Here is a 130,379-nt window from a genome sequence, read left to right on the forward strand (position 1 = left end):
TCACCCCAGCCCAGAAGTGAGCCTTGCCAGACACACCTGGGTCCCAGCCAGAGGCTTACCTGTATCTCAGCAACATGACGTGGTAGCCTGTGTGCAGGACGAGGAAGACGTGACTGAGCACAGGCCAGTGTGGGCGGGGCGGAGACGTCCCACCAGAGGCAAGACGCTGGTCCATCCCTTGCAGGGCCCTGCTCAGATACCAGAGCCTGCCATCCCGTCCCAGAGCCTGTCCCCTCGAAAGGCTTCTCCATTCCCTCTTGCCTATGGGGTTTCAATCCTTCTCAACTCCTCCCTGCCCTCTCCTGCTCTCCCTCTCCGCTCTCTAGGCATTGATCCCTCAGCCCTGCTCCTTGAAGCACTCCAGCCAGTTCCTGAACCAAAGCAGGCAGTGGCCAGATCTTGAATCACTCTGGAGGACTCCAGTGGAGCTTAAATATCCTTGATACAGCTCGGAGTTGGAGATCAAAGTCAGCCATTCCGAGTAAATCTGCCATAGCTCCTGGATCCATCTATTTCTTCAAGCATTTGTTATAATTATTATCATCAGCTTCATCATTATCAAGCCATCAGGGTTTTCTCTGGGGCTTCGTGACTGCAAGGCTCCACTATTCCCATGATCTTTTTTGTTTGCAGAGGATGACAGAGAAGATGAGAGAGAAGGAAAGAAAGGAGAGAGACTCCGCCGCTCTGGATGTCTTCCTCTGAGCGGTGTTCTTTTGTGGTGGTTAGGGGCTGAAACTCTGATTACACTGCAGCTGGTTCCCCCCTCAGCATTGAAGAGAGAGAGAGAGAGTCTCAGGTCCTTAATCCCAAGAATGCTCTGGAACCAGGAGATGTTTACAAGAACCAGTACCCAGCTAGGAGAGATAGGCAGGCTGGCAACAGAAAATGAGGCTTCAACATGACGATGTTATTCTAGAAAACCTTCCCTGTGTGATCCAGGAGGTAGTGCAGTGGATAAAGCACTGGACTCTCAAGAATGAGGTCCCAAGATCAGTCCCCAGCATACATGTACCAGAGTGATGTCCGGTTCTTTCTTTCTCTCCTCCTTTCTCATTAATAAATAAATAAAATCTTTAAGAAAGAAAGAGAAAAATCTTCCTTGGTGAAACATGGGGGTGTGTGGCCAGTGGAGAGCCCAAGCAGGTGTCTTGGAAGGTCTGAGTAGTAGTCTGTACAACTGTTTTGAAGAGAAAAAAGACCACAAAAGCCACACGACCATGTTTGCTATTGGTGTGTCTAATAGGAAAGGCCTAAAGATTAAGTGAGTAATGACAATGACGTGTGAAAATCTGAGAGGAGGAGGGGCTTTGCCGACCTATGCAAATGAGGTAGATTTACACACTTGCTCCCTCTACAGAACTTTCCGTTCCCCCCATTGCTGTGCTAATCATCTCTTCCAAGGTGCTGTTGGAGATCATCCTTGTGCCTGGTAGAGTGAAGAAAGCCTATTTCCCAGGCCTCCCTGCGCAGCCCTGTCAATTAGTCTAGATCCATGCGGACCCCAAAACCCTTCTTTCTGTTGACAATAAAATCAGTAGCTGCTGCACACACGAGGCTCGAGTCCTGGGTCCTGGGAGTGAGAACGATTTTAAATTTTATGTTAGTTACGGGAGTTTATTGAAATACAGCTACATGAGAAGAAGCGGGTGGCAGCACACATAGCAGAACACACGTTACTGTGCACAAGAACTTGGGTTAACGTCTCCAGGCCAGCAGTGACTGTGATGCACTTGGGACGCAGTATAACTAACTGGGCGGCGAGGGCTCAGGATGGTCAGATGGCTGCTTCAGAGCACTGCTGAAAGACAGAACGAGCGAGAAGAGGAAGAGTGGTGGCAGGAAAACTGCATAATGTTGATTGAATGTCATGCCCCAATGTCCCAGGTTCTGTTCCCTGCATCATCATAAACCAGAGCTGAGCAGTACTCTGGTGAAAAAAGAAAACAAACAAACAAACAAAAACACCCGTATTTATGATTGCGATGATTTTCTATTTCCTCTCGGAGTTGCTAATTCTACATATGGAGGGAAAGGGGAGAGACCACAAGAGACACTGGCAGCAAAAAGACCCAGCATGGGCAAGGGGCAGAAGAAGCCTGTGAACCCACAGCCAACACTGCAGTCAGATAAGAGCAGTGCCTCTCAGGCCCACGCTGCTAGGCAGACCACTGCAGACAGTGCAGCTACAAACATAGGTGTGTGAATCTCCACTCGAATCTGCTTCCATGTCCTTTGAGTATGTGCCTGGGAGTAGTATTGCCAGGTCACAGGGCATGTCCTGTGGCTTGTTCCAAACTGTCCTATAGAGAGGTTGCACAAAGCAAACTGGTTTCCATAGGAGCTGTACTGGTTTGTAGTCCCACCAACAGTACAACCAAGTTCTTTTCTCTCCACATCCTCACCAATAGTAGCGGAATTATGAAAACAGCGTAAGTGCCCCCCAACAACCAATGACTTGATAGATAAATTGTGGGGTGTCTATACAATGGAACGCCATGTCACAATAAAAAAGGATGGGATTGTCCCACCTGGGGAGTTTCCCTAGCTATGAAGCACAACTGCCGGTGCCTTTCTCTCTCTCTCTCTTTACTTCTCCCCCTCTCAATTTCTTTCTACCTTATCAAATAAAATAGAAGGAAAAGAAGGATAAATGGTCCCCCGGAGCAGTGGATTTATAGAGTCACCACCAGGCCCCTGTGACAACCCTGATGGCAATTCAAAAGAAAAACAAAGAACAACAAACAAAAAAGGATGAAATTCTATCATTTAGGTCAAAATGGGTGGGATTGGAAGTTATCTTGCTTAGCGAGATGAGAAAAGAGGTGACTTAACAGCCAGAGAGTAAAAGCAGCCTAGAGGCCCATCAGCATCTGCCTGGCCAAAGAAGTTGTGGGATGGGTGGGTACTCCATGGAGCACTGAGATCAAAAAAGATGAAATCGTGTCCTTGGGAACAAGAGGATGGAACTGGAGATGATTACTCTTAGAGAAATAAGGAAAGACAGCTACCTGATGGCTTCATTCATGTCTGGAATCTAGAGATCTGATTTATATGAACTTGCCAACAAAAAAAAAAATGCAAACAAAACAGAAGCAAGTAAACTATAAGATTTGTGAGAAGTCTGGTGGTGATCTTTGGGAGGTGTGTGTGTGTGGGGGGGGTGGAGACAGAACTGGTTGTGGGTGTGGTGTGGAGCCATACATTGTAATCTTATAAACTTGTAGCAAACTATTAATAACAAATAAAAGGCTGGCAAAGGGGTCAAGGGCAATGATCAGGTGGATTTGCTCATATATGGAATATAGATGATTAAAGCTAATAAGCTTTCGAATCACAGTGACGACAACAGCAAGATAAAAGGATAACCAAACTGTCTTTGTACAATCTCAGAACTCAGATATGATGGGCAGGGGGGAGGTACAGCTTGGGGGGTGACACAGAACTTTGGGGACGTGGTGGCTTACACACACAAAATGTGGGTATGAAAAATACACTTCTTCCTGCTTTATCTGTTTACCGCCTTTTAGCCACCAAGTTACAGAAGCTCCCATGACACCGTCCTGACTTCTCTGGGCAGACGACCTCACTAATGTGTCCTGGAGCCCCACCTCCCCAGAGCCCTGCCCCACTAGGGAAAGAGAGAGACAGGCTGGGGGTGTGGATCGACCTGAAAACGTCCATGTCCAGAGGAAAAGCAATTACAGAAGCCAGACCTTCCACCTTCTGCACCCCATAAAGAATTTTTGTCCATATTCCCAGAGAGATATAGAATAGAGGAACTTTAAGTGGAGAAGATGGGACATGGAACTCTGCTGGTGGGAATTGTATGGAACTATACTCCTCTTATCCTATAATCTTATTATTAAGTCACTAATTATATATATATATATATATATGGAGAGAGAGAAAATGCTGAAATCTGATAATTTTGAAAAACAATGTTAAATCACTAATACAAACATTTTTTTTAAAGGTGGTACGACTTTCTCTGTCAACCTTCATGACTTAGATGCTATCATGCTCCCTTGGGGGACAGGAAAAATGAAGGCCCAAGAGATTAGATCAAGTTCTGGGATTTGCACCCAGATCTCATGGACCAGAAGCTGGAAGAGCCTGCCTGTGAAGAAGGGACTTCAATGAGGAGTAAACATCTGCGTGAGGAACGGATTTACCTTGGAGATGGAGTGGTACATGGAAGACTCAAGAGGGAAGGCCTAAAGCCTGAATCATCCAGGTGACTTCAGAATCCAGACCTGACCAGTCTGGGCACACCCTGCCCCACCCCCTAGCCCCCAACCCACAGCCCATGGCCTGCCTCTGTGCTCACACTTTCGCAGCTCCTATTAATATGCAGTCACCGGAGGCCTCCCACAGTGACTCACTTAATGATTAAACTATCTCACCCCTCTGGAAAGATCTCAGACCCACTGCCCAAGGGGAGGGGACGGCAGTGAAGAGGTGACATCACTGGCAACTCCCCTTTTTCCCTTTGTGAAGAGGAGTATTGGATTGTGACAAAACAAGGGATTCAGAGTCATAAGACCTGGAACTTTGAGCCAGAGAATCAGCTCCCAGCTTGTCAGGTGTTTCCAGTTACAGAGGAAAGCTGAAGCCAACATCCCACTCACAGGGCACCAAAGTATGCTTACAAATTGCCTCACCTGGAGAAAGAGCTTGGTGGTGTTTTTTTTTTCCTTTTATTTCAATTCTTATTAGTGCTTTAATAATGACTAGCAAGATAGTAAGATAACAAGGATAAAATTCCATACAGTTCCCACCACCAGAGTTCTGTGTCCCATTCCCTCCATTGTAAGCTTCCCTATTCTTTATCCATCTGGGAGTATGGAATAAAATTCCTTATGAAGTGCAGAAAGTAGAAGGTCTGGCTTCTGGACATGGGTGTTGGCAGTTGAATCCACACCCCAGCCTGTTTCTAGCTTTCCCTAGTGGGGCAGGCTCTGGGGAGATGAGGTTCCAGGGCACATTGGTGAGGTTATTATCTTTCCCCGGGGAAAGTCAAGATGGCGTCATAGTAGCATCTGCAAGTAGAGCTTGGTGGTTTATGTTGCATTCCTTCCTGGGTACATCTCTTTAATTGCTTTAGATTAAAAGCTCTAGAACTAGGAAGTAATCTCATGTCTTCCACCTGTGTAGCGGCCCTTGTTCTTCCAGATTTTCCAGTGGCACACGTCTCTGGGTTCACCTTCTCTAGGATGTCTTCTGGAAGGCTTAGTGGTGTAGCCTCTTCTTATTGGAGCAGTGGAGTTGGTATAGCACATGCTTGCTCTGGTGGTACTTGAAAATCTAGCTTTCCTAGAGTGAAGAAGATCTTTGCATGTAATTTGGTTAGCAAAGTTTGCCGAATAAAAATATTGGTTATTGAGAGAGAAGGAAAAGGAGAGGGACATATGGAGGTAGTTATGATGTCATGAGTCATTTAGAGGGGAAGAGAGGATTGAATCAGAAAAAGAAGGGGTAGTTATTTATAAATATGGACAGAAAGTTGTAGAGTAGATGGTTGGCCCATGTCTACAACTTTAGGGAAACTGTGGTGGGTTGCAGTGGGGAGACTGAAGATTCAGAACTCTGGTGGTGGGGATGGTGTGGATTCAAACCCCTGTCGACATATAATTCTGTAATATAAAAATACAAATAAAATAAAGTAAAAATTCAAAAATAAATATTGGTTATTCAGGGACATATAAAAAGCTATGTCAGGGTGCCCGGTGGTGGTGCACCTGGTTAAGCACACAGGTTACCTCATGCAAAGACTCAGGCTTCAATCCCTGCTTCCTACCTATGGGGGAGAGGGGAGGGGTGTCACTTCACAAGCAGTGAAGCAGGTCTGCAGGTGTCTCTCTTTCTCTCTCCCTCTCCATCTCCCCATCCTCTCTCAATTTCTCTATGTCCTATTCAGTAAAACAAAAATAGAAAGACAAAAGAAAAAGGAAAGGAAAGGAAAGGAAAGGAAAGGAAAGGAAAGGAAAGGAAAGGAAAGGAAAGGAAAGGAAAGGAAAGGAAGCAGTGCATTGGAAGTGCTGGCACTAAGTTCCAATGATAATGCTGGTGGCTAAACAAAATAAAACAAGAACACTAACTTTGTCAAAGGTGAGTTTCTACCATGAGGCAGTCTAGTGTCTAGTCTCTAGTGGCTAAAGGAACAGCCAGATGGAAGTAATCTCTGATATTCCAATAACAGTTATAGTCCTTGGGAGCAGAGGCTTGCTGTGTCGTACTGAATAACCAGCTTCCATGACTGTTAAGTCTTTTGCCCACTGTTAGGACCACCCAGGGCTCCTGGTGGGGAATATATTAACAGCCTGTTTTAATGACACAGGAAACCATTGGTCTAGTCATTCCTGGTCACTGTCCACCAGCTATGGCATCAAACGGGCCACGTATCCAGAATTTTCTTTTAGTGGACACTTCCTTTTCCAGTGTTCTTGTTCCTCACAGCATGCAAACTGTTAGGGTCTCAGACAATAGGAACATTGCACTGTGAGGGAAGAGGTCTCACCTTTAGGGGCATGCACCTCCTTTTCAGAGAGTGAATGTCCTTGGATGGTTGCCAGGAAGGAGGCCAATTGCTTCTTCTCCTTGATTAATTTCCATCATAGAATCCACTCCTTGAGAAGTGGGCCATTTGAGATGTCCTTCTCTCAACCGGCATTTCTTTTGAAAGTCTCAGGAACTCTAAGAAATGAAACTTAGATTTAACATTTTTTGAATAGACAGAGTCCTCTAGTTCTATGTCAGTAGATTTTCAACATACCTGCCACAGTCCTCTCAAAGAATTCAGCTGGGTTTCCTTACTTCCTGAGCCTTATCAAAACTTTGCATCTTGGTGCTCCCTTATGAAATCCCACAAGGGAACACTCACTATAATGCTCATGATTGACTTCACAGTTTTCCCCCTTATTTCACCACTCCTGTCACCAAGGTTCTGTTTCCCCATGCCCACCCCCATAGATTACCACTCTAGTTCTCCCACAGTCTTGAAAATTGGTTGACATTTTTTTTCTACATTTGTATGCTCAATTGTTTATGTTCCCCAGATGAGTGAGTCCATTCTGTAGTTATCCTTTACCTCCTTACTTGTTTCACCAAGTATAATGTTCTCCAGTCCCATCCACTTCATCCCAAAGAACACAAAACCATCCCTTTTTATTGCTGTGTAATGTTCTGTTGAGTATATGCTCCATAAATTTTTTGCCCAGTCATCTGTCCGAGGGCATTTTGGTTGTTTCCAAGTTTTTTTTTGCTATTCTGAATAAAGCTCCTATAAATATTAGGGTGCATATAGTCCTTCAAATCCATGCAATTTTTCTTTTGAGAATATGCCTAGCAGCAGAATTACTGGGTTCTATCGCATTTCCATTTGTATTTCTTTAAGGATTCTCCACACTGTTCTCCAGAGTGTCTGCATCAGTTAGCATTCCCACCAGCAGTGTGGTAGAGTTCCTCTCTTTCCACATCCTCTCCAACACTGATCTCTGGTTTTATTGATGGAACCCATTCTCACAGGTGAGAGGTAGGATCTCAGTGTGATTTTAGTCTGCATTTCTCTGATAATAAATGAGTTAGAACATTTCCGCATGTTTGTGGGCCATGTGTATCTCTTCTTTAGAGAACCCTCTATTCATACCTTCTGTACCACTTTTTATTTGCGTTATTATTTTTCTTTTTCTTGAGCTGCATTAGTTCTTTATAAATATTTGATATTAAATACTTGTCCAAAGTGTTGTATGCAAATATGTTTTTCACACTTGGCCCTATGTTCAGGAATTTCAGGATCCCACTTTGGATCAGTCAGTGGCATTGCCTCTGTTGCAGAAACTCTGGGGAGAGCTTTTTCTAGCATTAACCTTCTTTCTTCTGATGTAAGGAAGGGGTTGTACATCCCCTCCACCTAGATGGGGCCATGGGTGCTGAACACTAGAGAAAATAACTTCTCTTCTCTCTAAAGCATCCTAGTAGAAAGGCATATTGGTTTTCCAAATGTATAAGTCGGAAGTAGAGAGTTGGGCATGTGCATTCACTGGTCTGCCTTGTCCATCTACCCTGCAGGTACATGTCTGAGAAGAAAATGCCCTGCCTGTGTTTGACTTGTTTTACTTGTTTCTTTTCTAGGCTGGATACAAGAAGTAGCCTCTTTGGTCATCTTGTATTGAGGAGAAGGAGGAGGAGGACCCAGAGCCATAAGAGAAAGTCATGCCCCTTGCATGAGAGTTGATGACATAACAGAAACACTGGAGGCTTTTGGTGGCATGTCAGCCACAGGAGAAAAAGGAGTGCACAGCAGACTGACTAGGAACCACAGTACTGGATCAGGTTTCAGGATGTATGGGAGCTAGGGGCTGAGCATACAGAAGAGGAGTCGAAGCTTAGGGCATCTCAGTCATAGAGAATATACACTGATCTGTAGAAATGACCATTCTTCATTGTTAACTCCAACCTTTCATATCCTTAAGACAAGATATGAATAAAAAGAAAGGAAACAAAGTTACTATCCAAACCTATGTCTCCAGAAGATAATATAACCACAGTGCACTAGAGAAAGAGTCCATCTGAATCATAGCCCCCTAGGAACATACCTCAAACAGACCTCCTCACTTCTTTCCATCCTAAGGTTCCTATTCTCATCTGCTCTATCCCAACTTTTTGGTTCCTGTTCATTATCATTATATTCTACTTTACATCTTACTGACTTTCAGCCACCAAGCTGCAGATTCCATCCTGACTTTCCTGGGCAGTCGACCCACCAATCTGTCCTGGAACTTCACCTCTCCAGATCCCTACCCCACTAGGGAAAGACAGAAACAGGCTGGGGGTATGGATCCACTTGCCAACATCCATATCCAGCATAGAAGCAATTATAGAAGCCAGAAATTCCACCTTCTGCACACCAAAAATTATTTAAATCCATACTCCCAGTAGAGGAGAAATGATAGGGGGGAGATGACGAGAACTCCAACTCCATCAGGACTCAGAGAGAAAAGGAAAAAGGGAGGGACGTTTGGATTTAGTAATAGGTGTAGTCGGGTGAGTGGGCTGTGGGGTGGGTGCCAGGTTAAGCGCACGTAGTACGAAGTGCAAGCGCTCACACAAGAATCCCAGTTTGGGTTCCCAGCTCCCCACCTGCAGGCTGGAGGGTCACTTCATAAGCAGTGAAGCAGGTCTGCAGGTATCTCTCTGTCTCTCCCCCTCTCTGTATCCCCCTCCTCTCCCAATTTCTATCTGTACTATCCAATTAAAAAAAAGTGCTGTGGTCCAGGAGGTGGCACAGTGGTTAAGGAACTAGACTCTCAAGCATGAGGGTCTGAGTTCAATCCCTGGCAGCACATGTACCAGAGTGATGTCTGGCCCTTTCTCTCTCTCCTCCTATCTTTCTCATTAATAAAATAAATAAAATCTTTAAAAAAAAAAAGTGCTGAGTGTAGGTGTCACTTAAAAAAGGAAGAGAAGGTGGGACCCTAAAAGTGTCAAATATATACAGATAAAGACAAATAGGTGTAGAAATAATAGTCAACCCATACCTGCAACCTTGGAAGAACGACTATAGCTTACAATGGAAGGAATGGGGATACGGAACTCTGGTAGCAGGGGTGGTACAGAATTATACTTGCTATCTTCTAATTTTGGACTAAGATAGTTGCCTGCCCACCCCCACCCCCTATGCAGGTAAAGAGCCATAAGCTCAAACCCAGATCTTTGCATGAGCCCTTGTGCTTCTGAGTGTACCTTGTAGTTGTATAAATATTTATAAAGAGGGAGTCGGGCTGTAGCGCAGCGGGTTAAGCGTAGGTGGCGCAAAGCACAAGGACCGGCATAAGGATCCCGGTTCGAACCCCGGCTCCCCACCTGCAGGGGAGTCGCTTCACAGGCGGTGAAGCAGGTCTGCAGGTGTCTGTCTTTCTCTCCTCCTCTCTGTCTTCCCCTCCTCTCTCCATTTCTCTCTGTCCTATCCAACAACGACAACAACAATAATAACTACAACAATAAAACAACAAGGGCAACAAAAGGGAATAAATATAAAAAAATAATAAAAGAGGTTTAAAAATATATATATATTTATAAAGATTATATCACTAATAGACTTTAAAAATATTTATTTATTCATTTTCCCTTTGTGTTGCCCTTGTTGTTTTATTGTTGAGTATACTCATTGTTGTTGTTGCCATTGATGTTGTTGTTGTTTTATTGTTGAGTGTACTCATTGTTGTTGTTGTTGCCATTGATGTTGTTGTTGTTTTATTGTTGAGTGTACTCGTTGTTGTTGTTGTTGCCATTGATGTTGTTGTTGTTTTATTGTTGAGTGTACTCGTTGTTGTTGTTGCCATTGATGTTGTTGTTGTTTTATTGTTGAGTGTACTCGTTGTTGTTGTTGCCATTGATGTTGTTGTTGTTTCATTGTTGAGTGTACTCGTTGTTGTTGTTGTTGCCATTGATGTTGTTGTTGTTTTATTGTTGAGTGTACTCGTTGTTGTTGTTGCCATTGATGTTGTTGTTGTTTTATTGTTGAGTGTACTCGTTGTTGTTGTTGCCATTGATGTTGTTGTTGTTTTATTGTTGAGTGTACTCATTGTTGTTGTTGCCATTGATGTTGTTGTTGCCATTCATGTCGTCCTTGTTGGACAGGACAGAGAGAAATGGAGAGAGGAAGGGAAGACAGACGGGTGAGAAAGACAGACACCTGCAGACCTGCTTCACCGCCTGTGAAGCAACTCCCCTGCATGTGGGGAGCCGGGAGCTTGAACTGGGATCCTTATGCCGGTCCTTGCACTTTGTGCCACCTGCGCTTAACCCGCTGCGCTACCACCGGACTCCCGCTAATAGACTTTTTAAAAAGAGTCTATCTGTTCACGCCTTATAGATGACTAGCACTATCTTTCTTACTTAAAAGGAAGCCGAATAGAGAACCAATCAAAAATAACCACCTTCCAGGGCCAGGTGGTGGTGCACCTGGTTAAGTGCATTTATTACACTGCTTAAGGGCCCGGGTTCGAGCCCCTAGTCCCCACCTGCAGGGGGAAAGCTTTATGAGTTGTGAAGCAGGGCTGCAGGTGTCTCTCTGTATCTCTCCCTTTCTATCATCCCTTCCCTCTTGATTTCTGGCTGTCTCTATCCAATAAATAAAGATAATAATAATTTAAAAATGGCCACCTTCTTTAAAAGAACTCCTTCCTGTATCTTGACCAAGGTTAGGTGAAAACTGACTCCAATCACCAACAACAGAATTCTCTCCCCTTCATAACCTCTAGTCCTTTTAGAATCAAACAACCTCAGTACCCAAGAGAAGGGATTCTGTAAGGGAATTCATCTTCAGTGGCCACGGAATCTCAAACACCTGCTTCATAAGTGGTGAAGCAAGTCTGCATGCATCTTGCTTCCTCTCTGTTCTCCTCCTTTCCTCTCAGTTTCTGTCTCTATCCAATAAATGACTTTTTTTAAAAAATGAACAAAAAAAACACACTTATTTTTCCCTTATCATGCAAAGTAACTAAAAGACAGCTCTCAAATCAAGTTCCCAGACTAATCCAGTGAGTTGCTGGACTTTGTTGGGTATGTTGCCCAACCACAATGAAGGGCTCTTCAGGAACAGGAAGGTTTAAATTTGAATATCCTTACTTGGCTTGCTGAAGGAAAGAGCCCAAAAATCATATACTCTTTTATTTTTGTTTATTTATTTATTTTTGTTTTAAAACTTCATTTATAAGTAGAGACAGCCAGAAATGGAGAGTGAAGTGGGTGATGGGGGGGTAGAGAGAGAGAGAGGAGACATGCAGCCCTGCTTCACCACTCGTGAAGCTTTCCCCCTGCAGGTGGGGGCCAGGGGCTCGAACCTCAACCAGGTGCACCACCACCCTGCCCCAATCATATATTCTTTTAAAAAATAAATAATAACACAGAATGGAAGGGAAAGAAGATATACTAATTTTTAAAATAAGTCTTTTGAAATTTTATTATCGTTTTTCTGTTTATTATTTTTTTTTCTTTCCTCCCTCCAGGGTTATTGCTTACACTATTTAAACACACACACACAACAGAGAAACAGAGAAAATTGCTTAGATGGACAAGCACCAAAATATTAATAGTGATTTCAGAGTGGTTGCTGACTTTCTTTCTTTTTTTTTAAATATTTATTTTATTTATTTATTCCCTTTTGTTGTCCTTGTTGTTTTATTGCCTGCACCATGAATCCACCGCTCCTGGAGGCCATTTTTTCCCCCTTTTGTTGCCCTTGTTGTTGTAGCCTCGCTGTGGCTATCATTATTGCCATTGTTGATGTTGTTTGTTATTGGATAGGACAGAGAGAAATGGAGAGAGGAGGGGAAGACAGAGAGGGGGAGAGAAAGACAGACACCTGCAGACCTGCTTCACCGCCTGGGAAGCGATCCCCCTGCAGGTGGGGAGCTGGGGGAAATTTTATTATCTTTATTGGATAGTGGCAGCCAGAGATCAGGAAAGAAGGAGAGAGAGAGAGAGATTCAGAGTCCTGAAGACCTGCAGACCTGCTTCACTACCTGTGAAGTTTTCCTCCTGCAGGTGAGGACTGAGGGCTTGAACCCAGGTCCTTGTTCATTATAACATGTGCACTCAACCAGGTGCGCCACCACCCGGCTCAAGAAGATATAGCTCTTAAATATTCCACCTTCACCTACTTTCCTTGTCTTTCTCAATTATATAGTTTTTCTCCTCTTGTATGCATATATGACTTCATGTTGTCACATGTAAAAAAAAATAAAAGTAAATTCATGTGTTTCTTTTCCAGTAGATATTCAAACTCCGGTGCACACCAATAAATATTAGACTAGAATTCCTTTTCCACCACTAATCGACATCAATAACAACAACATCAATAATGAGATCAATAACAACAACAATAAGAAACAAGGGCAACAAAAGGGAATAAATAAATATTAATTTAAAAAAATGCTTACACTATTTAAACACACACACACACCAGAGAAACAGAGAAAATTGCTTAGATGGACAAGCACCAAAATATTAATAGTGATTTCAGAGTGGTTGCTGACTTTCTTTCTTTTTTTTTAATATTTATTTTATTTATTTATTCCCTTTTGTTGCCCTTGTTGTTTTATTGTTGTAGATATTATTGTTGTCATAGTTGTTGGATAGGACAGAGAGAAATGGAGAGAGGTGGAGAAGACAGAGAGGGGGAGAGAAAGACAGACACCTGCAGACCTGCTTCACCGCCTGTGAAGCGACTCCCCTCCAAATGGGGAGTCAGGGCTCGAACCGGGATCCTCATGCTGGTCCTGCTGACTTTCAATCTTTGTGATTCATATTTTCATATCCATATCTATATATTTAGTGCTTATATAAATGTTTGCTTTTATGAGTGATTTAATAATAATTAACAAGATTGTAAGATAACTATTCCATACAGTTCCCACCACCAGAGTTCCATGTCCCGTCCCCTCCATTGGAAGTTTCCCTATTCTTTCTCCCTCACTGGGAGTGTAGACCATAATTCCTTAGGGGGTGCAGAAGGTGGGAGGTCTGGCTTCTGTAATTGCTTCTCTGCTCAGCATGGGTGTTGGCAGGTGGATCCATGCCCCAACCCTGTTTCTGTCTTTCTCTAGTGAGGTGGAGCTCTAGAGAGATAAGGTTCTGAGACACATTGGTGAGATCAATCTGAATGTTTTGATAGTTCTACATGAGACATTTCTTCCTGAATCAATATGTATGGAGTAGGATGGCTTTGTGACATTGATCAAGTCTCCATGTCAGCTTGCTCATCTGTGAAATGTGGCTAAAAAAAACCCTTCCTGTTCACAAACAGGTGAGACTTTTCAAAAGCTCTGTGTTCTCCTCGTGTAAGGTGAAAAACTGGGTGCAAACCTTTCTGCCTATGTCAGATGACTGGATAAAGAAGTTAAAAGATACATCTTTTAACAAAAATATGAGACAGCATCATTGGGAAACAAAAAATGGATGGAAGTGGAGGTGATTGTGCCAAGTGAGATCAAAGCGGAAGGGCAACTGTGAGACAGTTCTGTTCCTGTGTAGCACGTGGACGGCTAAAGCAAATGAACTTGAACAGCCAAGCTGCCTCGCCTCCTGGACTGTGAGAGAACGCTGGTGTGTGTGGGAGGAGGACAGTGAGGGTGTGGTGGCTTACACTGACCTGCCAGCGTGTGAAATTATACCCCTGAAATCTTACAGTTTCCCAAAGCACTATTACATCACCAATAAAAGGAAGAAACATAAAGATCTCTGTGCCTACTCAGGTGAACTCTGTGAAGCTGGTGCAGTTTGAAGTCAGGGCTTTCTGGTTTGCCCTTTGCAGCTGTCTGTCTCCTCTTAGGCAGCTCTGCCTCAGTTTCCCTTTTAATCCCCTCCACCCACTTTACTGGGGTGTTGAAGGTTTATAGTACGGCTGTTGATGCATAGCATAGGCACAACTTCTCATCTCGCCATGACAGGAGTCTGCAAGACATCTTCTTTCCCAGCCTAAGTCCTTCTCCGCATGGTGCACAAGACCCCAGCTCCCCCCCACCCCCCTCCATCCATTTCTCTCCTTCCCATGCAGTCCTTGACTTTCGTGCAATATACCGTGCTCAATCAAAGTTTTATCTTATGTTTTCTTTACTTATTCTTTTCTTTTTTATTGTTGTTGTCATTTTCTTTACTTATTCTTTTTTATTGTTGTTGTTGTCGTTATTGGATAGGACAGAGAGAAATGGAGAGAGGAGGGGAAGACATAGAGGGGGAGAGAAAGACAGACACCTGCAGATCTGTTTCACCGCCTGTGAAGCGACTCCCCTGCAGGTGGGGAGCTGGGGGCAAGAACTGGGATCCTTACTCTGACCCTTTTGCGCTTAACCCACTGCTCTACAGCCCAACTCCCTGTTTGCTTTTTGTTTGTTTGTTTATTGATGTCGTAGTTGTTGGATAGGATGGAGAGAGGAGGGGAAGACAGAGAGGGGGAGAGAAAGACAAACACCTGCAAACCTGCTTCACTGCTTATGAAGCGACCCTCCCCGCCCCTTGCAGTTGGGGAGCCCGGGGCTGGAACCGGGATCCTTCCGCCTGTCCTTGCAGTCCTTGCGCTTTGTGCCACGTGCACTCATCCCACTGCACTACCGCCCAACTCCCTCATTTTATGTTTTCTTTTACTGTCCCTGCTTTTTGAAATACTCTTTTTTAAAAAATCTTTATTGGTGATTTAACAATGATTAACAAGATTGTAAGATCGACCAAAATTCTTTTTTCTTTTCCTTTCTTCTTCTTTCTCTTTCTTTCTTAACTGGACCACTGCTCAATTCTGGCTAGTGGTGGTGTGGGAGATTGAACCTGGGACACTAAAGCCTCCGTCATGAGAGTCTCTTTGCTTCACCATTGCATTATCTACCCTTGCCCTAGTCCAAAATTCTTTGTGGGGAGCAGAAGGTGGAAGGTCTGGCTTCTGTAATTGCTTCTCCACTGAGCATTGACATTAGCAGGGGAATCTATATCCCCAGCCTGTTTCTATCTTTCCCTAGTGAGGCAGGGCTCTGGGGAGGTGAGGTTACAGGACACATTGGGTGAGATGGTTTGCCCAAGGAGGTCAGGATGGCGTCATGGTAGCATCTGCAACGTGGTGACTGAAAGGTGGTAAGATAGAAAGCAGGACATTCTCCAAATGAGAATCTCTTGGTCACCTTGTACCTTGGCAACCACACTTCTCCTCTCCGTTCCCCAGCCTGCCCCTCCCCTATGCACAATCCTGCTTGTTCATGGTCTGGGCTCCTGTGGCTTCAGGGCTTGGTTCACCAGCCTAGGGAGACCAATTGCACAGCCTCTCTTGGTCCTGTGTGCTGGTCAGATGTCAGATGTCCTTGGCTGGAATGCCAGAGTGCAGGGAGTGGGGGTGGGCATCCAATCTCTGTTTAGAAAGCAGGGGGGTCGGGCGGTGGCGCAGTGGGTTAAGCGCACATGGCGCAAAGCGCAGGGACCGGCGTAAGGATCCCGGTTCGAGCCCCCGGCTCCCCACCTGCAGGGGAGTCGCTTCACGGGCGGTGAAGCAGGTCTGCAGGTGTCTATCTTTCTCTCCCTCTCTCTGTCTTCCCCTCCTCTCTCCATTTCTCTCTGTCCTATCCAACAGCAAAGCAGCGTCAACAATGGCAATAATAATAACCACAACGAGGCTGCAACAACAAGGGCAACAAAAAGGGGGAAAAATGGCCTCCAGGAGCGGTGGATTCATGGTGCAGGCACCGAGCCCAGCAATAACCCTGGAGAGAAAAAAAAAAGAAAGAAAGAAAGCAGAAGCAGCAGATGCCTGCAGAGACTGGACTGTGGTTCAGGGGAGCCTCCCAGCTAGCTATGTTCCCCTGAGAATCATTTCGGTTTAGCTTCTGCAAACCTCACCAGGCACGATAAAAGGCATCAGACTTGCCTTCCTAATTGCAGTAACACTGGGCAGGGTAATTCGTTGATCTAGTGGGAATTTACTAGAAGGGCCCCCAATGGAGGGGTATGATGAGATTCAATTTAGCTAGAGGAATTCAAGGACTTGTGAGGTTTTGCCTGCCTTGTGGTTGGGGGATACCTTTCCTGGTTGCTACAAAAACCAAACCCTTTGCCTTCTGTGAGTCACATGCCCAGTGAACGTGGGCTGAGCACTGCCAGTCTGTGAGGAGTCAGGGGAGAGAACTCAGATTCAGGTAGGACTTCTGACTCCTGAACCAGCAAAAGCAATTTCCTCACAGTGAGAAAAGCCTCTTGGGTAAGCTTGATGCAGACTTGGAAACAAAAGAAAGGGATGAAACCTTAGGAGGTACTGAAGAACTAGTCTGTCTCCTAAAGCTGGCTAGAATGATGGCAGTTTCAAAAGGATTTAGGGGGTTTCGGCCCTTCCTTCCTTCCTTCCTTCCTTCCTTCCTTCCTTCCTTCCTTCCTTCCTTCCTTCTTTCTTTCCTTCTTACTTTCTGTTAAGAGACAAAGAAGGGACACCGGGTGGTGGAGCAGCAGGTTAAGCACACATGGCGCCAAGTGCAAAGACTGGCATAAGGATCCCAGTTTGAGCCCCTGGCTCCCCACCTGCAGGGGGGTTATTTCACAGGTGGTGAGGCAGGTCTGTAGGTGTCTATCTTTCTCTCTCCCTCTCTGTCTTCTGCTCCTCTCTTGATTTCTTTCTGTCCAATCAAAGAACAGTGATGGCAATAACAATAACAATGAAAAAAATGGCCTCCAGGAGCAGTGGGTTCATAGTGCAGGCACTGAGCCCTAGCAATAACCCCAGAGATGAGAGACAGAGAGACAGAGAGAGAGAGAGAAGGAGGCAGAGACAGAAGGGGGCGGGCAGGCAGTGACTCACCCAGTTAAGTAAGTGCACATAGTACGAAGCACAAGGTCCTGAGCAAGGATCTGGGTTTAAGCCCCTGACTTGCCACCTGCAAGGGGGGATGCTTCACAAGCAGTGATGCAGATCTGCAAGTGTCTCTCTTTCTCTCTTCCTATCTCCCCTCTTCTCTCAATCTTTCTCTGTCCTATCCAATAAAGTGGAAAATATGGCCTTCAGGAGCAGTGGATTCATAGTCACTCCAAGCCCGAGTGACAGCCCTGGCGGGGAGGGCAGGGGGAGGCAGAGAGAGAGAGAGATGGACGACACACATAATCCAATTAAACTATTTCGCCTGTCCTGGACTTCAAATTTCCCCTCCTGACCGAAACCCTCCACTCATCCAATCAGTTAGTAGATGTAACTCTTGCCTGCCCTGTGCAAGGTGGTTTATTTCCAAAGAAGAGAGTCTGCTGTCAGTTCACAGATCTCTCTGGTTGCAGAGTGCAGGCAAAGGCAGAAAGAAATGCAGGGAGGGACCCAGCATGGCTGGATGGGGCGAGCAGAAAGGTTGGCCAGAAAATGCAGCTGGTGGTGGTGGAGAAAAATGGTCAGGCCAGGAAGGTGGGCAGAGTGTGAAGGACCATTAATTCTGGTATAGGATGTGACTGTCGAGCACACGCTCAGCCTCCTCAAATCTCCTATGGCCCTTCAGGAAAAATGAGAGATTTTCTCCAGGGCCCCGGCCTTCTCAGAGATGAGTGGATCACTAAGTAATGGATTAAAACTCATCTGACACTCGTATGAATTCATAAAAAAAAAAAAAAATCTGCCTGAGGACAAAGCAAACATGGAGGAACACTGGCCTGGGAGGAACTGAGTGCTCTAGTGGCAGAGCTGGTGACAGAGGGCCCTCGTCACAGTCCTGCCTGAAGCTGGTCCTCACAGCACCTCACCGTTGAGTGAGTGTCTACCTGCAGCTTGTCTTACTGCTCCCGTCACTGGAGCGATGCCATGCCGGTCACACGGAAGAGTTCTGCCCAGGGATCAGGAGCTGAAGTCATGTTTGCCATGGCTAATCCAGCAGCTTTCTGTTTCAAGTTCCCTTTCCTTGGGAGAGCTTTTGCCCATTCTCCAGAGTCAGTTAAGTTCTTGGATCATCAAGGGTTGTCGGGGGCGGTGGGGTCAGCTCACTGTACACTCTTCAGAGCGCACAGACCAGCACAGGTGAGAAATGGCTTCAGGTTCCTGGTCCACTGCTTTGGGCGAGGTTTCACTAGTGACGGAGCAGTGATAAGGGATCTCTCTCCTGCTCTCTCCTCCTCCTCCTCCTCCTCCTCCTCCTCCTCCTCCTCCTTCTACTTCTACTTCTCCTCCTCTTCCTTCTTCAACTTCTCCTCCTTCCTCTCTTCCTCCTTCTTCTCCTCCTTTTCCTCCTCCTCTTCCTCCTTCTCCTCCTCCTACTTCTTCTTCTCCTCCTCTTCTTTTTCCTCCTCCTTCTGCCTCTCCTCCTCCTCCTTCAACTTCTCCCTCTTCCTCTCCTCCTTCTCCTCCTCCTTACACCTCTCCCTCTCTCCTCAAAAGGGAAAAAATGGCCACCGGAACCAATAGAGCTATGTATTGATAACTCTGGTAGCAAAAAAATAATGCTTTAGAAAACTCTGCATTCTTTTTTAAAGGATTTATTTCTTTGATTTTAAAAAATAATGATTCCTTTATTGATTTAAGAGAGAGAGGCAGACCAGAGCACTATTAGTCATATTCAGTGATAGGGATGGAACTTAAGGCTCATACAAGCAAGTCCTGCACTCTACCAGATGAGTCATCTCCCCAGCCACTCAGACCCTGTATTCTTACTCAGCAAGAACTGGAGCACTCCTTACAGTAGAGTGGCACTGGTTTTGTTCATTCTGTTAGTGATAGTGCTCATAATACCAGATTAAATCATAGACAAATATATGCTCAATTGAAAGGAGAGCTAGCACTTCCGGAGGTGTGGCTCTGGAGTAAAAAAAAAAAAAAAAAAGGCCCAAAACCAGAGAAAAGGAAATAATATTGCAGACTGCTAGGGAAAGGAAGAAAGTCACATACAGAGGCAGAACCAACAGGCTTTCATCAGATTTCATCACAAAGCCTAAGAGGGGAAGAGGGAGTGGAATGTCATATTCAAAGTACTGAAGTCAGAGGCCAGGCAGTGGCAGACCCAGTAAAGTGCACATAGTATAAACTGCAAGGACCCACACAAGGATCTGGGTGTGAGCCCCTGGCTCCCCACTTGCAGGGTTCGGGGGGAAGGGAGCTTCACAAGTGGTGAAGTAGGCCTGTCTGCAGGTGTCTATCTTTCTGTCTTCTCTATCTACCCCCCCCCCAATTTCTTTCCATCTTAGCCAACAAAATGAAAAAAACAACAACAAAAAACAGCTGCAAGGAGCAGTGATACCAAGCTCCAGCCACAACCCTGGAGGCAATACATATATATAATTAAAGATAATTTCCAGCTTCAAATTCTGTATCCTGCTGACTTACCCTTCAAACAGAAGAAATGAAGATCTTTCCAAGCATTCAGTAAATGAAGGGACCTGCCACTACCAAACCTACCTTGCAAGCATTACTGAGAGGTGTCCCACATGAAGGAAGCAAAGGAATCCCACTTTCACAAAGATGACCAGTATTAGAGTAGAACCAGGAACACAGCCACCCAGGGAAAAGCAGACACACAGGAAAGGGGAGAGCAAACTGGACAGAGCAAGCGACACTGTCCAATATTGCTGTACCAAGGCCAACGTGAAAGCAGAGCTCCTTGCAAAAGAACAAGAGAGGTTTGCGAGAGCATCTGTCCTTCGACATGGCCTTGGAGAAGCACGGTGTAGACAGGGCCAAGTGTATGGAGTTGCTGTGGTAAAATGCGAGGTCCTGGGGGCCACGCAGCATCTGTGCTTCTCTCTTCCCTGTGTTTCCTGTCCACTCTGAGTCAGCTGGAGACTGTTCTGTTTTCTCCCTCTAGAACCCAGGAGATGAAGCCCCCACCATCTGGACTGTTGTTAGTAGCAGCGACAGGCACACGGAGCCTGTCAGGTGAGTGAGTGAGTCACAAGTGGGTTGTCTGAGTTCCCATCTGGAAGTGACGCAGCTCACTTCCACTCCGCACCCACTGGCACTGCAAGTCAAACCCGTATGCTCAGCGCCAGGGAGGGTAGCTCAAGAGAGGAGAGCTGAAATGGGCAGTGTAAGCTCTAGTCTCCTCAGACGAAGTGGGTTCCCCTTAGGTGTGGGAGGCATTGGGGGACCGGGGCTCTGTGGAAGGGGAAGGCAACCTGGTAAGAGATTCAGATTCAGAGGGAAACAGGCCAGGTGGTGGTGCACCTGGTTAAGCGCACACATTACAGTACAGGACCTGTGTTCAAGCCCTTGGTGTCCACCTGCAGGGGAGGACTTCACAAGTGGTCAAGTGGGGCTGTGGGTGTCTCTCTATCTCTTTCTCTCTCGATCTCTCCCTCCTCTCTCAGTTTCTCTCTGTCTCTATACAGTAATAATGCTTGGAGGAGGGAGAGAAATACTTTTCCTCATTTCACTGGGGAAGCTTCACTAATGATGGAACAGTCTTGTATCTCTCTCTTCCTTTCTCCCTCTTCCCTCTCCATTTCTCTCTGCCTTTTAGAGAGAGGGCGTGTTCATTGCCTCATGGGGAGGGGGTAGTTAACTTGGCAAATAAGTGGGGTGTAATTGGGATGTAAATCAAAGGTGTAATTGGGCAGGAGCTGTGAGTTTGGTCGCTCAACATTACAGCCAATGAAGAGATGAGGAGACTTAGAGAGGACAGACGGATGTAAGGAGGCTGCTGGAAGCTCGCCAAAAGCCACCTTTTGATCAACTGCAGATCATCTGACAGGAGCTTCATCAAAGCTGTCCTGAGCAAACTAATAAGGAGCTTTCTCCACAGATGTGTCACAAATGGCTTAGCTAGCAGAACACAGGACTCACACGCCTGTGGCCCCAGATTTGGTCCCCAGGGCTAAGTACTCTGGAGTGGTGCTATGGCCCCTTTCCCTTTCTCTCTCTCCCATGTTCCCCCAGCCCTCTCTCTCACTCTCTCATGAAATTTTCTGTATCTCACGTAAAATAAATTTATCTCCACCAGGGCTATCGCTGGGGCTCAATGCATACACAATGAGTCCACCATACCTGGTGGCTATATTGCTTTCTTTTCCCACCCCCTCCAATATTTCTTTCTTTCTTTCTTTTAAAAGGCAGAGAGAATTGGAGAGGGAAGAGGGAGAGAGGAAGAGAGAGATACAACATTGTTCCATCATTAGTGAAGCTTCCCCAGTGAAATGAGAACTGAGGGCTTGAGCCTGAGTCCGTAGGTATTTAGCAATGTGTGTGTTTACTGGAAGCACCACCACTGAACCCTAAAATGCATCTTTAAGAAATATATTGACCAGGGCCGGGTGATGGTGCACCTCGTTGAGCACACATTATAATGTGTAAGGACCCAGGTTCAAGTCCTCAGTCCCCACCTGCAGGGAAAAAGCTTCACGAGTGGTAAAGCAGTGCTGCACGTGTCTCTCTGACTCTCTCCTGCTATATCTCCCCCTTTCCTCTCAATTTCTGGGTGTCCCCATCCAGTAAAATAAAGAGAAGAAAAAGAAATATATTGGGAGTTGGGCGGTAGTGCCGCAGGTTAAGCGCAGGTGGCTCAAGGTGCAAGGACCCGTGTAAGGACCCTGGTTCAAGACCGTGGCTTCCCACCTGCAGGGGAGTCGCTTCACAGAAGGTGAAGCAGGTCTGCAGGTGTCTGTCTTTCTCTCCCCCTCTCTGTCTTCCCCTCCTCTCTCCATTTCTCTCTGTCCTATCCAACAACAATGGCATCAGTAACAACAACAGTAATAACTACAACAATAAAACAAGGGCAACAAAATGGAATGAATAAATAAAATAAATATTTTTAAAAATTTAAAAAAAGAAAAAGAAATCTATTTGCCACATAGTGGGGTGAATTGTGTCTAATCACAGTAGTCATTCCCTCTCCCCCAAACCTCAGAGTGTGATCTTATTTTGAATCTGGATCTATATTCATGTAGGCTGGAATTTCAGTTAGCAAGAGGTCAGAGTAGGGTAGGAGGGAGTCATAATCCACCAAGAATGGTGTCATTACAAGAGATGAGTTATAGAGACAGAGACAGAGAGGCCATGTGGTGACAGGGCAGAGGTTTGAGCAAGGCAGCTGCAGCTCGAGGAGCATCAAGGGTTGCCATCAACCACCAGAGGCCAGGGAGGGGCAAGGAAGACAGAGCACAGCCTTGCCCACACCTTGATTTTGGACTTCTGACCTCCAGAACTGTGAAGCAATACACACCTGGCCTTTCCAGTGACCTACCTTGTGGTGACTGGCCATCACGGTACTGACACAGTATTACAGACCAGAGAAGAAGTGGGTTTTCCATGGACCAAAAGTTGCACATGGCCTCATTCGTATTTAAAATGTCAAAGTTAGATTCATGGCTAACCTCCTGGGACTGTTTTCCTGCTGTGTTTTTTCTTCCCAGCCCTCACAAGTCAAGTATCAAGGGATCAGGTGTTCTCACAGAAGATGGCAGCTTACACACATCCACAGAGTAAAGTCCTTCAAGTAGATTTGCTAAAATGCAGAGATCTCTTCGTCTCCCAGAAAAAGTACAAAGAAGCCCAGATAAAGTAGGAGAGTTCAGAGAGAACGATTTTCATTCATTCATTCCTTCATTCCTTCATTCATTCTTCACTCATTGCATTCATTCCTTCCTTCCTTCATTCTTCACTCATTCTCGTATGTATGCAATGCCAGTATATATCAGATACTATGTGGAATGCTAGACTAGGTGGGATAAGGTGACAGGGATGACAGCAGTGCTGGTAGTAGTGGTGTTATCAAGAGCTTTCTGTGTATCAAGCCCCGTCCTGGGCCTTTTACATGCATTAACTCAAACATTTCTTACAATGACGCTCTAGACATCAACTCTGCTATTATGTGTGCGACGCAGATGAGTCTGCTGACTGAGGAAGTCGGTGAGTTTACCCAGGAATACAGAGCTGCTGAATGGCAGAGATGAAAATAAAGAAAAAAATCTCTCTGTGAATTGATGTAAAGGGAGTTTCTGGAAAGAATATTGTGGGAAAGGTATGGGGAAGAGTGTACATTTTGGTTTTCCTAAGAAACTTTGTAGACTTCTTAGACTAGGTTCATAAGACATTTGAGAGATTAGACAAGAAAAAAAAAGGCGGAGGAGGAGGAAGAGGGGGAGGGGGAGAAGGAGGAGGAGAAGGAGGAGGAGGAGGAAGAGTAGGAGGAGGGGGAGTAAGAGGAATAGGAGGAGGAGAAGGAGAAGGAGGAAGAGGAAGAGAAGAAGGAGGAATAAGAGGAATAGGAGGAGGAGGAGGAGAAGGAGAAGGAGGAAGAGGAAGAGAAGGAGGGGGAGGAAGAGGAACAGGAGGAGGAAGAGGAGGAGAAGGAGAATAGCAGAAGTGGAGACATGTTTAGAAAGTGCATAGACATCTTCAGAGAGGTCTGGGGAAGATGGGTGAATGAACTTGGGCTCAGTCACTTGAGTGGTCTTAGGATACTATAGGATGGCAGAGGGCATGCACTCGTTAATTAGGATGATCCAGAAGAAAGAGTGGTGGACGCTTAGAGTTTAAAGGTGGAAACAGCAAGGACATTCAACATAAGAGCTTGGAGCTGCAGGGACATCTGGAAAGTTCTGGATAAAACGTTATCTCGTATCAGCCCCTTCACCATCCCCCTGCCATCACCTTATGTGTTACCTGCTACCTCCAGAAGCGGGGTTGGGGGTTGGGCTATGAAGTGTAGAGAGCTGACAGCTCTGAGGTCATGCCGTTGAATAAATATTTCTCAGCCTCTTGTGTATCCACAGGACATCAAGACCAGTGTTTCCTACAATGTGGCCAAGAACATCGCTTCACCTGGTGGGGGAAAACAAATCATTAAGACACTGGAGGGGGAGCCTGGCCTGTTGGTGCTGTGAGAAAGGTATTTGGGTCCCGTGGCACCTTCCACAGAACTTTTCCAAACCAACTGGGATTCACCTTTCACTCTTTTTTTCCAAATATTTATTTATTTATTTATTCATTCCCTTTTGTTGCCCTTGTTGTTTTATTATTGTAGTTATTATTGTTGTCGGCATTGTTGAATAGGACAGATAAATGGAGAGAGATGGGGAAGACAGAGAGGGGGAGAGAAAGACAGACACCTGCAGACCTGCTTCACCCCCTGTGAAGCGACTCCCCAGCAGGTGGGGAGCCGGGGCTCAAACTGGGATCCTTACTCCAGCCCTTGCGCTTTGTGCCACCTGCACTTAACTCGCTGTGCTACAGCCCGACTCCCTCACTCTGGTTTTTACCATGCCAGAAAATTCTGCTCCAAGGCTCGTCTTTATTTGTATTTTATTATCTTTATTTATTTATTGAATAGAAGCAGCCAGAAATCAAGAGGGAAGGGGTGACAGAGGAAGAGAGAGAGACACCTACAGCACTGCTTCACCATTTACAAATTTACTTTCCCCCTGCAGGTGGGGACCAGGGGCTTGAACCCAGGTCCTTGTGTATTGTAACATGTGTGCTCAACCAGGTGTGCCACCGCCTGGCTTCTCAAGTTTTTTTTCTTTTTTCTTCTCTGTGCGTCTCCTAACTTCCCTAACACCCCCTAACTTATTCTCCACACATTGTCTTCTGAAAGATCGAGACCCCCTAAGCATAATAAACACAGGGAAACTTTGGAGAATTCTGGCTCCAGCTCTGCGTGTTTTCATCCTAGACAAACTCCACAGTAAAAGAAATGGCCTCCATTGCTGGGATGTTTTTCACCAGCCCTTAAGGTAGGGTTCCTGTGTGCTAGGGAAGCATAGGGAATGCCCTCTCCCCCATATTTTAGAGCATTGACGGTCATTGTAGGTAGGAAGCCACAGGTGCCTTGTCAAAAGCCACAAGTAGGGGGATAAGGGGAAATGGACTGGATGCATATGAGGGGAGCAAAGAAGACAGGTGTCTAGATTTGGTCTCAGAGGGTCTTCAGATAATAGACCGACTCCACAGAAGCCAACTTCTGTTTATTACCATTTCCCCAGGGCCTAGCCCTCAATGCAGTTATGGAACATTGTAGCTCAGTTTAGCCTTCTAGCTGTGTGGATGGGGAAGTGGAGATTTTCTGGTTATGCCCTAAGGGAGAGGGCTTTACCTGTTCAGATCAGGTTCATAGCAAGTGTTCTCTTTGTGGAATGACAGAATAAGCATAAGTTGTAGTCTAAGGAGGCAGATAGGATGGACTGAGAAGTCAGGTTCCTGGCCTTGAGGAAAACAAAAGCTGGTGGGTCTGTGTGTGGAAGGCGCAGGGGGGGGTGGGGGTGGGGGTGGGGGGGGATCACAATCAGTAGGCAGGGGGGATACCATACTAGGCCTACGAAAAACCTAAGGCTAGAGGAGGGGTCTGGGGACAGCAGGCAGACCTTTATTTACTCTTAAGATAATGGGCCCCTAGTGTAGGGTTATCATCCGGGCTGGGCTACATGTTAGAAACAGCTCAGAGGGGGAGTCGGGCGGTGGCACAGTGGGTTAAGCGCACATGTCGCAAAGCGCAGGGACCGGCGTAAGGATCCCGGTTCGAGCCCCCGGCTCCCCACCTGCAGGGGAGTCGCTTCACGGGCGGTGAAGCAGGTCTGCAGGTGTCTATCTTTCTCTCCCCTCTCTCTCTGTCTTCCCCTCCTCTCTCCATTTCTCTCTGTCCTATCCAACAACAAAGCAACGTCAACCATGGCAATAATAACCGCAACGAGGCTGCAACAACTAGGGCAACAAAAAGGAGGAAAAATGGCCTCCAGGAGCGGTGGATTCATGGTGCAGGCACCGAGCCCAGCAATAACCCTGGAGGAAAAAAAAAAAAAAAAAAAAAAAGAAAAAAGAAACAGCTCAGAGGGTAGTCAGTTCAGTAGCAGTGAGTTAAGCGCATGTGGCGCAAAGCGCAAGGACCAGCAGAAGGATCTGGGTTCGAGCCCCCGGCTCCCCGCCTGTAGGGGAGTCGCTATACAAGCGGTGAAGCAGGTCTGCAGGTGTCTGTCTTTCTCTCTCCCTCTCAGTCTTCCCCTCCTCTCTCCATTTCTCTCTGTCCTATCCGACAACGATGACATCAATAACTACAATAAAAACATAAAATAAAGAGAAATAGCTCAGAGAGGGACAAAGAAATAACTTAACTGGCTTGTGTACTGCTTTGCCTTGCAAATGACCCAGGTTCAAGCCTGGCCCTCACCTCATTAAAGGAAACCTGGGAGCCCTGCTCTCTTTCTCTCTGTGTGTCTGTCTCCGTCTAAAGAAAAGGGAAGAAAGGAAAAGAAACGTGCGGGGGTGGGCGGGCGGCGAGCAGGGACGCTGGAAGCACTTCACATGTACTCTCTGGGTTTTGATTAAAATGACTTGGGTGGGGTCCTGGCAAGCACCTTTGAAAATAAAAAGTTCTACTGGGGATTCTGAAAGGCAGTCAGGGTTGAGAACATTCTGCAGCCCTTAAACAAAAACAAGACAGCAGAGAAGGGCAGCTCAAGTTTGAAAGGGTGCTGGGTACAATTTCTGGGAACAGGGAGGGGGAAGAAGGGGCGGGCGGTAAACCACCCTTCCTGCTGGGGCCGCGGGGTGGGGAGGAAAGATGCCAGGGCAGCAAAGGGTTTTAAAACTCGGGGCGACGGAGGGGAAGGGGAGCCACCCAGCTGGGGTACGCAGAAAAGACACGATTAAATGGGAGCCGCGACTTCAGCGGAGAGCTGCTGGAGCAGGGAGGGAGGCGGCCGGGAAGCAGGATCTCAGGGAGCCCCGCCGGCCGCAGGGGCCGCAGAGGGCGGGGGCGAGCTCCGGGGACATGGGGACCTCGGGGCGTGGCGCATCGGGGCTCCCGGGTGGAGGGGGCCCAGCTGGGACGCACGTGAGAGCGCACACGCACATAGGCGTCCCCCTCCCCTCTGGCACCCGGCCTGGCAGCGCGGAAGGGGGCGGTCGGGGCTGGGGTGGGGTGGGGTGGGGTGGGGTGGGGGGACCGCGGCCGGGTCCGAAGGCCCCTCCCCGCCGCGCCCAGCAGAGGCTTGCGCAACAGGCTGGGCCCCGAGCCCGCGAGCGGGAGGGGCGCAGGGGGCGGGGCGGGGGGGCAGGGGTGTGTCCCGCCGCGCTGGGCCGCCGGGGGCCGGAGAGGGGCGGGCGGGGCGGGGCGGGGCCGGGGCGCCCATAAAGCCGGCCTCCGCCCCGCCTGCTCCAAACCTCCGGGCCTCGCTGCTCCTGTGCGCCTCGCCGGCTACGCAGCTTCCCCTGGCACCGCCAGCCCAGCCCGATCCTCTCGCCTCTGCCCCGGTAGCGCAGGTAAGCTTTGGTCCTCCTCTCCGGGGGCGAGACTGAGAGCGCCCATGGGGGCCGGTTGTCCTTTGTGGGTGCCGAGCCGCAAGCGTGAGGAGGGGGCTGTGGGGGCGCCGACCCCGCTGGAGTAGGCGATTTCCATTAGGGGCAAAAAGACAGAATGGGGGGAGGTGGCGGCGGGTGGCGCCACTGACTGGGCGCACAGGTTACAGTGCTCAAGGATCCGAGTTGGAACCCCCCGTCCTGTCCTCACTTGCAGGGGAAAGCTTTCTGCGCGTGGTGAAGCAGGGCTGCAGCAGGTGTGTGTGTGTGTCTCTCTCCCTGTCTATCTCCCCCTTCCCTCTCGATTTCTGTCTCTATTTAATAAATAGATAAAGACGACTGTTTTTTTTTAAATAATAATAATAAAGACAGATCCCCGTACATCTAAATTCTGGGGTTAGGGAAGCGGACGAAGAGCCAGTGGGACACCGAGATCGTCGGAGTCACCGCGGACAGGGAGCTCTCCAGGAGTGGGCACAGGAGAAGAGGTTGCGGGGTGTGTGTGTGTGTGTGTGTGTGTGTGTGCATGTGTGTGAGTGTGCGTGTGAGTGTGCATGTGAGTGTGCATGTGTGTGAGTGTGCGTGTGTGTGCATGTGTGTGAGTGTGCATGTGTGTGTGCATGTGTGTGAGTGTGCGTGTGTGTGAGTGTGCATGTGTGTGAGTGTGCGTGTGTGTGCATGTGTGTGAGTGTGCATGTGAGTGTGCATGTGTGTGAGTGTGCGTGTGTGTGCATGTGTGTGAGTGTGCATGTGAGCGTGCATGTGTGTGAGTGTGCGTGTGAATGTGCATGTGTGTGAGCGTGCATGTGTGTGTGTGTGTGTGTGAGTGTGCGTGTGAATGTGCATGTGTGTGAGCGTGCATGTGTGTGTGTGTGAGTGTGCATGTGTGTGTGCGCGCGGCCTGTGTGTGTCTGGAGTGTCTGGGGAAGGAGGGATTGCGCGAGCGCGCTGCGCCTGAGATGAGACTGAAGAAGGAAGGGAACGTGGGTGTGTCCGGTTCCCAAATGAAGCCTGGACTGGTCTGCAAGGAGTGTCCGGAGCCCACTAGCCCTGCAACCAGCTAGGGTGGGGTGGGGTGTGTGAGCGTGCTGGGGGAGGGTCCGAAGTGTGTCATAGAGCCAGGAGGCTGGCGCTGGGCAGGGGGCGCCCCCTGAGGTACCCTGGGTCTGCGCGGTAGTAACTGGCTGAAAGGTCCCGCACCCCTGCGATCTGGGGGTGGGCTGGGCTGAGGGGGTTCATGGGGGTGGTGCTGCTGGCATCCTGGGGCCAGCTGGGGTCGGATTGGTGTCATTTTAGCCTCCGCCCTTCTCCCAAGTTTTTCTTCCCAGCTCTGCTGCTGTTTAACCTCTCCTGCCCTGCAGTGGGATAGCAGCTGGAATAGCTCTCAGGAGACCCGCCTAGGTCATCGGATTCAGTCTGGGGCAGAGTGTGTGGAACGCGGAGAACTCGGGAAAGCTTGCGGTTACCACCTCTGTCCAAATGGGGGGCGGGGGGGGGCGGCAAAGGTGAAATTTCCTGGATCCAGTCTTTCCCCTTAGGCATTCTTCGCCCCTGCTATTGGAGGCCCCTATGGGTTACAAGTAGCTGCATGCAAGCCATCAATGGCTGGCTGAAGCCATCCCAGACAAACTCTTCTTCACAGATATCTTGGGCACTTCTGTTTGTTTCATTTCTTATAAATTATTGGAAAAGCTTAAAGATTCAAAGGCTTCAACCAGTGGCCATGGCATGGGAGGGTTTAGGCCTCTTTACAAAATATATCAGACCACAGTTTAAACCTTCTTAGAGTAGGCCCTCAAATAAACACAGCATCTAAACACAAGCTTATTCTTGCTATGTTGCAAGTGCCGTTTTCAAGCTGGGCGGTGACACATCTGGTAGAATACACACGTTTCCACTCCGTGGACCCAGGTTCAAGCCCCTAGTCTGCTGTAGGGGAGGAAGTTTCATGTGTGGGGCAGCAGTGCTGCCAATCTCTCTCTTTTCTCTGTCTCTCCCTCCCATCTCATTTTCTTTCTATCCAGATGAATAAGTAAATAAATAAATAGTTTTACTTAAAAAAAATAGGGGGTCAAGCAGTGGTGTGCCCAGTAAGCATGCATAGTACTAAATGCAAAGGCCACTCAGGGATTGGGTTCGAGCCCCTGGGTTCAAGCCCCTGCTCCCCACCTGCAGGGGGTGGGGTGCTTCACAAGTGGTGTCTCTCTCCCTCTTTATCTCCCCACCTCTCTCAATCTCTTTCTGTCTTATCTAGTTAAATGGAAAAAAAAAATAACCACCAGGTGCAGTGGATTCATAGTAGTGCCTCCACTGAGCCCCAGTGATAACCCTGGAGGCAAAAAAAAAAAAAAAAAAAAAAAAGTAAAGAAAAAGAGAAATACTATCTTGAGGCATACTTTCCAGCACAGTCACCTCTGGTATAGAAATCTTGGATCCTTCCCAAAGAGTTGCACAAATCAGAGTTGAAATCAGCAAAGCACAGAAAGCCCAAAACCAGCAGTTTGACTTCAGGAAGGAGCCAGCTCAGGGATGACACGCAGGGGACCGCTGAGGCCACTAGCCGCAGCTCTGTGTGGTGCATGCTGGGTGGCACATGGTGCAGTTTGGGGTGGCACAGGTAGAGGTTGTCAGTGAAATGGTCGGAACACTCTAAAGTAACAGTACCCTGGTATAAGGAACAACTACCAGGGAGTCCTCTAACTGGTGACCATTTAGCTTTGTGGAGCACTGTGCCCAACCAGAGGCTGAACTGCAAGGTATTGAGGAAGAAGCTTCACCTGCCTTGCTTGCCCTGTGACATGATGCTTGACCCCAATACACATCCAGAGACACACATGAACTAAACGATTGGCTTCTTCCCATTCTGATCGACCCCACCCCCGCAGAAGTTCCCAGTCACAAGAACACCCATAATCATTTGCTTTGACAACTAGGAATGGAATTGCAAACTCACACAAGTCCTTCATCCAACTTCTGATTTTACAGGTGAAAACTGGTGTCAACACACAGGGAGACGTCTGCCAGGGCTGAGCTGGCACTGGAACTCAGCTTGCCAGGCCCTTCTGGGTAGGGGAAGGCTGTCTTCTGATTGGGATTAGAGATGGTGAAGGTTGCGCTCCAATCCTGATTTTACTTGTCCGCTGACAGAGGGGCCAAAGTTAACTGGATCTTCACTGAGTTTTTCATGAGAAATCAGTCTAGGCAGAATGTGGATGGGATGATTTCTCTCCTTTTTCTTTGTGTACGTGTGTGTGTGTGTGTGTGTGTGGGGCGGGTATCAAGTATTCTTGAGAGATTTAGGAAAAGGTCTGAGAAAAGACTGCAACTTCTCTAAATGTTGGTTGACTGGATTTAACTTGATTCCAGCTGCCTCCCCCCCATATCTAAGTAGAGCTGACCCCCCCATCCCCACCCCCATGTATTGGAACCTTTGGCCAGAGATGACCTGAGTGTGTGGCAGGAAGAAAGATGTCATTGTGTTTTTCTGATGGTCTGAAGCTGCAGTTCTTCCTTGGGACCCAACTCCAGGGTATCTCATCCAAAGGCATGACTCAAAGGCCCTGGGCCTGAGAGGAAACCATGCTGATGACTCAGCATGCAGGATTCTAGCAGGGGAAGGGCCTGCACTCAGGCTCAGAGGGACCGAAGGACAAATAAGACATCTCTCTCTTCAGACCCAGATGCCATGTCCCCTCATGCCTTTTCAGCCTTGCATGAGCTCTGCCTGAACTGCACTGGCTCCATGAAACAGAAGGGGACAGAGAGAGGAGAGAAGACCAGGAGAGTTTAAAACACATTCCTGTCCTCACACAGCTGAAAGCCAGAGACAAAGGCTTTGCATCCTGACAGTTGAACTTCAAAGCCCTTTTGTTCTCCACCTCCACCCCCAGCCTGTTGGGTTGACTGGTCAAAAACTAGAATGAAAAGTCTGGTAACTTGGGGGCTGCGCAGTGGTGCACCTGGTTAAGTGCACATAGTACTAACCGCAAGAATCTGGGTTCGAGTCCCTGGCTCCCCACCTGCAGGGGGGATGCTTCGCAAGTGGTGAAACAGGTCTGCAGGTGAAATTCCTTTGAATTTCTCTCTGGTGGAACAAGTCACCAACAGGAGCAGTGAATTTCTAGAGCTGGCACCAAGCCCCAGTGATAACCTTGGAAGCAAAAAAAAAAAAAAGGCTAGTAACCCTTTAGTTATAGATTCTTGAAAGCTGCGACTTAAAGCAGAAGAGCTTACAATAAAGGCAACTTCTCCAATAACATCCTACCTAGGCTGAGATGAGAAAAGAAAAAATAAATAAACAAACGCCCCCCAAAACACACACAAACACATGCATCATCAGAAAGCACAAAGGCTTCCCAGGGTCAGCTATATAGAAGGGCATTCAGGAACTTTGTGTTTCAGTTGCTTTAACTATAAGGTCAGGACACATGCATGTGAATTCAAGATTATAAAGAGCCCAGGCAGGATAGTGCCAGGCCCCTAGGAAAACCATCACCATTTTCTCCACCAAAAATAGTCTCGTAGGTGTTTCCTGGACAGTCGGTGCTGGGGACATTTGCCCAGACCTCTTGAGAAAAGCTTATCCAACTCAGTGGAAGGACTGCAGAGGCTTCTAGAAGTTATTCACAAGGTTCAGCTTCCTGATACTCTGACCGCGTAGGATCGACCCAGAGTCTGTATGTTTCACAGCTCCCTGGTCTGGGCTGCAGGAGGTGAGTGAGTACTCACTATGTTGCATTTCGGGGGCCAGCATGCCTTGTGACTTGAGTGCATCATTCAGGCAAGACAGGATTTTTTTTTTTTCTTTTTTAGTCATTTTTCCAGTCAGAAAACTGAAGCTTAGACCGGGGTCTTGCTTATCCAGACTCCAGTGATCACGGGAAGCCACAAGAATCTTTCCCTCCAGCGCTGCCCTTTTGAACCTAGATTCTGCCCAGCCTCTCTCTGCGGCATAAACGTTAGCACCCTGGGTTCTGTTCAGGCTGTTTTTCCTGCCTCCCTGCCCTCAATGTGGCCTCACACCTGCCCTTCTTGCTAGTCCTCTTTCTACTCAGAGGCAGCGGAGGCAGCCAGGGGACAGGGCAGACTCTGTTGTGGAGCCCAAAGGTAGCGCCCCCAGGGGAACCTGACCACCTGCTGGAGGTGATTGTGTCTGGGCTGCAGTGTGGCCCTGCGTAGCCCTCCAGAGTGGTGTGATGTGCAGAGGGTGTACAGGAAGGTACCAAATGGGTTACAAGTTCTGCACTCACAGTTCTTTCCCATCTGGTCTTGGACTTTCTCAACTAACATTTTACTGAAGGGCTGTCTGTCCCCTCCCCTTCTAGAGATCGATCTCAAGATAATTTGGGCCCAGAGATAAGCTTCTCCAGGACCAGGTGGTGGTGGCCCTGGTTGAGTGCACGTTACAGTATGCAAGGGCCTGGGTTCAAGCCCCCGGTCCCCATCTGCAGGGGGAAAGCTTCACGAGTGGTGAAGCAGGGCTGCAGGTGTCTCTTTTCTCTTTCCCCCCTCCTCTCAATTTTTGGCTATCTCTGTCCAATAAATTAATAAAGATAATAATAGTAATAATACAGGTATTATTAAAGATATTGAGATAGTAGGGGGAGGAGACTCCTGAGGGGTCTGGGGACCTGGGACGTCCTGTCCAGGACTTTGTCTCTTAGAGTCTGCTTTATAAGCAGGTGGAAACAAGGATACAGGTGAAACCTTGTGTCCATGTGCACCTCCCTCTCTTTTAAATAGCTGGGCGAAGTCCCGGATTCAATTCCCTTAGTCTGTCTTGACTCCCTTTCCCTCACACCCTAATTTTCAGAAGGTTCTGAGCAGTCCTTTTCCAATATGGGTATATGGGTGTGTGGGGGTTGTCCTCTCCTCTCCTCTCCTCCCCTCCCATCCCCTCCCCTCCCCTCCCCTCCCCTCTCCTCTCCTCTCCTCTCCTCTCCTCTCCTCTCCCCTCCCCTCCTCTCCTCTCTTCTCCTCTCCCCTCCTCTCTTCTCCTCTCCTCTCCCCTCCTCTCCCCTCCTCTCCCCTCCCCTCCCCTCCCCTCCTCTCCTCTCTTCTCCTCTCCCCTCCTCTATTCTCCTCTCCTTTCCTCTCCCCTCCCCTCCCCTCCTCTCCCCTCCCCTCCTCTCCTCTCTTCTCCTCTCCCCTCCCCTCCCCTCCCCCTCCCTCCCCTCCCTTCTTTTTTATTTTCTTCCTTTCTTTTTGTTTTCCTTTCTTTTTATCTTTTATTTCAAGCAGAGATGCAGCTAGAGAGTGAAAGAGACCTCAGCAGCAACACTGACTTCAACGCAGTGGGGGCCTGGGCTCAAACCTGGGCATTCTTCTTCTTCCGTAGCCAGTTAATGGCTTTGAAAGTGACTGGGATCCATGTGGATTCAGTCGGCTAGGAAGGATCGTCAGTTTCCCCAATGAATGGGTACTCACGGGATGCACCACAGGAAGGTCGATCCAATGCATCCCCAAAACCTGGGCCTCACACCTGGCCACAGAGTGGTAGATATTCAAGGTAGCTATTTCCCCAGCCTGTGGGAGGGCTTCTTAAGATGTAAGAGACTCTGATGTTTCTTCAAGCTGGGACCCTCATCTCCTCTCTGCTCTCTTTTTAATCATTGAGCTTTATTCCTCTTTCCAGAAAGCCCCACTGGTTTTCCCCACTCTGGACCCACAAGCAGAATTCACTTAATGTTGACCAGAAGGAAACTTCCCTATATTAAGGAAGTGTGTGTGTGTGTGTGTGTGTTTGTGTGTGTGTGTGTAGGAAGGGCTGGGAAGATCATTCTAGAGGGTTAAGGTGATGAGGCGCTTTCTGGGAATGATCCAGTCAGTGTGGCAATCATTCCATCTGGGGAACAAAGGGCTTTGCAGGATGCATCTATTTCCGAGTCTTCATGAACACTGGCATTGTGCACTTTCTGCAGATCATCTCCTAGGCTCTCCACTGCTGCTCTTGTTTGTCCCCTGGCTTCACAGGAAGTTCCCCTCACCCACTTGGCGCCCTGTTTGGGACTTAAAGTTTAGCGGGTTCTGCACAGAAGTCAGAGACCTGTCTACAGTGGCTTCGCTCTTTTTTTATTGCTGAGGTTAGGTGCCCGGCACTACAAATCCACTGAAAGCCATTCCTCACACCCCCCCCCCAACTATTTTATTGGATAAGGCAGAAATTGAGAGAGGAGAGGGAGAAAGAGAGGGAGGCTGGGATCCAGGGCTCGAACCTGGATCCTTATGTAGGTCCTTGCACTTAGTATTATGTGCACTCAACCAGGTGCACCACTGTCTGCCTCCTACTGTTGGCTTCTCCTTAACCTCACTCTTTCACTTTCTTCCGTTCTCTCTCTTTTACTCCCTTTCCCAGAGCACTGCCCAGCCCTGGCTTATAGTGGTGCGGGAATTTGAACCTGGGCTTTGCAGTTCCAGGCCAGAAAGTCTTATATACATAACCATTTGCTCTCTTCTCCTCTACCTTCCATCCCCAACCCCACCCCCATCCCCATCCCCAGCAATTCCTTTTACATTTCATGGCTTCTACCAAGGCTGGGGAGTTTCAGCCTCTCCCACAGCACTGAGGCCCCTGCAGGCTTTCCTAATCTACCTGTCCCTCCTGTATGCTGTCTTCACTTTTAGTGGTCTTGATTTTGAAGGCCCAGTTTTTGACTTCTTTTCTTTCCCTTAAACTGGGGATCTTTCTAGAAGGTTCTGATGACTCCACCCACACTGTCTGTTAGGTTGATTCCATAAGAGACACTCGGAGAGTTTAAGGCAACCTCCATCCTTCCTCTTCCTGGATGCATAAGTCTCAGAATCTGGGTAAGACATCAAAACGAAACTGTGAATCACCTTGTATTACAGCTTGACATCAAACTCTCTTTGGCAAACAAAGGACACAAGATCCAATCCAGAGTAAGGCAGGAGGGTCCAGGCCATCCTCCAAGGATACTTGCTGAGTTTAGCGCAGACGTGGAACTGCCCCCTTGAGCCTTCTAGGAATTGTGGAAATCACAGAAGTGCCGAGGCCTCCAGCAGCAGCATCCAATGATCCTTGCCCTATTGTGAGCTGAATCTGTAGGAAAGAGCATGGCTTCCATCTGGCTTTGAAACCAGGCGTGTTGTGGGGGGAACAGAATCTGGGCCAATTGTTGGCAGTCACATGCCATGCTTGTGACTCATCTACAGTTTTTTTCCTGGCCTCTGTGCCCTCTGGGAGCTGTTGTCTGTCCACCCGACTTGCTCCATGGGCATCTTTGTCCAAATAACAAATATTCTAAGCCTGGAAGAGTCCAAGGGTCCTTTGCTTTGGAGTCTCAGGTTATCCATCTGTGAGCTGGGATGGGCACATCCACCTTCTTCCATGGGCCTCCTTAAGGAACTAGTGGAATGATGAAACTAACAGTGTTTCAGAGAACCACGTTCACTGCTCAGGCAGGCGATTTAGAGGAGAGCTATCAACAGAAGCTTTGTGAGAGATGGCACAGGGGCTAGGGCACTGCAGTTGTAGGCATGAGGTCCCAAGTTCGATCTCCAACATCCCCTGTTCTCTTTCTCTCCCTCTTTAAGTTGTTATGACCCATTTATTATTATTATTATTATCATTATTATTGATTATTATTATTTTACTAGAGCACTTCCCAGCTCTGGTTTATGGTGGTGAACCTGGGACTTTGGAGTCTCAGGCATGAGAATCTCTTTACATGACCATGATGCTATGTACTCCCCCCATTTATTAGATTTTATAATATTTTAATTAATATTATTTGTTTTACAGCACTGTTCAGCTCTGGCTTATGGTGGTACTGGTGCTGAGGATTGAACCTGGGACCTTTGGTACTATAGGCATGAAAGTCTTTTTGCATAGCCATTATAATAGCTCCCCAGCCCTTCTCTCTTTTTCTATCTAGTTGATAACCAAATGCATTCTTTACAGAATAAAATGAAAATCCTTCCTGATACTAGGAAAGGTGAACAGAAAACTCTACCGTGTGAACTTTCCCCAGAGCCTCAGCCTGTGGTGGCTCAATGGTGACTGTCTAGGTTGAGGAAGAAGCAGAAGCATCCCCTGGCCACCACCATATCCCACACCAAAGGGAAAAGAAGCTCTTGGTGGGCACAGGTCAGGTGGGCAGCCTGCCTGAATGGAGGGTGAGCTGTCTTTAGGACTTCCCGCCTGAACAGAGGGTGGGTGTGGGTGTTTGGGGCAAACTGCTGTCACGGTCAGCCTTCCCCTTTGATGTTGCTTGAAGCTATGACAGGTTGATGCTTGGTGAATCAACCTCTCTGGGCCTCAGTTTCTCCATCCATTAAGGGGAGAGAGAGCATGGTGGTGGTACCTGCCTCCTCCTCTTGCTGTGAAGCTCAATGAATGTGGTAGCATCTGACACCAATTACACATCACAGAAGTTGTTTCCATTATTATACTGGTGTGTCTGTGAGTGTTTCATTATGGCCTCCCTGTGACTATTCTTTCTCTCTGACTATTCTCTCTCTCTCTCTCTCTCTTTATCTATCTCTCTCTCCTAATCTCTCTCTCTCTCTCTCTCTTTCATATTTGCCTCCAGGATCATTGCTGGGGCTTGGTGCCTGCACTATGAATCCACTGCTCCTGGAGGCCGTTTTTTTCCTATTTTTGTTGCCCTTGCTGTTGTTATTATTGTTGTTATAGCTGTTGTTGTTGTTGGATAAGACAGAGAGAAATGGAGAGAGGAAGGGAAGACAGAGATGAGGAGAGAAAGACAGACATCTGCAGACATGCTTCACCGCTTGTGAAGCGACCCCCCTGCAGGTGGGGATCCAGGGGCTCAAACCAGGATCCTTATGCCAGTCTGTGTGCTTCATGCCATGTGTGCCTAACCCTCTGCACTACCACTCAGACTTCCATTCCATGTATATATATATAGAATAACAAGGGTTCAATTCTATACAGTTCCATGGCCCATCCCCTTCAGTGGAAGCTCCTCTATTCTTTATCCATCTCTGGGAGTATAGACCAAAATTCGTTATGGGGAGCAGAAGGTGGATGGTCTGGCTTCTGTGATTTATTCTCCACTGGACTTGGACATTGGCAGGTGGATCCATACGCCCAGCCTGTTTCTCTCTTTCCCTGGTGGGTAGGGCTCTGGAGAGATGAATTTCCTGGACACATTTGTGAGTTCATCTGCCTGGGGAGGTCAGGATGGAATCATGATAATGTCTGCAACTTGGTGGCTGAAAGATGGTAAGATGTAAAGCAAAATTTTTAATAAACAGGAACCCAAAGGTAGAAATAAAGCACATGGAACTAAGGGTCATTGTGTAGAAAGAAGCTAAGAAGTATATTTTAGATTTATTCCACGTAGTCCATGATTTTAGTAATTTTAGCCTGAGCCTGACAGCGAACATGCAGGTGGACTAAAAGTATTGTCTGGGAAGATGGTGTCAGAGTTGAGACTAGGGCTAGAAAGCTGGATTAGGGCAGAGAGTAGCTCCCTAATGTGAGGAAAGTGTATAAATACCATTAACTGTTTACCCCATCGATCTGACCTGGGGCCCATGCCTGCTGTGACTATTCTTGATGGAATAGGTAGGCCCTAAGGCTCCCAGATGTCATGAACACTTTTTGAGCTGCCTTTTGGGGCCCTAGATACAGAGAGGGGGAGGCCTGAGGCTGAGGCAGAGGTGGTAAGGGTATACTTATGTTCCCCTGCTGACCTAGGTAATACCCCTGTGTGCCTAACCCTTTAATTTTTCTCTGTGTAGCGCCTTCCTGCCTGGGTGTTCATGGCCCAAGTTTCATACGGACCATGTGATGACTGTCCTAGAACACATACTGCACTGTGGACGTTGTTTTTTTTTGGGGGGGTGGGTTTTTGCACAGAAAAACAATTATTTCACCACCCCCAGTAGATTTTCTTTTTTCTGTTCAATCATACACAGAGTAGAGACAGAGTGGACGGGAGAAATAGAGAGATGGTACTGCACTGCTCCCCCTCTGGTGAAACCTCTCCTTGTGTCATTGCTCCCACATTGTTGTTAAAGTTTCAGAGGCTCCAGCAGGCCGGGCTAGCTTCGCGGTGGTGAACAGAGACTCGAGGACACACGGCTGGGCTGAGAAGCTGCAGTTTCATCTTTATTCACGAGCGGGCAAATCCCCACACCATGTGATTCCCCCCTGTTTCTTTCTCCGCCGCTGCTGCCGGGACTCTGCCCGTCCTTAGCATACGGGGTGGGGAGAAAGAGGGGTGTGAAACTAGCAAGGACCAAACCATTTCTCTCAGAGGTCGGGGGAACGGGGCCAAAGCAACACGAAGAATACCAACATATTCCCCCTTTTCTTTTTAACTAAATGACCACAGTATCAGGGGTGTGGGGTGAACAGAAACCTATATCCTACAGGCATTTTCAAAAAAGAAACTGGCACAAACATGGAGAAACATGTAAGCGAGTAACAAGAACCAGTGTGCTGCCCAGGGAAGGCCTGAGGGGGCCATTTTTTGCCTCTGTGGGCAAAACTTTATCAGCTTAAAAAAAACATTTCCTGCCTCTGGGGGGCGTACTTGCCTCGACGGGCATTTTCTAGCATGGAGGGAGGGTGAGGCCTAGAGTCCCAAGGCATGGCTGCAGTCAGTCTTTGAGAAACCCAGCAGCATAAGGGAAGCTGCTAGTTTTGTGCAAAGTGTCCAAGGTGGACCAGTGAGTCCGACAGAAGTCCAAAGCAGATGTCCACCGAAGAATTGCCAGGGGGTGAATTGTTGTACGTCTGTCTCGATGGGGAATGTCAGCCATCGGAATTCTGCTTTTCTGTAGAGAACTTGACAGGTGCAATTCACTTACTTATGAAACAAAACTTGTAGCAGGTTAGAAGTTTACCACAATTGATAACTCTATCACAATTGGAAGTCTCTTCCAGCACGATTCTAAAGCTATTTAAAGTTTAAACAATAAAATGTGGAAAGGGAAACATGAACCATAGAAAGAAAAAAGGCCTCAGGCATGAGAATTATTAGCATAACCATAGCGCAATCTAACGTTTCTAATTGAGAAGGAATTTGAGAGTTTTACATATCAACAACGTCTTTTTAACCTTTTGTTACACCCATTCAAGATGGAGACACACCCTAGGTGTGCGCAGGTTTTTTTTTTTTACCAACTTAGTTAAAATATATTGATATTTAAGCTAATTTTTACCTCAGACTTTAAATGTAAGTTAATTTTATCTTTATGAGAATTACGTTGAAAACCTTTTTACATTTAACTCTGTCTGGTAAGAATATAGCCTTAAAGTTATATTTTTAACCTTAAAGTTAATGTTACCAAACTTTAAACACACACATACACATGGTCTTCAATACACAAGGAGAGAAACTTTTGTTACGAAGACATGCCATTTCAAACATGAACTCAGATCTGTACTGTCTTAGCCATTCGGGGAGTGCATTGTCCAGCAGTGGCCTCTTGGGCAACTTCACTTCTAGGAATTGTAAGTTGCGATCTCTGCACGAATCTCTGTGTATTCTAGCTCGTCTGCCTTCAGACCCGAGTTGAGGATCTTGGCCAGGGGGCCCAGTTTCGGCAGGGAGCCCACGGTCTCCGGGTGGTCCGGGATCTGTCCAGACTTCATAGCAGGAGGGCGGGCAGGCCAGCCGTGCAGAAAGCGTGGGCCGAGGTGCCCCGCGGTGGCGGCCGAGCAGCGTGGAGGGAGCCGGCGCCCAATGCCCCGCGCCACACGGCGGAAAGCCGGCTCATATGGGCTGGCGTTGGGCTCCTGCGGGCTGGCGTTGGGCAGAAACCACAGAGTGGTCCAGAGATAAATGTTCCAGAAACAGCGAAACAGTCTCATGAAGAAAGGGCAGAGGCCTTTGGAGATCTCTTCACAAGCAGAAGAGAAGGCCATAGTGCATAGGCAGCCAAATTGTCTTCACTTATCTGAGAGATGCGCAGGTCAGGTCCACGTGGGCGCCATTTGTTGTTAATGTTCAGAGGCTCCAGCAGGCCAGGCTAGCTTCGCGGTGGTGAACAGAGACTCGAGGACACACGGCTGGGCTGAGAAGCTGCAGTTTAATCTTTATTCACGAGCAGGCAAATCACCACACCATGTGCTTCCCTATCATTCTTTCTCTGCCGCTGCTGCTGGGACTCTGGGCGTCCTTAGCATACGGGGCAGGGAGAAAGAGGGGTGTGAAACTAGTAAGGGCCAAACCATTTCTCTCAGAGGTCGGGGGAAGGGGACCAAACCAACACGAAGAATACCAACACCATATGGTGCCGGAGGATCGAACCCATGTCCATTTAGGTGGTAAATGATCTCAGCCAGGTGAGCTTCCATCAGCCCCCACTTGCTGACTGTTTTGCACATCAGCCTGGCAGGAGAAGAGACAATTGGGTCAGAGTCCTGTAGAGAGAAGCAGGGTTCCCATACCCTGGTTTCTAAGCAGTTATTCCTCCTGCCTCACCGTCAAAGCTTTGGGGATCCAAGGGCCAGGCAGTGGTGCACCTGGTTAAGCACACATAGTGCTAGGTGGAAGGGCCCAGGTTTGAGCCCCCAACTCCCCACCTGCAACGGGGACACTTCACAAGCAGTGAAGCAGGTATGCAAATGTTTATCATTCTCTACTAACCCTCTCAATTTCTCTCCATCCTATTGAATAAAATAATGAAAAAATGGAAATCAGGAGCAGTGGATTTGTACTGCCAGCACTGAGCCCCAGGAAATAGAGGCAAAAAAAAAGGCCTTGGGGAATCATATCTTCTCTCTGTTTCTCTCCCCTCAATTTCATGGAGACTAGATAATAGCTCTCACGGGGCCTCAGATTGTCTGTGAGGCCTCTGGCCAGTCCCCTTGGTCACTGGCTTTCCCGCTCCGTGGAAAATCCTAAGCGTGGCTTCCTCTGGAATGCACGGTGGCCAGCTAACTGCTGACTATTTCCTGAGTCTGCTCAAGAAGCAAATATGGCCCATGTTGTCTTGGATCTTTGTTATTCACAGACAGGTGTGGCTGCTTCAGAGGGGAACTTGATGTTCCTGCTTTGTTCTTGATTGCTAAAAGCCCAAGTGGCCTCAGCTAGACGTCTTCTGTGAGCTCCTCTCCTTGTGGGGTTCCTCTCAGACAAACGGTGTAGAGAGCACAGGCTGCGAGTCTCGGTGGCATCCAGGAGAGGAGAGAGTCTCTTTGTCAATGTATTTTTATTAGTGATTTAATAACGATGAACAAGATTGTGAGATCACAGGGGTACAATTCCACACAGTTCCCACCACCAGATTTCTGTGTCCCATCCCCTCCATTGGAAGCTTCCCTGTTCTTTATCCCTCTGGGAGGATGGACCAAAATTCTTTATGGGGATGCAGAAGGTGGGAGGTCTGGCTCCTGTAATTGCTTCTCCACTGGACATGGGTGTTGGCAGGTGGATCCACACCCCCAGCCTGTTTCTATCTTTCCCTAGTGGGGCAGGGCTCTGGGGAGGTGAGACTTCAGGACACATTGGTGAGGTCCTCTGCCCAGGGAGGTAGGGATGGCGTCATGGTAGCATCTGCAACTTGGTGGCTGAAAGATAGTAAGATATAATAAAGCAGGCCAAATAGTTTAGTAATCAGGGGCCTAAATGTAAGAATAGAGCAGATGGAACTAAGGGTCTTCATGTGGGATAGAAGCTAGGAAGTCTGTTTCAGGTATATTCCAAGGGACCCATGACTTTAGTAAATTTCGCCTGAGCCCAACAGCTACTAGCATGCAGGTAGGTTAAAAGTATTGTCTGGGAAGATGGTTTCAGAGTCGGGAATAGGACTACTGAGCTTGATTAGGGCAGAGAATAGCTCCCAACTATGAAGCAAGTTTATAAATACTGCTAACTGTAAACCCCACTGATCTGACGTAGGGCCCATATATATATATTCATATTTGCACGGAGGCCTGTGTTTCATTATAACCTCACTGCCTTGTGTTGGCGATAGGAGGTATTGAGTCCATTTTACAGATGAACAAAGTTTGCCAATTTATTGTTTATAAATGGTGATATCTGGGCCTGACCCCCCTCCCCCAGTCTCCCCCAGGTCCTAGCCAACTCTCACTTTCCTGAGGGTTATCTCTGAATTCCTTCTGGGAGGGGCAGGAGGTGGGAGGGAGGAGTAATAATCTAAACCAGTCTGGCAGCAAGCATTGTTTTGAGCCCTGTTGCTGACAGGGAAAGGGACTTGAGTAGGAGCAGATTGGTCCAGATCCCGCGTCTGGAAAACCTTTTTGCTTCTGCTTCTTCTGATGTGGTTGGCAGACCCTGCCCCAGGCAGAGCGCATGTGGGGGGGGGGCAGGAAGGCTGGAAGAAGAGCCCCCAGCTGCTGTGCCCTGTTTAGCCTAGCATAACCCCTCTCCCGGCTAAATGCTCTGAAGCCTGTGCTAGCATGTTCCAGGAGGTACTGGGTAGGGCAGGGCCAGGGACTGGTGTCTAGGTCTAGGGCCTTAAGTCCAGCCAGGAAATGTGCTCAGCCAATCAATCTGGCCTGGGGACAGGGAGGGGCTGAGGGGTGGGACTCACTAGGTGGGGTTCCCAATGGCACTTGTGGGGAGGAGGAGGGGGGCACCAAGTAGAACTCTCCAGCTAGGTCCCTCTCTACCTGCCCCTCCCTGCTGACAGAGGAAACCATGGTCTTGTGTATAACCGCTGTTTGAGAGCTTGGGCCTCATGATCTTAAGGGTCCCATAGGAATAGCTTAGGAGGGCAGATGTGGTCATGAAGAGTGAGGGACCAGGTGCTAGCTCAAACCCTGTAGAGTTCACCTCTTCAAGCCCATGGTCCCCACCCGAAGAGAAGTTTCACAAATGGTGGAACAGTACTGCAGGTGTCTCCTCTCTCTTTCTCTCTTTCATATTTATTTATTTTCCCTTTTGTTGCCCTTGTTGTCTTTTTATTGTTGTATTTATTAATGTTGTTGTTGTTGTTGGATAGGACAGAGAGAAATGGAGAGAAGAGGGGAAGACAGAGAGGAGGAGAGAAAGACAGACACCTGCAGACCTGCTTCACCACCTGTGAAGGGACTCCCCTGCAGGTGGGGAGCCGGGGATCAAACCGGGATCCTTATGCCGGTCCTTGTGCTTTGCGCCACCTGCGCTTAACCCGCTGCGCTACAGCCCGACTCCCTCCCATGCTTCTTAGTGCCCTGAAGACTGTAGCCAAGAAAAGGAAGCATATGCAGAATAAATTACTGTTTGGACTCACTCTTCCAGGAACTCAGAAGGTCCTGTGGTGGTTGTGGGGGGTGCTAGGAGGAGGAGGAGGAGGCTGGGGGTGGGGTGGCTTAGGAAGTGGGGGTGTGGAGGGCAGACTCCTTTCCCTTGCTCCATCTGAAACACATCAGCACTGTGTGTGTGTGTGTGTGTGTGTGTGTGTGTGTGTGTGTGTATTGAACTTCCAAAATTTTCTTTTTCTTTTTTTAAACATTTTTTATTCATTTTTAAATCTTTATTTATTTAATGGATAGAGGAAGTCAGAAATTGAAAGGGTAGGGGAGACAGGGAAGAAGAGAGATGACAGACACCTGCAGCCCTGCTTCACCACTCCCAAAGCTTTCCCCTTGCAGGTGGGGACCAGGGGCTCGAACCCGGATCCTTATACATCAGATTTTTTTTTTCTTTAGATAAATAACTTTCCCCCAAAGAGCTAGCAGAGTTCTTTGAGCGAGACAACAGACACCAGATAAGGACTGGCCCAGCCGGGCAGAAATGGGCTGACCCTTTGCAGACTGACCAGCTGGGGTCGGCCATGGACAGAGGCCCTGAGGGCAGGGGTTAGTTAGTTCAAGGCTGGGGCATCCTTGCTTATTGCTGAGCAGTGGCCGGGCTGGAGCTGCCGACTGGCCCTACCCACAGTTCTCAGCAGACTCCCAGGAGCCCACCCCCCCACCAGGAGTCCAGGCTATTTCCATGGCGGTTCTTGCTCTAGACTTGGTGTCTCACGCCCAGAACTATTGATTTGGGGGCTCAGGTCATTTTCTGCCAAGGATGGGGAGCATGATTTCCAACATCTCCCAGTCATAACAACAGACATGCCCCCATACATTGTCAGCTGTCTCCTGGAGGACAGAATTGGCCCTCCTGTTCTGTTCTGGTTCTGGGGGACCTCACCTGGACATCCCTGTGGCCTGAGCACAGGAAAGTGGGGCAAGGCTCTGAGAGGCTCCCTCCTCCTCTGGACTCCTAGAGTGTTTGGTATAGGAAGACTCTGACTGACAACTTGGCCATCTCAGGAGGCTCACCTTTCCCTGCCCACTTCCTGTATGTGGTCTGGGCAGCTGACTGGTGGCAGGAGAGTGCGTGCGGGGTGAGGAAGTGGCACCAGCAACACTTTCAGAGAACCTCTGTCCTAAAAGCTGACTGAAGCTATCCTGGTGCTTTCATCAAGGCTTCTGGCAGCCAAAGAGGACTGATCTAACTGGGCAAAACTACCATTTGATTCGGTCCTTTTAAATGTAGACTTTTTTTTTTCTTCTTCTTTGCAAAGATGGTTTGCCCCCATGTGGAAGTTCATGCCCATATTTTTTAAATTTGTGATTAATAGTAGGTTACAAGATGGTTATTGATGACAGGCTATGTTACACACCACACCCCCCACTACCATTCTGTGTCCCTCCCACCTCCCAGAGAGAAATACCAGAGTTCTCACAAGTCTTAGAAATAGTTTGCTTGCTTGTGTTTTGTTTGCTTTTGGTTTTTTTCCCCTCAAATAAACATTTTAAAAAATATATATATCTTTCTTATCTTCACTTGTTGGATAGATACAGCCAGAAATCAAGAGGGAAGGGGATAGGGGGATAGAGCAGGAGACCCTCAGGCCTGCTTCGTCACTTGTGAAGCCTTCCTTCTGTCGGTGGGGACTGTGGGCTTGAAACGGGTCCTTGAGTATTGCAACCGTGTGGGCTCAACCAGGTGCACCACCACCTGGCCCCTGGTAGACTTTTTTGCTTGTTTGTTTGTTTGCTTTTGCCTCCAGGATTACTGCTGGGGCTTGGTGCCTGCACTGTGAATCCACTGCTCCTGGAGGTCATTTTGTTGCCCTTGTTGTTGTTATTGTTATTGTTGCCATTGCTGTTATTGTTGTTGGATAGGACAGAGAAATCGAGAGAGGAGGGGAAGACAGAGAGGGGAAGAGAAAGATAGACACCTGCAGACCTGCTTCACCACCTGTGAAGCGACCCCCCCTCCCCTGAAGGTGGGGAGCTAGGAGCTCGAACCAGGATCCTTATGGCTGGTCCTTGAACTTCGCACCATGTGCACTTAACCCTCTGCGCTACCACTTGACCCTCCCGGTAAGACTTGTTTTTAAGACCTTCGCGTTTTGAGGTTTGGTAATCATATAAGAGTGCCCTTATATCATTATAATAGTTTTGTTTTGTCACCAAGACTTTAATAATCTGGGCTGATTTTTTTCCAGCTGGAAAGAGAGACAGAGGAGAGAGAAAGAAAGACACTGAGGTATCAAAGCTTTCTCCCAGCATGCTGGGGACCAGGCTCCAACCTGGGTCATGCATGAGCAGGCAGGCACCCTCCCAAATGAGCTGTCAGGCAGGCTCTGAAGAGCGCCTTTGAATGTAAACATGGCTCTTAAACCACACAAGCGTGTCGTGACCTGGTGTAGCTTTAGGGCTACAGGGAGGGTCCGGGCTGAGACAGCTGGGCAGCCTGACTTTCAGATCAGGCAGGTGGGGGCCGAAGAAAGTGTGTCTGAGCCCACCCCTGGGATAATGCAGGCCTGACCGACTTCTCCTGGGCTGCAAAGGCACCCCTGTGAGAAATGACCACCTTTCACTCTTAGCAGGAAGGGTGGTGTTGCCAGGGCCCTGGATTTCTGGGAGGCTCCGTGGACCATGTGGGCGAGGTATCCCACAGGCTAAAGTCTCGGGACCATGAACACGCTGAGCTAGCAAGACCTTGGCTTTTCATGCCTCCTGCCTCCAAGCTGGCAGCTGCCCAGGAATGCCCACAGATATAAAACTGACTTTGTTTTTGGAATGTTCTGGAGTGTAGACTCCAAAGGTTACATAAAGGCATTCTTGTGGGACTGCTTATCTACTGAGGGGAATTGGGCAGTGGCCCCAAACCAGGGCCACCCAGGGAGCTGCCCACAGAATGCCATGTGTTGCTGCAGGAGCCAGGAGTGCAGGGGCCCCAGCTGTGCTGTCAGCTGTCCCGAGACGTGTTGCACAAAGAGGAATCTTGTGACTTCTAGAAGGGGCTTCAGAGGAGACCTGGGCCGGAACTTTACAGACTTGTATTCTATCGCTGGCTGCTGCATCATGGGAGCTCTGCAAAGCTCAGAGCTCAGACTCCCATTTTTAAAACAATATATATGTCTTTTATTTATTGGATAGAAACATCCAAAAATTGAGAGGAAGAGGGGCATAGAGAGGGAGAGAGACCAGAAAATCAATAAAGAAACACAAGAGCTAAATGAAGAGATAAACTAGAGCTATTGAACATTTTTCAGAGTGAAAATGGTTATTTCACCATTTTCAGCCCATGTTGATGGAGCCTGAAGAGATCATGTTAAGTGATGTAACTCAGAAATTGGATGAATATGGGATGATCTCATTCACAGGCAGAAGTTTAAAAACAAGATCAAAAGAGAAAACGCTAAGCAGAACTTGAATTGGACATGGCATATTGCACCAAATAAAAGACTCTGGGGTGGGGTGGGTGGTGGGTGGTGGGTGGGGGAGTTCAGGTCCTGGAACAGGATGGCAGAGGACTTAGTGGGGATTGTATTGTTGTGTGGAAAAATGAGAAATGTTATGCATGTACAAACTGTTGAATTCACTATCAGCTATAAAACATTAACTCCCCAATAAAGAAGTAAAAAAGAGAGAGAGAGAGGGAGAGAGACACCTGCAGCCCTGCATCACTCGTGAAGCTTCCCCCCTGCGGGAAGCTGGGTCCTTGAGCATTGTGACTTGTGCACCCACTTAGGTACACCACCACCTGGCCCCCCAGGCTCTTGTTTTATATTTCTTCTTTTCCCTGGTGCCAGGCCTCAAACCCAGGGGCTCAAGCACACTAAACATAGGCTTTACCACTGACCTATATCCCCAGCCCCGTATGTTCCTGCTCTGGGAAGAAAAAGGAAAAGAAAAAGAAAAAGAAAAAGAAAAAAAAGCAATCTGGGGAGGGGCCTGGACAGTGGCTCACCCACTGGAGCTCACACAGGCTACCAAATGCAAGGACTCGGCGCAAGGATCCTGTTCAACCCCCTGGTCCTCACCTCCAGGGGGGCAGCTTCCCTAGTGGTGACGCAGTGATGCAAGTCTCTTTCTCCTTCTGTCTCCCCTTTCCCTTTCAATGTCTCCTTGTCCTATCACATAAATGGAAAAAAAAAAAGGATTCAGGCGGTAGCAGCAGCAGGTTAAGCGCATGTGGCTCAAAGCACAAGGACTGGCCTAAGGATCCCGATTCGAGCCCCCAGCTCCTCACCTGCAGGGGAATTGCTTCACAAGCGGTGAATCAGGTCTGCAGGTGCCTATCTTTCTTTCCCCCTCTCTGTCTTCCCCTCCTCTCTCCATTTCTCTCTGTCCTTTCTAACTACAACGACATCAATAACAACAATAATAACTACTACAACAATAAAAAGACAAAAAAGGCAAAAAAGGGAAAATAAATAAATATATATATTTTTAAAGTCCACCATGAAAGGTGGATTCTTCATGCAGGCTTCTAGCTCCAGTGATAAGCCTGGTACCAATTAAAACAAGCAAACAAACAAATAAAAAAGCAACATGGGAGACAGAAGATGTTTTGAAGTCCCCTGGCCAACATAAGGCAACACCATACAAAGGCGAATCTTGATGAGCAGCGAAACAGAGCTGTCTCTCTGTCTCTTACTCCCTCTCTGCTTTCCACTCTCTATCTAAAAAAAGAAAAAGAGAAAAAAAGAAAAGAAAAAGAAAAAAAGGAACTGTCTAGAGCCAAGGGAAGAATAAAATCAGTCCAGCTTCCTGATCAGAAGTCTGGCAAGTGGACAGGGAATGGTGGTGGGAGTTCTCGGTGGTGGGAGTTCTCGGCGGTCTCCTTTGTCACTAGCTGCTCTCAGTTCTCTGCCTGCAGCACGTGCTCCTTATCCTGGGCTTTGTGCCACCCCCAGGACTGGTGGACACGTCCTTCTTCTTGACTGTCCATCCTCTGTAAGAAATATATGTTCCAGGCTCTAGAATAAGCTCTCAGAAGGAGGCTCAGTGCCCGTCTCTGACCGAACTTGACCCCATGGAGTTGGTGGTGGCACCCCCCTTCTCCTCACCAGCTCTGCTTCCTTCTGGCTCTCAGACCCTCGTTTTCTGGGCCCTGCACACTTGCTCACCCTGTGCCCTCACTTCCTGCGTTTGAAGTGGTCTGGTTTGCAATGTCCTCGTCTGGCAAGTTAGCTCACAACTTAGTTTTGAGTTCACCCCTCCCCCACCACACATACACACTAATGAAGGAAGCTGTGATGTTGTGGTGGTGTCCTTCTGTCTCTCTATCCCTCTGAAAAAGTTGACCTGGAGCAATAAAGGCTTCACTAATGACCAAAAAAAAAAAGTCTGAGGGTCCAGTGGCAGCACACCAGATTAAGCACGCATAGTACTAAGTGCTAGGCTGTGCACAAGGATCTTGGTTTGAGTCCTTGCACCCCACCTGCAAAGGGACGCTTCAGGAGTGGTGAAGCAGGTCTGCAGGTGTCTATCTTTCTCTCTCCTTCTCTGTCTCCCACTACTCTCTCAATTTCAGTCCTATTCAATAAAAGAAAAAAAATGTCCGCCAGGCACAGTGGATTTGTAGTGCTGGCACTGAGCCCCAGCAATAACCCTGGAGGAGGGAGGGAAAAAAAATCCTTGCCCTTTCAAAACCCTCTTGGAACATTCCATCCTACCAGATCCTTGGATTTGGGGTCGTTTTCCCCCACCCCTTTCTCCGGATCCATTAACGACTGTGCACTGAAGGAAATGTATGTTGGTGCAGGGGAGGACTCTGTCGCCTGGCCATCCACCACTGGGGCCAGTCTGAGATGGAAGCTTGTGTCATGCCTGCACAGTCAGGGCCTTCTTTCACCTCCTGTCTTCTTGGTTGTTAAGCTGAGACTATCTGATGTTGGGGGCTATCAGACTCTGTGATCCCAGGGTGGGGGATGATCTTCTGAACAACAGTGAGGACTGACCTGGGTATGATAAATGGTTGCAAGTTTGAGGCCAGGCCGTTTGAGCTGCCTCCTGTCCCTTTTATGGGAAAGGCATTTCGTTGTGCCTGTGAATCTGTGTTCTTTACCAGGATAACGTCTGTTCTGAGCACCATGGGAGAGACTGGGGTAGAGCTGGGTGTGGGTAGGACCTCATGGGTTGCCGGGCAGAATAAATTTGCTTCCTTTGGCAAATGTCTGTCCGTGGGCAATGCTGATCTCCTGTCCTCGGTTCCTTTGCAGGCAGGTGTCAGCAAGGAACATGTCTCGGGAGCTGCAGGATGTGGACCTCGCTGAGGTGAAGCCTTTGGTGGAGAAAGGGGAGGTGAGTGGAGATACATCATTTTGTTTCTGTTACATGGACCCTCTTGTATGGTGCAAGTATATGTACATACAGGCACACATGCATACACACCTGTGCATATTGTGGGTGGCCTTGTGTGTGTACATGTGTGTGAACACACAACACATGCACATGTCTACTGATTCCTTGACTCAACAGCCCCTGTCCAAGAACATGAAGAGTTCAAGTCCCAGGGGCAGGGCCGTGGCACATCTGGTTAAGTGTACATAACACAAAGCGTGAGGACCTCAGCAAGATCCCAGGTTCGAGCCCCCGGCTCCCTACCTTGCAGAGGGAAACTTCACAGGCGGTGAAGCAGGTCTGCAGGTGTCTGTCTTTCTCTCTCCCTCTGTCTCCCCCTCCTCTCTCAATTTCTCTCTGTCTTATCCAATAAAATGGAAAAAATGGCCACCGGAGCAGTGGATTCCTGCTGCTGGCCTGAGCCCCAGTGATAACCCTGGAGATAAAAAGAAAAAGAAAGTTCAAGTCCCAGCTATTGTAGAGGCAGCCCTTGACCCTAATCTCTGAACACCTGTCAATACCTCACTGATCTCACATGTCCAAAGGAGGACATGGAACTCAGGAACTCAGCTTCCTCTAAAGGGCATTTCTCTCTGCTGTCCTTGTAGCCCGGAATATGCATCACAGAGTCCAGGTGCCAGAGGCTCTGTCTACTCTATAACTTTCAAATCACAGCTTCGTACTCTGGAACTAGATTGCATAGGCCCAGGGACTAACTGTGATACTTTGCATTCACTGGCAAATCTTTCACTTACTCTACGCTCCAGCCCCCTTGCTTTAAGACAGTGGCACTAAAACATGAGGCTGGGTCTGCTTGATCCACTTGACACGGGTAGAACCTCGTCTGACCTGGAGCAGGGGAGCAGTGTGCCTGAGCTCTTCCGTGGTTATCATCACTGTTTTTGATCAGGTTCCTCCTGCAAACCAAGTGTTTCTGTTTCAAACAGAATCCCATCTAACAGTGTGGGTTTTCATGATCCTTGCAGGACTTTCTGTTTTGACCAAGTAATTGTTTCTATTTGTGCAGTTAGGACTGTTCAAGTCTGGTTTCACAGCTCTCACCAAGCTGCACAGTTGTCTATGATTTAATCGTCTTTTTTTTTTTTTTTAAATGTAGATGCTCAGGCTTGAAAGTGAAGTTACTCTAAGGTCATCCAGGCTCTTAAGAACAATCATCATCAACATGCATAACTGTGTTTTCCATGTCTGTCTCTGGGCCAACTGTGTTCCATGCTTATCTTGTGCTCATAAGAATGTAGTTGGTTAGACGCAAGGCTCTGTGATTGTTGGAGTTTTACAGAATAGGAAACTGAGTTTCGGGGGCTGGATGGTGGTGTACCTGCTTAAGCGCACATAGTACGAGGTAGATGGACCTGCACAAGGACCCAGGTTCGAACTCCCAGCTCCCCCACATTCAGCAGTGATGCTGCTTTCTCTCCCTATCTCTGTTTACCTCAATTTCTGTCTGTTATATTGAGTAAATGAGAAGAAAACAGGAAAAAAAGAAAAAGCTACCAGAATAGTGGATTTATAGTGCTGGTACTGAGCCCTAGGGGTGGGGGTGGGGGGAGAAAAGGAAGCGAAAAAGAAACTGCGTTTCAGGGAGGTGAAATCATCCTCAATCACACAGCCACAAAGTGTGGGGCATGGAACCAGCTGCCTTTCCTGAATGGACTTTTCATTTACTTCCTTTGTGAGCCTGCACATGGCTGTACTGTTTTAGATGCGCTTTTCCCTAAACTCTGCGTTAACCAACTGTCTCTCCTCCCATCTGATATCTGTATCTGATAGATACAGAGGCTCTTCTCAAGTAGGAAGACAGTCGTCTGAGTTTATTGCCATGGGGGTGGGGAGCAGAAGTAGGCCTGGGGAAACCACAGAATGCTCCCTTCTTACTCCACACTCAGGCTCTCCAACAATTTATTTTATTTTATTTTATTATTTTTTGGCAAATGTTCCAAGGGTAAATATCTTCAATTGTGTGCCCAGGCAGTCCCCATAGCAACCGTCAATATTCTGCTCTCCAGTTTAGCAAGGGAGGGGCTATAGTCAATGTGTAACACATAGCTGCTGTCCTAACTGTATTTCAAGCAGCCTAGGAGGGGCCCCACTATCTCATCCTCTCAGACTGTTAGGTTCCAAGTCTCACTAACCCCTGACACCACATATTCCAGAGTGACCCCCTGGCTCTTTCTCATAAAAAAACAAACAACAAATCTTAAAAAAGAAAGATCTTATAACAGGTATAAGACAACTGTTTAACAATCCATAGTGCTTACTAAACACGTTCCAGTCCACTCTTCTCTTCAGCTTGGGGCGTGTTTGTCTTGCAACAAACAAGTGCCGGGGTAGCTTCGCAGGCAGGAGAGAGGATCCAGGAACCAAGCTCTCGTGGTGGTAGCAATACAAATCTTTATTCATTCAGGAGCCCCAGAGTCAGGCATGAGTGCAGTGGGTTAGGCCACGTGGAGCCCGAAACCGCAATGACAGCGGGTTAGGCCATGTGGACTCAAAAACCGCTATGGCCGGCAGCCACCTCCCCCTGCACGCCTGCTCTCCTCTAGATTGAGACACGGAGGAGAGGAAGAGAGAGAAACCAGAAACAGAAGTGACTTCTATAGGCTAAAACCAGAAGTGGCAAGTCGGAAATGGAAATGGCTAGGAAAAGGGGGTGGAGAAAGGAAAAAGGCATGCTGGGAACTTCCTTAGCAACTGTTGTGATGGTTTTAACTGGTGGGATTAATGTTACCCTGCAGGCAGCGCTGGTCTCAAGGTAGAAAGAAGATAGATCAAAGGAATGGTTGGGGAATCTTTCAGGCAAAACAATGATTATGTAAATAGGCCATAGTGTCAGCAGTGGAGCGAGGGGGGCTGGATAAATGCCCGATAAACAAGCACAGAAACAAAGAGGCAACAATAAGCCCCTAAAGGGTGGTTGGTATATGGGACTCTGGTGGTGGGATTATACCCCTCTTATCCCACAGTCTTGTCAATCTAAGTATCTAACAAGCCAAAAAAAAAAAAACCTAAAATACAAGTACATATCAATCTGTAGCCCCCTGGGCTATCGCTGGGACTCAGTGTCAGCACTATGAATCCACTGCTCCTGGAGGCCACTTTTCCTTTTTTTTAAAAAAATTTTATTAGGTAGGACAGAGAGAAATTGAGAAAGGAGGGGAGCTAGATAAGGAGAGAGAAAGAGAGACACCTGCAGACCTGCTTCACTGCTCATGAAGTGTCCCTGCTGCAGGTGGGGAGTGGAGCTTGAACCCAGGTCCTTGTGCTTAGTGCTATGTTCATGGAACTGAGAGCACTACTGCCCAGCCCCCATATTAACATATTTTTATCTCTACCATTTCAAAAGCATAGGAAAAAAAAACCATCATACTTGACTTTATTCCTTGAAATACATGTTTTGGAGCCTTTTCATTATCAGTCTGTGGGGTGTTGTTTTTTTCTCTGTCTAGCATCACTGCCCCACCGAGTTTATTTGCCCAGTGACTGGCATGTAGGCACCTGGGCCTCTCCAGCCTCAGGCCTTGGTGTCAGCACTGCAGAAAAGCTGTCTCCCCCTCCTGAGACGTTTTGTGCACCGGGGTCACTCAGGAACAGCCTCAGAGGTGGTGGCAGTATTTACTTATGGATTTACATTTTTATCACTGGGGCTTTACTGCTCCTGACAGATTTTTTTTCAGAGAGAAAGACAGTGACCCAGAGAGAGACACATACATACATTGAGAGACAGAGACAGGCAGAAAGACACCAAAGCACCAAATTTTTCCTCAATGCATGGGGGGACCAATCTTGAACCTGGGTCACACCCATGACAAAGCAAGTACACTCTCCTAGTGAGCTGTGTTTATTATTATTATATATTATTATTATATTTTATTATATTATTATATTTTATTATATTTTATTATTATTATATTTTCCTTCCCTCCTTCCCTCCCTCCCTTCCTTCCTTCCTTTCTGTTGGGCCTTAAAGCCAGCCACCCCTGCTCTGCTCCATTGCTAACACTATGGTCTATTTACATAATCATTGTTTCGCCTGAAAGATCCCCACCACGTTATCCCCTCAGGGTATTGCTAATCAGTTAAAACCATTGAAACAGTTGCTAAGGATGTTTCTACCTTCCCAGCATGCCTTTTGCCTCTCTCCACCCCCTTTCCTAGCCATTTCCTTTTCCGACTTGCCACTTCCAGTTTTTACCCTATAAAACCCACCGCTGTTCCAGTTTCACTTTTTTTCTCTTCCACATCCTGACCTGGAGAAGGGCTGGTGAGCTTAGCGGGAGGCAGCCATTTTGCTAGCTTCACATGGCCTAAACCCGCTGTACCCACACCCAACCCTGGTGCGCCCACGTGAATAAAGATTTGCGTTCCCGCTCCACCATGAGTTCCTGGTCTCTTCTCTCTCTCCCGTGATGCGCAACCTGACTCCTTCCTTCCTTCCTTCCTTCCTTCCTTCCTTCCTTCCTTCCTTCCTATCTTTCTTTCTTCTTTCTTTCTTTCTTTCTTTCTTTCTTTCTTTCTTTCTTTCTTTCTTTTTCCCTTTCTACTATTAGATAGAACAGAGAAATTGAGAGGGAGGGTACAGAAACATAGATATATGATAGAAAGACAGATAGATTGAGAGACAGACAGATGATAGATATATAAATATATATATAGATATATTGATTGATTGATTGATTACAGATAGGCAGGCAGACCTGCTGACATGCTTTGTTGCTCTTGAAGCTTCCCTACTGCAGGTGGGAACTGGGGCCTTGAACCTGTGTCTTTGCACATGGTAATAGGTGTGCTCTACCGGATGTATCACTGCCCAGCCCCAGTTTTCTTTAATTTGTATTGATCTGATAATGTGGCAGCATCACTCTGGCACATGGGATGCTGAAGATGGAACTCAGAACCTCACAGTCCCAAGTTAGGCATCCTATTCACATACTAGGCTCCCCATTTTAGACAAGTCATTGAGATACTTGAGGAAGCCTCTTAGATATCCTGGGCAAATGTTACATCTGAAATGAATCACTAACAGGTTATCAACTCCAGGTTGCGTATTGTTATGTCCTGAAGTGCACCATCACTATTTTATTTTCAAAATTTGTTTTATTTATTGGATAGAGACAGTCAGAAATCAAGAGGGAAGGGGGTAATAGAGAGGGACAGAGACAGAGACAGACACCTGCAACCCTGCTTCACCACTCATGAATCTTTCCCCCTGCAGGTGGGGATGGGGACTCAAACCTGGGTCCTTGTGCGTTGTAATATGTGCACTCAACCAGGTGCACCACCACCCGGCCCCTGAGAATTAGAGTCTTAAAATTGTAATGCCTGGGTGCATGTTGGTCTATTTACATAATCATTGTTTTGTCTGAGACCCGCCCTGTTGCAGGGCACTGGTTTAATCCCCACTGGTTTGCACTCTCTTTTCACTCCGCCCCCTCTCCTAGTCACATCCTGTTTTCCAAGCTACCACTTCCTTCCTGGAAACTATAAATGCAGATTCTTTTCTCAATAAACATTGCACTGCTTCCCAGCTCAGCCATGAGTCCCTGGTCATCTGTCTCCCACCCGCAAAGCTAGCCTGGAATCTAGCGCCCGAATAGGGACCAGCAGGTACAGACATGGAAGCTACTCAATTACCAATCACAGTCTTGAGTCTCTCAACATTGTGGTCACTTTAGGGTTTTTCTAGACACAGACTATAATAATAATAATAATAATAATAATAATAATAATAATAATAAAAGAATCTTACTTGTATGCATGCTTATCTCCCTGACTGTTTTCATCTTTGAGATGAAAAGAAATGCCTCTCTATGCCAGGAATCCCAGAAGCTCCTCAGAGGGCAGACCCAGACTTCGGAACTTTGAGTAGTTGCTGTGTTTTGATAGCATTTCTCTGCCCAAAGAAACAAATGAAACTGACATCTCTCTCATCTCTTCACAGACTATCTCCGGACTTCTGCAAGAGTTTGATGTTCAGGCAAGTAGCTTTCTTTCTTTCTTTCTTTCTTTCTCTCTCTCTTTCTTTTCTTTCTTTTTCTTTCTTTCTTTTCTTTTCTTTCTTTTTTCCTTTCTGTTCCTTTTCTCCTATCTTCTTTTGAAGTCAATTGTTGGCTAGAGATTGATGGTGGCAGGAGAGAAGAAAGGTAGTTGGTCACAAATAACATTTTCTCTAAAGAGAGAGAAACTTTGGGGGAATGGGCGATGATGCTCCCAGGTAAACTCACAGAGTACTAAGCGCAAGGATCTGCACAAGGATCTGGGTTGTAGCCCCTGGCTCCCCACCTGCAGGGGGAAATCTTCACAAGCGGTGAAGCAGGTCTGCAGGTGTCTGTCTTTCCTCTCCCCTCCTCTCAATATCTGTCTCTACCCAATAAAATGGGGATAGTGCCCGTCAGAAGCAGTGGATTGTGGTGCAGGCACTGAGCCCCAACGATAACCCTGAAGGCAAAAAAAAGGAAGAGAAGAAGGAAGGGAGGGAGGGAGGGAGGGGGAGAAGGAGGGAGGGAGAGAGAAGCTTTGACTCTGGTTGAAGAGGCAGATGTTTGTCAAAATAAAAAAAAGAAGTAAGAGAGCCAATATTCTTTTTTTTATATTTACTTTTAATTTTATTATTGATTTAATACTGATTTACAACATCAAAAGATATCAGGGGTACAACTGCACTGGTCCCACCACCAGAGTTCTGATTCCCTAGTCCTTCCATTGGAAGCTATAGCAGTTCTCCTAAGGTTGCAGATATGGGTTAACTATAATTTATAACTAGGTCTATATCTGTATATCTTGGCCCATCTTTTCTTCCTTTCTTAGTCACACACAAACCTATTACAATATCCAAATGTCCCTCTTTTTGTCCTCTTCTCTCTCTGGGTCTTGATGGAATTGGAGTTCAGAGCCCTCTGGTCATCATCTTTCCCTCTATCATTTCTCCCCCACTGGGAGTATGGATTAAAATTCTTTTTGGGGTGTGGAAGTTGGGAGGTCTGGCTTCTGTAATTGCTTCTCCATCAGATGTGGGCATTGGCAGGTGGATCCATACCCCCAGCCTGTATCTGTCTTTCCCCAGTAGGGTAGAGCTTTTGAGAGGTGAGGTTCCAGGACACGTTGGCGAGATTCTGCCCAGGGAAGTCAGGATGGAAATACCATGTGCTTTGCCAGGTTCTAGCCCAGATTCCATCCCATTGAGAGAAGCAATGGTGACTTCCCCTCTTTTTGTCTCTTTTTTCTTTTTCCTCTTCTTTTTCTATTTATCTTTTTCTATTTATCTATTTATCTATCTATTTATTTATTTAGTCTCCAGAGTTATTGCTGGGGCTTGATGCCAGCACTGTGAATCCACTGAGAGCCAATATTCTTTAGACCTCACAGAGACAGACAAAACTGTGGGGAATTGTGTGTGTGTGTGTGTGTGTGTGTGTCTACACACATGTAACTGATAAAGCATTAGGTAGTTTTGGGACCCCTCTCTGGGAGGAAATGGAAACAAGATTTGATTTTTCTTGGCTTTGCTTGGGAAAGTGAACCAGCAAGCCATGTGGGGTATTGCTTCCGTCTTCACTCAGGGTTTACGTGAGGACCTGGGGAGAGGGTGGCAGCTTGTCTATGAAACTTTCTCCAAGAACAAGCTTTCAGAGAACTAGCTGGCCTTTCTGCACCAAGGGGGTGGAGCAGAACCTCAGGAACTGTCAATCCTCAACTCATTCTCTTCAAGTTGACCATTCCACTGAGTATGGCAGGAGGTCTGGACATTTTTGGAGTTGGGGGCTTCTCTGAGAAGAAGGGGAGCAAGTAGATATAGATTATGGGACATTTTGTTTACTGGAGCCGTACTTACACATTATACTGGTGCCCTCTGTTTGCCCAGCATCTTCCAAAACAAGTCTTTTTTCCTCCTGAGTCTTTTATTTTGGTGACTGTCCCATCACCAATGCAGAGGTTGGTCTTGCTGGTGTTGCCTTTGCGTCGAAGAGGACAGTGTGGGAGAGTGGGTAGAGGCCATGGCTACTGTGGGATCACTGTGTGTGCCCCATCATCCTGGCCTGGAGACCCCAACACACACAGACACACACACACACAGACACATACACACAGACACACACACAGACACACCCACAGACACACACACACAGAGACACATACACACAGACACACACACACAGAGACACATACACACAGACACACACACACAGAGACACATACACACAGACACACACACACACAGACACACCCACAGACACACACACACACAGAGACACACACAGACACACACACAGACACACACACACAGAGACACACCTTTCAGAGCCCTTGGGTATGTATTCCAGGTATTGACTTCCATCTGTCGTTTGTTCTGATCTGATGCTGACACATTCCCAAGATGTCATCACAGTTGACTTAGTTACTGAGTCACCATGGTGTATCCCTGAGGCCCTGGTAGCTGTGTTTCACCTGTATTCTGTGAGGACATGTCCCGTATCCCTAACTACCCTCTAAAGTGTGTGTGTGTGTGTGTGTGTGTGTGTGTGTGTGTGTGTGTGTGTGTGTCCATCCACTGTGTGCATTAGTGAAGTCGAAGAAAGGCCTGGGAGGGTTCCCACTTTGTCACGTATTCGACCCAGGTTTGAACCTGTATCAAACTGCCAGAAGTTTTGCTGTTGGATTCCCTTCCTTCCTTCCTTCCTTCCTTCCTTCCTTCCTTCCTTCCTTCCTTCCTTCTCTCTCCTTCTCTCTGTCACTCCTTCTGCCTGGAAAAGTTGGCCTAGAGTCTAGAGCCTCAGTATAGTAAACAAAACTGAAATCAATCAATTGAAGAAATGAAGTTGAAGTGACAGTGCAGTGACACACCCAGTTGAGCACAGGTAGTACCAAGTGTAAGGATCCACACCAGGCTCCCCACCTGCAGGGGGCACACTTCACAAGGGGCCAAGCGGGTCTGCAGGTGTCTGTCTTTCTCTCTCCCTCTCTATCTCCCCCTCCCCTCTTAATTTCTCTTTGTCCTGTCCAATAAAATGGGAAAAATGGCCTCCAGGAGCAGAAGTATCGGCACCTACCCCCAGCGATGACCCTGGAGGTAAGAAGGAAGGAAGGAAGGAAGGAAGGAAGGAAGGAAGGAAGGAAGGAAGGAAGGAAGGAAGGAAGGGAGGAAGGAAGGAAGGAAAGAAGGGAGGGAGGGAGGAGCGGACAGAGGAAGGAGGAAAAGGAAAGTTGAAGTTGAGGAAACTGAGCCCAGAGAAGATTAGCATCGCCCAGTGGCCAGCGTCTGGCACGGTGTTTCCAGGGCTTTGACTTTATAAATCTGCCTCACGGCACTGACTCCAGGAACACCTGTGCCTTAGCTGAGTCACTGTCTTGTGCTCTTCCGTTCAGTGGGGTATTGGTTTGAGGTTGTCTTAGCATATCGTCCTCAAGGTTCATCTAGGTAGTATGTGTCAGAATTCCCTTTTTAATTTTTTATTATTTTTATTGGGGTATTAATAGTTTATAGTGGACAGTAAAATATAATAGTCTGTACATGTGTAACATTTCCCAGTTCTCCACATAACAGTTCAACCCCCACTAGGTCCTCCTCTGCCATCCTGTTCCAGGACCTGAACCCGCCCCATACCCCAGAAGCTTTTACTTTGATTCAGTACTCCACTCTTATTTTTTTTTAAATAGTAGTTTGATAATGACTGACAGGACTGTAAGATAACATGGGTGCAGTTCCACCACCAGAGTTCCATGTCCCATCCCCTCCACTGGAACCTTCCTTAATCTTTATCCCTCTGGGAGTATAGACCAGAATTCTTTTCAGGGCGCAGAAGGTGGAAGATGTGGCTTCTTTAATTGCTTCTCTTCTGGACATGGATGTTGGCAGGTTAATCCACTACTCCCCCTTCCCTCCCCCACCCCGGAGGTGGTTTTTTCTCTCTCTCTCTCTCTTTGTTTTTTCCTCCAGGGTTATTGCTGGGCTTGGTGCCTGCACCATGAATCCACCGCTCCTGGAGGCCATTTTTCCCCCTTTCGTTGCCCTTGTTGTTGTAGCCTCGTTGTGGTTATTATTATTGCCATTGTTGATGTTGTTTGTTGTTGGATAGGACAGAGAGAAATGGAGAGAGGAGGGGAAGACAGAGAGGGGGAGAGAAAGATAGACACCTGCAGACCTGCTTCACCGCCTGTGAAGCAACTCTCCTGCAGGTGGGGAGCCGGGGGCTCAAACCGGGATCCTCATGCCGGTCCTTGCGCTTTGCGCCACATGTGCTTAACCCACTGCGCCACCACTCGACCCCCCCCTCTTTTTTAAGACTGAATAATATTCCAGTGTCTGTGTAGACCACCTTCTGCTTTCACTTCTCTGTTGATGGGCCCTTGGGTTGTCCCCACGTTGGGCTCTAGCAAATGCTGCCACTGCGATGCTTCTTTCAAGCCTGTTTCCACTTCCCTTGGGTACCTACCCAGCAGTGGCATTGTTGAGTCAAAGGCTTATTAGAGATTTTTTTAAAAAATGTTTATTTGTAAAAAGGAAACATTGACAAAACCATAGGATAGGAGGCATACAACTTCGCACAATTCCCTCCACCAGACCTCCATATCCCATCCCCTCCCCTAATGGCTTTCCTATTCTTTAACCCTCTGGGAGTATGGACCCAGGGTCATTGTGGGATGCAGAAGGTGGAAGGTCTGGCTTCTGTAATTGCTTCACCACTGAACATGGGCGTTGACAGGTGGATTCATACTCCCAGCCTGTCTCTCTCTTTCCCTAGTGGGGAAGGACTCTGGGGAAGCGGAGCTCCAGGACACATTGGTGGGGTCGTCTGTCCAGGAAAGTCTGGTTACCTCCTTCTAGCATCTGGGAACCTGGTGGCTTACAAGAGTTCACATACAAAGCCAAACAAATTGTTGAGCAGTCATGGACCTCAATTAAAACCTTGGCTCTTGATTTGTAGTAACCTAGGAAGCTCGGTCTGTCTGATCCTGTGAAGATTAGTCGCTAGTTTTGTATTTCTCTTGGGAGTTCATTAGGCCAGGTCATAGGTGAAGCAGAGCATCAGGCCACTGACCCCGGCCATTAGCTTGGAGGCTGGTTAGCCTGGTGGGTAAGGCTGCTGCACGTGCACGATGTCAGCTGAGCCTGCAGGCCACAGAAGGGAGTGAGTGGGGAGGCCTGGGCTGTTTAACTGGCATTGTGCTGAGCCTACTTCATTAATCCCAGAGTTACCCTGTGAAGCGGGAATATTCTTTTCTGATTGTGTTTCCTTTTGTTCCCGTGACAGACATCTGTTTGGTTCCTGACATGGTCTCAGTTGCCAGGCTGCAGTTAGTGAGCGCTGGAGGCAGGAACTTCAGTCCTGGGCTCCTAGCTCAGCCTGAGTCAGCCCACCCCCACCCCAGCCATGCTCAGAACAATTCTCACCCCCATTGGACAGTTTGAATCTGTGCCACCAAGAATGGAGTGACTTCCCTGAGATCCTGGGGCTGGAAAGGGCGGAGGAGAGGAGTTTGGACTCAGGTTGTGTTTGCTAGGTTCATGTTTGATACCAGTCCTTCAGATTCCGTAAAGTTGGAAGAGACAGACATGGGAATAATAAAACAAAGGTGAAAATTCTGAAAAGACTTTCCAGGCTGCTGTGCTCACTGGACTGTAAGGTCCAATAAGACCTTTGGAAGGCTGGCAGACTCAGACAGGGGAATCACAATGTTTTAGCTGATTTGGACTGCTGACCAAATGACACTCTGTCCAAGGTTGTGATCCAAAAGGTCATTGTGTGAAACTGTATTCGTTTCAGTCTGGTATGGAAAGTATGCTCGTGATACTCAGGAGGAACCCCCCAGATTTCTAGCATCCTCTGACCCTGTGGGTGTGTGTGTGGGAGGATCCCTGTAGAATTTCCTTCAGAGATCATGTGCTATACATAATGCACTGGGAGCGCCCATGGCTTCTGGGCTCTGCTGGCCTACAGGAGCTGGAGGTAGAAACTCACAGTGGCCCAGGGTGACTGCAAGCTGTCTCCTGGGTGCCCTGATCTGAGAAGTCACATGGGAGGAGGCGCCAACACAGCAACTGTTCCCTGTCTTTTGTGGACTTCTGTGTCCAGCCCACGAGACTTCTCGTGCTTTCTGTTTTGATCTCTTGGGATGTGTGCTGTCATCCTCTACGGATGATGACACAGAGGCTTTCTATGGCGAGCAGAGGTGGATGGGTCCCATGGAATCAAGTGTTGACCCAGGTGGTTTCTTTCTACCATGATGCATTGCCTCAGTGCCAAGACTAGAAGTGTTAGCCTTAGGGACTAGAGTACAGTTCTTCTGCACAGTACCTATCCAAAACCCTGAGATCTGGATAAGCAGATAGTCTAAGAATACTTTGATGGATGGCCTTATGCTTACTTTATTTACTATTTAAATATTTTTACTTATTTATCCATGAGAAAGAAAGAAAGAACCATATACCACTCTGCTACATGTGCTGCTGGGGATTGAACTCAGAGCCACATGTTTGAGAGTCCAGTGCTTTATCCACTGTGCCACTGCCCAGATCACTATTTATTTATTTATTATTTTTTATTTCTGTTGAGGTCATTAGACCATTGCTCAAAAACTGCCATTTTTAAAAAAATGTTAATTTTAATTGTATTTATTGGCCAGAAACAGCCAGAAATCCAGAAGGGAGGGGGTGAGAGAGAGGGAGAGAGACAGAGAGACACCTGCAGCCCTGCTCCATCACTTGTAAAGCCTTCACCCTGCAGGTGGGGACTGGGGGCTCAAACACGTGTCTTTGTGCAGTATAACGTGTGCACTCAACCAGGTGCACCACCACCCGGCCTTTCAATTTCTGGTTTTGGGGGCTAATTGTGTGTGTCTGAAACAGCCAATAATATTTCTTGGAAAAACTTTGATGCTTGGGGCTAGGTGGAGATGCACCTGGTTAAGTGCACACATCACCATGAGCAGGATCCCGAGTTCAAGACCCTGGTCCCCACTTGCAGAGGTGAAAAGCTTCACAAGCAGTGAAGCAGGCCTGCAGGTATCTCTCTCCCTCTCTCCCTCCCTCTTCTTTCTAAATTTCTCTCTGTCCTATTCAATAAGATAAATAAAGTTTAGAAAATAAATACATTTTAAATAAAGAAAGAAAGAGCTTTGAGGCTTCAGTATTTTGACTGTTCAGATATTAATTATTAAAGATGGCCATCTATGCCAGAAACAAAACTGCCATAAACCACCTTTCAAGTATCATCTCATTTAACTGTCCCAACAGTCTCTTTAATTCCACCTCGCTCTGGAATGGAGAAGATGAGGCCTAGAGCAGGTCTGAGGGCCTCTGGCCTCTGTCACACAGTGGTAGGAGGGGCAGCAAAGCCTGATTCAGTCGCAACATTTGCAGCTCAAGTTCTGTATTCATATACACAGTGAAAGGGGGGATGTAGGGGTGAGTCTCCTGCCCATCAGTCCACACCCCTGGGCCAGTGCACTCTGTATCCCCAACCACCTCTGCTGTCGGATATTCTGCATCTAAATCCATCCCCCTGGATGTCCAGTTATTAGATGGTTTGACTGAGTTTGGTTTCCCTGGGAATCTGTCTCAGTGTGCCCTCTGGGTCTCTCCAGGCTCTGAGGTGACATTACCCATGGGCCTGAGCTGAAGCAGGCGGAGAGGGGTGAAGCTGGAGGGGTGGAGTGCTGGATCTTCTTTGAGCTGCACTCCCCTTCTCCCCCAGATCTCCCAGTTTGGAAATGCTAAATGGTGGAACCTGGGGGGTATCTGGGCCCTTTGTGGTGCATTGCAGTTGGGGGGGGGAGGGTGAGCACTTCCCATTCTCTTGGAAGCCAATAAGCACCTGGGGAAACGGAAATGGTGACCTTTAGCAGACTTCTGTCGCCATGCAGTTGGCTCCTGCTTTCCTGAGGCTGTCCTCCACTTCCCCCAGCTGAAGGTGGCAGGACTCAGAGGTTTGGTGAGCCTCAGTCCACACTGCCTTTCCCCCACCCCCACTTCCTTGCAAAGCCACTGGGACTTAGAGCGAACCTGGAGTGGCAGATGGTGACAGGGGTATATGGGTCAGTGCAAAGGAGACTTTGCCCTTCTCCCTCCCTGCCCATGGGTTCCTCTGGGGTGCTGTCCTCCCAATGGTGCAGGAAATACCAGCGCACCCAGCCAGCACCTCAGGGTGTCTCCCCAGATCTGTCCTGCCTCAGATCACCAGCTGATCGAGTGTGCACACCCCTCTCCTGGCTCCTGGCATGGTGATTTGGGTCACAAGGAGCAGCTATGGCTTCAGATCCAGCTCTGTCTCCAGCAGCCTAGTGTCCTTCCTCAGTCATCCAGCCTCCCTGGGACTAACTTTTCCAACCCATAGACTTAGGAAAGCTGGAGTGGGGGCAGCTATGTCTCATGACTTCTGAGGATGCACTGAGCATGAAATCAGCACAGCTTAGGACTCGGGTCCTATGCCCTCACTACGCCATGAATGGCTTTCAATCAATTCTCTTTTCTCCCGAATCCATGAAATAACTTTTCTCTGTAATCTCCTTTCCTCCAGACTTGTAGTGTGTGGCTTCCAGTTTCACAAGGCTGTGTCATGTGGCCAAGCTGACATCCTTCACCTGCAGCAACTAATCCCTGACTTCCTTTCTTTTCTTGATGGGATGACAACATTCAAAACTAAGCATTAGAGAAAGTATCCACAAGTCTAGCCTGATCTCTTTGAGGTCTTCTGATTGTCTAGTTTTCCCAGGGTGAAACCCTAGGCTTTGGTAGGAACCAGGACTTGGAGGTCCATGGGTGAATATGGAATTTTAACTCTTGGGACTAGATGCTAACACACCCAATAGAACACACATACTATTATGTACAAGGCCCCAGGTTCAATTCCCCAGTCCCCACCTACGAGGGAGAAGCTTCACGAGCAGTCAAACAGTGCTGCAGGTGTCTCATTTTCTCTATCCTTCCCCTGTCAGTTTCTCTCTATCAGCTAAAATAAAAGGAGAGAGGGAGAGAGAGAGAGAAAGAGAGAGATGAGAGTGGTTCATATTTATGTAGGCGCTGAATCCCAGCAATAACTCTTTGGCAATAATTTTTTTAATCTGCACTTTTTTTCAAATTAGCATTTTTTAACAATTTAATTTTATTTATTATTTGTGATTAATAGTGGGTTAGACCATTGTAAGGTTGCAGGGTATAGTTCCATAGCACAGCCATCACCAACGTTCTGTGGTCTTACTTTCCCAAAGCTAACAGCCATAGTTCTTGCAAAGTCTCAGAGGAAGTTTACTGCTGTCTTTCCTTTTTTTTCCCTTTCCTTTCTTCTTTTTTTGCAGTTTTATGTGTATCATTTCTCTCGACTCCACATATAATTTAAACCATCCATTGGTTGTCTTTTATCTCTACATATTTATTTCTTTTTATTAGTGATTTAATAACGATGGACAAGACTGTGGGATAAGAAGGGTACAATTCCATAAAATTCCCGCCACATTATTTTTTAAAATTTTATCGCCACCAGCATCAGTGCCGGGGACTTGGGGCTGATGCTATGAGCTACTGTTCCAAGCGGCCATTTTTTTCCCTTTATTTTTTTTTCCTTTACTTTTTTTTTTTTTTATTAAATAGGACAAAGAATTTGAGAGAGGACATGGAGCTAGATAGAGGGATATGAAGACAGATACCTGCAGGCCTGCTTCACTGCATGTGAAGCGGGTCCCCTATAGGTGGGGAGTAGGGGCTCAAACCCACATCCCTGTGCTTGGTAATATATGTGTATGCTTAATCAGGTACCACCACCTAGCCCTGCCTTTCATTTGTACTGATTTCACTAAGCACAATAACATCCAGTTCATTGACTTTTTGGTTTCTCTTAAGACAGTATAAATCATATATATATATATATATATATATATATATATATATATATATATATTATTGCCATCAAGGTTATCACTGGGACTGCTCCCATGGCTTTTTTTTTTCACCTTTTTTTGGGGTAGAGTCAGAGAAATTGAGAAAAGAGAGGAAGGTAGAGAGAAAAATAGAGACACCCGCAGCACTGCTTCACTACACATAACGCTTCTCCTCTACAGATAGGAACTTGGGACTTGAACCTGGGTCCTTATGCATGGTAATGTGTGTTTTGTCAGGTGCAACAGCACCCAGCCCCTAATCTGAACACTTTTCTTCGCTGTCAGTGTGCTACTTCAAATGCTGGGATTCATCCCCGGCCGTGAGCTCTTGGATTTGTACGTGGGCCGTGCTGATAGCATGGGGTCCAGTCCTGCCTTGAATGTGTCGGCTCAGTGAGGGGATGGTTGACTTTCTCCCTCACACTGTCTTGCCCCTCCCCACACTCACCCCTCCCCTGCCTGCTTTCACTCTCTCATTCTCTTCATGCTCCTGCTCCACAGGAACAATCAAGCCAGGCCTGGCCCTTTTCACCAGGGGCATCGCCATGGAATTGGCATGAGGAGAGGGAGAATACCTGCCATCAGCAGATGATGGGCCTGGGCAGCCTCTGGCCTGAGTTGCCACACTCAGTCCTGACCTTTGTCTCCTCAAGCCTCCATGTCATTACCCGACTCTGCTTTCAGTCTGCTATTCTCTGCCTCCTTAGGGTGTCCTCTGTTTTTCTCAGGTCTGGACTACTCAGGCTTTCTGGACTCAGAGCACGGCGGCCCGGTGCACCTGCTGACTCTGAGCTGGGTCAGTGTGCCATCCTCTTAGTGTCTGAAGCCCCCTGTGGTGGCGTGCAGACAGATGGTCGCAGGAGATGGCAGCAGCTGGCTCCAGAGAGCTCCTGGGATCATCCTCTTGTTGACTTAAGCCTGTGGCTTCAGAGTGATTCTTTCTGGGGCAGCCCCTCATGACAGCTGGCAGGGAGGGAAGGGCTGTAAATTGCAGCACACATCCTGGTCTGGACCAAGGGTTTTAGTCTTGGAAGCAGCTGCCTGAGTGGAGGGACTTTTTGACTTCAGTTTGCAGCTGAAGGAAAACATTGTCAGAGTCATCCGGTAACATCCAATGACACCCGGTGGGTGTGTCACGAGGGTTGATATCAGTTAGCAAAGAGTTCCCTCTATCCTCACCTACCTACACTACACAGCAAACCCCTCAGGTTTTTTGGTTTTTTTTTTTTTTTCCTTTATTGCCTCCAGAATTATTGCTGGGGCTCGGTTTACTCACAGTGATCATTCTCCCCTCTTTCACCTTTCTTTTATTTGATAGGGCAGAGAGAAATTGAGAAGTGAAAGGAAAATAGAGAAGTAGAAGGGGAAATAGAAGGAAATAGAGAAGTAGAAAGGGAGGGAGAGAGAGAGAGAGAGAGGAAGAGAGAGAAACCTGTAGCCCTGCTTCACCTTTCGCGAGGCTTCTCCTCTATGGGTGGAAACCAGGTCTCAAACCTGGCTTCTTGCACACAGTGATGTGTGTGCTCAACCCAGACCCCTCACTCTTGCCAGAGCATCCTGTTATGCCATCCCGAGCTTGAAGCTTTGCCTCATGCTTATAAGATGGCGGCTACACCCCTGTGCTTCTCCTCCATGTTCCAGGTAGGAAGCAGGTATATATACTGTCTCTTCTCAGAACTCCAGCAATTTCTACTGTCCTCATATTGGCTGTGATGGAAGCTTGGCCTCAATAGAAATACAGACTTCTTGGGGACTCCTTGCACACACCACACAACATGCAGCACACCTGGCCCCTCTTTCTTCCTTTACCATTTCAATCACTTTCGTATGGCACTTGCCACGAGGCTAGTAACGCCCCCACAGCTGCCTCTTCAGCCTGTCTGCCAGCTTCCAGTGGGAAAGGCTGGCTCTGTGCAGAGGGGGCCTGGTTCAAAGAAAGCACTTGGTTTCAGGGGAGGTAAAAGAAGGGGGGAATTGTATCAGGCACTTTAGTGGGAGTCCGACCATAAAGACAGGAGCCACAGTAGTCTGGCAGGCTAACTAGCAGAGCCTGCCATAGTTTATCAAGCTTGAAGCCAAGGTTGGCAACCAGAGAGCTGAAATTTCTGATGAATACTTAGTAGTGGGTGTTGTTTTCACTTTGTGTTATCCACTTTGTGGACAGTCTACATGTGGTGTAGACTATCCACATCTCCAAGAGCTTTCTCTGAACCCGACCCCCCTCTGCACAGAGCCAGCCTTTCCCACCGGAAGCTGGCAGGCAGTTTGAGGAGCAGCTGTGGGAGCATTACTAGACTTGTGGAAGGTGCCACAGAAAAGATACTGAAAGGGTAAATTAAGAAAGCAGGAGGGGCCAGGTGTGCTGCGTGGTGTGTGCAGGGAGTCCCCGAGAAGTTTGCATGTGTGCTGAGGCCTTTCTCAGGCTGAGACACATGTCGCTCTAGCAGTCGTGTGTGCGAAGGGGGTGGAGCGCAGACGCATGTTTCAGAGGCATGGGAGGAGGGTCAGGTGGAATTTCCCTGCTCCATGAGCCCGTGCAGCCTAGGGCATGGCCGAGGTCGCTGATCCTTGGCACTATTGAGGGGGCCTAGAGTGGTCTCCAGGAGTGCCAAGGGGTACTTGGATGGCTGCAACCCTCTCCAGATGTCCTCAGCCCTTTCTCCCTGCGATGCTTGGCACAAGTTGTCCTTGGAGACATCAAAGAGCACAGCGTTTTGAAGGAGGACTCTCAGGTTCAGATCCTGCCACAGCAGATTCCAGCTGTGTGATCTGGGGCAAATGATTTGCCCTCTCTGGACCTCTGTCTTCTCACCTATGACCTATGGACAGTTGTTACCCAACGTGGATTCAATGGGAGCCACTTCTAAGAAAAAAACCAGAGGTCGGATAGACAGCATGTTGGCTATGTTGTGAGGTTCCAGGTTCAGTCCTCTGTGTGCCACTACAAGTCAGAGCTGAGCAGTATTCTACTATCTCTCTCTCTTTCCAAATATCCCTCAATAAAGTATGAATTATTGTTCTTTTATAAGCAGCACAGCAGAGCACAGTGTAAGGCATGGTAGCTGACTGCATTTCTTTGGCTGTCATACAACTATTCCCATTGTACTTTGACAGTAACTTTCTAGACTTTTTCAGAGGAGTGGACAGGATGGCTTGGGAAACCTTCTCTCTTTGGGACTCTAATTGAACAGGACTTTTTGTGTCAGGTGCACCTGGGATCTGGCTCTGAAAGTGGACACGCTGAGAATGGGTCTGGAAGGTGAATGTGTGTGTGTGTGTGTGTGTGTGCGCGCGCGCGCACGTGTGCATTGCCAGCCATTGCCAAGGGGACTTCTGATGAGCCTCAGGGCAGGGGACACCCCTCCATCAGGCAAGAGCACCTGAAGGCTCTGTGAGGTCTCCCCCAATGCCCCACCCTTTTTCAGTGCCCATGTTTTCCTTATATTTTAGGGCTAGTTTTTGTTGTTTGTTTGTTTGCGCTCTGGTCAGTTCTAGGTGATGGCAACATGATAGATTGAACCTGGGACTCTGGAGCCTCAGGCATGAAAGTCTCTTTTGCATAACCATTATGCTATCTGCTCCCCTTTGATTTGATTTGATTTTTATTTATCAGAGAGAGATTGAGACGTGTCCAGCAAGGACTGGAAAAATCCACAAATGACACAGTGAGATTTGAACCCTGGTGCCTCCCAGGCCAGTAGGGACACTGGCTGGCCTGGTCTATTTTTAGAGGGGCACCATGTGGATCAGCTGGGGGACAATAGAGAATGAGGTCCCTACAATGAACAATTGTTCTCCCAGGGGCTTCGGGATGAGAGTTGAGCCCAGCAGATGATCCCTGGGCCCTCACTGTGTCATTTGTGGATTTTTCCAGTCCTTGCTGGACGCAGGGGAGATGTGTCGGGTAATATCCGGCACCCAGGAGCAGGTTCTGTGCTCTGTATAGTCAGCTTGTCGGGGTGCTCAGGAGAAGCCCGGAGCTGTACTTGTCATTACAGCCTGGTGAACCCTCAGACTTGCGTTCCCGTGATGCTCTGTGATCCTCCTACTTCACGGAGGTGCAGGCCGGAGAGATGTGCCCTTTGCTTGCCAGCTTCAGACTTGCTTGCTTCTCTGGTCTTCAAAGCAGAGGCCACTCTGCTTACGATGGAAAACGGAGCAAGTCTTGTTTAAAATGCCTGTGTTGGGAGTAGGATGGTAGTGCAGCGGCTTAAGTGCACATGGTGCAAAGCGCAAGGACCAGCATAAAGATCCCAGTTCGAGCCCCTGGCTCCCCACCTGCAGGGGAGTCGCTTCACAGGCGACTCTCTCCCCCTCTCTGTCTTCCCCTCCTCTCTCCATTTCTCTCTGTCCTATCCAACAAGGACGACATCAATAATAACTATAGCAATAAAACAACAAGGGCAACAAAAGGGAATAAATAAATAAATAAATATTTTAAAAAATGCCTATGTTAGGGGAGTGGGGTGGGGGGTTTGGTGGCTGACCTAGTGGAGTGCACACATTGCCATGTGCTAGGATCTGGGTTCAAGCCCTCAGGTGCCCACCTGCAGGAAGATGCTTTCAGAGCAGTAAAGCAATGTTGCAGGTGTCTCCCCTTTTCTCTGTCTCTCTCCCCTCCTTCCTCTGTCTTTTTTTTCCTCTAGTAAAAATAAAAGTGGCTGCTGGGGTTGGTGGGGCTGTACAGGCCTCCAGCCTCAGCAGTAACTCTGGTGGCAAAAAAATAATAATAAAAGAAAAGAAGGGCCGGGCGACGGCACTCTTGGTTGAGCGCACAGGTTACAATGTGCAAGGACACAGGTTCAAGCCCCTGGCTCCCACCTTTGCGAGGCATGAAGCAGGGTTGTAGGTGTCTCTCTGTCTCCCCCTACCCTCTTGATGTCTGGTTGTCTCTTTTCAATAAATAAAGATCATAGAAATAAATAAAAGCTATATTTTGTGATTTCCTGCTCTGAAGATCCAGCCTGAGATTTAAGGTATACCTTTTTTCATTTCTGAACTGAGCTCTTCAGAATGAAAACCACTGAGCCCTGATCCTCTCCTGCCCCAATCTCACAGCCCCCCCCCAATCCAGGTGAAATAGCCTGTCTGTCACCTGTCTAAATGTATATATTCCCATTTTTTAAATATTTTTATAATTAACTTTATTTATTGGATAGAGACAGCCAGAAATCAAGAGGGAAAGAGGGATAAAGAGGAAGAGAGACACCTGCAGCATTGCTTCACCACTCATGAAGCTTTCCCCCTGCAGGTGGGGACTGGGAGCTCGAACCTGGGTCCTTGTGCACGGTAACATGTGTGCTCAACCAGGTGCACCATCACGTGACCCCTACATTTTTCCATTTATTAGGGTCCCATCTTCTCTTCCTTTCCAAGTCACATCTGCACCCATTACTACATCCAAATCTCCGTCTCTTTCTCCTCTTCTCTCTCTGGGTCCCGATGGAGTCGGAGTTCAGAGCCCTCTGGTCATCTTCCCCCATCATTTCTCCCCCTCTGGGAGTATGGATCAAAATTCTTTTTGGGGTACAGAAAGTGGGAGTCCTGGCTTCCGTAATCGCTTCTCCATGGGCATTGGTAGGTGGATCCAGGAGCCCAGCCTGTTTCTGTCTTCCCCCAGTGAACCCCTTCTGTTCTCTGTGTTTCTCAGGAGCAGGACATTGAGACCTTGCACGGCTCCCTGCACGTCACCCTGTGTGGGACCCCCAAGGGAAGCCGGCCGGTCATCCTCACCTACCATGACATTGGCATGAACCGTAAGTTCTGAGGGGCCCTGGTTTACTGGTGCACCCCACTTCGCCCTCTCTGCCCACACCACACATACACATCCCTCCGGGGTCAGAGGAAGTAGAGGAAGAGGACAGGGAGGGCTTGTGCCAGAGAAGGTGTCTTCCTCATTCTGGAACTTCCCAGAACTGTCATGGGAAGAACTCTTGCTGTAGACGGGAAGAGCCTGGACGCTCTGTACTGGGACAAGGAGCTGCCTTTGTGTCTTGGTGAGCAGGCCAGCTCCACACCCACGGCTTTGCTCTGGGACTTACTCTTGCTTAACTCTTAAACAGCAGCAGGAGTGGGCAGTGGGGTGGGGTGAGGGACACGCTCATGGAAGTCTTTTTCTTTCTTTTTTTTTTTTGCTCCCCCCCCAACACTTCTTGTTGCCCTTGTTGTTTTATTGTTGTTGTAGTTATTATTGTTGTTACTGATGTCATCATTGTTGGACAGGACAGAGGGAAAAAGAAACAGAGAGGGGGAGAGAAAGACCTGCAGGCCTGCTTCACCGCCTGTGAAGCGACTCCCCCTGCAAGTGGGAAGCCGGGGGCTGAACCGGGGTCCTTCCACTGGTCATTGCGCTTCATGCCACTTGCGCTTAACCCGCTGCGCTACTGCCCAACCCCTGCAAGTCCGTTTCTATCTGCTCCATTGGGGAGTAGACAAAGTGAGTTTCCTTTGCAGTTGAACAACTGAATTTAGTACCTCACTGCCACTTTTCCCCTCTCTCTCTCTCTCTCTCTCCCCTACCTGTTCTGCAGACAAAACCTGCTACAACCCACTCTTCAACTATGAGGACATGCAAGAGATCACTCAGCACTTTGCCGTCTGCCACGTGGACGCCCCTGGCCAGCAGGATGGGGCTGCATCCTTCCCCACAGGGTATGAAGCTGGAGACAAACTTTAGTACACACAGCTCCAATAAGTGGTGGGAAGGTCAAGTAAAGGCTGAACTAACTAATCATGCTTTTAAATTAAAAAGTAATAGTAATTTGGGGGCAAGCGGTGGTGCAGCCGGTTAAGCTTACAGATTATCAAGCATAAGAACCCGTGCAAGGATCCGGGTCTTAGCCCCTGGTCCCCCATCTTCAGGGAGGTCACTTCACAAGCTGTGAAACAGGGCCACAGGTGTCTCTATTTCTCTCTCTCTCTCTATCCCCCACTCCTCTCTCAATTCCTCTCTGTCCTATCAAAGAAAATAGATGCCAGGAGGAGTGGATTCATTGTGCTGCCACCGAGCCCCACTAGTAATCCTGGAGGTAAAATAGAATAAAATAAAACAAATATTTTTTATTGGAAAGGATGAATGGTTTAGTAAACACAGTTGTTGGTACTTGTGTAAAGTTTGTTTTCTATAAAACACTCTCACCTCACCATGGAGCACCTGGGCCTGATGCCACCCTTTCCCCTCAGAGTCCTTTACTTCGGTGCAAGATAATTTTTTTCTTATTGAGCTGGTTCATGACTTATGATTTTTCATCTTGATTAAGTTGTCAGAGGGGTAGGCTCTGGGTGGATCCTGTCTCAGGATGCTGGGAAGTAGCTGTAAGGTCCCAGTTTGCATTTTCAATATCTCGTATTTTCAAGTTGCAATGGGCTCGTGTCTTTGGACCTTAAGTTAAGGAAGATCTGTGTAATATTTCACCAGCTTTTGGTTGTTCTTACTACTGCTTGAGCTTCACTAATCTGAGCTGACACTTTCTCCGAGAGTGGAGAAGGACAAAGAGGGAGAGGAGGAAGAGAAGGAGGAAGAGGAGATGGAGGAGGTAGAGGAGGGAGAGGAGGAGGAGGAGGAGAAAGGCCAGGGCACTGAAACTTTCCACTGTAGTGTTGACCAGGCTCTCACCTGGGCTGGGTACACAACAAAGAGGGAGAGGGTGACACCTGCAGCTCTGCTTCACCACTTGTGAAGCTTCCCCACTGCAGGAGGGCACTAGGGGCTTGAACCTGAGTCCTTGTGCACTGAGACTAATGTGTACTCAATGCAGTGTGCCACCATCTTGCCCCTCCGTGACTTTTTCAATATCTGTTTATGACCTCGATGTGAGGAAAGAGGATGATCGCTGTGACAGAAGAATCTGAGGAAAATTCCAGAAATATTAATGTCAGGAGATAGGAAGGAAATCGTAAACAATATTGATAAAGTCCTTCCCATGGGCCCAGCTTAATGATCGTCATTTACAAATGTCACTTGCACTTAATCCCTACAGCTGGTGTATTGACAAGTATTTAGCTCATTTCCTTTTTCTTTCCTCTCACTCTTTCTCTCTCTCTCTCTTTTTTAAAGATTTTATTTATTTATGAGAAAGATAAGAGGAAAGAGAGAATGAACCAGACCACTCTGGTACATGTACTGCCGGGGATTGAACATGGGACCTCATCCTTCAGAGTCCAATGCTTTCTCTGCTGTGCCATCTCCCGGACCACCTCCATTTCTTTCTTTTTACTTCCTTCCTTCCTTCCTTCCTTCCTTCCTTCCTTCCTTCCTTTCTTTCTTTTCTTCCAGGGGTATTACTGGGACTCAATGCCAGCACTACAAATCCACTGCTCCTAGCAGCCATTTTCCCCCCATTTTATTTGATAGGACAGAGAAAAATTGAGAGAAGAAGGGGAGATAGAGAGGGCAAGAGAAAGAGAAACATCTGCAAACCTGCTTCATCACTTGTGAAGTGTCTCCCCTGCAGGTGGGGAACCAGGACTTGAACCCAGATCGTTGTGCAGGTCCTAGAGCTTAACCGGATATGCCACCACCCGGCCGTCCTAGCTTCTTTTTCTCGGTGAAGAAACTGAGTCGTGAGGAGGACTTAACTCTTCCATTCAGGCTTGGCACAGCACGTTGAACTAGGGAACCTGAGTTCAAGTCCAGTCTTCTGACTCTTTAAGACACACACACTTCTGGAGGGGAACATGAGTCTGCCAGGTTTCAAAGTGTTTACCTGCCTGCATCCCTCAGCGTGTGTCTTGCACACCCTTTATGTTCCCACCATGGGGTTGAGGCCACGGGGTTACAAATGGCTTTTGTGGGCAGAGATATACCCACCTCTTGACAACCTCTGTGTTGTCATCAAGTCTCGGGAGGGAGAGAGAGCAGGTCCTTGGGTTTTAATCTCCCACAGAAGCCTTATAGAAATTCGCATGCAGGTCTCATTCCTTACTGTCTCAGGAATCCTGAATTATCTTTAATAATCAAACTTTATCAGCATCCACATGTTGGCTCGCTTACTAGCAGACACACATTACAATGTGCAAGGACCTGGGTTCAGGCGCCCTGTCCCAGAATGCAGGGGGAAACTTCTCAAAAGGAGATGAGCAGTCCTGTAGGTGTTTTGTCTCTCTCTGTGTGTGAGTCCTGCCTTTATCTCCTTCTCTATGTCTCACCCTCTATCAAAAAGAAGAGAAAGTGATGCCTGCTGAGAACAGTGGGGCTGTGCAGACAGCAAGCCCCAGCAATTACCCTGGCTCCTAAATTAATAAAGGAATAAACTAAATTTGGCATTTGGTGGCGGTGCACCTGGCTAAGCGCACATAGTACTACATACAAGGACCTGGGTTCAAGCCACTGCTTCCTCACCTGCAGAGGGAACACTTCACAAGTGGCGAAGCATGTCTGTAGTCATCTACCTACCTCTCTTCCTCTCTTATCTCTCCCTCCGCTCTCAATTTCTCTATCCTATCCACTAATTATTTTTTATTATTTATTTATAAAAGGAAACACTGACAAAACCATAGGATAAGAGGGGTACAACTCCACACAATTCCCACCACCAGAACTCCGTATCCCATCCCCTTCCTTGATAGCTTTCCTATTCTCTATTCCTCTGGGAGCATGGACCCAAGGTCGTTGTGGGATGCAGAAGGTGGAAGGTCTGGCTTCTGTAATTGCTTCCCCGCTGAACATGGGTGTTGACAGGTGGATCCATACTCCCAGCCTGTCTCTCTCTTTTCCTAGTGGGGCAGGGTTCTGGGGAAGTAGAGCTCCAGGACACATTGGTTGGGTTGTCTGTCCAGAGAAGTCTGGTTGGCATCCTGCTAGCATCTGGAACCTGGTGGCTAAAAAAAAGAGTTAACATATAAAGCCAAACAAATTGTTGGCTAATCATGAACCTAAAGGCTAGAGTAGTGCAGATGATTTTTTTAATGGGGAAAAAAAAAGTTCACCAGGAGCAGTGGAATTCTAGTGTTGGCACCAAGCCCAAATGACAACTCTGAGAGCGAAATGGTAATGATATTCTTAACCGGTCAGGTAGACTTCATCAAGGACAAAGAGAAGGGACACCCAGCCCTCAAATTTCTTAGCACAACAGAGCGTGACTGACCACTAACAAGCAGAATCCATGAAACATCTGTCAGCAAATTCACTGTTAGAGCAATTCTTGAAAGACTCAGGCTAGCCCACTGGCTCTTAGCTTCCCTTTGGGAGGTTAAAAAATTACTCTTAGCTCTGCCCCACCCTCTACACCTAGCCCAGGATTTGTGTTTCACTGATGGGGAAGCCAACCTGTTGGATCCTTGCTACCCACCAAATTACCAGATGATTCCATTGTGTGGCTGGTAGAAGCCAGGGTATAGCCAGAACTGGACTTGATTCTCTCTCCTGTAGTTGGGGTTCCCCCACTGTCAGGGTCCATGGCCGCCATCCTAGGGCTGACACAGCAAAGTGGGAATGGGTAGATATATCCTGGCTGGATTCCCCCAGCTCTGGAGTTGGCTCTCTGCATGCATCTTTTTGAGTAGTCTTAATGACAGCTGGGACCTTGATGAGAGGTAGAATTCTTGGCCTTCCTCCCGGGAAGGTGGAAAAGAAAACACGTGGAAACTGGCTCCTGATGTTGGCACATGGTAGGTCAGAGGCCCTTGGCTGGCTCTCTGGAAATTTGGAGGTGGGGTCGATGGACGATGGGTTGGTCAACGTACACCTGCTCCCAAGGAGACCGAGGGGACATCATGTACAAAGCACAGGGGGAAGACCAGCCTGTGAACAGGAGGTTGGAAGGAGAGGCCTGGCCTGGGAGGGCTACTGGTGGCTGGGAAGTGTCTGTATGTGGTGTCAGCAGTGAACAGTGAGTGGGTGGCTGCCTCCAGCAAAGGCAGGCGGTGCCCAGGGGAGGGGCAGCCCCTGTGGGCTCTGCTAAGCAGCTGGGGGTGGGAGACTGGGGTTTCCTGCACCCCCTAGAGGAAGGCCTCACCTTAAAACACAGACTCCCCTGTCACTCACTCTCACCCTTCTCTTTATCTGCTTTTGGGACTCCTCTCCTCTTCTCCCCTCCCCTCCCTTCCCCTCCCCCCATCCTCTCCCTTCTTTTCCCTTTTCTCCCCTCCCCCCATCCTCTCCCTTCTTTTCCCTTTTCTCCCCTCCCATCCTGTCCTTTCCCCTCCTCTCCTTTTCTGTTCCCTCCTTCACATCCCCTCCCCTCTCCTGTCTTCTCTTCTCTTCTCTTCTTCTCTCATCCCCTTTCCTCTTTCTTCCCATGCCTCCTCTCCCTTCCTCTCCTCTCTCTCTCCCCCCTCTCTCCTCTCTCTCCCTCTCAGAGGCAGAGATACAATAAAATAGATCATAGCACCAAAACTTCCCTCACTGCAGTGGGGGCCAGACTCAAACCTGGACTGTGCACATACACAGCATCACACTACTCAAGTAAGCTATTTTACCAGCCTATCTTGTGTGTGTGTGTGTGTGTGTGTGTGTGTGTGTGTGTGTGTGTGTGTGTGTGTGTGTGTGTGTGTAAGAGATTGAGAAAGTTCACTACATAGCTCATCTCTAGCAGAAGGTGATGCCAGGGACTGAACCTACATTTTCTGGGGCTTCAGGAATGAAAGACTGGTGAACTACTCTGTGATATCTCTGGGAACAGATTTTGAACTGGGGCAAGACAAGCTCTCTGTTCACAGGAACCGTGGTTACAAGCGGTGTGTGGGTAAGGGCCTCTCTGTGTCTCTGAGCTCTCTGAGTACTGTGTCTTGAGGCTGACTGAGTCACTGTCCAGCTCCTCAGGCCAATGCACCAAGCTCCTTCCAGAGTGTGTCTTGGAGGAGAGGAGATAAGACTTAGGCTTTCATTGAGAAAGGGGCAGAAACCGTGCTGGAAGAGAACTGTGGCTTTGGATCCCCAGCAGCTATGTGAGACGTGACTCCAAGTCTCTGTGTAGCTGTGAAGCCAAGCGGCTTCGTCCGTCTCAGTGACATTTTTAAGCTTTATACTAGGAAAATCCACAGCAGCCATGCAGAGCTGTTGCAAGGATCAAGCGAGTCTGTCCTGATCACAGAACACTCGCTGTGGGGCCTGGTATCCCAGAAGCAGTTGCAAAAGGTTCAGGTCATAGAGTGAAAGGAGGAGCTTTCGGGATGGGGGGGGTGGGCGTGGGGGGCTTCTTTTCGAGTGGAACAGACTTTTGTGCACAGTGAGGAATGTGGGGTGCAGGGGCCCTAGATAGGAGTTTTCAGGGTTCCTTCCCCTCCAGTACTGTCTGTCCTGCTGTCATCACCATCTCAGACTCCAGCTAACTGTGTGGTTTCTCCCAAGGTACATGTACCCTTCCATGGATCAGCTGGCTGAGATGCTTCCTGGAGTCCTTCAGCAGTTTGGGTAAGACAAAGGGTCCACTCCCAGGGCCAGGTGGTGGCGCAAAATGGTTGAGCACACATGTTACAATGCACAAGGACCCAAGTTCAAGCCCCCAGTCCCTACCTACTGGGGGAAATCTTTGCATGTGGTAAAACAGGGTGGCAGGTGTCTCTCTGTCTCTCTCCCTCCTATCTCTCTCTTTTTATTTATTTATTCCCTTTTGTTGCCCTTGTTTTTTTATTGTTATAGTTATTATTGTTGTTGTCATTGTTGGATAGGACAGAGCGAAATGGAGAGAGGAAGAGAGAAAGATAGACACCTGTAGACCTGCTTCAATGCTTGTGAAGCGACTTCCCTGAGGGTAGAGAGCCAGGGGCTTGAACCAGGATCCTGACGCCAGTCCTTGAGTTTTGCGCCACCTGTACTTACCCCGCTGCGCTACCGCCCGACTCCCATCTCTCCTTTCTCTCTCATAATTTCTGGCTGTCTCTGTCTCTTTATCTAAATAAGTAAAGATACTACAGTTTTTTAAAAGAGGGGGGCTTTACACCCTCATCCTTCTGTGAGAAAGGTGAAGGGTCCCTTTCAGCTTCTGCCGCTCCTTAGGCCACAGCCTACCCTGAGCCCTGAAGTTTCCAGTTTCCCATTTAGGAATTTCTCTCCTCACCTTCTGTAAACAGCGTCAGAGTAAGTCTTCCTCTTCAACATTTTTTTCTTCTTGAGTGAATCCATCTCTACATGACTGTTACGCTCTTGCCCTCTCCTTATTTCTCCTTCTTTCACTGATTCTCTTTCCTGTGGAATATTCTGGAATACAGTTGCCTGAATTCTCAGCTCCTCTCTCCAGGCTCTGATTTTCTTTGTTATTCTTTAAAAAAAAAAAAAAAAAGAAGAAGTTCTGGGGGCCAGGCAGTGGCACACTTGGTTAAGCACTCACATTATAGTGCACAAGGACCCAGGTTCAAGCCTCCAAGCTCCACCTGCAATGGGAAAGCTTCACAAGAAGGTGTCCCTCTGTCTCTTTCCCTCTTTCTCTCCCTCTTCCTCTCAATTTCTCTCTGTCCCTATCCAATAAGGAAATGAATAAAAATTATATTTACTGTTAACTGTAAAACATTAATCCCCTATTAAAGAAATTTTAAAAAAAGAAATAAATAAAAATATTTTTAAAAGAAAGTTTATTTTAAAAAAAAGTTCTATTCAGCTCAGGTTTACAGTGACATTAGGGATCAAACCTGGGACTTCAGAGCCTCTGGCATGTATGTCTTCTGCAGACTGACTATGCTTCCTCCCTGGCCTGCAGACACTTATTTTCTTGATTTCCTCTTTTCTTCTTTGGTCCGGTCCTCATTTCCTTGAGTCTTTCATGTGATAGATAATACCTAAAATATTTTGTCCAGTTTTCGTTCCAAGGGTCAGAATCCAAAATAAAACTCTCTCTAGACCAGGAAGCAGTCCTATAACGGGACTTCCCATAAATGTCAGGCAGTCTGTCTGGGAGGGAAGTTTAAAAATAAAGGGATAAAGTCACTGTCCTCTGTCAGGCCACCACACACCCTCTGTTTGGGGGTTTTAGGGGACACTGCAGCAGCACACCCCCACTTTGGAGCTTGTCAACCACCCTGCGTTGGACCTGGGGGGAGGTGATGCTCTAGGGGTGAAAATGGGAAGCTTTGCCGTGCGTGTAGCGGCTGCTCAAGCATCCACACCTCGTGCTTCTTTGTATTTCTGCTTCTAGACTGAAGAGCGTCATTGGCATGGGGACCGGCGCTGGCGCTTACATCCTCACTCGTTTTGCTGTGAGTTTTTTGCTTTCCTTCTTTTTGTGTGGGGGAGGGGCACTAATAAATTATGTTTTAAAAATGAGATGCCTTCATGGTTGAGAATGGAAATGGGAAAAGCATTGAAAAATCCCAAAGAAAAACCAAAGGATGCCTAATTTCATTTCCCCCAGGAAAACCAGTGTTCACTTGCTCTTTTTGGGGGGCCGGGGAAGATGTGAGCCTCTGGGCATGTTTTCACATGCAGACTGAGAGTTTCTCATTCTGACTTCTAGGGCGGTTGGGGCTGGGGCTGGGGCTGGGGCTGCACCCAGGGAAGTGCAATTCTCACCAAGCACCTAGGCTCAAACCCTTTCTCCCCACCTGCAGGGGTCAGCTTCACAAGCGGTAAGCAGATCTGCAGGCTCCCTCTCTATTTGTCGCTCCCTCTCTATTTCCCCATCTTCTCTCAATTTCTCTCTTTCCTGTCAAGTAAAAATAAAATAGAAAAAAAGGAGGGGAACAGGCGGTAGCGCAGCGGGTTAAGTGCACATAGCGTGAAGCACAAAGGACCCCATGCAAGGATCCCGGTTCGAGCCCCCGGCTCCCCACCTGCAGCGGGGTCGCTTCACAGGCGGTGAAGCAGGTCTGCAGGTGTCTATCTTTCTCTCCCTTTCTCTGTCTTCTCCTCCTCTCTCCATTTCTCTCTGTCCTATCCAACAATGACAACAACAGTGAGAACAAGGGCGAAGGAAGGTAGGAAGGAAGGAAGGAAGGAAGGGAGGGAGGGAGGGAGGGAGGGAGAGAGGGAGGGAGGAAGAAAAGAGATGATTTCTGTGGTCCTTTATTTTTCTGCAATTGACCATTCTGAACTGACTTTCAGACAGAAAGGAAGAGAGAGAGAGACAGCAAAGCAGAGAAGGGAAGAAACCACAGTATAGAAGCTGCCCCCAGGGTGGTGGGAGCCAGGCTGGAACCTGGTCATACACATGGCCAGTCAGCACATCGCTGAGCAAGCTTGCTGCCAGCCCTTCCTTGGTACGGATGTGCATTTGTATCCTTATTTCCCCCACGAGGGTTATCTTTGGGATTCAGTGCCTCAAAGATGCCTACAAAATGATTGTCATGTTTGTTTAACTTTCTTTTTATTTCTTTACTCATAGTACAGATTGGGGGAGGGAGTGAAAAAGAGCGATACAGGCTGGGTGATGGTACACCCAGTTAAGCACAAATATTACCAAGCGCAAAGACCTGAGTTCAAGTCCCTGCTCCCCACCTATGTGGGGGATGCTTCATGAATGATGAAGTAGGTGTGCAGTTATCTGTCCTTCTCTCCCTCTCTCCCTGTGGCCTCTGAATTTTTCATTGCCCTACTAATAATAATAATTTAAAAAATTAGGGAAAAAAAGGAAAAAATGACCATCAGGAGCAGTAGATTCATAACGCTGGCACCAAACCCCAGTGATACCCTGATAGAAGAGAGAGAGAGAGGGAGAGAGAGAAAGAGAGAGAGAGAGATCTTCAGCACAGCTCCAGTGGTACCCTGGTAGAAGAGAGAGAGGGAAAGAGAGAGAGAGAGAGAGCCCTTCAGCACAGCTCCATCATTCATTCATTCATTCATAAAACACCCATAAACGAGAGCCTTGAACCCAGCCCCTTCAGCATGATGACATGTGTACCTTGCTGGGTGCACCACCAGCCAGTCCCCCATCGTGGGCTCTGGACTTTGCCCACTTGGCTGCTGGAAGGCCTCCTCTCCCTGAGGAGTAGGCCCTAGCACAGCGATTCTCTGTGGTGGTTCGGCCGTCTTCACCATCTCTAGTCCGACTTACAGAACATCTTAAATTGCTGCAGAACAGCTCTGGTACATTTCTGTGGTTAGAGGACCCTCGGGCCCTGGTTGAGGCTCCCCTAACATCACAGCTACCTGTGTTCCTGTGGCAGTTGTGATTACAGTGAGCCCAAGTCAAGTGCGACTGGACCCTTTGTGTCTCTCCTGAGCAACTGTTTCAAAGTGCAGTGATGCTCTCTCTCTCTTTTTTTTTTTTTTTTTCCGCTTGTGTTCTGACAACCTATTGATTTGCTGGGATTTGCTAGAGCTGAAGTGTTGACGTGAACACTTATCAGTCTGACTCACCTATCAGTCTGGCTCCCAGCAAAAAACAGAAAGTAAAAAAAAAAATCCCACAAACTTAACTGTATCTTAGATGTGAAGATATAGACAGATGGGTAGTTAGTTCAATAGGTAGATGATGGTTAATAGAGAATAGATGCCTGAGGGCTAGTTTCCTAGAACTAGTCAAATTCTTATTTTTTTTTCTTTCTAATTTTTACTGGGTAGGACAGAAAGAGGATAGAGAGATAGAGAGGGGAGAGAAAGTTAGACACCTGCAGACCTGCTTCACTGCTTGCAAAGTGACCCCTGCAAGTGTGGAGTGGGGGCTTGAACTCGGGCCATTGGGCTTGGTAATATGTGTGCTTAGAGAGGTGCACCACTGCCTGGTCCAAAACTAGTCAGTTTCTTATGGACTAGATTTCATTTATCTGCCCTGGATGAGGTTGATGGTAAAGTATCCCTTCTGGATTGTCAGAGAAACTGACTAGAAATGGGCTATTGACCTGAATTTGGTCTTCAAGGCATTATATACTTGCTATTTGTCCTGAAGAGTTTTTCTTAAATATTTATTTATTTACTCCATTTTGTTACCCTTGTTGTTTTTAGTGTTGTTGTAGTTACTGTTGTTGTTATTGATGTCGTCATTGTTGGATAGGACAGAGAGAAATGGAGAGAGGAGGGGAAGACAGAGAGGGGGAAAGAAAGACAGACACCTGCAGACCTGCTTCACCACCTGTGAAGCGACTCCCCTGCAGGTGGGGAGGTCGGGGCTTGAATAGGAATCATTACACCTGTCTTTGTGCTTGGCGCCACCTGCACTTAACTTGCTTCACTACTGCCATCTGACTCCCTCGTCCTGAAGTTTTTTTACTTTCTTTTTTTTTAAATATTTATTTTATTTATTTATTCCCTTTTGTTGCCCTTGTTGTTTTATTGTTGTAGTTATTATTGTTGTTGTCGTTGTTGGATAGGACAGAGAGAAATGGAGAGCGGAGGGGAAGACAGAGAGGGGGAGAGAAAGACAGACACCTGCAGACCTGCTTCACCGCCTGTGAAGCGACTCCCCTGCAGGTGGGGAGCCAGGGTTCGAACCGGGATCCTTATGCCGGTCCTTGTGCTTTGCGCCACCTGCGCTTAACCCGCTGCGCTACAGCCGGACTCCCGTTTTTTTACTTTCATTCTCTGGGGATCGAATCCTGCATCTGCTGAAGTGTGTGTGTGTGTTTCCTCGGTTGCCTGTTTCATCTTGTGACTTGAATTGCAGCTCAACAACCCTGAGATGGTGGAAGGGCTTGTTCTCATCAACGTCAACCCCTGTGCAGAAGGCTGGATGGACTGGGCAGCCTCCAAGGTGAGGCTGGGGCCCTGGATGGGGCGGGAGGGGTCCTCGCAGGGAGAGGTGTGGGTACACACCCACCATGCCTAAAGACCCCTCCTAACACCACAACACCACCTACTACTCCTCAACCCTGGAAGAAAGCAGGACTCCTCTGCTTTGCTTGAAGAGTAAACTGACTTCAAATAGGGATGTTTGTCATTCAGATTCCACTGGGATGCAGGCCTCCAGTCAGCTCTGATAAGCATAGCCCCGGTTAAGAAGCTTACTCTAGGGACCAAATAGGTGGCAGTCTTCCGCTTAAGAGGCTGGGAATACACAATCAGACAAGATGAAGGCCTTTAACCTCTGGAACTCACATATTTTTGACAAGTAAAGAAGCATACTTTTCCCTTTATTGGGGGGATTAATGGTTTACAACTGACAGTAAATTCAGTAGTTGGTCCATGTATAACATTTCCCAGTTTTCCACTTAACAGTCTAAACCCCCCCCATACACACACTTAGTTCCCTCTCTGCCATCGTGATGTCCCAGGACCTGAACACCCCCCGCCCCCACCCCAGAGTTCTTTACTTTGGTGCAATACACCAAGGGAAATATACTCTTATTTATCTTTCTACAGTTTTGTTTTATCTATTACATAGGAAAGCCAGAGAAAGAGGGACAAGCCAGGGCACCACCCCAGTACATGCTGTGCTGGAGATGGAACCAGGGACTGCAGGTGTGACAGTTCAGTGTTTTACCAGTTGTACTGTTTTCTCAGCCGCGACAAATAGAATTTCAGTGCTGAGCCTGACAGCAGTTAGAATGTCCTCAAAGAGGCTGGGCAGTGGCAGCCCAGCTGAGTCCACACAGTGCCAGGTGCATGGATTCAAGTTCAGGCGCCCCCACTCACCACGGCCTGGCGGAAGCTTCATGATCGGTGAAGCAGAGCTACAGGTGTCTCTCTTTCTCTAGCCCTCTCTTTCTCCCCCCCCAACAATTTCTCTCTGTCTCTTTCAACAACAAAAAGAAGAGAGAGGGAAAGGGAGAGGGAGAGGAAGAGGGAGAGGGAGAGGGAGAGGTGAAGGAAGGAAGGAAGGAAGGAAGGAAGGAAGGAAGGAAGGAAGGAAGAAGGGAGGGAGGGAGGGAAAATGAGTACAGGATGACTTAGAAAGGAAGATGGACCATAGAAAAGGCCAAATGTATACAAATATGAACAGATAGTTGTAGAAATAATAAGTAACGCATATATTCAACCTTAAAGTTAAGAGAACTGCTGTAGCTTCCAATGGAGGAATTAGGGATTCAAAACTCTGCTGTTGAGAACAATACAAAGTTGTACCCCTGTTACCTTGTAATTTTGTGAATCCATATTAAATGACTAATCAAATTTTTAAAAATTGAAAGAAACCTAACTACATAAATAAATATTCACTTAAAAAGCGAGAATGAGTACAAGGAACAGCAAATTTGTCACGCAGGCCCCAAGCCCCAGGCAATAAACCTGGTCGCAATGAGAAAAATAAAATCTGGTGGATGGCACCAAAGTAAAGGACTCTGGGGTGGGGCCAGCAGGGAGGGCTCAGGTCCTGGAACAGGATGGCAGAGGAGGACCTAGTGGGGGTTGAATTGTTATGTGGAAAACTGAGAAATGTTATGCATGTACAAACTATTATATTTTACTGTCAACTGGAAGCCATTAATCCCCCCCCCAATAAAAAAAGAAATGAAGGCAGGATTATAGAAAAAAATAGGGAGCTATATATATATAAAGGGACATAGACATAAATATAGATAGAGAAAAATAGATGTAAAATCAACCCATAGCTCTGCCCTTGGGAGAACTATTGAAGTTTCCACTGGAGGGTGGGGTAGAGACACAGAATTGTAGTGATGGGGATGGTGTGGAAACATAACCCTGTTATCTTATAATTTTGTAAATCATTATTAAATCATTAATAAACATAAAGACAAAAAAAGAATAAAAACAACAGAAAAGAAGATGCTAACTTTATCAAGTTCCTGCTAAGTACCATTTCTATCCTCCATTGCTCTATGTTTGTATGACTTCATTTAACCCTTTAGGTTACTCCAGTGGGAAACCATTTATTTATTTTAATATTTATTTATTCCCTTTTGTTGCCCTTGTTGTTTTACTGCTGTAGCTGTTATTGTTGTTGTTGTTGTTATTGATGTCATCGTTGTTGGATAGGACAGAGAGAAATGGAGAGAGAAGGGGAAGACAGAGAGGGGGAGAGAAAGACAGATCCCTGTAGACCTACTTCACTGCTTGTGAAGCACCACACAGAGGCATGTAATGGCTAAGGAAAGAATCCAGAGTCCCATAGAGTCAGGGATGGGGAGACCTGGGACCAAATGCAGATCTCTCGGGCTCCCTGGACCCAGGACTCTGCATTCTGGCTATGCTTCCTGCTCCCTGCCTCATTCAGCAGGTGTCAGATTCTGGCCTTAATGACACATCAGGTGTGGGGATAGAGAGGGGCAGGACACCTCCCTGCCCTAGGAGAAGGGTCCTATGCTGCCTCGGAAGTTCTGTGCTGGCTGGTGTCTTAGCGTTCCATGTTTACCCTTTAAAAATGATTATTGTGCTTTTTTTCATAAAGGCCCCAGTATCTGCCAAAGAGAGCAGAAATGTTTCCAACTGAAACAGGACAAAGCCTTTCAAGCAGGGGTGATCCCAGCTTCTCATTTTTAAAACTGTGTTTTTGCCAAGTGTGGGGTAGTAGCTCTTAGGGAGAGAAGGTTTGGCGGGGCTGTGCCCTGCCTTGCACCCCCATTCCTGCCTCAGCCCTCAAATTGTGTTCTTTTTTTGGAGCACCCGCCAAGCTTGGGAACCCTCCCCCATTGCTTGCATGGGGCTTAGCAGCAGAATCCATCCCTTCTTTTCTTTCCTTTTCTTTCTTTTTCTTCCCAGAGCACCACTCAGCTCTGGCTTAAGGTGATGCTGGGAGAGGAAACCTGGGACTTTGGAGCCTCAGGTGTGAGAGTCTCTTTGCATAACCATTATGCTTTCTACCCTTGCCCCATCCCTGTTTTGTTGTTTTGTTTTCATTTTCCAGTAAAGAAAGTGACTGGTCTGACAACCAGTCTGTCTCCTGGATGAGTATTCAGAGACAGCCCTCGAGGGCTGGGGACACTGGCCAGTGACTAAGGTGGAGTCCAGGCATGTCTGTGTGTCTGTAATATCATGTTCCTCTCAATCCCAGTTCTGGGAGGAAAAACAGATCACAAGGCGGAGGTATCAAGGCTCTGCTGTGTCGGTCCTGTGTGTCAGACTTTACGACAGACAGGATATCACATCGTTTGTAAAGTCCCTTACCTTAGCCCTGCTGTGAAGTGCCTGGCCTCACGCTGTCAGTGGAGTTATCAGACCCAGAGACCAAGCAGACTGCACGCAGGCTTAGCCCATGACACTCATTCCTGGAGTGCTGGTTGTCTGCTAGCAACTCGTGGGGCCCCCGCTGTATGCCTAGACTTGAAGAGACTGTCGCTATGTACCCAGCAGTTCTGGAGTTCAGTCTGCATGCCTCCCATGTAAGGACTTCCCTCTGCATACCTGGAACTTGTCAGGTCCTCACTGTGTACCTGGCACTCAGCTCCTGCTGTATACCTAACAGTTATGGAGTGTCTTTTGTTTACAGCATTTTTCAGATTTCTCACCATAGAAATGGTGACAAATCTGGAGTTGGGTGGTAGCACAGCAGGTTAAGCACACATGGTGCAAAGCACAAGGACTGGCATAAGGATCCTGGTTCGAACCTCTGGCTCCCCACCTGCAGGGGAGTCGCTTCATAAGTGGTGGAACAGACTTACAGGTGTCTATCTTTCTCTCCTCCTCTCTGTCTTCCCCTCCTCTCTCCATTTCTCTCTGTCCTATCCAACAATGATGCCATCAACAACAATAATAACAAGGGCAACAAAAAGGAAATAAATAATTTTTAAAAGAAACAGTGAAAAAAATCTGTGGAGTTCCATACTTGGACCGAGTCTTATGAATCACTTACCGTGTCACTGAGAGCCCTGGCCATGTCTTTGTTGTTTCTGGGTGTCCTGGTGCAAACCTAGCATGGTCACAGGAGAGATGGCAAGAGGAGAAGATTGTCCTTTGTGAACTCAGTGTATCCTGAGAGAAGGATCTGACTTTTGAGAGGATATCTGGAGGTTGATACAGGAGGAATGACTGGAGGTGCACAGGACCTCGGTGTAGACTAGGATGAGTCTGTTTAGTGTGTTTAGAAGAAATGTAAAGGGTCCCCGCTGGCTAAAGACTTGGAGCCCACTGGTGACCTCACCAATGTGTCTTATTAATTTTATTATTATTTATAAAAAGGAAACACTGACAAAACCATAGGATAAGAGGGGTACAACTCCACACAGTTTCCACCACTAGAACTCCACATCCCACCCCCTCCCTTGATATCTTTTCTATTCTGTATCCTTCTGGGAGTATGGACCCAGGGTCATTATGGGATGCAGAAGGTGAAGGTCTGGTTTCTGTAATTGCCTCCCCGCTGAACATGGGCATTGACAGGTTAATCCATACTCCCAGCCTGCTTCTCTCTTTCCCTAGTGTGGTGGGGTTTTGGGGAATTGGAGCTCCAGGACACATTGGTGGAGTCATCTGTCCAGGGATGTCTGGTTGGCATCATACTAGCATCTGGAACCTGGTGGCTGGAAAGAGAGTTAACATATAAAGGCAAACAGGTTGTTGATTATTCATGGACTTTAAAAGGCTGGAATAGTGCAGATAAAGGGTTGGGGGGGGGTCTCTGTTTTGTAGATAGCTAGTAGACATATTTTAGTTATATTCCAAAGGGCCCTATTCCAAAGGGCCCATGGCTGTACTAGTTTTTTTTTCCCCTAAGCCTGAAATCTGATATGCAGTTGAATCCTAGTTATTGTCTGGGGAGATGATGTCATGGCTGGAAAAAGGACCAGAAAGCTGGATCTGGGAAGAGAGTAGCTCCCAAATATGGGAAAGGTGTATAAATATTGTTGACTGTAAACCCCATCTATTTGATGTGATCTGGGACCCATAGTCAGCTTAGGAACCTATGTGACCTCTGCATCCCTGTAGATCTGAGCTCACATTTTGTGATCATGAGTAGGAACATTCCAAGCTTCTGCAATATCAGGACTCATCTTTCTCAGGCATAGCATAGAGTATGTTGAACCTCACTGCTCCAGAGCCTTGCCACACTAGGGAAAGACAGAGGTAGGCTGGGGGTGTGGATCCACCTGCCAATACTCTTGTTCAGAGGATAAGCACTTACAGAAGCCAAAACTCCCAACTTCTGCAACCCCAAAAGAATTTTAGCCTATACTCTCAGTGGAAGAGAAATGATGGGGGAAGATGACCAGAGGGCTCTGAGCTCCAACTCCATCAGGTCCCAAAGAGAGAAGAGGAAAAAGGGAGGGATATTTGGATGTTAAAATAGGCAGTTCTGTGACTTGGAAAAGGAAGAGAAGATGGGAGCTATAGGGAGGGAAAAAAAAAAAAAGGTCAGGTGTTTGCAAGTGCAGATGATGGTTGTGGAAGTGGTGGCTGGCCTGTGTCTGCAGTCTTGGGTGAGCTGCCGTGACTTGTAGTGGAAGGACTGGGAGTTCTGGAGGTGGGAACAGTGCAGAGTTGGGCCTCTGTTGTCTTGTAGTTTTGTGAATCAATCAATATTAAATAACAGATTTCAAAAATCTAAATCAAAGCAAAACAAAACAAAACAAAAAGAGACTTGGAGCCCCTTGGAAGGTGGAATGCTGGGAGCAAGCTGGCTCTCTTCAGCACAGTTCCTCTGTATCCTGGGTCAAGAGCTCCAAGAGTAAGAAATGAACAGAGACACAGAGCCTACCATACAAGGGCCCCTGGGGTACTGAGTAACTGGGTACTGGGGAGCTCAGCACTGCCTCTTTGTCCTCCAAAACTGTGGCATTTTACTGACTTTGTCACTGTTGTGAGTTCCTGCTTTCTGACTCCACTCCCTGTTTCCTGCAGATCTCTGGATGGACGCAGGCTCTCCCGGACATGGTTGTGTCTCACTTCTTTGGGAAGGTGAGTGGTGTGGCCCAGCGTGTCTGCTTTGTGAATGAGCAGTCTCTGTGCCTAGCACAGTAGCTGTATTCATTAGTACCATTCAGTCGTGTATTCACCTCTTATTCAGCTGCAGGGAATGGATCCAAGGCCTTTGTGTGTGTGACACTGGGACCCAACTTTTTTTTTATTGTTTACTTAGAGGAATGTTGTTTTCAATGGGTTGTGTTGTTTTCACCGGGCTAGCTTCACGGGAGGGTAACAGACGACCAGGGACTCATGGTTGAGCTGTAGGCAGTATCTCTTTATTCATGCAGGACGCAGCACAATCTAAGACGAGCTAAGTTAAACTCAAAGTACAGTACTGTAAAACTCACAATGCTGCCTTTATATATACTTGCGAAGTAGGGTGGAAACAGGATGTGACATAGAGAGGGTGGAGAGAAAAGTGACTGGTGAAAATCAGAGTGTGACAAAGAGGGGGCAGAGCAGGCGAGAATCCTATCACTGAACCAACAATGCCCTGGAGGGAGGGTGGTACTTGTTAACAGTGGTTATGTAAATAGAATAGTGTTAAGCAGGGGGGATTTAAACCAAATGAAACAGAAGGGGTCTCATGCATACCAACAGAGGAAGAGAAGGGAAGAGACAACTGAGAGAGGAGAGACCTGCAGCACTGCTTTACTCTCCCTGGAGCATTTAAAACTAGTTTTATTATCTTTATTTGCTTTATTGGACAGAGATAGACATAAATCAAGAAGGGAGGGAGACAGAGAGACACCTGCAGCACTGCTTTACCACTCGCAAAGCTTTACCCCTGCAGGTGGGGACCGAGGGCTGGAACCTGGGTCCTTGCACATTGTGACGTGTTCATTCAACCAAGTGCACCACCACCCGGCCCCTTCCATGAGGCGTTTCACAACATTAGGGTCTAAATCCAGGGCCTAGAGTGTGGTAAGGCAAATGCCCTACTGGCTGTGCTGTCTCGGCCCTTGATTCTCTCGCTTTGCATGAAACTCTCTTGTAGTGGTGATTGTTGCTAGGAGTTAGAGCCTCATTCGTGCAGTTTCATAGCTCCTGGGCTGATTTTGTCATTCCTGCAGACAGGCAGACTTACATACAGAAAAAACCCAACGTATTGAGCTTTCCCCAGAGCCCTGGCCCTCCCGTATGATGCTGAGGATGAGAACCTGGGTAACAAACATGGCAGGGCATACAGCTACCCAGCGAGCTATCAATCCAGCCCCCATAAGGCACTTCTTAAGAACAACTTCATCCAAGGAGAGTAGGCTGCAGACATTCACAGGGACGTCCACGCGTGAGATCCTCACTGGTGTCAAGACAAAGTCCCCATGTCCCTTGGCCATCCTCCCCATCCTCGTGTGACCTTTGAGTCTCTGAGCTGCTTCACAGGTTAGTCTGCATTCCCCAGACTAGATTTTTATATCAATAAATGACTCATAGGCTACATACTCTGCTACCCGGTTGTCACTGGGTCTTTACTGCTCCAGGATAAGTTTTTTTGTTTGTCTGTTTTGCTTTTTTGTTTGTTTGTTTTCCAGTGAGACAGAGAGAAAGACATCAGAACACTGATGCTTCTTTCAGGACCAGGGTGTCTTTTAGAAATTATTATTGTTGGGGCCAGGTGGTGGCGCACCTGGTGAAGCGCACACATTACAGTGTGCAAGAACTCAGGTTCGAGCCCCTGGTCCCCACCTGCAAGGAGAGAGCTTCACAAGCGGTGAAACAGGTCTTCAGGTGTTTCTCTGTCTCTTTCCCTCTGTATCTACCCCCCCAAAATTTCTTTCTGTTTCTACCCAATAAAAAAAGTTTTTTAAAAAAATTATTATTTTGAGAGAGGGAGAGAGAGAGAGAGAGAGAGAGAGAGAGACCACAGCACCAAATCTCCCTTCAGTGCAGTGGGGGCCAGGCTCAACCCTGGGTGTCCTATGTGGTAGAGCATTGCACTATCCAAATGAGATGTTTTACTGGCTCTTGACTCTGTGCTCTTCAAAACCCACTGGCTTCTCTTGCTGGATGGGGTATTTAGAACCACTCCCCCCCACATCGGTGGGTATATAGCCCATGTTCACCCCTCTGCAGTGCTGACCGGTGCCCAAGGCAGGAATGGCCCACGGTTTGGTTATTAAGTCACCCCTTGATGCACATCTGGGTAACTTCCTACTTGGGGAAAGTACAAATGAAACTCGTGACCAGCAGATGTGTGGTAGTTGCTGCGTATCAGGCGTGCTTTGTCTTTAATATTTATTTATAAAATGGAAACACTGACAAGACCATAGGATTAGAGGGGTACAATTCCCACCACCAGAACTCCATATCCCATTCCCTCCCCTGATAGCTTTCCTACTCTTTATCCCTCTGGGAGTATGCACCCAGGGTTGTTGTGGGATGCAGAAGGTGGAAGGTCTGGCTTCTGTAATTGCTTCCCCACTGAATGCAGGTCGATCCATACTCCCAGTCTGCCTCTCTCTTTCTCTAGTGGGGAAGGTCTCTGGGGAAGCAGAGCTCCAGGACACATTGGTGGGGTTGTCTGTCCAAGGAAGTCTGGTTGGCATCATGGTAGTATCTGGAACCTGGTGGCTGAAAAAGAGAGTTACTATGCAGGTGACCTAAGTTATTATCTGGGGGGATGCTGTCATAGTTGGAAAAAAGACCATAAAGCTGGATCAGGGAAGAGAGTAGCTCCCAAATATGGGGACAGTGTATCAATATTGTTAACTGAAACTCTGAATCAACAGGTCTGTGGTAGTTATAGTTTATCAGGCTCGCTTTTAAGGACTTAAGAAGAATGAACTTGGAGTCCAGGCAGTGGTGCACCCAGTTAAGTGCACATAGTAAGAAATAATTGCATGTAGTGCTAAGTGCAAGGACCCCTGCAAGGATCCAGGTTCGAGCCCCAGCTCCCCACCTGCAGTGGGGATGCTTCAAAAGCAGTGAAGCAAGTGTGCAGATGTCTATCTTTCTCTCTCCCTCCCTATCTCCTCTCCTCTTTCAATTTTTTTCTATCCTATCAAATAAAATGGAAAAAGTGGATGCTGGGAGCAGAGAATCTGTAGTACCGGCACTGAGCTCCAGCGATAACACTAAAGGTAAAATTAATTAATTTAAAATGTATGATCTCACAGCCTGGAAGGTGACATCATGAACAGAGCATTGGAGTTAGCAATGTGAGGTCCTGAGTTTGATCCATGTGCTCAAGTGATGCTCTGGTTCTCTCTCTCTCTCTCTCTCTTGCATGTTATTGAATAAAATGAGTCTTAAAAGAAGGATGTAATAATAATATTAGTAATAGTAGTAATAGTAATAGTAGTGGGGCCAGTGACAGAGCTCACTTGGATAGTGTGTTGCTTTGACATGTGTGTAATCCAGGTTCAAGCCTGACCCCTCACTACACCACAGGAAGCTTAAGTGCTGTGGTCCTTGCACTCTCTATGCCTCTCTGTACCTCTCTTAGAAAAAGAATAAATAGGAACTCATGAAATTCTGTGATCCTGGAAAGTATACTATTGAAGTCCCAGTTTATTAAGGAAACAGAGACGAGGGAGGGTGAGAGCTGTGTGTGAAGTCTCACAGGCAGGGAGGGTGAGGGCTGGAACCTGTGACTGGCTCCCAGTGGGTCCCTGGAAGCAGGACATGACTGTGTCACCTTGTCAGTGCCTGGCTGTCAGGCGGCCACTCTGCACTTACTTGCCCGCTGAGGGTGGCCCTGGCAGCATACTGTGCTGGGAGTGTGTGGTTCTGCCCTGATCAGCCCTGAGTTCAGTCCCCTGACTGAGGTTTTCTGTCTTCAGTGAAGGTCTCCAGACCATGGGGGGATGTGCTGGGGGCTCTGGCACAAGCCCAGAGTCTGAACCATCATATGGTCACTCAGCTTGAGGTGATGTCTCTGTTTGCTGTGTGCAGCCCACTCCCAGCTGTCTGCTCCCGAACTAAAGAACGTTACCCACTGTGGTGTGATGCTAAGGCTACCCTGGGGATCCAGATGCTGCACTGGGGGTGGTTATGTGTGTGTGTTGTGTTTGGTGCTCAAGTCCATTTCCCGTGACTGCTGCAACTGGGGCTATGTCTGCATGGTGTAAGGCAGCATGGTGTAAGGCAGCACACCCGGATGTCTCCAAAGCTGGAGGCTGGCCGGAGCTCTGGGCTCAATAGGGGACCCGCTGCACACTCTCCGGACGCTCCGGCAAAGGATCCGCCCTGTTATTTCTGACTTCCGATGTTGTCGGCCTCTTCGGCTTATCAATAGCTTCTGCCTCTTTCTTTGCATGGCCTCCTCTCCATCTGTTTCTAATCCCCCTCTGCAGTTCCTGAATGACACTTGTCACTGAACTGAAGAGAAAGACCACAGCCTCAGGGTGTGTGTGTTCCCATGCACACTGTCCAGGTTCAAGACCAGACACCACCTGAAGATGCTGTGGCGTCAGAGAAAGCTCCAGTAGTCTGTTTCTCTCTCTATCTCTATCTAAATGAAAAAAAAAAAAGTGGCTTGAAGCAGTGGCATTACACATACACCACAAACAAAGAAACACTAATGATTGAATTTATAACTAATTGAGATCATTCAGAATTATCCCATCTCAAGATTTTTACGGAGATCTGTAAAAAAATAAAATAAAATAAAATCCAAGGAAGTTATGTTTTAGGGGCCAGGAGGTGGCATATCTGACTAAGCACACACACTACAATGCACAAGGACTCAGGTTCAAGCCCCCCCCCCCCGTCCCCACCTGCAGCAGGAAAGCTTCATGAGTGATGAACTAGGGCTACAGGCGTCTCTCTGTCTCTCTCCCTCTCTGTCTCCGCTCTCAATTACTCTCTGTCTCTATCCAATAATAAACAAATTAAAATGCTTTAAAAAAAGACAACACATTTAAAAAATTGTGAGTTATGTTTCACAGGGTCCATGTGTTTTTCTGTTGGATCCCACCCCATTCAGCTCACTCTAGTCTGAACTTGAGAAGAGGGAAATAACTAAAATGGGGGCCAGGTGGTGGCACACCTGGGTAAGTTCACGAAGTACTAAGTGCAAGGCTCCGGGTTCCAGCCCCTTGTTCTTTGCCTGCAGGGAGGACATTTCACAAGTAGCGAAGCAGGTCTGCAGGGCCCATCTTTCTCCCCCTCTCTATCTCCCCCTCCTCTCTCAATTTCTCTCTGTCCTGTCCACTAAAATGGAAAACATGGCCACCAGGAGCAGTGGATTTATATTGCTGACACTGAGCCCCAGCGTTAACCCTAGAGACAAAAGAAAAAATAGAGGCAGTGTCTGTATTTTGGAGGGAGTGTGTTAGATACAGGACAGGAGTCTGACCTCATTGTCCCCAGCCCAGCGTTAGGGGTGACAGCTAATGTCTTTAAGTTGTATCCTGAGCTAAGCTGTCAGTGCAACTCTTCAGAATCCTCTTCCCCCTGGTTTTCCTCTGACTCACTAGTTGACCTCTGTTGAGGGACAGAACTCTGACAGCTCAGCTCAGGCTTGATATGGTTCCCCTGAACTCCCTGCCAGCCCAGTGTCACTGATCGCATCAGGCCACCTGCAGCAGCTGCCATGGTCTAAGTGAGAGACAGTGATCACCTGCCTTGTTTGTCTGCTTTGTGTCTCATTCAGAAAGGCAGCGGGGAGGGTGCAGGTGGATCCAGCCCTCGGGAACTGCCACAGTGGTTCTTTCCGGCAGGGTCCTATTGCATGAGTTCGGTTTTTTATTTTGTTTTGTTTCTTCAGCATGAGCCACTTCTTTCAACTTTTCCTATTTAAAAAAAATGTATCAGCATTAACATTTGCATGGATTTTCACTGTTTTCAAAAGTGTGTATGTGTGTGTGTGTGTGTGTGTGTGTGTGTGTAATTTGTTAAATCCTGCAGTTTGATAACCTAGAGAAGATGATTCCCCCACTTTTGGGTGGGGAGAAACTGAGGCTCAAGGGTCTTGCTCCACAAGCGATGAAGCAGGTCTTCAAGTGTCTCTCTTTCTCCCTGTCTCCCCCTCCTCAATTTCTCCCTGTCCTATCCAATAAAATGGAAAGCATATTTTTTAAAAAGGGAAAACAACAACTAGGAGCAGTGGATTTGCAGTGCTGGCACTGGAGCCCAGCAGCTAGAGGCAAAACAAGAGGTGAAAGTGCTGCCCATGTGAGTAGCAGTGAGGGGCCACGCTGAGGCCCGGGGGGGGGGGGGGGGGGGACGACTTCCTGTCAGCTCTCCAGGGGCTCTGAGTAGAGGGGCTGGACCTTGCTCTCACGGGTTCAAGGTCCTTCATATGACCGGCTGATAGGCAGCCACCAGTCCGCATCAGGCTAGCGGCTTCTGCCCTCCCTGGTGGGTTTCTAGTCTCCATACTAGTCTGTGACTCAGCTGTCACACAGACTTCACCATGTATCTGAATAAGCTGGAGAAGAAAAGAGAGTGTACATCAACACCATTGCCACCACCAAAGGACTCTTTGGGTTCCCCCTCCCCCGTGAAGCCAAACATCCACCCTCACCCTCCACCCAGAGATTTTTTACTTCAGTGCCCGACTCCAGACTCAGTCAGATCCTGCTTTGAGTTTCCCTTTCTGTCCTTCTTTCTCAACTTCTCTTCATGACCAGGATCACCCCATACTCGTCTTTGTCTTTCTGACTTAGCTCACTTAACATAGTTCCTTCTAGCTCCATCCAAGGTGGGTTCTTTGTTTTTCATAGCTGCGTAGTATTCCATTATGGAAATAAACCACAACTTTCTCAGCCATAACTTGTCTCAGTGCAGGAGGAGATGCAGAACAACGTGGAGGTGGTCCACACCTACCGCCAGCACATCATCAACGACATGAACCCCGGCAACCTGCACCTGTTCATCAATGCCTACAACAGGTAGCGGCACTGCTGGGCCACACGCCCATTATTCGTCGGCTCCATCTGTGGGTCCCGGATGCAAGGGGAGGGACACAGAGGGAGAGAAGGCCCAACCTTCTGAGCAACAGACCAGCAGGACTGGTAATGCAGCCCTGAAGCAGACAATCGCGAGCTGACCAAACCCACAATGGCCGCTTATAGTCTAAAGGGTTTGAAATGAGGAATCAGGTCCAAGTTTCAAAGGGTTTGGTTTTGGTGATTGAATAGAGGACTCAAAGCCGGGGATAAAGTGAACTCCGAGAGATTCGAGGCTGGAGAGCATTGAGGAGGCTGAGCAGTGGGCAGTGGCACCTTACACAGGGGCCCAGGGAATGCAGAGACTCTCTGTGGTGAGAAGCATGACTTCACTTCTTGAAAACAAGGGTGGGGAGGCACAGTGAGGCCACAGTTAAAGTGGCTATATTTAAAGACATCTACGCATGCTCCAAAAACCTGTGTGTGTGGGGGTCTTAAAGAATTGATTTTGTACTTAGTTTGTAGGAACACCCAAAGTCAGCACCTTCAGAATATAGCCCTGTGCAAGGACTCTCCCTGGGCAGGGTCAGCAGAAGCTAACAGTGTGTGTGTGTGTGTGTGTGTGTGTGTGTGTGTGTGTGTGTGTTTGTGTGTGTGTGTGTGTGTGTTTCCTGCAGTCGTCGGGACCTGGAGATCGAGCGGCCGATGCCGGGAACCCACACAGTCACCCTACAGTGAGTTGCTCTCTCTTCCTCACTATTTCCCCTGCTCCTACTTGCTGGCAGGACCTTCTCTCTGAGTTCAGCAGGACTGTGGACTTGGAGCAGGACCCCACAGCGAGCAGGAACTAGGAGGATTCTGTTCAGAAACTGGGCACTAGGCAACCTCACACACCTGCTCCTTGTGTAGGTAGATGTTCAGTTCTGAGGGACCCCAGGCTAAGCTGGCATCTCCCCTCTCAGGGTGGGAGATATGGCCACATTTTGGACAGTTTATTAAGCCCCTGTCCTGTGTTCAACGCCGTGTGAGGTTGTGTTTCCTCAAGCTTAGAGATAAATAGACACAGGACCCACTCTAAAGGACTTGATCAAAATAGGAGGAAAGGCCACCAGTGGTCATAATTGTATTCTAGTAGTGACAGTGCCTTTTGGGGCATCTTGAGTGAACCATATTATTTGATGCCTCAACTCGGTACCTACCCGTCCCTTTCTTGGGCATGCCATTTTTATCTCTGTCTTCATCTTTGGCAAACCCTTCCTTGAGGAGGATGTGCAAAGCTTTAAAATAATAGCATCGAGACCCACAAAGACTCAGGCTGAAATTCATACTGAGATGTAAAGGACTGCTCACCACCAATCCATGGTGTCTTAAGAACAAAGCAGAGGACCTAGAGAGAATACCATGGAAACAGTGAAGGAAGGTGACAGGTGGTGGTGCACCCAGCTGAGTGCATGTCACCATGTGCAAGGATCCTGGTTCAAAGCCCTGGTCCCCACCTGCAAGGGGCAAGCTTCATGAGCCGTGAAGCAGGGCTGCAGGAGTCTCTCTTTCCCCCTCCTTCTCTCCCTCCCTCTACCCTCTCAATTTACCTCTGTTCTGTCACTTAAAAGAAAAGAAAAAATGGCCACTAGCAGCGTTGAACTCATCATGCAGGTACCTTGTCCTAGCAATAACTCTGACATCAATTTGAGAGAGAGAGCACAAAGGGTAATGGGGAGACTAAAAGTAATGTTCATTTGAGACTTTTTTAATGTTCTTTTAAAAAAATATACATGTTACCATGTGCAAAGACCCAGGTTCAAGCCCCCCCCTCCGGTCTCCACTTGGAGGGGGAAAGCTTCACGAGCGGTGAAGCAGGGCTGCAGTTGTCTCTGTCTCTTTCCTTCTCTATCCCCCCATTGCTTTCGATTTCTGGCTGCTTCTATCCAATAAATAAATAAAGATAGTAAAGAATGGGGGCAAAGTTTAAAAAATATTATCTTTATTGGGTAGAGACAGCCAGAAATCAAGAGGGAAAGGTGACAGATATCTGCAGCACTGCTTCACCACTTGCAAAGCTTTCCCTCTACAGGTGAGGACCAGGAACTCGAACCCAGGTCCTTGCACATTGTAACATGTGCACTCAACCGGGCACGCCACCACCCAGTCACCAAACAAGTTTCATTTGAAACCTGCATTCCCTCAAACCTGGAACTGTGAGACTCTTGAAATGGACCCTGCACTGAGTCCTGCTACTCTCCTTGCCCTCAGGTGCCCTTCCCTGTTGGTGGTTGGGGACAATTCTCCTGCTGTGGACGCAGTGGTAAGTTGGAGTCGGTCTCGGCACTCTGGTCTGTTTCTCAGTCCTCTCTGAGGACTTTGCATGGAGTCTTCCTGGCTAACTTTCTCAGCGCCAGGGATGTCTTGTAAGTGCTGTGCTGGGCCAAAGGCAGAGAACTTTCTTTGGTGACAGTCAGCCCTGGTTGCTTGGCAGTCAGTTGTCTGTCTGTCTCCTCTGCCAGGCTTCCCACCCTCCCATCTACTTCACATTGGCTTCCTTCTTTGGGTGTGACTGTCACTCAGCTTCCTGGCCAAGAGCCTCTTCTCCCATCTGGGAATCAGATGCATCTCTCAGGCCTGGCTGGTGCCTGGCTGTCTATCAGGGCAGAGGCAGGGCTCTGACCAGGCTTTGTGGCTCACTGCACCCTCGTTCTCACCTATGATGCTCACTGCAAAGACAAAGCAAAGATGCTACTTTTCCAGTGTCCCCAGGTCTGGGGACAGGGGAAACCTGGAGGCTATGGAACAGAGCCCTAAAGTGGTGATGCGACGTGTGCAGTTGACCCAGCCCACAGAAGGATCTTCTGGCCTTTCTTGAAAGGCCCGAGGTCATTGGGATGACTTCCCTGTGACCTAACTCACTCATAAGTATAGGATGCATCAGTAGAGATATATCTTTCACATCAAAGGAGGTGACTGTATTCCTGGAGGCACTCTGAGCTCTCTAGTTTCTGTGTGGGTATTTTGCCCAGTGCTGGATACACACAAGAAGGCTTGTCAAAACCAGATCCCAGGTTGTTGGTGCTACACCCAGAGACTGCCTGGCAGCAGATGGTCAAACAAGCCTGTTCACTCAGTCAATAGCCCCAGAGCAGCTGCTACACTGTTGGTCTGCTTCTAAATTCTGCTTCTAAGACCCCTTCTGTTGCATTGCTTGATACTGTGGTCTATTTACGTAATCATTGTTTTGCCCACACTGGTTTAATCCCCACTGGTTTGCGCTCTTTTTCCACTCTGACCCCTCTCCTAAACACAATCCTGTCCTATATATCTCCTGAGGCGGAAGTGTCAGATGGGAAGAGGATGTATGTAGGATAGGGGATAGGGAGAAGGAAAAAGGCGTGCAAACCAGTGGGGATTAAATGGTGGAAAACAGGGTGTGACTAGGAGAGGGGGCGGAGCAAAAAGAGAGTGTGAACCAGTGGGATTAAACCAGTGCCCTGCAGGCAGGGCAGGTCTCAGGTTCAACAGTGATTATGTAAATAGGCCACATTGTTAAGCAGTGGGGAGCTGGTGTACTGCCCAACACTACACTGCCTCTAATCTTCATGAGGGACACTCGAAGAATGGCCCTCTCCTCCTTATGTCCCTGATAAGACCAAGACTCAAAGGCCACTCAGGTGACTGGATGGCCCAAGGTCACTCAGCAGAAATGGCTGGGCAAGCGTCGGAAGCCATGCGTATTGGCTCTGAAGCCCTTTCTCTTTCTTCTCTGCCTGAGAGGGCACTGCCAGTCCTGATCATGGTGGCAGTGGCAGGGAGCTGTCACTGCCTTGTCTCTAGATAGGAAGCTCACACATCCCATATCCTTCTCCTCACCCCCAGGTGGAGTGCAACTCGAAGTTGGATCCCACGAAAACTACTCTTCTCAAGGTACAGGCAGGATGATGGGGTTGTACGTGTGGTTTGTCTTAGCAAAGCCCTAAGTTTCCTGCAGTTTTGACCTGTGTCCGGTTGACGCACACTAGGTGTTGGAAACCGTATTGGTGCTTTAAAGATGATGGGGTCTCTGCAAAGACGATGGGGTCTCTTTTTTTGGGGGGGGGATCCCAGGAGTCTCAGGCCTCTGATCCTGGTGCTTTGAATGGGGGTGAGTTAGGGTTTCTCCCCAGGGTGGGACCCTGATACTATTTCCCTACAGGCTCTGCTTGTCAGAAGGGGACATGCGTTTCCCAGGGCTGTGGGCAGGTGGGAGACTCTCCGTGTTCACATGTGCGCATGGGGTGTACCTGGAGCCGGGCTGACAGTCTGCGCCATGGTCCTGAGTCACAGTGTCAGAGTCTGTGGCAGCTTCTGTGCAGAATGCCACAGAAAGTCAGAAGCTGTGACCCTTACTCGCTGAGGCCAGATAAACAGGCCTGAGGCATCCAGCTATGTTTGGAAAGACATGGAGCAGGTGGGAAGACAAGGGGGTGAGTTGGGGGCCGGGCAGTGATGCACCCAGTTACGCGCACATAGTACTAAGCGCAAGGACCCATACAAGGATCTATCTATTTTTGTGAACTGTCCTGTTAGGGAAACAAAGTTCTCAATCCAGGTGTTCTATGGGCACAGTTAGCCGTCTTTTCACAGGTGTCTGCACACCGCTCCCGGACCCAGTTGGGGCCACTGCCACACTAGCCCGGTGCCCTCTCGGCCCTCATCCTCACCCCCATGCCGTACGCTCCCTGCGGCAGCCTGCTTCTAGTCCGAGCTTCGCCCGTGTTTTGTGTCAACCCCCCTCGTATTCCTTTCTTTCTCTTTTTCTTCTCGAGGGTTATTATGAATCCACTGCTCCTGGTGGCCCTTTTTTCCTCCCCTCAGCCCTTTCTATTTTATTTGACGAGACTAAGAGAAATCAAAATGAGAAGGAGAATAGCGGGAGAGAGAAAAAGACACTGCAGACCTGCGCCACTGCTCATGAAGTGTCCCCCTTGCAGGTGGGGAGCGGGGCCTAGAACCTAGATTCTTGAGCTGGTCCTTGCACTTTGTACTTTGCGTGCTGAACAGGGGTATGCCTCCGCCTGCCCCCTCCCCCACCTGATTTCTTTAAGTCCCACCTATAGGGGAAATGATCTTGGTATTCATTCATCCTTCTCAAAAGGATAGTTTTAAAAGTAATATTTAGAAAGTGATCAAGAACCTGGCCCACAACAGAGTGTATGGCCAGGAAATCTGTTTAGAACTGCTAAGAACGACTTTATCCATTGCCATCACTTCAGGACAGCCACAAAACACTTGGCATTCTTTAACTTCATTCAGTTCTCATAGGGCCAAGGAAGCGGCCGTCTGATCCTTGTGTCTTAGATGGGAAATGTGAGACCAGGAAGTGATTTCCCGATTAACAGGGTGTATTTGTCTTCTTTTGGTCTGGGCTGTACATCTTTGATCCTGGGTTTTTCTTTACTCTTGGGTCTGGAGTAGCTGTTAGCAGATGCAGTCTCTAATGAATTCTATGGCTTTTAGGACTTTAACGTCTAGATTATATAGATTTACATTAAGCATGTAAAGTCTGCCCATGATAACCAGCTCAAATTTTGAAGAGCGTGTCAATTAGACTGCAGTTATAGTCAGAACAGTGGCTGTTGGCTGTTCAGATTTACAATAGGAACTGCCGGGCTGGAAATAGCTGTGGTATCTTTAAAGGTCATTCCTGTTCGGGGGCCATGTGCCATGTTGGACAGGAGCTGGCTGGAGCCTTGCAAGTGTCTCAGATGCTCTCGGCTTTGGTGTCTGGCTCCAAAATGGGACAGCCACAGCCCCCGCCCAGGGTTCTTGTGGGACACAGTGAAATTATTCAGAATGTAGCCAAGTGACTGATGCGCGACATTGTTGCCAAACAGACACAGTTGAGCTGAACTGTAGAAGCGGCCTCCTTGGGTGAGGCAAGTGCTGTCTCACCTGCAACCCACCCAGCCCCGCCCACAGGATAGGCAGAGGCAGGGCAGCCAGTGGGTTAGTGCACCCCTGGAGCTGTTGCACACACACACACACACACACACACACACACACACACACACACACACACACACAGAGAGAGAGAGAGAGAGAGAGAGAGACGCCTCCTCCAAGCTGCTGAGCACTCACCGGTTTCTTTTTCCTGCAGATGGCAGACTGTGGCGGCCTTCCCCAGATCTCCCAGGTGAGTCCCCTACAGCTTCAGTGTCAGACACCTGTTGCTCCTCTCCAGGTGGGGTATGTGTGTCTGTGACCTGGCGCTGTCCTTGTTGTCACTGCTTCCTTGTCTGCCCAGCTTGCCACAACGCTAGATGACAGTGTGTAGTCGGGCCACTGTGTGTAAAAAGTGCTTGCACAGACATAGGGGGGCTCATGGAGCAGATCACTCATGGCGCCTTGTACAAGGACCAGAGCTCGAGCCCCGGGTGGGTCACCACATGGAGATGAATGCCTGCAGGAGTCTCTCCCTGCCTCTCTGCATCTCTCTCCCTCTCTGTCTCTCGTTTTCTCTCTAAAGGAAAAATAGGACCTCCAAGCATAGTAGAGGAGTGAAAGCAGAGAGTCCCAGCAGTAACCCTGCTGGTGATAATCATAACCATGGTCATAACACTTGCATTTAATGATGTGTGGGCCCCCGGAAATGTGTAAGGAATGGGTGGTATCAGGGTTCACACAGATAGAGGAATTGTGGGGATCTGGGTGTGACAGCCCTGGGGACCACGGACTGTAGCTGGAACCAAGGGTCTCAGAGCTGAAACCAAAGCGTGTGTGTGTGTGTGTACGTACGTGTGTGTGTGGTGTGGCATTTGTGTGAATTTTGTATGTGTGCATGTATGCAGGGGCATCTGTGTATGTGACTTCATGTATCTGTGTGCCTGTGTGTACACCTGTGAGTCTGTGCAGACAAACACCAGTCAGTCCAGTGTGAGGCTCTGCACACACTCGTTGGCTCCTAACATCTCCTTCCACTAAATAACCCCAAACCTAACAAAAATGTGGATTTTGCCTGCATTCTTTTTAGTTTTTTCTCTTTTTATTATTATTATCATCATCGTCATCAACATCATTATCCTAATGATTTAATATTGATTTATAAAACCATAAGCTAGCAGAGACTATAATTCTGCACCGTTCTCACTACCAGAGTTCTGTGTCCTCATCCTTCCATTGGAAGCTACAGTGGTTCTCCCAAGGTCACAGATATGGGTTGACTTCTTTCTTTTAAAAAAATAATTATTATTTATTTATTTTCCCTTTTGTTGCCCTTGTTGTTTGTTGTAGTTTCTATTGTTGTTATTATTGATGTCATCTTTGTTGGATAGGACAGAGAGAAATGGAGAGAGGAGGGGAAGATAGAGAGAGGGAGAGAAAGACAGACACCTGCAGACCTGCTTCACCGTATGTGAAGCGACTCCCCAGCAGGTGGGGAACCGGGGGCTCAAACCGGGATCCTTACGCCGGTCCCTGCGCTTTGCACCATGTGCGCTTATCCCGCTGCACTACTGTCCGACTCCCAGGTTGACTCATTTCTATAACTATGGCTCTGTCTCTCTATCCTCTCTATCTTTTTGCCCATTTTTTCAATGGTCCTGCCTTCTCTTCCTTTTTACCCATATTCTTAGAGTGTTGTATCATCACAATTTTGTAGTCTGTCTGAAAAAGAAATTGCTTGAGAATTTTTCTTGGGGGCTGGGCAGCGGTGCAGCAGGTTAAGCGTACACAGTAGGAGGTCAAGCACATGCAGTGGGAATCCCAAGGACCCATACAAGGATCACGGTTTGAGCCTCCAGCTCTCTACCTGCATGGACACGCTTCACAAGTGGTAAAGCAGGTCTGCAGCTATCCAGCTTTCTCTCTCCCTCTCTACCTCCCTCCCATCTTGATTCCTCTCTGTCCGATCCAAAAAAAGAGCCTTCCTTCCTTCCTTCCTTCCTTCCTTCCTTCCTTCCTTTCTTTTTCTTTCTTTCTTTTTTTTTTTTTTTTGCCTCCAGGGTTATTGCTGGGGCTCAGTGCCTACACCATGAATCCACTGCTCCTGGAGGCCTCCCATTCCCCCTTTTGTTGCCCTTGTTGTAACCTTGTTGTGGTTATTATTGTTATTGTCGATGTCATTCGTTGTTGGATAGGACAGAGAGAAATGGAGAGAGGAGGAGAAGACAGAGATAGGGAGAGAAAGACAGACACCTGCACACCTGCTTCACCACCTGTGAAGCGACTCCCCTGCAGGTGGGGAGCTGGGGGCTCGAACCGGGATCCCTATGCTAGTCCCTCTTTTTCTTTCTTTCTCTCTCTGTCTCTCTCTCTCTCTCCCTTCCTTCCTTCCTTCCTTCCTTCCTTCCTTCCTTCCTTCCTTCCTCCCTTCCTTCCTTCTTGTCACCAAGGTTATCATACGTGCCTGCAGATCAACCTTTACCCCCGACCCCACACACCTTTTCCATAGTGATAGAGAGAAATTGAGAGGGGGTAGGATTCAGAGGCGGAGGTAGAGAGATAGTTAGACACCTGTAGCACTGCTTCATGGCTCCTGAAGCTCCCCACACACACAATGGTTAACTTTTCCACCAAATCATGTCCTGCCTCACTCACTTCCTCCAGCCTTGAAAGGGTCTTCCTAGTCCAGCCATTTCTCCATAGTCAGGAGTCGAATGCAGGTGTCTTGGCAGCGCCATGTGCCCCTCCCCCTTTACCCAGTGCTCAGCCCTCAGGCGCAGCTCCCAATCTGGACTATACAGGTGAGCAGACAGCCTGCACAGGACATGGGCCTTCTTCAAGCCCTCTCTGCTGTGGCCTGAATTGGCACTTCATGCCCTAGCCAAAGTGAATTTTGGTCTCCCACATAATGAGATAATCTTCACTTTCAAGTTTTGTTCCATCACCATGTGATGGCCTCCGTCTGGGGCCAGATTCTTCACCGACAGACCTCCCTGGACACAGCTTCCTGTGGCCTTTCATGACCTGGAGCTCTGGGAACTGACTGCTCTTTTCTCTCTTGCAGCCAGCCAAGCTTGCTGAGGCCTTCAAGTATTTTGTGCAGGGCATGGGATACAGTGAGTATGGCTTCTCCTGGCAGGTGGTGGCTGGTCCTGTGGCAGGTGTGGGGGACTGGAAATGAGATGCTTTGAACCAGGTTGGGTTAGTTGATAGGTGTCACCTCAGTCAGCTTCAGCTTTTATAAAACTATGTTTTGCCAAGTGGAAGAAGTGGATGATTGGGTATCCGGTTGCATGTGTGTGTGTATGTGTGTGTGTGTGTGTGTGGGGGGTCTTAATCTCACCTTTGTGCCATAGAATGGTGAGCTTTCTTCCTGCCACTGCAGAACAGACTTTAGTGAGGGTTTGGGTAAAGACTGTCCCTGGAAGTATCAAGATGACAACAGCTCATGAAACCATTAAAATCTTTTAAATGCTGCTCATGTGCTTCTTAGAGAAACATATAGTTAGTGGCAGTGGTGTGGTGATAAATATTGCGATGATGAAGATTCTCTAGATTCTCTAGATGGTTATTCTCATGAGGGTAGTTGTGACCAGGATTTAAAAGACCGTGAATAAAGTCCTCATTTTGCTTCTCATTGAAGGATCACTGCAGTCTAGCTGAAACTTTGAGAGATTAAGCAAGGGACAGTTGGGGGCGGGTTGTGATTATTCTTTGAAAACTGTAAAATTCTCTCTCTCTATTTTATTTTACCTACAGTCACTAGAGCTGAGTGCTGACACTGTAAGCCACTGCTCCTGGTGGCCATTTTGTTTCTTTTTTTTCTTCATTTTATAGGATAAGACAGAGAGAAATTTAAGAGAGGAAGAGGGAGATAAAGAGGGGAAGAGAGATATAGATACCTGCAGGCCTGCTTCACCGCTCGTGAAGCATCCCTGTGGCAGGTGGGGGACAGGGGTTCAAACCCGACTCCTTGCATGGGTCCATGAAGATAGTACTATGTGTGCTAAACTGGGTTCACCACCGCCAGGCCCCCACAACTTTGAAACTCAAGGTGACTCCTAAAGCCTCTCATATTCCAGACAGGACAGATATTAGGACAGGCCATTAGAAAGGGGCTGGAGAGTGGTGCAGCCAATTGAGCACACACGTTACGGTGTTCAAAGACCAGGGTTCAAGCCTCCAGTCCCCACCTGCAGTGTGTTTCTGAAGCAGTGAAGTAGTGCTGCAGGTGTCTCTCTTTTTCTTACTCACTGGGCATTTAGGGTCCCTCTCAGGGGACAGATGACACCAGGGTGAATCAGTATGTTGGGCCGTGGCCAGTTACTTGGTGTGCCAGTGACAGCCATGCTTCTGGCCCCAGTGTGGTTATTTATTTATTTTTTTATGTTTTGTTTTTTGGAACTATTTTTTCCCCTGCCTGTTGCTTAGGATTGTAATTTGGGGGCCCAACTTAGCAAGGAAGTCGGAACTTCCAATCTCTCTTTCTTTCTTGGAGACGTGCCCTGTTTGCCCATCTAAAATAGGAGCAGCATGTTTGGTAAACTGACCACAGTTTTAGCATTGGTCTGGACCGTGTCTCATTCCCAGGGAGGCAGGGAGGCGGCATGTCTGATTTATCCGCTTCGGGCAGGAGCCATGTCCCAGGGAGCCCTTTTGCGGCAGAAACATCTGCTTGTGGTGCCCAGCCTCCTGAGCTGCCTTCCCTCTGGGGAGTGTGTAGCAGAGGCGTGACTGGAGAGGGCTGCAGGGTGGACTTTATTTACCTTGCAGGCTGGGATGTGTGACTTGTTTGTCTTGGACCTGCCTTAGGCTTTGATTTCTGCTTTCAAAGCATATTCTAGAGAAAAAGGAAATGGCAGGCAGGCTTTGTGATGCCCACAAATCAGCTTTTATTTTAAGTTATTTGTTTATTATTGAGTAGAGACAGATAGAAATTGAGGGGGGAGGGATATAGAGAGGGAGAGAGACAGAGAGACACCTGTAGCCCTGCTTCACCACTCGTGAAGCTTTCCCTCTACAGGTGGGAAGCAGGGACTGGAATCCGGGTCCTCCTTGCACATTATAACATGTGTGCTTAAGCAGGTGAACCACCACCCCTCCCATTTATGATTTTTTTTCAAAGTCTTACTCTTTTTTAATTTTATTTATTCCCTTTTGTTGCCCTTGTTGTTTTATTATTGTGGTTATTATTGTTGTCATCATTGTTGGATAGGGGAGAGAGAGAAGTGGAGAGAGGAGGGGAAGACAGAGAGGGGGAAAGACCTGCTTCACCACTTGTGAAACAACTCCCCTGCAGGTGGGGAGCTGGGGGCTCAAATTGGGATCCTTATGCCAGTCTTGCGCTTTGCGTCATCTGCGCTTAACCTGCTTTGATACCGCCCAACTCCCTCTTACTCTCATTTTATTATTAGTGATTTAATTATGTGTAACAAGATTGTAGGATAAGAGGGGTGCAGTTCCACACAGTTTGCATCACCAGAGTTCCATATGCCATCCCCTCCATTGAAAGCTTCCCTACTCTTTATCTCTCTGAAAGCATAGACCAAAATTTTTTATGGAGTGTAGAAGGTAGAACGTCTGGCTTCTTTAATTTCTTCTTTGCGGGTCATGGATGTAGGCAGGTGGATCCATACCCCCAGCCTGTTTCTGTCTTTCCTTAGTGTGAAAGGCCTCTAGGGAGGTAAGATTTCAGGACACTTTGTTGAGATCTTCTACCCAGAGAGGTCACGATGTTGTCATAGTAGCATCTGCAAACTGGTAGCTGAAAGTGCTGGCTAGCATTTCAGGCAGGAGAGAGGATCCAGGAACTCGTGGAGGTGTGGTAATATGATCCTTTATTCACATGGGAATGCCCCAAAGTCAGGTGTGAGCACAGCAGGTTAACCCATGTGGCGCCAAACTGCAATGGCTGCCTCCCACTTTGCACACCGGCCCCTCTACAGGTCGGGACACGGGAGAGAAAAGAGAGTGAAACCAGGAACAGAAGTGGCCTTTATGGGATCAAACCAGAAGTGGCAAGTCAGAAATGGCTAGGAAAGGGGGTGGAGAGAGGCAAAAGGCATGCTGGGAAGGTGGAAGCTTCCTTAGCAACTGTTGCTAGGGCTTTAACTGGTGGGATTAATGTACCCTGCAGGCAGGGTGGGTCTCGAGGTAGAAAGAAGATAGATCAGGCAAAACAATGATTATGTAAATAGGCCATAGTATTAGTGCAGCATGGAGCAGGGGGAGCTGGTTTAATGCCCGACAAAAAGCAGTAAGATATAAAGCAGGACAAGTTGCTTAGAGCTTGGGTAGCTTCATGGAGGCCAATAGAACTTGGGGGACACCCCTGCTGCCCTGCCATGCTTCTTGGCTTCCTGACGCACTAACACCTCCCGTCTCTTCTCTCCCCAGTGCCCTCTGCCAGCATGACCCGCCTGATGCGTTCACGCACAGCCTCTGGCTCCAGTGTTGCCTCCCTGGAGGGCACCCGCAGCCGCTCCCACACCAGTGAAGGCACACGCAGCCGCTCCCACACCAGCGAGGGCGCCCGCCTGGACATCACCCCCAACTCCGGTGCCACCGGGAACAACACGGGGCCCAAGTCCATGGAGGTCTCCTGCTAGGATGCCAACCCCCTGGACTCTGGATCGCTACAGCTGCCCCTCCCCACCCCCTTGCCTGTCGCACCTCATGTAACTTGGTATCAATTAATCCAAAGCTTGTTATGTAAGCGTGAGTCTGGTGAGGAAAGATGAGGTCTGTCATGGGTTCCTCGAGAAGGCTGGGTAAACCAAGGGAAACAGAGCACGTCACTGCCTAGTTCCCTCTAGCAAACTTTTCTGTTTCTTTCTGTAGTTTTCTCACCCTTGCTCAGAGATGACAAATTGCCAGAATCAAGAAATATAGCAGCAAGAACTCCATAGCCCCAAGCCGAGGTGGACCTGAGCATCTGCTCTGAATGGGTTGGGCATGGTGTAGGAATCTCTGTCCACCTACTTCCCATTTCCTATCCAGCTACAGAAAAAACTGGCCCAGTTTCTGGAAACACAAACTGCCTTTTTCCTTTGGGGAGAGGGAGAGCAGGGATTTATAGGTTGCCCATTTAACCAGGCAAAACAGGAAGCAGGAAGAGAGCATTTCTGTGGGGGTTTGAAATCTTTGGAAAAACAAATCCAAGTATTGCATTTCACCTTTGTGCAACTGTATCCTTCCTCTGTTATGCTCGAGTACACGTGCCCGTCTCTCGGGCACCCTCTTAATGGGGAACAAAAGCTGGGAACAAAAAAGAACCCAGAGGCTTTGCAAAGAAACAGCCTTGGCAAAACTTGGAATCTCCTGGATTTGAGGCTTTGGCTCAGCTGCCTTCCCCCTGACACCCTATTCTCCACCCTCCATGCACAAGTGAGTGAATTTTTCACTCCTGGAAAAGACCGCTTAGTGGCACTGATTTCCTGGAGGTAGAAGGAAGCATTCTGACCTGCTGCAGCTATCTGTGATGAGATCCCATGCAGTGGGACTAGAGATGCAAGGTGAGGGGGGGGGGTCACGGGTTACTAGGCGTGAGGGAATCTTGAGAATGTGATGTAGAATCCAGTGCTCTTTCAATTTTAAGTATCCCAGCCTGGTGCCTAGGACTACTAATTATATCACTGAGTTAAATCCAGTTTCTAGTCTTTGTTCACTGGGGTTGAATCTGAACTTGACAGCCAGACTCTTCTGGCCTGGTAGCATTACTGAATCTTCAAGTAGTACTATTTGCTCTTGAAAGGGGTGCGGAGTGACCTGGGGTGTGGAGGGAGAAGACATGAGGCTTCTGGGATGTATATTCCTTGGGATTTCTTTCTTCCCTGCCTTCCCCTCGTCCCTGCCCCTCTAACGTCCTTTGCTGAATGGGAGCAGCACCACTGACACTTCTGGGCATCGTTAGCAGCCGCCAGGTTCCTGTGCTACCGCCTTTGTTGATTTTCATTCTGGCTAACCATGGATCTTCTTATAGGAAGTTTGGCTCCGAGCGACATTATGAATCAGCTGCTGAGTCTTGGTGGCTTCCAGGACTTGAGAGTTGGAAGAAGGATGTAGTCAAGCCTTTCACGTAGTTCAAAGGCCATGACTCAGTTTACCTGCCACATTGCATCCTGTGCAGAGAGGTTAGGGGTAAGGACAGGAGTGGCTGAATGGAGACAGGAAATTGTTGTGTACAAGTCTTCCCAGAGGAGTTTCTTAATGAGATATTTGTATTTATTTCTGGACCAATAAATTTGTAACTTTGCAGTGGTTTGTGTCTTTTTCCTCTGGGGAATTTTTTTTTCTTATCTGGAGCCACCTGCCCCGTGTTCCTCACCACTGAGATTCCTTGCTGTTCTATAGAACAGATGTGTGAGGCAAGTCTCAGAGGTAAATTTACATTCCCTAGTAGCTATGTTTCATGGAATAGAAAGGCAGATGCCACTAATACAGTGTTTCATTTAGCCTAGTGCATTTCAAATGTTACCATTCCAATATAGAATCAGAATGATAATTGTCGATTTGTTTCACATTCTACATCCTAAGACAATAACTGTCAGTATCTTTCTCTTTTTTTCTCACACATTAATTCACGCTAGTATTTAGTAATAATAATAACAATAATAATTGATAAGGATTTGAAAAAGCAAACCAAGGTGTATTCCACACCACAGCACATCTTCAATACACACCAGCCCTGTCCCATTTCAGGCCTTCAGCACCGTGGACAGCACAGTGGCAAAGGGGGCATAGCTTCTTTATTTCAAAATTTATTTTTATTTTATTAGTGCCTTAATATTGACTTACAGAATCATAACAGGGATATAATTCTGCACTGTTCCCACCACCTAAGTTCTGTGTCCCCATTCCCTCCTCTGGAAGCTACAGTAGTTCTCCAAGTTTACAGATAAGGGTCCTATAACATAAAAATAATATATATAAATATATAAAAATAATATACAAGTATTATTTGTATAACTATGTCTGTATTGCTATGTCCCATCCTCTCTTCCTTTCGAAGTCACACCGACACCTGTTACTGCATCCAAATGTCCCTCCCTTTTTCCTCTTCTCTCTCTGGGTCCTGATGCACTTGGGGTTCAGAGGCCTTTGCTCATCTTCCCTCATCATTTTCTCCCCACTAGAAGTACGGACCAAAGATCTTTATGGGGCAGGCTTTATGGGGCTCTGGCTTCTGTGATTACTTCTCTGCTGGAACTGGACCTTAGTAGGTCAATCCAGGCTATAGCTTTTCCAAACAACTTTTTGGTAGCATTTTATAGGAGAGAAGGGTGGAAAGGCCATCCTTTTCCTTCATCTAGTGACTGCCAATCTAACAGTTGCTTCAACCGTGCTTTAAAATGTTGTAATTTTTAACTTAAAAAGGGTTTGGGGGAGCTGTGACGCGTAAAAGGATTCACAGCGGGTAGCTGGGAACAGGTTTAAACAATACAAGGTTTTATTAGGTAAAATAGGTAAAAGGCAAAATAAGCAATTATCATCAGGGGTTAAGAATACTCTAGGTCCGTAAAGTCTGAGTATAGTTATCAAGGTTTAGTCCCATAAGATAAACAAGGAATACCTCTGCAGCAAAGACAAAGAAAGTGTTCACAAACATGGGTTGTTTTTCTGTGTGACATGTGGCATATATAAGGCCTGCAACAGTGTCCACAGACATAGAAATAAATTTCAAGTTAGCAAACTGAGGGATGTGTGAAACATCCATTGTTCAGAATCAACATTAAAAAGTGCAGAGAATGACACTCATAATGGGGGGAAGACTCACACCAATCTAGGCATAAAGGAATAATGACTCCTGCTATGCCAGAGAAATATCCAATCATTAAGAGCTTAGCACTTTGGTAAAAGAAGGACTGAGACATAATAGCTGGTCAGTATGCAGCATCATCCTGGCAGGATCATTGATGGTCTTTGTAAACAAGGTATAGGGATGATGCCGTATAGCTCAGGTGCCATAGGGTAAATGAGAAATTTTGATCTGTCCTGCCTGGTCAGTACCAATACTTCTTCTAACTATGGGGAGAGGACACCAAACACTAGTGGATACAGCTTCTATTCTTTCACTTTTAGTTAAAAGACACAGGTGTGTATAATAGCATACCACGGTCAACAATGGCTTTAGGATAAATTTGAGTCAGTCCAAACATACATACCTCATATTCAAAGAAATCACTTCTTCATAGAAAGACTAGAAGGTTAAAGACATGTGACAGGAGTTGGGAGGTAGCGCAGTGGGTTAAGCGCAGGTGGCACAAAGCACAAGGACCAGCGTAAGGATTCCGGTTCGAACCCCCAACTTCTCACCTGCAGGGGAGTCGCTTCACAAGTGGTGAAGCAGATATGCAGGTGTCTACCTTTCTCTCCCCATCTCTGTCTTCCCCTCCTCTCTCCATTTCTCTCTGTCCTATCCAACAACAATGACATCAACAACAACAATAGCTACAACAATAAGACAAGAGCAACAAAAGGTAATAAATATTTTTAAAAATTAAATAAAGACATAAGTGACACAGTTAAGCAAGCCATTAAGATTCATGCCTGTAGTCAGTAGCTATCCTTCAGAGCCATCCAATAGTCCTCATTGATATGCGGGCTGGAGAGCTAGCACCCAGCTTTTTGTTATCTGGCAGAGAATTATCTCCTGAATAAGCTCTGGACGGACAGTGGATTGATTGCCCAGGGAAAGCCTCTTTTACAGACTGGGCATTTGGTTAAGGGAGGTTTGAGTATCTGTCATCTCCAGATATCTTATAATCAAATCATTCAAGACTCACTTTGCAATTTTTTTTTTGTAAATGGCTTTCATTATTACACTTAAAATAAACCTTGTTTTGCATGGGTTATACTGAGCCTGCCACATATGTGGCCTGATTAAATGCAGAGAGTCAACACTGTTGCGTCAGGAGTCTATACTCTACTGGAAATTCACTAGTTTTCCCTTGTCCTTTTGTTTGTCCCAGTTTTCTGTTCAGAAGAGCACAGCATAGTCAATCAACATCTCCCCTAAGTGTATTCTTCCCTATAGCACTTCTCAGACTTCCTATGCTTTTGATGATCTTGATAGATTTGAGAAATCTTGTTTAGACATTTTTCATTGAGTCTTCTCTCCGCTGAGGTTTCTATGATGTTTTCTTCTATGATGTTTTCTATGATGTTTCTATGATGTTTTCTATGATGGGTTCAGCTCATGTGCTGAGTTTTGGAAATGAAGACCACAGAGAAGAAATGCAATCATCACATCATGTGATCAGTGTGATCAGGCAAAAGAATTTCTCACCCTGGGAGTTAACTTTTAGATCATCAACCCGAGGTAGTATTTTCCTGGTCTTCTTACTTTTTCTTTTTTTCTTAACTCATTCATTTTTTAATATTTATTTATTCATTGATTGGATAAAGATAGAGGAATTGAGAGGGGAGGGAGAGATAGAGTGGGAAAGAAAAAAGAGAGACAGACACACCTGCAGCATTGCTTCATCATTTCTAAAACTTCTCCCACTGAAGATGGGAACCATGGGCTTGAATCTAGCTATTATTATTATTAGTTTAATAATGATCCACAGGGCTGTAGGATAGAGGATGAAAGTCCACATAATTCCCACCACCAGAGTTCCATATCCCATCCCCTTCACTGGAAACTTTTCTATTCTTTCCCCCTCTGGGAGCATGGACCCAGAATCATTATGGCATGCAGAAGGTGGAAGGTGTGGCTTCTGTAATTTCTGGACATGGCCATTGACAGGTCAGTTCACATCCCCAGCATGTTTTTATCTTTCACTAATGAAGTAGGGCTCTGGAGAGGTGAGGTTGTCTGCCCAGAGAAGTCAGGTTGGTGTCATGGTAGCATCTGCAACTTGGTGTCTGAAAAGCATTAAGATATAAAGCAGAACAAATTGTTAAACTTATTCTTTGGAAGTGAATCACCAAACACATCCATATTCATTTTAAAATAGTTAACACAGTGTAATGTCACACACACACACCCCACACTGGGGTTATTGATGCACAGTGATTGCACTATTCCTTGTGGCCACTTATATTTTCTAGCATTTTATTTATTTATTGGGCTGAGGCAGAGAGAAATTGAGAAGGGAGGGAGAGGGAGAGAGGAAGAGAGGTGGACAGACACCTGAGGCCCTACTTCACCACTTGGAAAGCTTTCTCCTTTCAGGTGTGGACTGGGGGCTCAAACCTAGGTCCTTGTGCATCATAGCATGTAGACTCAGCCAGGTGTGCCACTGCCTTTCCTTTCCTCCTCCCAGCTTTCTTTTACTACAGATAGAAAAGGAAGTGGTAGTAAGAAAGATAAAAAGGCACTGGAAACACAGATCCCTCGCTCATGAAATTTCCTCTCTGCATGTGAAGACCAGGATTTGAACCTGGGTATGTGCTCTACCAGGTGTGCCATTTCCCAGCCCCTCTGGTGGTCATTTATATTAGCTCCTCTCTCATTCACCTTGAAGAGTTTCTTTTAGTTATTACTTAATAGTGGCTTGATAGTGATTAACAAGATTGTAAGATAACAGGGGTACAATTCCTTCCACCAGAGTTCTGTGTCCCCTCCCCTCCATTGAAAGCTTCCCTCTTCTTTATCCCTCTGAGAATATGGACCAAAATTCTTTATGGGGTGAAGAAGGTTGGAGTTCTGGCTTCTGTAATTGCATCTCCACTGGACATGGGTGTTGGCAGGTGAATTCATCCCCTCAGCTTATTTCTATCTTTCCCTAGTGGGACAGGGCTCTGGGGAGGTGGGGCTCCAGGGCACATTGGTGGGTCATCTGCCCAGGGAAGTCAGGGTGGAATCATGGTAGCATCTGCACCTTGGTGGCTGAAAGGTGGTAAGATATAAAGCAGGACAAAATCTTTAATAAGCAGGAACTCAGAGTTTCTTAAGGAGTAGAAGTAACTGTGAACCCTTGTGAAAGCTGCATCTTCAAGCCATGAACAGCTGTGCTGTGGTTCACCGCTCCTGTGGCACAGGCATTGGTCCAGAGTGACTTGAATGTGATGACTGCAGAGAGCTGAGAAGCTGCTCCTGTGATGTGTTTGGGGGTGGGGTGGGGGACTTGCTGTGTGTGGACAGCAGCATGGATGGAGGGAAGGGCACCCCTTATGGAAACCTCTAGTGTAGACCCAGCTAAGTAACCACATGTGTTGGGTAGTATGCCAGCTCCCCCTGGCTTCTGCTTAACCATATGCCTATATAGGGATTGATTTGTTCCCATTCAAAGCTTTGGTCTACTAACATAAATCACTTTTACATTTACATAAAACACCACACTCCCTCCAGGGCATTGGTGGTTTAGTGGTACAATTCTCACCTGCTCCACCCCCTCTCCTTGTCACACCCTGATCCTCTCCTTGTCACACCCTGATCTTCCACCAGCCACTTTTCTCTCCACACTCTCTATGTCACATCCTGTTTCCACCCTACTTGGAGAGTATAAAAACAGCTGCTCTTCTGATTAAAGACACTTGGAAATTGCTTTCCGGCTCCGAGAGTTCCAGAGTGTATCTCCTGCGAAGTTAGTGCGGCACGAGTTCCTGATCCCTCTCCCACACAGCAGCCTAGATCGGCTCCAGTTGAGTTCTCTCCAACCCAGAGAGCACTAGCTCGGGAAGAAGCACCCTCAGGCTATCCCGGCACACATGCACAGGAAATGAGGTGAGAAGATGTGTAAATGTGATGAAAAAAGAATCTAGTTAGTCAGTTTTATAAGGTGCCAAAGGTTACATCTGTGTGAGATATGCCATTTATGGCTTCACTTCACTGTATGGATGCTCTCTGAAGAGTGTGGCACTGAGCAGCTTCCTTGTCAAGCGAGCCTCACAGAGTAGACTTCACACAAGCCTACATACATCTTGCTACACACAGAGGGTTATTTCTGTTCCCGTACGGCATGCAGCTTATTGGGCTCAGTTGCTGACAGAAAGAAATGAGGTGGGAGACAGGTGGTGGAATACTCAGTTAAGTGCCAATAGTACTAAGCATGAGGACCCACTCAAGGATGCTTGTTTGCGCCCCAGCTCCCCACCTGCTGGGGGGATGCTTCACAAGTAGTGAAGCAGGTCTGCAGGTGTCTATCTTTCTCTTTCCCTCTCTTAAGTTCCCCCTCCTCTCTTACTTTCTCTCTGTCTTAAAATAAAATGGAAAAAAAAATTAAAGAAAAGGCCACTGGGAGCGATGGATTTTTAATGTTGGCACAGAACCTCAGTGATATCTCTAGAGGCAAAAATAAGAAGAATGAGAAGGAGGAGGGGGAGAGAAGGAGAAAAAGAAGGAGAAGGAGGAGGAGGAGGAGGAGAAGGAGAAAAAGAAGAAGGGGAAGAAGAAGGAAGAAGAGGAAGAAGAAAGAAAGACAAACATGGTAAAGTGGTGCATCACTCACGTGTTTCTATATTGATAAGATCGAGGTAATTTCAAGATCGTTATGAGCATAGCAATATCTTACAAGCTGTCACCTTGTGGGGAATGTGAATGTGACCTCCTCTGCTGGTGATAAGGCCTGTTGTCTACACCCTGACAGAGGAATATGCTAAATTTCAGCTGGGGGCTAGCAAAAAACAAAAATCTGTTTGTCCTCCCATCTAAGCACACCCCTCCCAACACACATATTTGAATTTCACCCAAGGTCCCAGATCTGAAAATCCCAGGTTGAAAAAGCCCCACTGCAGATGCTGCAAATGGATCAGACCCACCCGGCATTGACAGCAAATGTCTTTTCGGGTCCTGCCTGAGAGTCAAGAGTAAATAGCAAATTACAGAAGCCAGACCTCCCACCTTCTGCACCCCATAAAGAATTTTGGTCCATACTCCCAAAGGGGTAAAGAATAGGGAAGTTTCCAGTGGAGGAGATGGGATACGGACCTCTGATGGTGGGGACTGTGTGGAATTGGACCCCTGTTATCTCACAATCTTGTTAATCATTCTTAGATCACTCATAAAAAATTAAAAATAAACAAAAGTCGGTGAGTGATCGCCACAGCTTGGGGGACATTTGGAGGCAGGAAGTGCTGACCTCACTCTTGACAGCTTCTTGGGGCTCAGGCTCCCATGGGGGCATGACCTGTGACAGGTGTGTACTGGGAACAGATGCCACTTGCAGGTGGCTGCTTTGTCCCTGGGAGACATATTTTTATTTCTGCTCTTTGTTTAGGTTCTGAACCCTAGACCCTTGGGCTTTAACAGCAGCTGGGGAGCCAGGTGTGCAGCTAGGTCCACCCACATGCGGGATCCGTAAGGATGCCGGTGGCGGCCTGCACTAGCAACTGCCTCATTCCCTCCCAGGTACAGACTCTCACAACCAGAGTCCTCCTGCTGGCAAGCAACGGAGCCTACATCCACCTGGCTGTGTGTTTGTTGAGGGTTTCCTCCACTGCCTGAAAACTATTCATCTGCGTCCCACATGGACAGGCAAATACAGCATTTGCAGACCCTCTTACCCCCCCTTCACCTTCCATGTCCTTTACCCCAATGTCAGCATCCCTTACTTCTCCTTCTCCAGGCTCAGTGCAAGTATTCAGCACCAGCTTTTCTCAGGGCTGGGTGGTGTCCTACAAACTCCAGGACCTGGATTGGAGCACTTAGCCCCCACCTGCAGGGGTGGGGAAGCTTCCTGAGCAGTATTGCAGGAAGCTCTTTCTCTCTCCTCCTCCCTCTCTCAATTTCTCTCTCTCCTACCAAATATAAAATTGGAGGATGGTCACTGGGAGGGGTGGATTAGTCATGCAAGCACAGGACCCCAGCTGGTGGAAAAAGAGTAAAATAAAATAAACAAAAGATGAAAACATTTTCTTATAATAAATAGGGAAGTTTATTGCATATTTATTGCATATAATGTTAATTCTTTCTTTTTCTTTAAAAATTTGTATTATCTTATTTATTGGATAGAGATGGAAATTGAGAGGGTAGGGGGAGATAGAGAGTGAGAGACAGAGAGACGCCTGCATCTCTGCTTCACCACTTGCAAAGCTTTATCCCTGCAGGTGGGGACCAGGGACTCAAACCTTGGTCCTTGCGCACTGTAACATGTACACTCCACCAGGTACACCACCACCTGGCCCCTCTTTATTTTATTTTATTTTATTTCCACCATGGTTATTACTGGGGATTGAAGATAACATATTAATATACCCCTCCCAGCAGCCAGTTTTTTCCTTATTTATTTTATTCCAGAGTTATCGCTGGATGTATGTCTTGGTTCTAGAACTAGGAATCCACTGCTCCTGGTGGCCATTTTTTTTCCATTTTATTGGCTAGGACAGAGAGATATTGAGAAAGAAGGAGGAGATAGAGAAGGGGATAGAAAGATAAACACCTGCAGACCTGCTTTACCATTTGTGAAGCATCCTCCTTGCAGGTGGAGAGCCAGGGGCTCGAACTGGAACCCTTGAGCAGGTCCTTGTGCTTAGTACTGTGTGTGCTTAACTGAGTGTGCCAGCTCACCTGCCCTCCCCCGTTTTTTTTATAATATTTTAAATATTTACTTATGAGTAGAGACATCAAGAAGTCCAGAGGAAGGTGGGGACAGAGTGGGAGAGAGAGACACACATGTAGCCCTGCTTCTCCACTTGCAAAGCTTTCTCCCTGCAGGTGAGGACCAGGGGCTCGAACCTTGCACAAAATACCGTGTGCACCACCACCCAGTCCCCAAATACATTATTTATTTATTTATTTATTATTGGATAGAGACAGAGAGAAATTAAGAGGGGTCTGGGAGATACAGAGGGAAAGAGACAGACAGACACCTGCAGGCCTGCTTCACCATTTGTGAAGCTTTCCCCTGCAAATGGGGACCTGGGGCTTGAACCTGGGTCCTTGCTCACTGTAATGTGAGCACTTAACCAAGTGCACCACCACCTGCTGCCTTCTCTCCCTTTTTTAATTGGATGGGGCAGAGAGAGCTTGAGAAGGGAAGGAAATAAGAAAGGAAGAGAGGAAGTGAGACACCTGCAGAGCTGTTTTACTGTGCAGCCTAACTGTTGATAGATGAGGAAGATAACCTGACTTTGATAAGGAAGCCAAGGCTCGGAGAGATTAAATGGTTTGTCCAGGCATTTATTATTATTTTTTGTTATTTATAAAAAGGAAACATTGACAAAACCATAGGATAAGAGGGGTACAACTCCATACAATTCCCACCACCAGAAATCCATATCCTATCCCCTCCCCTGATAGCTTTCCTATTCTTTAACCCTCTGGGAGTATGGACCCAAGGTCATTGTGGGATGCAGAAGGTGGAAGGTCTGGCTTCTGTAATTGCTTCCCTGCTGAACATGGGCGTTGACTTGTCGATCCATACTCCCAGCTTGTCCAGGCATTTCTTAAATGGATTGCATCCTTGATTGTCTTTTACAGTAGCTCAGTAAACACAAGGCCCATACAGCTAACTATTGGTGTCCTGGGACTGTGCAGAAGAACATTGCTTAGTTCCTGGAACTAACACCGGAGATGCCCTTAGGCTTTTATCCCCCAGGGGATGTTTGTCCCTCTGTTAAACTGTCCAGCCCAGGCTTGGGTGGCCTGCTTTCACTATTTGTTCTATCTGGTTCTTAATTCTTCTTCCTCATTTGTGGCTGACTGCCATATTCTCATTGCTGTCGACAATCCTGCCTTTCTCAGTTTTCTCTCCCTTTTTGTGGGAAATGAACTTTGTCATTGTTGGGTGAAATACAGGTTTTGTCAGGAAATATGGGCACACTGCTTGCACAATATATGTGAAACCGTGCAGAGGTGTGGTGCCAGTCCTTATTATTATTATTGCTCAGTCCTATGTTTGGAAAGACAAGTTCAACTAACTGTAGATATGATATAGAAATTAAATCCTTCCAAATTCTATTCTCAAGTTTTGCATTCAGTATGCATTTTAATCATCATGTTACCACAACCACAAGCCAGAAAATAAAATTTTTTGTGATTGGAAATGAAGGAAAATGAGGCTAAGGTGGAGTAGACCAGGGTTTCCAGTAAAACATAAAGTCATTAAGACCCACTTCACTCACCAAGCTAGAACTATTTCCATTGTATTGTGCAGCCATTCTTTTTTCCTTCCTTCCTTCCTTCCTTCCTTCCTTCCTTCCTTCCTTCCTTCCTTTCTTCCTTTCTCTTTTAATTATAGGGATTAATAACTTAAAGTAAATACAATTATTGGTACATGTGTAAAATTTCTGTCTTTTTCAAGACACTCTCTCACTCCCAGACTAGGTCCTCCTCTGCCATCAGGTACCAGGACCTAAAATCCAACACCCTCCTCTGCCCCAGCATCCTTTTCTTTGATGTAGCACACCAAACCCAGTCCAAGTTCTGCTATGTGTTTCTTCTTTCTATTCGGACTTCTCAATTTCTGTCCACGAGATCACATTAATAAACAGGAGAAATCAAGTAAACAATCTAATAATCCACCTCAATCAACTAGTAGCGGAGCAACAAAAAGAACCAACAGTCAGCAGGAGACAGGAAACAGTCAAAATCAGAGCAGAATTCAGTGAAACAGAAAACAAGAAGACCGTTAAGAAGATTAATGAAACCAAGAGCTGGTTCTTTGAAAGGATAAATAAAATAGATGTCACTAGCTACATTCACCAAGATAAAAAGAGAGAATGCTATGGTAAAATCACTCAAAAATGAAGAGGAGATATTACAACAGATGAGACAGAGATTCAAAAGGTTATGCAAGAATATTATGGGCACCTGTATGGAACCAAATTTGACAACCTAGAAGAAATGGACACATTCCTAGAGTCATACCCACTACCAACCTTGACACCAGAGGAAGTAGATAAACTTAACAGGCGAAGCACTAGTAAAGAAATTGAAGCAGTAATCAAAAGCCTACCTAAGAACAAAAGCCCAGGTCCTGATGGCTATACTGATGAATTTTACGAACATTCAAAGGAAAACTAACACCCACCCTCCTCAAACTATTCCAGAAAACAGAAGAAGAGGGAACACTCCCAAATACATTCTATGAGGCCAACATTACCCTGATCCCCAAAGCAGGAAAGGATCCCACCAAAAAAGAAAACTATTGACTTATATCCCTGATGAATATTGATGCAAAGATCCTTGACAAAATCTTGGCTAATCAAATACAATAATATATTAAGAAAATAATCCACCGAGATCAAGTGGTATTCATCCCTGGGAAACAGGGATGGTTTAATATGCATAAGTCAATAAACATAATCCACTATATCAACAAAAGGAAAGATAAAAATCACATACTATCACATGATTCTATCAATCGATGCAGAAAAAGCATTCAACAAGGTTTAACATGCATTTATCATAAAGGCCCCGAGAAACTAAGAAAATTCCTTAACATAATAAAAGCTGTATATGATAAGCCCATGGCTAACATCATAGTCAATGGGGAAGACTTGAAAGCTTTTCCCCTAAAATCAGGAACTAGACAAGGGTACCCACTCTCACCATTTTTATTCAACATAATCCTAGAAATCCTTTCCATAGCAATCAGACAAGAACGAGATATCAAAGGAATACAAATTGGAAATCTTCTTCTAGCGTTTGCCCTTCTTCCGTAGCCAGTCAACAGCGTCAGGTTGAGCCTGATGTCTGCTTGTTGCTGGCTTTGAAAGTGACTGGGATCCATGTGGATTCAGTCGGCTAGGAAGGATCGTCAGTTTCCCCAATAAATGGGTACTCACGGGATGCACCACGAGAAGGTCGATCCAATGCATCCCAAATTGGAAATGATGACGTTAAACTCTCATTATTCATAAAGGATATGTTGATATACTGAGAAGACCCCAGAAACTCTGCCAGGAAACTACCGGAAATCATCAATAAATTCAGTAAAGTAGCAGGCTACAAAATCAATACTCATAAATCAGTGGCATTTCTTTATGCAAAAGATAGGTCAGAAGAAATGAAACTGAAGGAATACCATTCACAATTAAACCCAAGAAGATCAAATATCTAGGAATAAATCTAACAAGAATGTAAAGGATTTTTTTAAGGAAAACTATAAGACACTGTTAAAAGAAATAGAGGATGACACAAAGAAATGGAAGAACATCCCCTGTTCATGGATTGGGAGAATAAATATCATTAAAATGGCAGTTTTGCCAAAAGCAATCTATAGACTCAATGTAATCCCTATTAAAATCGCAATGATATATTTCAAGAAAATTGAACAGATTATTCAGAAATTTGTGTGGGACTCTAAAACACCAAGAATATCAAAACACACCTAAGGAAAAAGAAGAAAAATGGAGGCATCACAATACCTGACTTTAGGTTATACTACAAAGCAGTAGTAATCAAAACAGCATGGTACTGGAACAAAAATGGTCATATGGACCAATGGAATAGGATGGAGAGCCCAGAACTCAATCCATACACATATAGATACCTTATATATGACAAAGGGGCCAAATCTTCCCATTGGGGAAGAGAAAGTCTCTTTAACAAATGGTGTTGGCAGAATTGGACAGCCACATGTAGAAAAATGAAACTAGACCACCAATTCACACCATACATCAAAATTAACTTACAGTGGATCAAAGATCTTGATATCAGATCTGAAAGTATAAAATACATAGAAGAATATATCAGTGAAACATTTCATGACATTAACACTAAAGACATATTTGGAGACTTCACCCCATGGGAAAACTGAAACAAAAGCAAGATTGAACAAGTGGGACTATATCAAATTAAAAATCTTCCATACATCAAAAGAAAACTCCATAAAGATAAACAGGAAACCCAGCAAATAGGAGAACCTATTCACACATCATACTTCAGACAGACACTTGATATCAAACATCTATATAGAACTCATTCAGCTCAACAAAAATAAAAAGAGCAACCCAATAAAAAAGTGGGCAGAGGACATGCATAGACATTTCTCCAAAGAAGAGATATGCATGGCCCACAGAAATGCTCTAAATCACTCATCACCAGAGAAATACAAATTAAAACCACACTGAGATGCCACCTCACACCTGTAAGAATGGCCTTCATCAACAAAATAGGAGAAGATAAATATTGGAAAGGATGTGAAGAGAAAGAAACTTTTAATATACTGTTGGTGGGCATGCAAAATGGTACAACCATCATGGAGAACAGTATGGAGAATCCTTAAGCAAATACAGATGGAAATACCCTACGACACAGCAATCCCACTCCGAGGCATTTATCCAAAGGAGATAATATCACTAATTCAAAGGGTTATATGCACCCCCATGTTTATAGCCACATTATCTACACTAGCAAAAATTTGGAAGCAACCAAAATGTCCCTCCACAAATGATTGGTTAAAAAAGTTATGGGACATATACTCAATGGGATATTACTCAGCAATAAAAAAACAAGGTGATTTTACATCCTTTGGGATAAAATGGATAAAACTTGAGAACGTTATGCTTAGTGAAATAAGCAAGGAGTTAAAGGAAAAGTAAAGGATGATCTCACTCATATGTGGAATTTAGAGAACTGAACACACATACATAAAATAAACAACCAGACACAACCCATATTTAAAATGGGAAAACTACTGTGGTTACCTGGGGGGGGGGGGAGGGCACAGATTTTGGTGCTGGGGAAGACGTGACACTCTAGTCTTATCACCATTTAGTCCTGTCAATAGTAATATGACATGTGGGAGGGGTGGATAGATATAATATCTCAAGTTCCCCAACTGCCTAGCCTGTAACCCTAAGCACGAATGCTAGCTCTTGCTAATATTTATCTTAGATTTTCAAAATGATCATACTCTGATAAGGGGATTGTTTATGGATCTCTGAAAATGTATCAGAAAATAAAGCTCTGCGAACATCTAAATCAATTACAGCTTTAGGCCAGATAGGGCAAGAACTTTTGACCCTGGAAATATTAAAAATACAAAGAGGTTCGGATACCACTAGAAGTGCTCAGATCATAGTGAAGTCAAGTATAGTAACACAGATATCTCACCCAACTAATCTGGCTATAATAATTAACTATTGACATTTTAACTTTCTCTGAGACTATAAGAAACCCCTCGCATCCTCTTTAAGACCTGCATTTCTCCTAGTCCTGGTCCCTCTAGGACATGCCCATACTTTTTGAAACTCCTTTTCTATGATTCCTTACCTACATACCGACCTTGTCAACTTTAACCAAATCACCACTGGTGCTGCCACCCAGAATTACGCTGCTATTGAAATCCTACTGTGGACTGTAACCTGAGATAACCAGCCTGAGAAGTCAACCTCGCAACTCTTCAAATCTGGTGCTCCACTCTGACCCCATTCTCTCAGACAACATTCTCATCCAACCTCAGGTTAGTTACCAAGCTCAAGCAAAACGATTATTGTTGTGTGCCCCCAGGAGCACACCTAAAATGATTTCCCTAGCTTTCTTCTATCCTAAAATCCCTAATCTCATCTGCTCTGATGCTACTTTCTGTTTCCTGTTCATTAACCATCTTGTCTCAACTTAGGTCCTGCCACCTTCCAGATACCAGGCTGCAGATGCTACCATGACTCCACCCCGACTTCTCTGGGCAGACGACCTCACCAGTGTGTCCTGGAAACCTCCAATCTCCAGTGCTCTGGTCCACTAAGGAAAGATAGAAACAGGCTGGGGGTATGGATCAACCTGTCAATGTCCATGCTCAGTGGAGAAGCAGCTACAGAAGCCAGAAGTTCTACCTTCTGCTCCCCATAAACAACCTTGATCCACACTCCCAAGGGGGAGAAGTGATAGGATGAAGATAAGGGAACTTTGCACTCCAGCTCCATCATCACCTAGGGAGAGAGAAGGAAAAGGAGAGGGACATATGGAGGTAGCTTTGATGTCATGAGTGGTTAGAGGGCAAGAGAGGATTGAATCAGGAAAAGAAGGGGTAAATTTGTATAAATGTGGACAGATAGTTGTAGAGAAGATGGTTGGACCATGTCTAAAACTTTAGGTGAACTATGGTGGATTGCAGTGGGGAGAGTGAAGATTCAGAACTCTGGTAGTGGGAATGGTGTAGTTGACATGTAATTCTGCAATTAAAAAAAATAGGAAAGCTGTCAGGGAAGGGGATGGGATATGGAGTTCTGGTGGTAGGAATTGTATGGAATTGTACCCCTCTTACCCGGTGCTTTTTGTTAGTGTTTAAAAAAATTTTAAATAAAAAAAACCCTCCATATCCCATACCCTCCCTTGATAGCTTCACTATTTTTTATTACTCTGGGAGTATGGACCCAGGGAAATTATGGGGTGCAGAAGGTGGAAGATTTGGCTTTTGTAATTGCTTCTCCGCTGAGCATGGGCGTTGAAAGGTTGATCCATACCCTCATCCTGCCTCTCTCTTTGCATAGTGGGGTAGGGTTCTGGGGAAGTAGGGCTCTAGGACACATTGGTGGGGTCCTCTGCCCTGGGAAGGATGGTTGGCATCATGGTAGCATCTGGAACCTGGTGGCTGAAAAAGAGTTAAGATATAAACCAGACAAATTGTTGATTAATCATGAACCTAAAGGCAAGAATATTGCAGATGAAAATTTGAGGTCTCCATTTTGGAAAAAACTAGTAGGTCTATTTTAGGTATATTCCAAGGGACCCATGACTATACTAGTTTTTGCCTGAGCAGGACAGCTAACATGCAGGTGGACCCAAGGTATTGTCTGGGAAGATGGTGTCATAGTTGGAAAAAGGACTAGAAATCTGGAGATGGAAGAGAGCAGCTCCCAAATATGGGAAAAGTTTATGAATGTTGTTAACTTTAAGCCATATTGATGTGATCTGGGGTCCATATTCAGCACAGGAAACTGTGTAACCTCTGCATCCCTGTAGATTTGAGCTCACATTCTGTGGTCATGTCTAGGAACATTCCAGGCTGCACTAATTTCAGGACCCATCTTCCTCAGGTAGAAAGTAAAGTATGTTATCTAATCTCCCTTTGGAGAATGTACCATTCCCTACCATTGTTGATCCATATTGAGGGCAAGGTCCTATAGGAGCCCACAAAGGGGTCCATTATCTTTTTCTTTATGGAGATGACCAGTGACAGTGGTAAGAGTGATCTGTTAGAGGTCTAACCCCATCATATCTGTTTGGGAATGTCAGGAGTCCCTGACTGTTGGTATTCTTCACGTTGCATTGGCCCCCTTTCCCCTACCTCTGAGAGAATTGGTTTGGTCCTTGCTAGTTTTGCGCCTCTCTTTCTCCCCGCCCCATATGCTAAGGATGCCCAGAGTCCCAACAGAAGCAGCGGGGAGAGAGAATGATAGGGAAGCACATGGTGTGGTGATTTGTCTGTTTATGAATAAAGATTAAACTGCAGCTTCTCAGCCCAGCCGTGTGTCCATGAGTCTCTGTCTCTGTCTACCGCCGTGACTCTAGCCCGGCTGGCTGGAGCCCCGAATTTTAACAACAAATGGCTGACCTGCGCATCTCTCAGATAAGTGAAGACAATTTGGCTACCTATGCACTATGGCCTTCTCTTCTGCTTGTGAAGAGATCTCCAAAGGCCTCTGCCCTTTCTTCACAAGACTGTTTCACTGTTTCTGGAACATTTATCTCTGGACCACTCTGTGATTTCTGCCCAACGCCAGCTCGCAAGAGCCCAACACCAGCCCGCATGAGCCGGCTTTCCGCCGTGTGGCGCAGGGCATTGGGCATGGGCTCCCTCCATGCTGCTCGGCCGCTGGGAGCAGGGCAGCAGACATGGCAGGGCCATAGGGCAGGGCCGCGGCAACCTATCCTGGCAGCCACCCCGGGGCACCTAGGCCCGTGCCTTCTGCATGGCTGGCCCGCCCACCCTCATGCTATGAAGTCTGGACAGATCCTGGACCACCTGGAGACCGCGGGCTCCCTGCAGAAACTGGGCCCCCTGGCTGAGATCTCCAGCTTGGGTCTGAAGGCAGACAAGCTAGAACACATAGAGATTCATCCAGAGATCGCAACCTACAATTCCTAGAAGTGGAGCTGCGCAGGAAGCCACCTCTGGATGGTGACCTCCCAACAACAACTAAGACAGTATAGATCTAAATTCGTGTTTAAAATGACATGTCTTCGCAACAAAGGTTTCTCTCCTTGTGTATTAAAGACCATGTTTATGTGTGTGTTTAAAGTTTGGTAAACAGTAACTTTAAAGTTAAAAACGTAACTTTAAGGCTAAATTCTTACCAGGCAAAGTTAAATGAAAAAGGTTTTCAACATAATTCTCATAAAGATAAAGTTAACTTACATTTAAAGTCTGAGGTAAAAAATTAGTTAAAAATCAATATATTTTAACCAAGTTGGTCTAAACAAAACCTGCACACACCTAGGGTGTGTCTCCATCTTGAATGAGTGTAACAAAAGGTTAAATAGACTTGTTGATATGTAAAAGTCTCAAATTCCTTCTCTATCAGAAATGGTAGATTACACAATGGCTATGCTAATGATTCTCATGCCTGAGGTTTTCTTTCCTTGATTCTTATGTCTACCTTTTCACATTCTATTGTTTAAACTTTAAACAACCTTAAAATCATTCTAAAAAAGACTTCTAATTGTAATAGAGTTATCAATTGTGATAAACTTCTAACCTGCTACAAGTTTGTTTCATAGTAAGTAAATTGCAGCTGTCAAGTTCTCTACAGAAAAGCAGAATTCTGATGGCGACATTCCCCATCGAGACAGATGTACAACAATTCACCCCCTGGCAATTCTTCGGTGGACATCTGCTTTGGACTTCTATCGGACTCACTGGTACACCTCAGACACTTTACACAAAACTAGCAGCTTCCCTGTATGCTGCTGGGTTTCTCAAAGACTGACTGCAGCCATGCCTTGGGACTTTAGGCCTCACCCTCCCCCCCATGCTAGAAAATGCCTCTCGAGGCAAGTACGCCCCCCAGAGGTAGGAAATGTTTTTTTTAAGCTGATAAAGTTTTGCCCAGAGGCAAAAAATGGCCCCCTCAGGCCTTCCCTTGGCAGCACACTGGTTCTTGTTACTTGGTTACATGTTTCTCCATGTTTGTGCCAGTTTCTTTTTTGAAAATGCCTGTAGGATATAGGTTTCTGTTCACCCCACACCCCTGATACTGTGGTCGTTTAGTTAAAAAGAAAAGGGGGAATATGTTGGTATTCTTCGTGTTGCCTTGGCCCCCTTCCCCCTACCTCTGAGAGAAATGGTTTGGTCCTTGCTAGTTTTGCACCCCTCTTTCTCCCCGCCCCATATGCTAAGGATGTCCAGAGTCCCAACAGGAGCAGCGGGGAGAGAGAATGATAGGGAAGCACATGGTGTGGTGATTTGCCTGTTCATGAATAAAGATTAAACTGCAGCTTCTCAGCCCAGCCGTGTGTCCATGAGTCTCTGTCTCTGTCTACCACCGCGACACTAGCCCGGCCTGCTGGAGCTCCCAATTTTTATTTTATTTTATTTATTCCCTTTTGTTGCCCTTGTTGTTTTATCGTTGTAGTTATTATTGTTGTTGTCGTCGTTGTTGGATAGGACAGAGAGAAATGAAGAAAGGAGGGGAAGACAGAGAGGAGGAGAGAAAGATAGACACCTGCAGACCTGCTTCACTGCCTGTGAAGCGACTCCCCTGCAGGTAGGGAGCCGGGGTTCGAACCGGGATCCTTATGCCGGGTTCTTGTGCTTTGCGCCACCTGCGCTTAACCTGCTGCGCTACAGCCCGACTCCCTTGGAGCCCCAAATTTTAACAACACCTCACTAGGGCCCCAGGTGATTGGGTGGCCTGGTAGTGACTAACGAGTCATCATTAAAGTATGCCAGTCTCTTACCCTTATTCAGCTTTTGTAGTCCTTATTTTGATAAGGTTAGCTGTGGAGTGAGTGAGGGAAGTGTAATAGGAAGTAGGTGAGGAGGGTATCTAAGTCTAAGTAGACACTATTTCATTAGGAACTTTATGGTGTCTGTTTAGGTCTTTCTACTTGCTGGCTGCATTTATTGACTCATTTGTGCACTTTTGCTTTCAGATATATATTCTGTTCTAATTTAACAGATACATGTGTACATCTGCCCTATCTCATGGTCCCTGGTCTATATCTAGGTTTGGAGACTTTGTTAGGAAGTGCACCACTCAAAACAGAATTAAGGAATCCTATGAGTTAGGAAAGGTCTCACCAGAGTAATGAAGCTGAAGAGTTGACATTCCACACCTGATATCTCTAGACAGTCTGAAAGTGAAGCTTGCCAAGGTGGTATTGGTTGCATTGATTTAAGTTGGGATCAGCATATGCAGTATCAGTTGGTATGACTTGAGAGAAGCGTATAGGAAAGTGAGCCCCACCATAGAGGTTCCAGGACTGGGAGAAATATGGGTTTTATAGAGAATGGGGAAGGTTCCTGTAGTCTTAGGGTTGAAGAAAGCAAGAGATAGTTATTGTTATAACCAAGTTATTTGGCAATTGAGTTAACTTTGAAAATCCAATTGTTAGGATTTGTTGTATCATACAAGACCTCACCATAATTTATGTCCTTTTAATGCTACTTACTTATAGCTGTACCTTATAAAGTAATGCTACCAGTTGCTTCTATTCTCCCTGGTCTAAGTTTTTTTTTTTTTTAATTTCAAAGAGCAAGTCATTATTATAAATGTATTAACAATTTGAACCCACTATTAAAGTTCAACCTCATTACCAATTTGCAGTCTTAAGGATTTAGATCGAAGAAATATATACTCAGATCTATCCATCAGGTCTATGCATCAATGAATTTGAGACATTAGATGCACAATGGAATACTACACAGATATTGACAATAATAAACACACCTTCCCTGGCCCATCTTGGATGGAGATAGAAGGAATTATGTGAACTGAGATAAGTCAGAAAGACAAAGATGAGTATGGGATGATCCCACTCATAAACAGAAGTTGAGAAAGAAGAACAGAAAGGGAAACTCAAAGTAGAATCTGACTGAGTTTGGAGTAGGGCACCAAAGTAAAAATCTCTGGGTATCCAGC

At 47.0% G+C, this 130,379-nt stretch overlaps 1 protein-coding gene and 1 long non-coding RNA gene across 2 annotated transcripts; both read left to right on the plus strand.

Annotated features, from left to right (window-relative positions):
• The first annotated feature begins 28,556 nt into the window (after positions 1 to 28,556).
• On the plus strand, positions 28,557 to 33,171 carry LOC132541323 (uncharacterized). The gene is made up of 3 exons (XR_009552497.1): positions 28,557 to 30,703; positions 32,243 to 32,430; positions 33,043 to 33,171. It is a non-coding gene; the product is annotated as an uncharacterized LOC132541323 (long non-coding RNA).
• A 16,942-nt stretch (positions 33,172 to 50,113) lies between these two features.
• Positions 50,114 to 110,720, plus strand: NDRG1 (N-myc downstream regulated 1). The gene is made up of 15 exons (XM_007521893.3): positions 50,114 to 50,195; positions 56,194 to 56,229; positions 71,773 to 71,878; positions 72,653 to 72,773; positions 78,412 to 78,474; positions 80,192 to 80,252; positions 83,594 to 83,680; positions 89,659 to 89,715; positions 96,457 to 96,560; positions 97,235 to 97,291; positions 98,808 to 98,859; positions 100,422 to 100,469; positions 102,682 to 102,717; positions 105,529 to 105,580; positions 108,861 to 110,720. The coding sequence occupies exons 1-15, from the start codon at positions 50,133 to 50,135 to the stop codon at positions 109,070 to 109,072; spliced, it is 1,155 nt and encodes a 384-aa protein (XP_007521955.1). The 5' UTR covers positions 50,114 to 50,132; the 3' UTR covers positions 109,073 to 110,720.
• The last annotated feature ends 19,659 nt before the right edge of the window (positions 110,721 to 130,379 follow it).

This window comes from Erinaceus europaeus, chromosome 1 (genome assembly GCF_950295315.1).
Source record: "Erinaceus europaeus chromosome 1, mEriEur2.1, whole genome shotgun sequence".
Lineage (NCBI taxonomy): Eukaryota > Metazoa > Chordata > Mammalia > Eulipotyphla > Erinaceidae > Erinaceus > Erinaceus europaeus.

Bases quoted from the DNA above. Each gene is read 5' to 3' on its own strand.
- NDRG1 (XM_007521893.3), top strand. From the start codon at position 50,133: ATGTCTCGGGAGCTGCAGGATGTGGACCTCGCTGAGGTGAAGCCTTTG. The intron at 83,681-89,658 runs GTGAGGCTGGGG...TGTTTCCTGCAG, and splicing joins TGGACTGGGCAGCCTCCAAG to ATCTCTGGATGGACGCAGGC. The intron at 96,561-97,234 runs GTAGCGGCACTG...TGTTTCCTGCAG, and splicing joins TTCATCAATGCCTACAACAG to TCGTCGGGACCTGGAGATCG.